The 117,215-nt window shown below is 39.0% G+C and overlaps 7 protein-coding genes and 2 pseudogenes across 9 annotated transcripts; 5 read left to right on the plus strand and 4 right to left on the minus strand.

Moving 5' to 3' along the window:
* Positions 1–2,490: 2,490 nt before the first annotated feature.
* LOC144638126 (uncharacterized) lies at positions 2,491–19,149 on the minus strand (annotated as a pseudogene). The gene is made up of 15 exons (XR_013567885.1): positions 18,913–19,149; positions 18,196–18,308; positions 17,470–17,700; positions 16,808–16,920; positions 14,985–15,596; positions 13,284–13,973; positions 12,199–12,556; positions 11,861–11,998; positions 10,920–11,251; positions 10,079–10,220; positions 8,736–8,852; positions 7,220–7,548; positions 5,483–5,624; positions 3,228–4,678; positions 2,491–2,715 (listed from the first exon to the last, which is right to left on the minus strand). The product of XR_013567885.1 is annotated as an uncharacterized LOC144638126 (transcript).
* Positions 19,150–24,611: 5,462 nt separating this feature from the next.
* LOC144638119 (uncharacterized) lies at positions 24,612–38,978 on the plus strand. Its single transcript, XM_078497301.1, has 14 exons — positions 24,612–24,709; positions 24,792–24,871; positions 27,189–27,321; positions 27,734–27,859; positions 28,967–29,206; positions 29,728–29,840; positions 30,501–30,731; positions 31,944–32,056; positions 32,868–33,475; positions 35,005–35,685; positions 36,085–36,412; positions 37,267–37,632; positions 38,158–38,542; positions 38,871–38,978. Exons 3-13 carry the CDS (start codon positions 27,196–27,198, stop codon positions 38,514–38,516), a joined length of 3,291 nt encoding a protein of 1,096 aa, XP_078353427.1. The 5' UTR covers positions 24,612–24,709; positions 24,792–24,871; positions 27,189–27,195; the 3' UTR covers positions 38,517–38,542; positions 38,871–38,978.
* LOC144638135 (uncharacterized) lies at positions 38,875–51,533 on the plus strand. Its single transcript, XM_078497326.1, has 10 exons — positions 38,875–39,239; positions 39,880–40,263; positions 41,953–42,284; positions 43,519–43,651; positions 45,452–45,689; positions 46,933–47,216; positions 47,993–48,109; positions 49,176–49,392; positions 49,973–50,100; positions 51,180–51,533. Exons 1-10 carry the CDS (start codon positions 38,918–38,920, stop codon positions 51,428–51,430), a joined length of 2,406 nt encoding a protein of 801 aa, XP_078353452.1. The 5' UTR covers positions 38,875–38,917; the 3' UTR covers positions 51,431–51,533.
* A 694-nt stretch (positions 51,534–52,227) lies between these two features.
* On the minus strand, positions 52,228–60,190 carry LOC144638328 (plasminogen receptor (KT)-like). The gene is made up of 5 exons (XM_078497558.1): positions 60,066–60,190; positions 56,500–56,629; positions 56,046–56,176; positions 54,553–54,662; positions 52,228–53,714 (listed from the first exon to the last, which is right to left on the minus strand). Exons 2-5 carry the CDS (start codon positions 56,590–56,592, stop codon positions 53,599–53,601), a joined length of 450 nt encoding a protein of 149 aa, XP_078353684.1. The 5' UTR covers positions 56,593–56,629; positions 60,066–60,190; the 3' UTR covers positions 52,228–53,598.
* LOC144638259 (ribosome biogenesis protein BRX1 homolog) lies at positions 60,156–71,013 on the plus strand. Its single transcript, XM_078497478.1, has 12 exons — positions 60,156–60,272; positions 60,348–60,406; positions 61,116–61,168; positions 61,391–61,434; positions 62,680–62,750; positions 64,083–64,132; positions 64,671–64,744; positions 65,004–65,054; positions 69,247–69,348; positions 69,777–69,810; positions 70,057–70,151; positions 70,585–71,013. The coding sequence occupies exons 1-12, from the start codon at positions 60,156–60,158 to the stop codon at positions 70,777–70,779; spliced, it is 945 nt and encodes a 314-aa protein (XP_078353604.1). The 3' UTR covers positions 70,780–71,013.
* Positions 70,002–72,637, minus strand: LOC144638286 (uncharacterized; annotated as a pseudogene).
* Positions 72,638–78,306: 5,669 nt separating this feature from the next.
* On the plus strand, positions 78,307–97,468 carry LOC144638129 (low-density lipoprotein receptor-related protein 2-like). 2 transcript variants are annotated; one of them, XM_078497316.1, is made up of 18 exons: positions 78,307–78,472; positions 79,000–79,113; positions 84,496–84,630; positions 85,276–85,404; positions 86,335–86,445; positions 86,807–86,935; positions 87,455–87,595; positions 87,688–87,804; positions 88,949–89,032; positions 89,680–89,808; positions 90,042–90,164; positions 90,433–90,558; positions 91,368–91,658; positions 91,867–91,966; positions 92,238–92,629; positions 93,264–93,392; positions 93,827–94,055; positions 94,584–97,468. In XM_078497316.1, exons 1-18 carry the CDS (start codon positions 78,322–78,324, stop codon positions 94,801–94,803), a joined length of 2,850 nt encoding a protein of 949 aa, XP_078353442.1. In that variant the 5' UTR covers positions 78,307–78,321; the 3' UTR covers positions 94,804–97,468. The 2 variants fall into 2 exon arrangements, with proteins under 2 accessions (XP_078353442.1, XP_078353443.1); XM_078497317.1 differs by lacking the exon at positions 88,949–89,032 and having other exon boundaries at positions 78,327–78,472.
* Positions 97,469–106,438: 8,970 nt separating this feature from the next.
* LOC144638500 (proton channel OtopLc-like) lies at positions 106,439–110,940 on the minus strand. The gene has a single exon (XM_078497692.1). The coding sequence runs from the start codon at positions 110,903–110,905 to the stop codon at positions 109,055–109,057; it is 1,851 nt and encodes a 616-aa protein (XP_078353818.1). The 5' UTR covers positions 110,906–110,940; the 3' UTR covers positions 106,439–109,054.
* A 2,568-nt stretch (positions 110,941–113,508) lies between these two features.
* LOC144638247 (uncharacterized) lies at positions 113,509–115,863 on the plus strand. Its single transcript, XM_078497463.1, has one exon. It carries the CDS (start codon positions 113,655–113,657, stop codon positions 114,666–114,668), a length of 1,014 nt encoding a protein of 337 aa, XP_078353589.1. The 5' UTR covers positions 113,509–113,654; the 3' UTR covers positions 114,669–115,863.
* The last annotated feature ends 1,352 nt before the right edge of the window (positions 115,864–117,215 follow it).

Genomic DNA, 117,215 nt, shown 5'->3' on the forward strand with positions numbered 1-117,215 from the left:
TGAAATTAACTACCACGTTTTTTTTTACTGTAGCAGAGTATCGTTCGTTATACCTGGCTACGGGGCTACGTGGCTACGTTGCTACGCGGTTACGTGGCAACAGGGCTACGCGGTTACGTAGCTACGTGGCTACGTGGCTACGTGGCTACGGGACTACGCGGTTACGCGGCTACGGGGCTACGTGGCTACGTGGCTACGTGGCTACGTGGCTACGTGGCTACGTGGCTACGTGGCTACGTGGCTACGTGGCTACGTGGCTACGTGGCTACGTGGCTACGTGGCTACGGGGCTACGTGGCTACGCGGTTACGCGGCTACGGGGCTACGTGGCTACGTGGTTACGCGGTTACGTGGCTACGTGGCTACGGGGCTACGTGGCTACGGGGCTACGTAGCTACGCGGTTACGGGGCTACGTGGCTACGTGGTTACGCGGTTACGTGGCTACGTGGCTACGGGGCTACGTGGCTACGAGGTGACGTGGCTACGTGGCTGCGCGGTTACATGGCTACGAGGCTACGCGGTTTCGTGGCTACGGGGCTACGTGTGGCCACTGTTTTAGAGGTATAGCTTCGGAGTGGCAGGGTATTCTGCAGTTAAGCCAAAACTAGTAACAAAAACCTTAATTGAATGAATATTTGAATATTAAACCGCGAAGACTTCCCTCGTACATACATACATACAACAAGCTCCGGAGTACTTAAAAAAAGACCTATTTAAACCATGAGAATATAATCTTAGAAACAAGGCAAATAAGTTAGCTCTACCTAAGCCCCGTACCGATTTTTTAAAACGAAGTTTCTGTTACAGTGGGGCACAGTTGTGGAATAGCCTTCCCCACGATGCCAGAGCTGCTAGATCCTTTAGCCACTTTAAAAGACTTATCAATTGCCTGATGTCTCCCTCGTGCTCCCACACGGCAAACATGTAAATCAGTTTTTTTTTTTAATTGTGTTTTAATCCATTCTTGTAACTGATCGTTTTTACCGTGTCTAAATATAGTATAAATGATGTGTCGTAACTTAAAACAGATCCGCGGACTCTCTACGAATATACAAGCGCTTTTGGGAACACCATGGTAAAGCAAATTGCTTCTTGGAACGTGGATTTACGTCGTTTATGGTTGTTTAATTAACTGACTCCTTATCACAATTTTGTTCAAAATTCGCCAGTTTTTTATAGTTCATTCGCTTGAGGTGACGTTTCCTTGAATGGATACCAAAAGCTTTCCTTTTAAAAAGTATTGTAGTGTGGTTGTTTTAGAAAAAGTTTTGACTAGAAGAGTCTGTCAATTTTTCTTTAAAAATACCCTTAGTCGTCGTGAGGGACTATGTGATGAGTGAATGAATGAGTAAGTCATGTATGTATGTCATACCAATCAGATTGAGGCTACTATAAGAAAAACCAATCAAATTGAGGCTACTATAAGAAAAACCAATCAAATTGCCGCTTGTAAAGGTTCATTGTATGTCAGAGTAAAGCAAGAGTAGCTTTTGGCCTTATGTCGCCATTTTGGGCAGGGGAGGAGCAACATTTTTCCAACTGGGTTATTTGGGTTGGGCCGAGGACTTTGTGTGTGGGTTAATAATCGAAAGGTATTCGGAATCCACCACCTTCTCGATTTGAAACGTATCTTCAATTGCGTAACGTTCGTCTGCTTACAATGCACACGCCTTCCCCATTCTTGCCCCAATCAGGAAATCGGAAAAAAGCTGTACGAAAGGTTTGAGCCCTTTTTTCAACCTGAATAGACTTATATAGTATAATCAACAGCACCACATGAAAGTATTGATCAGTAGATTTAATTTGATTGGTCACACACTAGGGTTTCATCCACAACTTAAAAGTTAGAACCACCTTGGACAAAATAAAAAACAGTACCACTTTAAAAAGTATTTCTCAGTAGTTCTCTCATTTGACTGGTAACACAGTAGAATTTTGTCCAGACTTAATAAATTCGAACCACTTTGTATAGCATAACAAACAGTACCGCACGAAAGCACTGAATGGTTACACACTACGGTAATTAATCCACATTAAAATTACAAACAAAAACGATTTAAAGGGTGAAATGGGTACCACAGGAATAGTAAATAGTTATTGCCACTCACAAAGAAAACAAAACTTCCGACTTTTTCCTGACCTATAAACACTGATGAAATAAAAAGTGACCAATCTAACTGTACGATTTAAAATTTCTCTCATTTCCCTTTGTAGAAACAACTGTAAGGGTTTTTAGGTTTTTTTTGAAGTAGTTTATTTTTTTGGCGGGAGGGGGGGGGGGAAAAAGGAAAAGGGGGAAGCCCCAAAAAAAAATTAATGACCATATTAAGACGGTTGCTTTCTGCAACACTCATTATCAGACCTGTTGCAACCTTAAAATACTGAAAATTCCTTTCCTTTAGTTTAAAATCTCCTTTCTCAGATTCTACGAAATTCCCTGCCTTTTCCTTGACCTTTTAAGACTGTTAAACTAAATAAAAGTAGCCAATCAACTCTTTAAATGTTCTTTATTTTCCTTTGCAGAACAATTTTTATTGACCACAAGACAGACACGAAGGTATAATTTCCCTACCCAAATACGAGCTTAATACCCTGACGTTTCCCTGTCCTTTGACAACCCTTTAATAGTATAATATCTTTGATATAATCCCAATTTTATAGCATCTGCTTGACTCTCAAGGGAACACAAAGGAAACGAGTTCACTGTGTCCATGCCTAAGAAACAAAATTGAAAAAGAGTTAGATGGGTAATTAAATAGATTAAAACACTGAATGATTTTCAGTTCTGTAAACAAGCAAGGTCACTTGTTTGTTTTTCTAAGAGGCAGTATAATGGAAAGAAAAAAAAAAACGTTTTTCTATAGATTGCTCCAGTCGAGAAAGGAACGTTTTCAGTTCTCCAGTTTTCAGTTGAGCGTCAAAATCACTATATATTCATTGCTACAATTGTCACTCTTTGTCCGGCGGAAAATAAAGTATGGGAGAATAATTTTGCTGGGAAAAAAGCCTGGCTACGAAAATGCACGGGGAGAAGCAAAACGTCTCCGAAGGGGAAGTGGATGGGGCAGAAAACACGAGAGGCAAGGATCTTTAGCGCCTTTGATGGAGACTCTCTGAAAAGTATCAAATCGCCGAGATATTCATATCCCTTAAGTTAGAGCTCCCCGGAAAGGGGGTGGGGGGGGGGGGGGGGCTGATATTCAGTTTAAAGCTCCGTATGCTCCTACCTGCAGGTGGTTATGCATTGCCACAGTAACGAGCTTTGCAAAGAGGCGTGGAACCAAATTTGTAGACATAGAAGGCCCCACAGTTGCGAACACTGACGTTGGTTGACCATTTACAACATGCACCTCCTGTCCAAGCAAAGCACACCTTGCGTTGAACAACTCCATCGGCCACTGTTGGATGCCCTCCTCTGAGCCAGCCAGGTGTCTCGGCATGGCAGCGGTGTACATGTTCTGTCGGACAGGATTCTGCCATACGATCTCCCGCCTCGCCAGCAAATCTGTACCAGCCCGACAGCTCATTATCGCACAGATAATCGCCATATGGTGATCTATACGACATTGCCCTCTTTGATTCTGAAAGGGTCATGTAGTCGACACATTCTATGAAAGATTTCACAATAGAATAGTTATTTTGAAATACAGTAAAGAAAAAAATATTCACAGAAAACAAACAGGCAGGTTGAAGATAAAATGAGATTTCCAAACTCCCCACTAATGTAAAAGCTCTTTGATATGATTTTAACCCCCTCCCCCTCCTATCTCTCTCCGGGACGTCTCATGGAGTCTCCCTTCTCCATTAATCCTCCCCTCCAAATTAATGAACCGGAAATTGGTTCATTTGATGTACAGTCTAAGTACGTGTGGTTTTAGAGTTATCCAATTGATCATTTGGTTCCTTTTTTTGGAGACGAATGTTCTTAAATGGCAACAACCATATACCGGTATGTGGGTTTACTGAGCTCTTTTTGTTTTGATATGGAAGTCCCCCCAGACAGTGCATAGCAACTGACTATTGTATTGGAAAACCGCAAAGCACACGGGCCTTTCCAAGTAATACTCTTTGCTTTTATTTCAAACCTGGTAAAAAAAAACCTCCTTATGAAAATGAGTTTGATTAAAGAGGCTATGTCACGGTATTCTAGGTAATTTTATTTATTTTCGTTATTTAAGAGCTCTAAACTTCAAATTGGCAGAGCAAAAGTCTTTTATTGGCCAAATCACGGCCATGTAACAAACAAGGATGATTTTCGAGCATTGTAAATGACACTTTCATACAAATTGAGATAAACTTGAAAAACGTCGGGCCGACGTTTATCAAGTTTACCCGAACGCAATCCGTTTTAATGTTCACGAATTTTGCCCATCCATGCCCCTTTTTGGCCTTTCTGTGTTTCTTTTGAGTTCTTCTACAAATTTAAGCCGTTATTGTGATATTTCAGTTAATTCTATGACCAGTTGGTCAGTGCCGAGAGTGCCTAAAATTGCGTGACATAGCAAAATTGCGTGACATAGCCCGTTTAAGATTTGATATGCACGTAAAACTCGTGTTGACAAGGAAGATTTGGCATGCAATTATATTAAAGCTAATCATATAAAAAACAATCAATGTTCCCTTGGTGACCAATTCTCTCATTTTTAAAAGGGCTTCCTGATTCCTCTACCTGAATTTTCTGAAAATATAAAAACAAAATATGGATACCATGAGTATATGATTACTGATTTCTGCTTTGAAACGTAGGTGGGACTTCTGATAATTCGTAATTCACAGAATGCAAAAACATAAAGGGGTATCAAGAAAACTAAATTGGATAAATATTAATAACCCCAAAAGTAACCAAATTTGAAAGTCATTTGTAATGAAATGAAAGTATGGTCAGCTCTAAGTTATTTCATCAAATAAAATTAGATTCTTGCGGTGCAGTGTATCTGGCTGGTATTACAAGAATAAATATCACAATTAAAATACTTTGTTAATAATTTTTGAACAATGGGAATTTTGCAAATTAACTACCAAGGCTTTTGGTCCGAAAATATTTTCAAGAGGTGGTTTTCAAGGCGTTAGAATTGATCGTAAACATGGTGGTTTTCGAGATCGCACGCAGCCATTAGAAACTCAGTCAGATCGACTGACAAAACTATTTAGTTCTCTTCTCGCCGGAGCTAGTCATTTCGAGAGGATTCATACAATTAATTGCTCAGAAGTCACCAACCGATTGAACAAAGGTACATGTACCACATATTTATCTTTTTCGTGGTGTTGTTTTTCGAAGTGTTTATTATTGTTGTTGAATAATCACTCCGCCTTCGGCGAATAATTGTTAAATATTTTGCAATAGAATAAGCACAAAGAGGTGGGAACCACAAAGGAAGGGGCGGAGAACCGAGAGTAAAAGGTACGGAAAGTGGGAGGTTCAGCCCGCCTGCAACCACCCCACCCCCCTCCCCCCAAAGGTAAGAGTAACGGAAAAACCTACCGTCGACGGTGCCATATACTTCAACTCTAAGACAGTTGTGCCTATTTCGGGCAACTGGATTAAAACGGACATATCTTGCAGCAACTGGTAATTTAAGAGTGTGTTGGTCAATTTGGTTGTTGTTGCCTTGCCTCTTAAACACCTAAAATGTCCAACAAAACTTTGAGTTATTACCTTATTATAGGAAATTAACGATACATGTTTTTGAAATTCGCGTTAATTTTATGTATGTTAACTTTTTTACTATAAGCATTTGACCAGAACTTTTCCTAAATTCGCGTTAAATTTATTACGCGTAAATTTTGTTCGCGTTGTTAAATTGCCTCGTTATATTCCTATAATAAGGTAAAAGAGAAACAGTAGGATAATCAAAGGCCTCAAAAAATTAAACGAAATTGTCTTTCTCTTGCGCTTTTCTACTTTGCGGCCCTAGTGGGCGGTGGCCCAATGCCGGTGGACTTATCATCCATTGGTACCGGTCAGGGCCCGGGGGGGGGGGGTACTCCCTATAATGGCCTATACGGGGAGGCTCCGCCCGAAAAGGGTACCTTTTTGAGGCTTCAGGTATATAAAAGGGTAGGGATTTCACAAGTTGAGGTATATGAAAGGGTAGGAAATTCGGGGATTAAGATATTTAATAACCTTTAAAGTAAATATTTCGAACAGACGCAACTTATGGCTGTATCGTCCTTTATTTATAAAGCGCTACATAAAAATGTCAAGAAAACGTCCTGTTTTAAGTGTCGTGTCGTGTAGGTATATGAAAGGGGTACCTTTTTTCAGTAAAAGGTATACGAAAGAGGTACTTTTTCTGTCAATATGGTATATAAAAGTGTAAGGGGTTGGACCTCGGGGCAGAGCCTCCCCGTATAAAACTTTTTCGAGTGCCCCCCCCCCCCCCCCCGGGCTTAAACCCAGACCGCACTATCTGGAGCTCAGCGCCATATTACCATTATTGACTGTGAAAAACATTAAATTGTGTTGTAAGTAAGTAAGTCAAGTCTTTATTTAACGTGGGTAGCACTAAAATAGCATAAAAAAATACTAACAAACCAGTGGCCCTCTAAAATTATTTACAATAAAATATAAAAATACACTAGAATACGAATATTAGAACTATGGATAAACTATGAGACAATATAACGAATGAAAATACGTTACTAAATTACTGAATAAAATGATTTAAAAGCTGCTGTTCTTTCAAAATTCTCTTTCAAAGAGAGTTCCTAAAAGATTTTATCGTAGGTAATTTTCACATAGATAAAGGTAAGCTGTTCCATTTTTGACAGGTAGTCACGGTAAATGTTCTGTCACCTTCAGTTTGTCGTTTGACAACTGGACGAACAATAGAGCGGTTTTCACTTGAGTGTCGAAAGTAAATTGCGTTTGCTTTCGTTTTGCATTGCTACGCTTAGTGATTGGCTTAAAAATCTTGCGCCACTTTCTCAGCCAATCAGAACTAAAACCAAAACCAATCGTGACTCGCTCGCGCACGTTTTCCCGCGCTTCGTGCCGGCTACATGTATTTGCTTCAAGTTTTGATTGGTTCACTGGATTGTCCGTGTCCTTTGTGATGGGCCAGTGTAATTACTTTGGTTTTGGTTTTACAATACTCAATTGAAAACTGCTCTATTACAGTTGGCATATCTAGTCAGCTTTTCAGTTAGGTGGGTACATGCCCCTGTAAACGCTTGTATATAATACAGCACGTAACTAGAAAGTTTAGCCTGTTCTTACCACGGCCTTGCTAGTATCACCCTGATACACATTCCAACTCACTCCATCCCAGGAGAACAACAGTTTGAAGGCTGTCACCCACTCATTGCCATTAACGTCTCCCTGAGTAGCCACAGCACAAACTGTATAAGGTTTTCCAAGATCAACCTGAAGCCAGTCGTCATTGCTGCTGGCGGCCTTGGAGCACCATCCGTCACCCCTCTTGCCATTTAATCTGCCGTAATAAGGCTCATAACCACTGCCAGTTTTAGAAGAAGCTGTCATCTTAGCGTCGGGAATTTTCGCGATATCAGCAACACCAGTAGGGTTGTCATAGCAGTCAGTTATTTCTGTTGATGGAATAAAATTCAGAATAAAAAATAAATTACAGTAAAAACCCGCGTATAAGAACCTAACATTTAAGAACCTGTTAGGCTAAAATTTCACTTTTAAGCACCCTTCGCATAAGAACCATTTTAGGCTAAAATTCTAAAACAGGTTCTTATTTTCAAAAAAGAAAAAAATAATCTTCTCAAAAATATAGAATTAAAAATACAGTATAGGTTTTATTTTAACAGAATCAGATTAAAATAGTATAGTATTTTGCTTACCGAAGCCTCCAAGAATACTGTTATTGGACATTAAAGACCAGATCAATTAAAAATTCTACATTATTTCTTGAACAAAAGTTAAGAACCTAATTAAGAACCTAGTTAGCCTAATTTTACACTAAATACCATTTATAAAAGAACCTGTTTAGGCTAAATTGAAAAAACCTAGGTTCTCTTACGCGGGTTTTTACTGTATCTTATCTTACACATGTTTTTTCGCCATCTCATATCCAACCACAAGGGGACGCAACGGGCATCAACTGTAAGTTCCTGAATGGCGGCTGTACATTGTACCACAATACCTTGCGAACCTAATGCAGCCAATAGGCACACAGAAAGCCATATTTTCAAGAATGGAAATTTATCCATGTACTAACAACATTGTGTATCAGCAAGCTTTAACGTTTTTAAAACTTTTCTGTGTGTTTTTACGAGCGTTTCTAGAGTTTTCATGCACTAAGAATTATGGGTGAAAGTACCAGTCGCCATCTTCTTTTTCTTATGGAGGATTGGGCCAGATAACAAACACCCGCATTACATGTGACAAAGGTCAATTGTTTTTATCATACACCATTTTGCCATAGGACACAATCATGATGGGACGCGTGGTGTCCTTATGGTAAGTGCACTGGAGTCCGGATCGAGTGGTCTGGGTTTAAGCCCTGGCCGGGGTCATTGTGTTGTGTACTTGGGCAAGACACTTTACTCTCATAGTGCCTCTCTCCACCCAGGTGTATAAATGGGTACTGGTGGATTTAATGCTGGGAGGGGGTAGCCCTGCGATAGGCTACTATACCATTTAGGAGGGAGTAGAAATACTCCTAGTCGCTTCATGTTACTGAAACCAGGATAAGCTCCGGCCTGATGGGCCAGTAGGCCATATGCAGGCCAACCTTAACACTCTTTTGAAACTAAAATTTGCTTACTGTTTTCACAAATCTCTCCAGAATACTGAGCAGGACAAGTACACTTGAATTCCTCTTGCCCAAGGAAAGTACATGTTCCTCCATTTCGGCACGGTTTTTCATCACAAGGGTTTTTTACTGTTCACAAAGATAACAAGAACCAAATTAGTCATTATTCATTTGTTTATTTGTTCGTTTCCATGTTAGACCAGTCAGTCGGTCAGTTTACAGGAAGGGACTATTAAAATTCATCAGGGGTAGGGAAAGGGCAAGTTTTATGCTTCATTTTAGGCATTAATGTTGACTAATTTTATCTCAGCCAGGGTTTGTACTCTTTTGCTTTTGAAATTCCATAACTTTCCATGACGTTTCCATGACTTTCCATAACCAAAATTTGACCATTTTTCTCTTCTTGCAATTTTTCAAATATTATATAATTATCTTGATTTCGGGTACGTTTTTACCCTTTTCTTCACAAAAAATAACCTGCCTAATTTATTTTGTACAATCAATCCCATTTTCCACGACCCAAACTTAAATTCCATGACTTTCCAGCCTGGAAAATGAAATTCAAAAATTCCATGACTTTCCAGGTTTTCCATTACCCGTTCAAACCCTGTCAGCAGACATTTAAAGAATTACTTAAGGCAGATTGGTCGGAGAACCTTATTAACCTGTGATAATGATAATGAATTATAGGGCCCCCCAACCTGTGATGCAAACTGTATTTAGAAACGCAGAATTTTGTTTATTTGGGTATGGGCTTCAGGCTCTCTTAGGACCATAACTCTACATTGAAGGTTTTGTAGCCACGGACGAGATTCTCAATCAACATTTCAGTGATGTCAAACGTTTCCAGGCTCAAATCTGACGAACAACTAGATACTCATAAATGCTCTTTCGATCTGTTGGCACTGACTTGACATCGCAAAGACTCGGGTGAGTTAGGAAGAAAATACTGGGCACACACGTTTAAAGCATTTTTACGAGGTTTGACAAGAATGCTTAAGGATTTAATCGTGGGGTCACTTACATGCAGAGAAATGAATTAAAATGAGAGGATTCAAATAACATTCAAAGAAGGGCCTGAAGGGGTAAAATGGGAACTGGGGTTTGGGCAAATTTTCACTAGAAAAATGAGATTTGGGTCACTGGACTGGGAATCACAAACAAAAAAGCAAACAATAGAACTGGGACTGAGATTTGGAAACTCTGGAAAGCAATAGGCTGGGAAATGGGATTTGGGCAAACTTTGTACCCCCCCCCCCCCCCCCCCTCTTCAAGACCCTCTTTGAAATGTTGCCGCGCTATTAGTAGATTTTTAGTAATTAATTTTCTTGGCACTTGCGGATCGGAACAATTACCTTGACAGCCATAGAGTTCCACTCTCATTCCAATCCCATTTTTCCAAGACACTGCTCGAAACCGGATGTAACGCGCGGTAATTGGTGGATTTGTTAACTCATGTGTTACAATTGTGTTCTGGTCATAGTTTCCATCAAATATCTATAAACAAATTGAATTTTCATGATCTGTTAGCCTTTTTCATGAGTCATGAATATAATATGCACGTGTGTGATTGATTGATTGATTCTTAAAGACTGCTAACAATTTTCATTACCCGTGAAAATTATAGACCATGACATGTCTTCTCATGATTTTTTTTTGAAATATTCATGGCCCATGAAATTAATAGAGATAGTTTACCAAAACAGGTCATTTCATGGCCCATAAGTTGTTGCGCAATTACAATTCATGAGCTATGAAATTGATTTTGTGGTGAGTTCCATGTAAAATTAATGACCCATGAAAACAATAGGACTGGTTATGGTACTGACTGTTTCCATGGCCCATGAAAATGTGTTTTCAAAGAAATAAAAGAAATAAAATGGGACAAATAAATTTGGCCCATTTTTTGTCAATCGTAGAGACTTATCATAAAAGGTGATATACCCCAAAAAAGTGGGGTCCTTGACCATTTAATAGAGGAAATTACAAGCAAAGTTAAGGCAGAGGTTACCCATCCTATATGTGTTTAGAAAGTTTTCTAAGCGCACACACTCATGCATGATGTTGCGACATGAATTACGTGTGCAGTAAGGATGCGCATTTGCGCAAACGTCCTTAAGCGAGCAAGTGAGTGCATGGCAACACCCACAATAATCAAATTACTAAAAATGTTGCATTAATGTTTAACACTATCACCTTGTCTTCCACTTGTCCTGTTTCTCTGTACGCCTGGAAGGTCGTCCCATCATGACTGTACTCTAACTTGTACTTTGTAACCATTTGAGGGTAATCTTGTCTCCCCTGAGACGCCACTTTCATCACTGTATTGACAATGCCAAGATCAACCTGCAGATATTGATTAACATTCCGATGACGAGAGACCCAACCTCCTCGCTCTTTTCCTTCTCTCTCCATATTAAGTCTGCCCCTTGAAGCAGCATGTTCACGATCATACTGAGTAGAGGCAGTTAGTTGGCTATCAGCGATCGCTCCACTTTCCACGCCGAGAGCCACTACCTTGCAAAGGACTGAAAAAAAAAAAATTTGGATTTTGTATTGCTACTAAATATACAGTGGCCAAATGTTAGTGTGCTGGACTGTGGATCAAGCAGTCTGGGTTTGAGTCCTGTTTGATCAGCACTGGGTCGTTGTGTTGTGTTCTTGGGCGCAATACACTTTACTCTAACAGTGCCTCTCTACACCCAGGTGTATTAATGGATACCGGGGAATTTTCTGCTGGGGGGTAACCCTGCAATGGACTAGCATCCCATCCAGGGGGGAGTACAAATACTCCTAGTTGCTTAATGCTACAGAAACCAGAAAAAACTCTGTCTAAATGGGCCACTAGGCTCGAACACAGACTTTATGCCACAAAACAACAACAACAACAAACATGTAAAATGCTGTAGCCAATTTAATATGGAGACTTTTCTGGAATTTTCTTAGGACAGGAGGGGAGGTGTTTAAATTTTCATTTTTTACAAATTAACCTGCTAGTATAAAAACATAAACTAGGTAAAAAAAATTAAACCTTTAAAAAAATAACCTAGGTTAAAAAAAATGACCTTGAGCTAATTTTGACCTGTAACATACATGTATGTCAGCCATTTGTCTATCCTATTACAACTAATGCTTACAGTTGCAAACGTTTTCCTTGTCTTTCACTTGGCCTTCTGGACAACTTCTTAAGCACTCGCCAGTCTCTCCACTTTTTACATAACGGCATGCATTGCAATCACTGGCTAAAGGTTTGCTGCTTGAAGAACCGCGGCAACCTAATACAAAAGGAGTCATGATAACATGAGAAATTTTATAAAATAACGTTATCATTCAGAAACAGCCGAGTGACATGGGAGAAAATATTACCGTAATTTTAATTGTTGTGAGTTCAAACAAATGCAAAGTAATAAGTACCCATGACACTGCATGCTACTTAAAAAAACATTTAATTTTTCCAAAAGTGGTCACAACAAACCTCGGGTTGGGTCACAAAGCTCATGACAGTTTTGCACACACATGTTGCTTTCCGTGTCCAGACTGGTGTCCCCTCTGCAGTTCGCCTCTGTTAAATGCCGAGACACAATATGTGCATCTACTATCTCAAGGGGTTCATCTCCATTACCAAATGACCAAAAACGCACTTGCAGAGGGTCTTGTGTGTCCATCATGGTAAGGTAGACATCACCCCTCTCTGATGTTCCCAGGCTCTTCCCATATTCAATAACTGTGCTCACTGACGTTTCTTTCACACAGGCAAAGTAATGCTGATACAGAACATCAGCACCAAGGCCTACAGCATTGACATCGTTTGTAGAAACTATTAGCTTCTGAGACTGCAAAGACCAGCAAAAAGCAATACTATTAATGAATCATTATTTTAAAGCTTGGAAAAAATTTCCAAGTAGCTAGTGTCACTGACATCCTGGCAAAGAGGTGTAGAGGTTGAAATGAGGAACTAGGGCCACACTTGGACCACACTGGGTAGGCTGGCCCAAGGCAAGAAGGTGACAGAGAACAGAGATTGCCAATCCCAACTCATCGCCAGCACCGCATTGCATTGCATGAAATTCCTAAGAGTCTGACCACATGAGAGCACAACACAGACAGAGACCTGAATGACAACACCTCAGCATTTCTCTTGATACCAGTTACTCTCCTCTCTTTGCTCTGAGGTCTGATAAGGACACTTTCAACATCACAGGGCTCGAGTTTAACAGAAGCCAACAAGCCAACTGTTCATATCTGACTACCAGGTTATGGGCCTTCCTACCACTCAGAACAGTCAATGCTTCTTTACAGAAACCAATATACCAGCATCTAACTAGTGAAAAAATTATTTTTGCTTGTGTCATGCGGCAATAGAACAGCAGTGGTGGATCTTAGGGACTGCCCGGCCCCCACCTTATTGTTAGGCCAAATAGGTGGGCCCATAGGGCCGAGAACAATTATTTTCAATCCGGATCTGCCACTAACCAGTAGTTAAAGTCTCAAGCCCTGCAACAATAATTTATATTTATCAATTATTTTCTAAAAAAATTGGTGTACTGTAACTCAGCATACCTTAAATATGCCCACACCATAAGGGGATATTTGAACATAATACCAGGTGTCTTTGTCGTCTGGAATGGCTGAGAAGATGACAAAGATGGTTCCTTTGGAAGAAGCTGCGAAGTGAAGGCACTTCCCTTCTGTGTTACTCGGATCAAAGCGCAAGACATTGGACCACTTTACATTGCACGGAAGATAACCAATAACTTCATCCAGATGGAAGATATGTTTAGCTGGCCATTCTGCACGTGCTACCAACATGCCTAACTCACCCATGTGTATACCTGGGTACAAATCCTTTGAAGCTTGCCAGTCATCATGACTCATTGTTATAAATCCAGTGTCAGGATCATATGTCAAAACCAGACCCAAAATGCACATTTTGTGGATCTCGCCACTAACATCACCACTTCCACCACGATCGCATGCTGTGGACATGTCGATGCTCTCAGCGGTATCTCCTACAAACCATTCTCCTTCATAATATTTTGCAAATTTTCTCATTTGAGCTGATATTGTCATTGGACCATTAAATGTACCAACAATATCTTGTTTCATATTGAAGATCACCAGAAACACTGCTTCATCTTCGGTTATTTCTTTCCAAGAAGGTTTCTTAATTCCCTGTTGAAACTTGAAGTTTTCCGTCTGGCAGCCAGGCTTACCAGCTGGAAGAGTGATTTCCGAGACAGAGATAGGGCCCTGCAAGTGAAAAATGGACACTTACAGTACTTTTCAGTACGTACATGTATAAATTCTGCTTCAAGTTGGGCAAGTGTCCTATACTGCCAAAGTTTAACCTGGTTAGCATAGCATGAAGCGACTTGGAGTATTTCTGCTTCTCCCTGGATAGGATACTAGTCCATTTCCATTGAAAGAGGCACTTGCCCAAGGATACAATGCAACCTGATGGCTCAAGTAAGGACCACTCATTCTGAAGTCTGGCACACTTAAGTCATAGGCGTAAACGAGGGGGGGGGGGGGGCGGGCGCAGCCCCCCCCCCCCCAGTGCCAAATCTTTTGGGCAAAATGTAGAATTCGGATAAAAGCCTAAGAATGTAGAAAATTAGTTGACAATTCTTAACTTACGCTCGAACGAATTACATCTTTAGAAAAGATATTGAAAATTAAGTGAATTTTGTGGTTAAAAGTCCAAATTTCTCATTTATCTTATCATTCATCATCTTTTCTCTCTCAAATTGCTATAATCATGGTCTATTTTTCGAGCAATTTTGCGTGATCCCTCAGCTTGATGTTAATTGCATATCTTGCGGACTTTGAAAAAGTCTATTTTTTTTTCGGGCAATAAGGTGTCCGCCCCCCAGGTCCGAAGGTGCCCGTACGCACAGCTTACAGTACCATGAGGCCACAGTGGCCCCACCCAGTTAGCATGAGTTACCGGTAGATGTTGGAAAAAGTTGGTTTCAATAAAATTAATTAATTTTTGTTAGAAAGTCCGTTTATTTAAAACAGTTAAATCTCCCCACTATGTCCTAGGCCTGGGATCCCTTTGGACCCCCTTTCATACCCCTCCCATGGAAGGTTTTTGGTTTGAATCTCCCCACCCCTCTGGAAATTCCAGTTAAGCCCCATACTTTCCTTTAAAAAATTTTGACTTTTGAGACCCCCCACCCCCTCGGAATTTCCAACGACCTTCCATGGGGTAGGTACGGATATTTTCTGGAACTGCACAGTCAATAAAAAGAAATATACCTCTTCCATGTAAACCCTTATGGCCCTCTCTAAACCTGCTCGCTTCCGCTCTACAGCATACATGAGCTCCTCACGATCCATGTACTCACAGTACTTTCTCACCATAGTCCCATTGACATCCACTGTATAGAAACTTTGGCCAGTGTGTTCATCTTTCTTAAGCTGACGTCTTTTTGCCTCGCAGCCCCAGTCTGACTCATCATCATCAGGAAACAGGGAATGAACATTGAACTTGAGCAGGTTTGTGATTGGTGCAACCATGAACTTGAATGGCTTTGGAAATGTACGAATGGACTGGAGCCACTGGGTAATTTCATGCTTGATGGTTGGCGTTCCCATATCACTGATGAGAGCAGCGATTTCCTGATCTCCTCCTTCTACCACTACAGAAGTAGAGGATGCCTTCTTTTGTTGCTTCTGGCTGCTTGCACTACTCTCTTCACTTTTGGCATGAAAACTAACAAACAGGCTTCTGTACTCAGCTTCCATCACTTGGCTAAACTCTGACTTTGCTAGAGACTTCACTAGCCTCCATTGTTTTCAAGATCTGCAAGCGGCCACCAAATTTTCCTGATTTAATGTAGTGCGTCCCCCAGCGGAGTATAAAATCCTCTGAAGAGAGAAGTTTAAACAGAGCGTTGTTAATAATTATTGCAGTTTACTCCAAAAGAAGCAAATAGGACTAAAAGTGGTACAATATATCTTAAAGCCAAACCCCCTCGATCTAGAGTCCAGCACACTAAACATTATTATTGGAAAAAAAGTGTATTGTAAGTGCCAAAAAGTTCATTATAAACCAAACGTTTCGGGCTTAGCCCTTCATCATTAGGCTGCCATGCGGCCTCACATAGGCACCAAGGTATACTTACAAAAATTTAAAATATATTCCATCACTGTATGTTGTTTTTATCAGACTTGCTTTTACCCTCACACATTTGGTTATGCTATTTGAAGGGCAGAATTAGAGTGAGGGCTTACATGCTGATCTTTTCCGATCATTTCATTTCTGCTGATCCTTGTGGATCACCAGCCGGGGTGGTGGGGAGTGCATCTCTGTATGGACTATATATATAAGCTGCCCGATAGGGTAATAATTAATGAGATACTCAGTCTTAATAATAGAACATTTTTATAGCGCCTATCGGCAGTGACTTCCCGGACCGGCGTGATCCTTACGAATGCTACCTAAATACTTCAGCTAAAAAACTTAGCTAAATTAAAAAGATCTTAAGTGTTAGAAAGGATTTTGATTTTATAAAAATTTGTAATAAACTGTACAGGTTGCCGTTATAAGCGTCATCACGGAAGTTTCTTTTTCCTTAAAAAGATATAAGTTTTGAGTTTTGGATCTTAAAAAGAACTTAATTTTGTTTCTTTATCCTTAAATGGGTCAGGGTTTAAGAATGGAGGTAGACTCTATCCGAGAGTTTATGGGCGTACCCAACCCCCCCACACCCCCAGGCACCAGTCTTTCAGTGCATTTGTAATGTATGGATATTTATGAATATAGCGATCTTAGCTACCATCCCTCCCACCCTCGTGTTCTGTGGGTATAGGTATCTATTGGATTAGGTTTTAACTAGTATTGTCTACTGAAGCCTTTTCAGTGTGATGGTGTCAGTTGACGGTTGCTTCAGGGGGGTTCCCGCTAGCGGAGTTGCCATGGATACCTTCCCTTCCTGTTGTGCCTGGATTGCTCAGGCCCTGGGCCAACCTGTAAGGCACCAAGCTCATCTATTGGTGATGAGTTTAACCATAGCTAAATTCAGCACATGTCATACTGGCATAATAATTTTATTAACCACAGGGCAAAGTATACTTACGAAACTTCATGGCTGCACCAGGTGCCAGATAAGAAAGTGGGAGATCCATGAACTCTCTGAGAAAGTTTACACTGATGTCCCCTGGTTTGACTTCATCAAGATAGATTTCATACCTGAAATCAGGATTTCAAAGAATTTTAGTGATTAGCGCTAATTTTTGTGAATATATTATATATATATAAATATGTAATGCAATTTAACACAGTTAACAAAGCCGTCAATGACACCCTGTGGTCAGGGGTATTGATATCTGCACATGTTCAAGGAACCATGCACTCACTGCTTGGAGTGAACAGCATTTTGTGGTGTTGACGACATTTGTTTGAGCTAAGCCTCTGTTCCACCCTCCCCCTCCCTCCTCTTTTCCAGTGTCTCATCAGTGTGTTGGGTTCCCTGTGGTCAGGGATGATACATGTATCTGCACATGTTCAGTAATCATGCACTCACTGCTAATTGGAGTGAACAGCATTTTGTGGTGTTGACGACATTTGTTTGTGATAAGCCTCTGTTCCACATTCCAAGACCAACCAACCTTATATTTCAAATTTGGAATGTTTATAGAGGAATGGAGAATCCCCCTTAAACTCCATGTCCTTGCATTGCGTCACAAGGTAAAAACTGTGCGAATGCACAAAATAATCAAAAATAACATGTGCCCATACCTGTCAATGTCAATTGAAAACACTGATAGGTACTTCTGTGATCCAGAGACTGATGAGCTTCCCCAAGCTTTTTTCACGCCACCATAAAATCCAAATAGAGAGCCTGCCATTCCTGACTGCTGTTGTAGAGATTGCTGGTACTCTTCCCGACTGAAAAATGACCGCATTGTAGCACTGGTATCATAGACTCCATGGACATTCATTGTGTCAGGAACGTCAAAGTCATCATAACTGCAAAATAAAGTACAATGTAAAAGCATAAACAAATTGAAAGTACTAAGAATTAAGCTTTTATCTGAATGGTTGTATACTAGGGTTGCATTAACAATAACCTCAAAACTTGGGACCACCTCAGTGTAGCTGTTCATGGTATTGCAAGATTAAGATAGAAGTCACTTTTTCTTTAGTCAGTGTACAAATAATTGTTTTTGTTGTCTTCATTAGTTCACCAGGGATGTACATGTAGCTAAGAAAACACTCAGCCAGCTCATCAACAAGCCCAGCTGGCATTTCTGGCATTGGCAGCCCTAAAAGTTTATCAAGTCTTTGTTTTCATGTGAATTTTCAGCCAAATTTAAAGTTCTCTTTTAGCCAGCCCTTAGCTACAACTCTGTTTCACATGCATGGCAGAACAATATGGTAGGGTTGCTTGCTTTTCCTGGTTATTAAATGGATGTATTAAATAGAGGAAAAAAACAACAACAAAAATATGCATTTTAAACTTACGTGGATCTCCCTGAACAATCTCTTTGTACAATGCTCATCTTTCGTGATTCAGGACTGTAATCACCACGACCATCAAAACCAACACCGATGAATGCCGCACCATCAATCATGCTCTTTCATGCAAAAAGGAGATGCAATAGACCAACAATAAAAACTTGCTTCTTTTATTTATTTTATTTTTACTCCTTAGGAAAAGGTCAAGTCTAGATCTATTCAAATGATACACCAGATCGCTTATCACAGACAGTGCTATTACACACTGCATTTTGGTGTCAGCTCAATTCTGTCCTTTTTTTTTTTCACTACTGAGATCAATTAGTCCCCTCTCACCACCCACCCCTTCCCAGACTACTGCCAAAAGAAAAAAAAACTGGTTTGGGCAACATATCTGGAAGGACTCCATATAGTTGTTATAATTATATTGAAATCCATAATTAGAGCAGTTTTCAATTGAGTGGAAAACCAAAACCAAAGTAATACCCTGGCCAATCACAAAGAACACAGACAATTCAGTGAACCAATCAAAACTCGAAGCAAAACATGTAGCTGGCAGAAGGGGGAAAACGGGCGAGCAAGACGATTGGTTTGGACGAAGCAAGAAACGGCGCGAGATTTTAGCCAATCACTAAGCGAAGCAAAACCAAAGCAAACGCAATTTACTTTCGACACTCAAGTGAAAACCGCTCTATCCAAGGCATGCATATTTACTAGACTCACCATACAGATGGTGGTTTCGTCGTATGCCTCATAGCAGGGGTCTCCTGGTTGGTAGCCTGTTCCATAACAGCCGTTCATAAGCACTCCTCCCACACCCATCGGGAATGAAAATGGCTGTTCACCCGCCTCACCCTCGGGTTCTTCATCTTCGCCTGTCATTTCTGCGTCAATGTGGAAACCAGCTGGAACAAACATGTCATCTGTCTTCCAGCCTTTCTCTGGCTCAATATCAATCTCCAACTTGAAAATTTAGAACAAAAGACAAAATAGTTATAATTACATCATGTATGTCTTTTACATTGCTGGACTGGTCAACTGCAGGCCTTAGTCAAATGTATAATTAGTTCTCCACTGAAACAGAGATTGATTACACTATCATGTCCCCACTTATCCAAAGGGTCAAAATAGGGGACATAGGATGGGTCATCCCCAGCGACACCCCACCAACATGGTACCCCACCCCCGCGCCGCCCGCGGGCAATACAGTGGAACCATCCCGCCCCCCATGCGCCCCCCCGCCACTGACGCGCCTGCTGCGCGGCTGCGCCGGACAGCAAAAAAAAAAAAAAAAATTGCTGTAGGTTGGGAGGATAAATAGTGAAGCCGGACGTGGACGCCTAACCGTGCACCACTGATCCCACGTGAGCCCACAGGGAGGAGGACACGCCCCCCGCTGACACCAGCGGGAACCAATGTAGCTGTTGTTAATGTAAGAGTAACCTTGAAAATGTTACCTTAATAAATGTTTAGGAGATGCACAGTCCACAAAATAATGTGGTTTAAATTACTATGTGATATGTGTGGTTCCTCTTGTTGCGTTCGACGAAGGAGAATGCAAGCCTAATTTTGATTTTGTGTCCTGTGTCTTTTGAGCTGGTGTGCCTGTATACTGTTATGCGGAATGAATCAAGCCGCATTGCACGCGCAGATGAATGGACACACGATTAGCCTCCCCCGCTTAATTTTTGCAGGGGCAAATCACGGCCGGGAAACTGGTAGCCACAGATGGCCTCGATTTCATGCAAAACAAGATGGCGTCTCAATCTAAGCTCAGAAACATTATTTTGCTTGAAATTTTATCCTCAAATACTTTCCCCATCCCCACTGCTCTAGATAAATCACTACTGAGATTGCAGAGATTCCAGCCCTTTTTGAAGGAAAATAGGAAGTATTTTTTAGCGCTGAAGGTGCGAGCCTCTAGGGGGGATTCCCCTGGAAATTTTGTAATTTTTAGGTTCTCTCAAGTGCCGTTTCCGGCATTTTGACATTATTTCTGAGTTATTTTATAAGGTCTTTATCCTTTTCAGACATTTTTCGTGCCTTTCTTTACTGTTGTTACACTCAGATCGCAAAAAAGTAAGTTTTTACTAATAAAAGATTAGCGTTGTTTTCCTTGTTTTGAGAATTTCGTGATAAATCGGGAGAGCGGGATGCAACGCATCAATTCGGGACACTCCCGGTCAAATCGGGAGGGTTGGAATCTCTGAAATTGTTAAAGTTTTCTTTCAGTTTTGACACTTTGTAAGCTTATTATTTACCTCTTAAACATCCGTGGGAACATCATCACTTTGGCTGTTTCGAGAATAAGCTTATTCCAGATTTTTCTTGCACAAACCACATAAGCACCCAAAGTTTGTAAAAAATTCAAGTAACCCTCGTGGATGAAAAAACAAAACAAAGGCCAGTCCAGTATTGCATGAAAATTTAGAACAAATCCTCGCCAAAAAGCCTCTTTTACCTGCCATTGACCCGCCATTTTGGATTTTAGTTTTCCGCTGGTCACAATGTCTGCCGTTCAACTCACCCCAGGCCCCGTGGGCCCTGTAATGCTAATGAGTAATGACAGAAACCCATTTCTGGTAATGACGAAACTATATTTTTAGTGTTATTATATTTGTCCATAATTTTTAGTGTTTGATGTAACATTGGCCAATTTTTTAATGTTTTCTGTTTCCGGTGAATGGTTTTGGATGGTTTTTCGTGAAAAACCCATAGTCTTTTAATTTTCGCATTGCAAATTTTTATCTGCGGTAATAAAATCACTCATGAACTAAGAGAAAATTTTCGGATTCTCCTCGGAAATCTTCGGTAGACTTCGGAAATCATCGGTAGTCTCCGGAAATCTTGGGCAGTCTCCGGAAATCTTGGGTAATCTTCGGAAACCTTCGGTAGTCCTCGGAAATCTTTCGAAATAATCGTCGAAAAATGGTCGAAAACTTGGGCCTTCTCGATATACTTAGCAATACAATATTGGCCATTTTGGAATTGTTTTTGTTACCCCCGTTCAGACCCTCTCTTCGGCGCAGCTGGGTGAAAATAACAATAATATGTCGCTTCTTTGTGCGTTGCTAGAGAGACATTGTTTATTTTTTGCAGCCAATAACGTTTCAATTTTTTTGCCTACGTATTCCAGTCATACATAAATATTCTTGCTTCCAGGGACACTATAAAAGGGAACAATTGTGCGCGAAGCTCTTGTTTTCTCCTTCATCCCCTTTTCGCTTACCACAAAAATGGTCGAAAAATAGTCAAAAACTTCTCGATATACTTAACAATACAATATTGGCCTTTTTGGAGTTGTTTTTGTTCCCCCGTTCAGACCCTCTCTTCGGCACAGCTGGGTGAAAATAACAATAATATGTCGCTTCTTTGTGCGTTGCTAGAGAGACATTGTTTATTTTTTGCAGCCAATAACGTTTCAATTTCTTTGCCTACGTATTCCAGTCATACATAAATATTCTTGCTTCCAGGGACACTAAAGAAAACAATTGTGCGCGAAGCTCTTGTTTTTTCCTTCATCCCCTTTTCGCTTGCCACAAATGCAAACACAATTTCTCTGTTATCCGTTATAGCAAATGCCACTCCTAAAAATGCTGAAACGCACGCGCATTTCCTTTTTTTTTTCATCGATTTGAAATTAAGTGAAATGCTTTTTAGGCGAAAAATTAAGGGTGGACAAAATACATAAACAAATCAATTGAAACTTGGAAAATATTCTAACCGGCTTTTTCATTTCAATTAGCAGGATTTTATAGCCAACGGTTTTTTTAAGCTTTAGAATTTCTTTTTTTTAAAATCTGTTTTGAGAAATAAAAAATAATAATAGGAGAGAATTGAAATTACCTGTTTTAGTTTTGCAGGAACTAAAAATGCAGATCAAAGCATAAGCGGATGAATTGAATTTTTAGTTGCCAATTTAACTGAATGTTTTTGAAAGAAAGATGAGCGGAAAGCTTCAACGAATGGAATTGACGTTTTAACGAGATTTTCTCTCGTCTTTTAGTAGAACTTTACATGATTTTTCAAAAATAGTTGAAGGTTATATAGAGAGCGGGCGGGCGCTTATTTGTTATTTCCTCCATCGTCAAATTCTCCAGCAGCGAACTTGTAAAATAAATCCTGACCTCTCCAGTACGGACCTAGCGTGCTGAGGCTTTAAAATTTTGGCCTGATTTCGTATTAAAACGCAGACAAAAGCCATGTCTTTCGAATGTCTTACAAAATTTTCTATGTACTTAATTGAGGAGTAACGCCTGTTGGTTTTTGTTCGTTCCAACTTTCTCAATAACAAATATTACAAAAAGAGAAGCGGCCCCCAAAAAAATGAAGCGGGCGGGGACCAGAAACATTTTTTTCTCGGCCTAAATTTTGCTGGAAACGCGCACGCACATACCTGTTAAACTCGGCTGGTAAGAGCCACAAAGATTTTAAACTGGATTAATTGTTTTACAATTACTAACCAAAAGAAATTACTAGATCGGTATAATACTTGCTCATTTTATTATTTTTACGAGTGCGAGAATTGTATACCGCAACCGATGACCATTCGCATGTAGACGTTCTCTAAAATGCTTGTTGTAACGTCAGTCTTTTGAAGGGGAAGTCCCAAGAAACTGAAGGAAGGGAGGGGAATTCTACTTTATTTACAAAGCGTGGAAGGATCATCTCTACAAGGGGCAGAATTAAAATTAATATAACGCTTCTCATGATATTTTGAGAGTAAAATCATACGTAAAGATAAAAAAATCCTTTGGAATAACAGGATATTTTTTTAGTGAAACAAGCTCAGAAATAAATTCAAAACTCTTACACTTGAGTGTGGTTGCATGCGAGTTGCACAAGAGATTTATTATAAGGTGCGCGTCGGACAAATTTTATCGGTAAAAAGAAAACCTGCGTGAAGATAGCCTTGTATAACTGTCCAAAAATCCGATGGAAAAATGTTTTTTGGATGTTCATTCTTTAAACTAATAAAAATATTGCACTGACATCCTACGAGATGAATAGTTACCTTTCTCCCTAAAATGGGTGATTTTGGTGATTCGTCTTCTTGCTTGTGGAAATCCTCTGATTTCTTTAGCGCAGAACCGTTACAACGGTCTTCAGTTATGCACAAAAAGGCAACAATGAGGATAAAAACTATCTTCAGACGCTCCATTTTGTCATTCGCTATTCGGAAATCCTCAAGACTTCAAGGATGACAGAACGGCATTGACCCTGTGAAAGGAGTTTGCCTAGCTAGTAGCTTCTAGTCTACAAGCTCTGAATAAATCAGTGTACAAAGTAAAACGTTGTTTTCTAACCTTAAAAAAAAGGGGGTTGTTTTCCCGAGGCATTTTGAAACATACCAAAGAGAGTGCGTAGGAATCCATGGAGAGACATGCATTTGAGTAAGCGCATTTGAAGGGCGGCTGTGATTGCTAAATTCATTTTAGATGTCCGGATTTATTTGACTGTTCGTGAACTTCAAATTTTTTTGAAAAAACGAAGCTAAAACTGTCCGGTTAAGGCTTTCGTTCTCGATTTAATTTGATGCTGATATAAATTTAGAAGCGGGGGTGTAATTAAAAACAAATGAATTCAAGTTCTAGAAACATTTAAACTAAAAGATCGATGGCTTTAAAAACAAATAACAGAAAAGGATAGATTATTTATTTTACTAATCGGATTAATTATCTATAACAAAGTGTTTAACCAAAAAATGTTTTCAATGTATGGTGAAAAATTTGCCAAAATGAAAAAGAATTGAAACAGTGAAAATAATTATTTAAAAATAGCTTCTAAGCTTTGCGTATAAATTTTAACCTATGGCGTAAAACGGTAAACAAACCTTGGCCTTCACAGTGAACTTACAAAGAAATTCATAAACAACGCTAAAAATCGCTGCTTGACTGACGTAAACAACTAATTAAAGTATTCTCTCGAACCGCTAACGACCTCCCTGGCTTACACCCCCTCGTTTAATGTGACACCTGTATAAATATTAATTAAATTGATCTACAATTATCTATAACAAAGTGTTTAACCAAAAAATGTTTTCAATGTATGGTGAAAAAATTGCCAAAATGAAAAAAGAATTGAAACAGTGAAAATAATTATTTAAAAATAGCTTCTAAGCTTTGCGTATAAATTTCAACCTATGGCGTAAAACGGTAAACAAACCTTGGCCTTCACAGTGAACTTACAAAGAAATTCATAAACAACGCTAAAAATCGCTGCTTGACTGACGTAAACAATTAATTAAAGTATTCTCTCGAACCGCTAACGACCTCCCTGGCATACACCCCCTCGTTTAATGTGACGCCTGTATAAATATTAATAAAATTGATCTACAGAGGAAAAACTAAAAATGTGATGACTCAATTTCTTTTTTTTCCAAAATTTAAAGTTTACGGTATGTTTGATAACTAAAGACACAAGATAAACAGGCCAAATCTAGTAATTTTGCGATCCATGTAGGTCTAAATGCGCTTATTTCAAACCGTGCCTCTCCATGGATTCCTTTGCACTCTGTCCGGTATGTTTCAAAATGCCTCGGGAGAACTTTCCCTTTTTGATTCGAAAACAACTTTTTAAATTTATTTATTCAAAACTTGTAGGCGAGAAGTAGGCAAACTCTTATCCAAATTCACTTCACCTTTACCGAACTGACAGAGAACGTCAGGTTTTCATAAAAAAGGTAAGAACCTAACTAGTGACTTTTAAAAATCTTCAAGATCTTATTATATTTAATTTCATAACGTAATTTGTCGTGGTGAATCACTCTCTGAGAAATCTGCTCATCGTATTTTTGCGAGACTTTCGAGGGAGTCCAATTGCATTGCAAGAATATGGATAGAAACTGTTCTAATTCAACAGTGCCTCTTGCAAAATTCGATACAAATATCGCGTTTACTCCAAAGCCATTAATTGACTTTATATTTTTTAAAAGGATCGAATGAATGTCGGGATGTAAAAATTTACAGCAAACTAGAAGCGAGTGAGCGAGATTTATAGTTGCAACCCTGGTCTACATGATAGCGAAGCGAAAAATAAAAAGCGAACGCTGAGTTCAGTTATTACCTATTTTAACTGATAACGTGAGCTTTTTAAGCTCATGATATATAGCTGTTTTGTGATATTGTCAAGAAAAAAAGAAAAAACTAAAAATAAGGGACAAACGATGAAGCAATTTTGTAGGCGTTAGTAGTTTAACGAAGGCATTCTTTGGAAGCGCAGTTTGAATCTCGCTGGGTTTTTTTAACTCTGTGAAAATAACGGCCTTTCTCTTTCGAATGTTAAGCAAATTTTTAAATGTGCAGTACTGATTTTTCAGCGAAAAACAGTTTTTACAAAAATTATTAGAACACACTTTTGTTATATCGATTATAATAGTTCAAAATATTCGTTTTCAAAACGAGATTAAACTTTCAGCTCGTGTAGTTAATTTTGTCTTAAAAAAGGTTTTAATTTTGGTGAGTAGAGGTATCGAATAAAAGAAGAAACGTCGTCATTTTTTTCCCAGTATTAAGAAACTTTTAAAACCTTCCAGTTAAATTTAACATCACTAAACGAAAGGGGTCCAGACGAGGCTTTTGTTGAATTTCTTGCACCAATGAAATTTATCCGGACCAGATCTTTCCAGTTTACTTTAGTGGGAGAAATATTTTCTTAACGCAAATTTTCTTTGAAATTAAATTAATCGGCCATTTAAGGGTATTTCCTATTGTGCTGGACTCCGGATCGAGCGCTACGAGTTCGAGCCCTGGCCGGGGTCATTGCGTTGCGCTCTTGGGAAAGATTCTTTACACTAAAAGTGCCTCTCTTCACCCAGGTATATAAATGGGACCAGCGAATTTAATACTTTAATACTCACGAGAACCTTCACTATTGAAGGAGGTGAGTTACGTGGAAGAAGAACCCTGCGATGGACTAGCATCCCATCGAGGAAACGGAAACCCGGACTGAAGCTTAGGCCTGATACCATAACTTAACGTTTTCAATTTGCTAATTTTTTTCTTTTATTAAACATAAAGGGTTAAACTTTCCTCCGATAAAAAATATTGGGGGCTATGAAACTGGTGGAAAGAAAACTATGCTGAGTAGGCGTCCTAAAAATTCGCATAAGAAATAACACACATCTTGGCATCAGTATTCTTCGTTCTAAATAATTTTTTATTTCGCAACTGTTAATAGCACTTTTAAATTATTATCACATCTTAAAATTGGACCAAAATTCATCTATTCATTATTTATCTGTTTAATTTATCGACCTTTTATATCGACATGAATGTCCGTTAACACTGATTAAAGACGTTGAGGAGGAGAAGGAGGAGGAGGAGGAGGAGAAGGAGGAGGAAATATAATTTTACAAACGTTTTTGCTTAGGACTAATTTGTTACCGCTTTTTATTACTGAGTTCACTCAAGCGTATCGGGTATAAAACCATTGTTCGCAAACAATAATGTCGGCTGTATTTAATTAATGCGAAAAGAGGCTATGGTTTAGTGATTTTCAATAAAATGAAAAAATTGTGCAATACGTTAAACTGCTACTTTGATCCAAAAATAAGATGAAAGCTGTCAAACCGGTTATACCAGCCAAGATAAAAATAGAACACCCACAATTTAATTAAATCCACCGCATTTTATTCATAAGTCTATGACGTCATCGGCGTTAATTTATTCCCCCGCACGCTTATGAGATTCCCCCGCAAAAAGGGGGTCTAAAACATCCCAACTTTACTACTGATAAATGAGATTGCATCACCCTATCGAGGCTCTCCACTAAGCCAAGTGGTGACAGCGAATTCGAACCAAAAGTGCTCAAAAGGCTGGATGCACCACCGACCCACATAAGTCGCTTTCGATTTCTAGTTGTGTACTTTCGTGAGTGTTTTACTTTGACAATAACCTTTTGGGAAACATTTCGTCAATTTTTATGACATTTTATGACTTGTTTGTTTCAACTCGACGTCTCGCCACACACAACTAAAAAATCCTGTTTTCTTCTCACAGGTGAAAAATGAGGACAAGGTTACTGCTTGCCTTTCTGTATGGTTATCTCTGTTTGCATCTGGCTCTGAACGATGTCAGTGGTGAGGAGGAAGAAGAAAACGGAGATGAAGAAGATGAAGATCCTGCAGACGAGGTATTTCGGAATTATCATAGCACATCTCTTATGGGTTGAGACATATTTCGAAGATGGTTTTCGGATAGCGAAGACCTTCCGAAGATTTCCGAGGATTTGTGAAATTTCAAAATTTTTTTTAAATCGGGATGACTCGAACGCTGCATGTCACATTCCGGGTCGGCCCGGTTATATTCCGAAGACTTGAGATTACTTCCGAAGGCTGCCGAAGATAACACGTAGTGGTCCGAAGATTATTTTTTAGTTGAAAAAGATACCCTGATACTGAAGGAAAAGTCACTCATACCAGAACATCCTTGCATGCATGAAAATTTAAATGCAAGGGTGTCGCATTTGTAATATTTTATTTTTCTTTTGGTTTAAAATAAACTGAAAAATTTTTAAAACTTTTATTTATATGAAAAAAACCTAGCAATTCGACATTGATGCAGATAATATGGAAGATCTAGCAAAGGAGATAGCAGAAAAAGCCATAGAGAGACAACTGGAGATTATGGAAGAGCAACAACAGAGGGCACAAGAATTTGTGGACAGCAAGGTAAACGAATTTAATCTTCCATAAACTTTCCTTTCGTCAAGACTCCTTATCGAAAGGTTCGAGCCTAAGCGACCCCTTCATTGTGTTGTGTTCCTTGGCAAGATACAATGATCTCAGATGCATGGTTCCTCTAAATTTAACATAGGAGTATAAAAGCCTCTTAGAGGGGGAAGTACTCGATCCCATATATGGTCTATTTAGATACGCATATGTGCCGTGGAATAGTAATGTATCTTGTCCCCTTGATCGTAACGAAACTTTAATTAGCTTGGTCACTTAACTGACACTGTATAGAATACTCCAAATTCAAATTTCAGAGCCGTTATTTTCTTTACATTGTAGTACTGGCTCTGAAAAAGACTATCTCTGCTAGTGGAAATATAATTGGCCAAAACATTTTGCCACTCTGGCTGTGTTACCGGCCTTGCAATCAGTTTGGATTTTTATTTAAACTTTAGAGTGACGTCTAGTACGAGCATTTCTTCAGCAAGAGATCAACAAAAAACATTCAGGCCAAATAGTTATATTCTTCGTTGCCAGGTGATCCCCTGCATCCAAATTTAACTTTTTTTATCCTGACAAGGCTTATAGCTTTTTTCTATTTATTTATTTTTTCATTTAAACTTTATTAATCGTGTCAATACCACATAAGAAGAACTTAAAAACTGAGAAGTTGTCCGTGATGGTCAAATGCTCGATCTCATGTAGTTGTTTGATGTGTTTACCAATTGCAATTGAAGACATAGCTTGGGGAAATCCCATACTGCAATATAGTAAAAGTAATGGATCAGCACGTGACCACAATGCAGACATTTGATTGGTGGATATAACTGAGGTACAAGACATAGCTTGAAAAAAATCCCATACTGCAATATAGTAAAAATAATGGATCAGCACGTGACCACAATGCAGACATTTGATTGGTGGATTATAACTGAGGTATAATAAATCTTTATGTTGGTCAGACAAGCCGCATTTTGTACATGAGCGAAGTTAGCTTGTTAGAAGTTTGGAACCGTTCTGAACAAAACTGCAGCAATCCCCGTTATATCTTTGCATATACTTCAGAAGATACAAACTTAACGTTAATTATTTATCGTGTTTCAGTTGGACATTAACATCGAACCAGAAAAAGGCTGGAAAACAGAAGACTTGTTTGTTCCTCCTGGCTTTCACGTGGATGCTGAGATGACCGGGGAAGACGAGAAGCCAGAAGGGGAGGCTGGTGACCAGCCATTTCTGTACCCTATGGGGGTGGGTGGAATGTTAATGAATGCATGTGTTGGAACAAACTACCAACCAGGGGACCCCTGTTATGAGGCTTATTGGGAGACAACCAGATGTGCGGTGAGTAAAATTGTATTGTTGACTTTCTGTAAACTTATTAATCTTTGGTTCAAATTTTTGCAAACCAGTTTACATTTTATTTTTGATTGTCGCACATTCATATACAGTATCATAATCTGAAACAACGGGGAATAAATATCAAACTGGTTTGAAAATTTTTAAAAGTAAATTTAAACCACTATAGTATACTCAGGGACGGCGGAGCCGGGGGGCTGGGGGGGGGGCTTAAGCCCCCCTCCCCACTTTTTCCGAAAAAATAAAGACTTATTAAGAGAAGAGTCTCTTAAGCCCCCCCCCCCCCCCACTTAAAGTCACTAGTCACCCCTCCACCTGGAAAACTGCTCCGCCGTCCCTGATCTAACTATTTCGTGCGGGGAGTGCATTTTACTTGGTCGTTTTTTTTTTTTTTTTTTTTTTTTTTGTTAGCACTTTTGCTTTCTCGCCAATTTCTGTCGCATTAAGCGCGCCTATGCAATACTTTTGCATGCATACCTAATAAAAACTTTATTGTTATTTTTTAGAGCATGATTGATGGTGCAGCGTTCATTGGTGTTGGCTTCGATGGTCGTGGTGATTACAGTCCTGAATCGCGAAAGATGAGCATTGTACAAAGAGATTGTTCAGGGAGATCCACGTAAGTTTACTTACGTCTAAGTATGTCAGACATGTAACGCAGCCAAAAGTGGGTAAGATATAACAATTATCCTGCGAAATCACTGTGTCACGGATTTTAGCCAAATTTGGGCATGGAAAATGACCATCAAATTCGGTGAAATATGAAAATAACTTTTTAAAACAGTGAAGGAACATTTCAATAACACTGCAAATACAAAAGAAGGAACGGATGTCCAAAAGTGACGAAGATTGAAACGGATTGCAATATGGGTTTCTGAAATATTGTTGGGCCAAACAGTTTTCAAAGTAAATTTCGTTTGCTTGTAATTTTAAATTATTAAGCCCGGGAGACATATATGGTTGCAATGAAGCCATGGTCTTGCCATTTGGATCCAAACAAGTAATTCTTTGAAAACATTAGGTTTTATAGCGAGTATTTGGCAAAACTTAATAAAATAAACTTAACTAAGCCGTGAGACAGTCCCTTTTACCTGCGAGGTCGTAGACCTACTCAACCAAAATTGAGAAGGATAATTGATTTTTTTTTTCAAAAAGCTATGACGAAACGCATTTTACGCTAGAAAAGATGTAGTGCTTTGTAAGACTTCTAACGAACTTGGCAAATTACGCATATCGCAGGATTTCTGTTATGTATAATGAATGCTTTTACGTTTTTTAGATACGACGACTTTGATGTTCCAGACACGATGAACGTGCATGGAGTGTACGATACCAGCGCAACAATGCAGACATTTTACAGTCGAAAAGAATACCAGCAGTCACTACAAAAACAAGCGGGAATGGCGGGGTCTGCATTTGGATTTTATGGTGGCGTGAAAAAAGCTTGGGGAAGTTCGACACTGAGCGGCTCACAGAAATACATGGCACTGTTTGAAATTGATATTGACAGGTATTTAAATAATGTTTTCTTTTTCTGTAAAGGACAAACTTTAGAGGGTCTGAATCGGGGTACCTCGATAACAATAAACACTTAATTTTTTGGCTCTGTGACATGAAACAGTTAAATTTTAGGCATTTTAACACTAACAGTAAAAAATTCACTGTAACAGAAATTTAATCCACAAAGAAACAAAAACAGCTCCAAAAAGGCCAATATTATTTTATTTAAAATATCAAGATGTTTTCGGCCATTTTCCGACAATTTCCGATTATTTCGGAAGATTTCCGAAGACTGTCGAAGATTTCTGGAGACTACCGTAGGTATCCGAAGACTAGACTCAATGTTCAGGAGTGATCTTATTACCGCTTTTTGAACATAAAAAACATTAAAAAATGACCAATTTAATAGCAAACACTAAAAATTATGGGCAAATAACACTAAACACTAAAACCCATTCAGACCCTCACTTTAGATCAGATTTTTTCTTTACAATGATTGGATTTTTTTATGCAGTAGCACGATTTGGTTGTTTCTGTTTTAAAGGTAACCACATCCTAACAGATATTGGGTTTTGGCAAATCCCAATATATCTAAAAACTGATCATGAATTACATTTCATTTTACGCACTAGCCGCAAAGATGAAAATTTTTTCAGCCATGATTTCCGAATTCCTTTCCCACATGACGATATTTTGTTGCTTGACCTTACCTCGTACAAGTAAAGTTAGCTTAAAAAAATAGAAATACACGTTACATCTAGTTTAATTTTTAATTATAATTAGTTCTTACGTGATAGCAGCTAGTTTGAACCCAAAGGTATTGTTAGTTGGTCTTGTGTGGTGTCAATACTCGCCTGAGTGAAAGACTCTTGGTGTGAATCGGGAAAAACCTTATTTATCTTGGATTTGTAAACGTCTTCAGAAAATCATCAAATGACAGCTCGAACTGCAGGAGATATAAACAAATGGACAAGGATGAAGCCAATTGTTTTGCGAATAATTTGACAACTATTTCAAAAAGTGTTCACAGTTTTCATATTCTCACTATAAAATGCCTTCCACTTTTTCTCAGGTTGTCGAAGCATCAATGACTAACAAAGGTCCTTTTGAGGACCACCTAAGCCACCGGGCCCTAACCCGACAAACTACTAGACAAACTAGTGAATACGTACTCTATCTGTTATTTAGTAAAGTATATATTAAACATATACATTTTCAATAGGTATGAAATATATCTTGACGAGGTGAAGCCCGGAGATCTTAGCGTGAACTTCCTTCGTGAATTTATGGATCTACCTTTATCTTATCTTGCTCCTGGTGCAGCTAAGAAATTTCGTAAGTGAATCTTACATCATTTGTAGCAGTTTTCAGTCATCTTATTAAATGCCTTCGCATAAATAACTAAGAGGCTGTCTTTTTTAAACCGCCCACTCAAATTTGCGTGAAACAATAATTTTGCTTGAAACACTGGCAACTGAAAACCTGTACCGAGGCTAGAACTTAAATAGATTTAGCTTGATTCAAAGCGATTTTCTGGCCGTGTTAGGAGCCATCAAATATTTTGCCCCTTTGGGCCCGTCACAACGTCTAGAAAATTAGAAAAATAGGCATTTTTCGAGCCGCTGTAAAATATTTCATTCGCATCGAACACCGACAATTTTTATATCAATTCGTCCATAAACATTTCGAGATTTCTAAGACAGTAGCAAGTTTTGCCTCGATTTAGCTGGTAATGCAAAATCAAGGATATAACGACTTCTACTGATCAACATCGAACGAAGGCTGAAAAAAGGAATGACCTTGAAGCGAATATTTCCTCCTTCCTCAGAGTGATAGGTGGAGAGGGAGGGTATGATCTCAGGTTACTTATGGACGGACCATTATTTTTTGAGGGGGATGGTGGGCAATTTCCAAAAAATAAAATTACTACACAGAAAAAACGGCTGAAATGGGAGCCAAGGGGAAAAATATCAAGCAAGCAAATTGGTTTTCGATGCTTAGAAAAATTCTTGCGCAAGCTCACGGCCCAAGAAAAAAAATTGCCCACTCATCCCCCCCCCCCCCCACCCTTCCAAAAAAATAATGGTCCGTTCCTTAGCCATTTGGATTGATGTAAGTTCAGTTGTCGTTTATACTTATTTTCCAGAGAACTTCATTCTTCGTTGGGGAACTCACTACATAAAATCAGGAAAATTCGGTGGACGTCTTCAGGTTTTCAAAACAATGGAAGGAAGTCAGGTGTCAAGCAAATCAGATTTTAGCCAAGTAATGGAAGCTGAATTCAGAAATTTGTTTTCGAGCTTCAATGCCAAGAGCGAAAGTAAACAGAGTAGCAGCCAGAAAAGCCAGCATAAAACATCATCTACGTCAATTACAGCTGAAGGGGGAGACCAGAAGATAGCTTCGATCATCTCAGATATGGAATCGCCAACTATAAAAACTGAATTGAAACAGTGGCTCGAATCAATTCGTACATTTCCAAAGCCATTCAAGTTCATGGTCGCACCAATCACAAACCTACTCAAGTTCAATGTTCATTCCCTGTTTCCTGATGAGGAGTCTGACTGGGGCTGTGAGGCAAATAAACGTCGATTGAAGAAGGACCCTCATACGGATGAGTACTACTATGAGATCAAAATAAATAAGACCGTAGTTAGAAAGCCTTGCCCGTACCTGGACCGCGAGGCACTCATGTTTGACATGGAGCGCAGACGGAACAATCTGGATGTAGCTATTGGTGTTTATATGGAAGAGGTAGGGACATGATTTCCTAATAAGCTATATATAATAAGTTAACACCTAAACATCTATTTTAAAACCAGAACTAATGCAGCATTCGTCTAATGCAGTGAGGTAGTTGCGCGGGGGGGGGAGGGGGGGGGGGCTCCTCCAAACATGTTTAATTTGTTTATAAAATGCAAGGTAGTTATTCGGAAGCCGCGAGGGCTAGCAATGTTTTGACGCCAGATTGTTCGATTTTCTGATCTGGTTAACTTCATTCAAAGTCCAATTTTAACATCTGGTTTGAATTTGTCTAGTTTTAGAATGTGACTTTTCGTGTGCTATTTGTTTTCCGGAGTGGGGATACTAGAAAATACTTTTTTTCTGGGAAGGCTCCTCCCCAAAGACCAAACCCTTACCCTTTTATATACCAGTTTTGAGAGAAAAGGTAACCCTTTCATATTCCTTCGATAAAAATGAGAATCTTGTCACTATACTGTATTTATTTTCTAAACATTTTACTTGAATGACTTTTCCAAATACTTAGATCAATCAACCGTTCTGTAGGTCACCGGCTGAGGTTTTTTTCATTTCTACGTAGTGTCAGCCTTGCTTATCTTGTCTCTGTATTTTTATTTTTGGCTGATTAGAGCTGTCGCCAGCTCCTACGTACACTAGCAGCATTTTCGTCCGCGGTCCTTTGCTTTATATTGTCACTTTTAGTTTTATTTGGACCGTAGATCTTTTAGATCCGATATGCTGTACATTTTCACTGTTTTCACATGGTTTTGTCCATGTTTGCAGTGTTGTTTTTCACATGGTTTTGTCCATGTTTGCAGTGTTGTTTTTCACATGGTTTTGTCCATGTTTTCAGTGTAAGGATTGTCCTGTCTATTCTCACTTTCCTTATCGAGACAACGACATGATATTTCGAATTCTTGACCTGTTGAGTAATAGTCACGCAGCTATGATCAATGGGCGGGTGTTTGAATTTGAGCCCATCCGGATTGTCATTACCACGAGCACTTTAAAGACAACTGTCTTTGCGCTGGTTGTTCTATTCTGTGCGGCATAGACTCTGCTGAAGAGACCCAATCAGGTCAAAACAGCTGTCCAGAGTTTGCATTTTTGACTTTCAGTTTGGACTCTATCATGTCGTTGTCCCGTTAAGGTTTTTTTTTTTCTCGTATTTGCCTTTTTGTCTCTGTTTTGAAAGGCCCTTTTAATACCAAGAAAGCAATTTCTCTTCCCTTTTCCATGCTCCAACTCGTGAAAACCCTTTCCTTTTACATCAGACTCGTACCCAGTCGCTTCTCTCGCAATATGAGCGGCGCGCAATGCATCAAGGGAAGGGCTAACTTCCTTCCCATCACCCTTCGAGGGTAGCGAAAAGACGAGTAACAACTGGGTACGAGTTTGCTTTTACATACCTCCAGACTGAAAAAGGTATCCCTTTCGGGCGGAGCCTACCCGTGTGTATAGTCCATTGAAGGACTAAAGTACTCCCTGGGATTTGTTTAAAGTCGGGTTTTAAACCTCAATTCAATGTCATTTTTAAACAGGGTCCAATTTCGCCCTCTGATATCAGCCTCCCTGCTGGCGAGCCCGGATGTCAAACGGAGAACTACAACTTCCAGAAAAAATCTGAGAGGCCAACATGGGAGGAAATGACACACGATAGTGTGCCATTTGTTGTTATTTTCACGACACGCGAAGACTTGGTGGGATCGTTGAATGGCCCTTCTACAATACCCGCCAAGATGGAGAAAGTCGTGAAATTCTTCAACGGTAAATGGTTTGTCGGTGATGATGCTAACGACATGGACATGACGTCATCCTGCAAGACCAAAGAAGGAGAGGAAGGGGAAAACAAAATCTGCATTTTGGGTCTAACTTTGGAATACTATTCCGACAGTGGATTTCTTAGGCTAGCCGCTGAAGACTTAGAAATAAACAAAATGAATTATAAGTCTTTGAGGCAGGCAGATGTTGGTCGACTGTTTGCGCACGTGGAATGGACACAGGATCACGCTTTTCGTTTTCAAGAAGTGGTTGGTTATCTTCCGTGTAACGTGAAGTGGTCGAACGCGTTACGATTTGATCCTAGTAACACACAAGGAAAGTGTCTTCACTTCACAGCCGTTTCCGAGGGCACGATATTTGTAGTTTTCGCCGCAGTTCCAAATGATCGAGATACCTGGTATTATGTCGAGATTTCGCCATTTGGTGTTGGAATATTTAAGGTATGTCAGTACCTCGGTGGGGTGGGGGTGGGGAGTGAGGGGCTCCCCTCCCCGGGGTCAGTACTTAATATGGAGCATCTCTAACATGATTGTAAAAGCATTCGCATTAGCTTTAATTTAGTTTTGCATTACTACACTTTGTGATTAGTTTAAAAAACTCGCGCTACTTCAGTTTCATAACTAATCAGAAGTAAAGCCAAAACCAATCATGACTCGCTCACACACGTTTTCCCGCGCTTCGTGCCGGACTACATGTATTTGCTTCGAGTTTTGATTGGTTCACTGGATTGTCTAGATCTGAGCCCTTTGTGATTGGCCAGAGTAATTACCTTGAGTTTTGGTTTTACGACACTCAATCAGAAATCGCTCTAACTAACATCATTATGGTTCTATTTACAGTCTCAAAAACTAGAGGTTTCCACAACTGATGTCAGCGCAGTTGGTTTAGGAAGTGATGTCCTGTATCAGTCCTACTTTGTCTGTGTAACAGAAACGTCAGATCGCACCGTGATTGAATACGGAAAGAGTTCGCGTTCGACAGGCCACGGGGACGTGTTCCTTACAATGGTAGATTCAGTGGATCCAAAGTATGTCCGTTGGTATTCATTTGGTAATGGCGAGGAAACCCTTCAAGTGGTGGATGCACACATTCTGTCGCGTCAGTTTACCAAAGCTACTTGCCGTGGAGCGAACGGATTGGACGAAGAAACAAATATGTGTACACTAGGTACGGACCAAAACTATGCCTAAGAAACAGAAAACCAATTGGCCACACTTTCTCCATGGTCTACACTAAATATACAGTTTTCATAAAAAAAAAAAACCTTAACAGTCAATTAACCTTTCGTATCGGTAACGTTAAATTCGCTAACAACAACATACAAACTTTATTTTACCCTAAATATTTAGCAAAAAAAAGAAACATATATATAGTATAAATAAATAATTAAGGGTCTGGCTGCCTGAAATAACTAAAGAGTTAAAAAAGGCAAGCAGCCAGTGTTACAATTATGAAAATACAAATTGAGGTCGGTAAAAACACACAAAAAACACAGAACAATACAGTGAGCAAAATGAAAAAAAGAAAATAATATATTAGAATATTGAAGATAAATATAAAATAGGAGAAATATGAATAAAAGGAGAAAACAATTGGAGTTTGAAGGGAAAATCAGAGCAAAACAGCCTTATAGTTGGACAATACAGGGGCTAGCTAGTATCTAGCTTCGCTCTCTCACGATCCCATAATTCACCTTGTTTACCCCCCCCCCCCCCAAAAAAAAAAAAAAAAAATTTGCATAAGCATTGTTTTCAATTTCTCTTGGGACGATTGTACGTCATTGTAAATCCCAAGAGAAATTGAAAACAATGCTTATGCTAAAATTTTGCGGGGTAAACAAGGTGCCTATTATGGGAACGGTGAAAACAGCGAATTAGAAAATCCATGATTTAACTAAATATGACTTAGCTCCGACCAGTGCGAATAGTTAAATCACATTTTATGCAATACAACATCAATGGCTTGACAGATCATCTCAGTGTGCGTTGTAGTTAAAAATAATATATATTTTTCTTTTTGAGGGTTTGAATGCCAGTCCTACAAAGTGCTCGATCAAGTCGACCGTGGAATGAGTTTTAGTGACTTAAGTGAAGAAAAATGTGACAAAGAAATCAGCTCAATAGCATGGTATCGAATGATGGGAAAGGCTGGTGACCAGATACCAGAAAAGTGCGTTCCCATCAACCGCTGCAGCACTCGCGCTCCCGGGTGGCTGAATGGCAAACACCCAACTGTTGAGGATGGTATAGTGACTCGTGAAGTTTGCTACAACTGGAACGACAACTGCTGTAACTGGAAAAACAAAATCAATATCAGAAACTGCGGTGATTTCTTTGTGTATCAGCTACAGAAGCCACCAACTTGCTCATTGCGTTACTGTGGCAACGGTAGGTGTTTACTGATCCCTATTTTCCTCAAGGCTCAAAATTAATTACTTAATTCAATATATCGTAGTGTGTGGCAATTCAAATGAAAACTAGTGAGCAATGCTTCCATGTGGTATTTTTTAGTTTACCGAAATGTGGTACTGTTTATTGTGCTATGTAATGTGTTTCTAACTTTAATTTTGAGCCTGCGGATGAAACCCCATAGCTACTGTGTGTCCATTGGAATGAAAGCTACTGAGCAGTACTTTCATGTGGTACAACAGACTGGTTCTAAATTTTACTCTGTGAATGAAACTCCCTTGTTCACGAGTGACAATTCAGATGAAAGCTAAAGAGCAGTACTTTCATTTGGTACTGTTTATTATGCTGAAAATGTGTTTCTAACTTATAATCTGTGGTACTTTTGATATCTCTGTGTGCTGTTAATTATGCTGTAAAAGTCTGATGGGGTAAACCTCAATAACCTAACCAAAGCTTTTGAGTACCTTAAACCATATGATTACAAATTATTTTAAATCTTGGCAGCTGATGAATGTAAATCCTACCAAGCCGTGGACCAGGCCGACCGTAGTATGAGTTTTGCCGACGAAAACGTAGTGAAATGTGACCAGAAAGAACAAGATGGCATGAGTTTTCCAGGCTGGTATCGCTTCACGGGAGAGACTGGTGAACAGATGCCGGATAAATGCGTTCCCACAGGGCGTTGCGGTACTAAGGCTACTGGTTGGCTCAGTGGAGCACATCCAACTGAACAGGACGGGGTAGTGACTCGTGAAGTATGTTATCACCAGGATAACAACTGCTGTAAATGGAAAAACAACATCAAGGTCCGCAACTGTGGCGAGTTTTATGTGTATGAGCTGCAAAAGCCGCCATTCTTGTGATTTACGTTACTGTGGCAATCGACAAAGTGAGTAGAAGATTCGTCCTATCCCGAGGGGGTGGAAGAAGGGGGGGGGAGAAACGTTAATTCCCATTAACATTTTGAAAATAATTTTTATAAATCCAGAGCGCATACGGCATCATCGATTCCTTAGGCACTCACTTATCGTAAAGATTGGGGCATGGAGTTCCCGGTGTTGTGGTCTGGTCTTTGCCCACTGTGCTCTGTACTGTGAAATGCTCAGAGATACTAGCTGCATAAGCTACTCTGTAAAATCCGAGGGTAAACAAAGTGATGACATGCACACATACTGCTCTGAAAGATCGTAAATGCAAGGCTTTTTTTATACTTGCAGGTCAGGAATGCAAGAACTACAAAGAACTGGACGAGGCCGATCGTGCGATGGGTTTTGCCGACCCAAGCGTAGTGAAATGCGACGGAAACCTCAATGGCTGGTATCGGATCACGGGAAAGGCTGGTGACCAGTTGGCAGATAAGTGCGTTCCCATCAAGCGTTGCGGCACTTTAGCTACTGGCTGGCTCAATGGACAACACCCAACTGTTGAAGAACTTGTAGTGACTCGTGAAGTGTGTTACCACTCGGAAGATGACTGCTGTAAATTTAAAAACGACATTGAGGTCCGCAACTGTGGCGACTTCTATGTTTACAAACTTCGACCGACTCCAAGCTGTCAATCTCGTTACTGTGGTAACAAGGACATAGGTATGACAGACGGTAAAATCCGCCATTTTGAAAATGGGCCAAAATGGCGCCGTTGTCTACGGGAAAATTTCTAGACAAATGTACAGAAAAAGTAAAAACGCGATTACAGGTTTTCCACCCTGCTACATCCCTCAAATTCATCAGTTAAATCATTTCCCTATTATGCAGACAGTCAATTTTATAAAAGTCATTTGATATCGAAATCACTGAAATTCCCATATAAACTCTGTATTTTACGACATATTCTGTCCTGAACATGCTGAAACACTTGTAATCCACTGCAAAAAAAAAAAAAAAACTCGGATACCCGCGTTGCTCGGTATGCACGAATGTGCCCTTTGTCCTATAGATGTTCCTTTAGGCCGATAAGCTATCGAAGTTTTTTTTGGTAACAACATTAAATGAAGGAAGGGGCGCTGGGGATGGAGGATAGAATAAATTTTTGTGGTACTATGATCAAACTAGCGCGACTTTTAACTAGTGAGAAAAGACGCGTTTATGTATAACTGATAGCTGAGGTCTCAGATCTGCAAAATTTAGTTATAACTGAGAAATTAAATGGGAATAATGGGCTCCTGATGGGATAAAATTTTAACTGATAACTGACAAATCACCAAAAATGTAACCATTTCCATTGCAGAGCTGGGGGATGAATGTCAAAGTGGGCATTACAAAGTACTCGATGAAGCGGACCGCGCAATGAGAAACACAGATAGAAGCAACGTTAAATGTGACAGGAACGACATCAGCTATGGCTGGTATCGCATAACGGGAGGGGCTGGTGACCAGATTCCAGAAAAGTGCGTTCCCGAGTACCATTGCGGTACTCATGTGCCTGGCTGGCTCAATGGTAAACATCCGACTGTCCAGGAAGGGATAGTAACTCGCCAAGTTTGCTATCGCTGGGAGGGAAACTGCTGTAAATTCAAAAACGACATAAGGATCCGCAACTGTGGCGATTATTATGTGTACGAACTACAAAAGCCTCCTAACTGTGATTATCGTTACTGTGGCAACAATAATTGTAAGTATCTGACTTTTTTTAGCCAATTAGCCATGTGTTTGAATATCAATCCCTTATTAAAGGGCAAACGGGTACACGTTGAAAGTAGTGTAGGCAGAGTGGGCAATCTTTGATGAAGAAGAATAAATTGATTTTGGATGACGTCATAAAAAATGCGCGCAGGAATCTTTTTTAATTTATGCAGCATAATTTATGTCTTGACGTCACAACACGATAAGTCTACTTGATTGACAGATAAGGGGACATAGTCTACTTGATTGACAGAATTAGCACTTGTTCTACTGCGGAAGTGGTATAATTTAGGAAGCTCCGTTTAAAATTCCTTAAGATTTATTTCCTTTCGCTTACTAGAGGTTTTTGAAGCTCAAATAGATCGAATAGTTATTCACGATCGAGCAAAAATAAAACGAAGGCTTAACTACTCTTTGTTCTCATACAAAGCCGGCGAACGCGCTTGAGTGACCTCGGATGTAAACATTAGGATTTCGAATCGCTTATTATGTACAGAACGAGTCGCAAAACTAACATTAGTAATAATAAGACCCTAAACAGACAGGTTTTAAAGGGACTATGTCACGGGGATTTCGCACATTTTCGGTCTAAACTGTTCTGAAATAAGTGGTAGGCAACTTTACCCTTGAAAAACATCGTCTTTGAACATTTAACTGAAGATATAACCTCTATTTGGGGATAGAAATCAAACGTCGGCTATAAATATCGCTTTTTTGAAGGCGCGCGGAAACAACTTGAAAACGTTGGCTAACGTTTTTAAATTGCAATCAATTTCCATCCAAGCCATCCGCAGCCAAACGCAATTTTAGTGCTCTAAAATAGCAATTGTTAATAAAGTGGACCATTACTTTTAGGTTTCCTACGACACAAATATAATTTTTGGCTGTTCAAAAATCTGTTAGAATCCCTGACATAGTACGTTTAAGTAAAATAAACTTTTATTTCGGTCGTTCGATACACGCATTACAATGATGAAATTTAATCATCATCTTCGCTTGGTGGATAGTATGTGATTTCTGATGTTTTCTCATCTTTGTGTGAAATCGCTCTGCAATCGTTACATCAACGCAAACTGGCTTTTGCGTGCTTCAATTTGAGAGGAATCTTATGACCGCATCTGTTAGTTTAGTACACGACCCCACAGGCATTGTGCTTAAAATCTGATCGTGTTTAAAGGAACTGTGTCACGGATTTTATCCAAATTTTGGGCATGGGAAATGACCATCTAATTCGGTGAAATATAAAAAATAACCTCTTAAAACAGTGAAGGAACCTTTCAGTGACACAGGAAAACAAATGAAGGTACGGATGGGCAAAAATGACGAAGATTGAAACGGATTGCGATATGGGTTTTTTAAATATTGTTGGGCTGAACAGTTTTCATCTCGTTTGCTTTGTAATTTAAATTATAACGCCCGAGAAACACATTTGATTGCAATAAAGCTATATATGGTTTTGTCATTTAGATCCATAGACTGAAGTAATTTCTTTGCAAACATAATGTTCATAGCGAGTATTTGGCAAAACATAATGAAACAAACTTAACTCAGCCGTGATACAGTCCCTTTAAATAAAGGATGATGATGATGATGATGATGATGATGATGATGATGATGATGATGATGATGATGATGAGTATATGGATGATGTTTTATATGAATAACTGTTTGCCTTCAGATATTCCGGAGGATTGCTTCAAATATTCTTTAGGAATATCAGACCAAGCCGAAATTCCTGATAATCACATGACAGCTTCTTCTCAATATGATGCTGGTCGCCAGCCCGCTTACGGTCGACTTAACGGAGATAGAGGCGATGGCTGGTGTTCCAAAGCAAGAGACAGCAATGACGACTGGCTGCAGGTTGATCTTGGCAAAACTTTTCGAGTGTGTGGTGTTGCTTCACAGGGAGACAGAAATGGCAATGAGTGGGTCACGGACTTTAAGCTGTCTTACTCATCGGATGGAATCGTCTGGACGCCTTATAAGGATGAAAATGGCGTGGAAGTGGTAAGACGTTACACCGCTAAGCTGCAATACTGGTTTATTGACCCCGCGGGGGGGGGGGGGTACTCAAAAAAGTTTTATACGGGAGGCTCCGCCCCGAGATCTGACCCCTTACCTTTTTATGTACCATTTTTGACAGAAATTGAACCCCTTTCGTATACCTTTTACTGAAAAAGAATACCCCTTTCATGTACCTGAAAGACGTGACATAAACTTAGAACAGGACGTTTTCTTGTCATTTTCACGTAGCGCTTAATACATTACAATAACACAGCCGTAAATTGCGTCTGTTCGAAATATTTTAATTAAAGGCCCTTTTAGATACCTAAATGACAGATTTCCATACCCTTTCATATACCAAAACTTGTGAAATCCCTACCCTTTCATATACCTGAAGCCTGAAAAAGGTACCCCTTTCGGGCAGAGCCTCCCCGTATAGGCCATTATAGGGAGTACCCCCCCCTCCCCCCCGCGGGTTTATTGATATTGTAGGTCACGAGATTAATTTAATATAAATAGAAAATCAGAGCTCTGCAGGGCCGGGTTGTTCGAAAGATGATTAACGCTAACCCAGGATTAAAAGATGATCAAGGTTTAAATTTCTCTTGTTTTAAAGGGTTTCCCAAAGCTAATATTTTGTTAAGTTTGAGATTGGTCAATGTCAAAACTGTGGGACAGAAAATATTAACAGAAAACCTCAACGAAATTATATAAAATTGAAATCAAATTTCACGCTAATCCTGGATTAGCTTAATCGTGCTTTGAACAACCGGGCCCTGGTGATTATTACATATGTCAAAAATCGATGACCACAACACTTACAAGCAACACGGCATGCTGTATATCAGCTTTTATCATAGGCGGCGGAGCAGGGGGGGCAGGGTTGGGGGGCTGAGTTCCCCCACGTTTTGGTGCCGAAAGCCCGAAAATATCGCGAGCGCAGCGTAAAATTGGTTTGTCCGTCTCGTGAGTGAGTTTAAACATCTTCAGAACTTCTTTAGAAGTCTTCGGGAATTTTCGTTTATCTTCGGAAAAGATCGACAATAAACGGAAAAGTTTGGAAATCTCCGGTCTAGAAAATGCTAGAAAAACAAAAAGTTGCTCCAAATATGAAAACGTGTCGAGTATTTTTGGGACAGTCTAAGCACCCCCCCCCCCTCCCACCCCCCACGTTCCAAAACGCCCCCCCCCCCTTCTGTTTATGCTTTGTATAACTACGTCCTGTTTTTATTGACAGGAATTCCACAGGCAAGGTGGCAGTAACACAGTTGACAAACACATCTTGTCAGTGCTAATGTCTGCAAGATACGTTCGCTTTCATCCAACTAAACGACATAATTGGAATTGTCTGAGAGTGGAATTGTATAGCGGTACGTGTGAGTTCTCATTTCTTCTATCAATTAGACTATTTGGAAGTAAGGAAATAAAGGTCTGTGTTATCCAAGAAAATACTCCACAACCTCGTTCCCAGGGTGTCTCTCTCCCCGCGAGAGGCCCTGGGAACGAGGATGAATGCTCCACATTTGCTCGCCTGTTGTCAGGATCTGTGCACTTAACCCTAGATGCGCCGGCTTTTTTGGAGGGGGTGGTCTGCAAACGCCAGAGCAAGTCATGTTCTCACTTTTTTTACCAGGCTAAAAACGTGTTGAAATAAATGTTTAATTCTACCTTCATGTTTTGGTCTAAGCCATCCAAAGTGACATACTCTTAAAAAGCAAGGGTTAAACTCTTTCCATAATCCAATAAAAGCGATGGGAAATAAATTATATAGTGGTAAATCTAACTTCTTTGCCACACTCCACAACGCAGTACGATCGAAAGTAGATTTTGTCCGTTACCAACATGCCGAAGAAAATTTATCAGTTATCGATGAATGTTGAGGTCCTGAAGATCCCATTTCCACGAATTTCATGTCTCGTTTTGTTCTAAGGACGCGTTACATTTTGGGAGGAGAAATACATAACAAAATGGCCGCCATTTTATCTTCTTCTTTGCAAATGCAGACCCTCAAACTCGGGTGACTGTCGGCTTCACGACTTAAATTACGAAGGGTTGTCGAAGTTAACTAACAATCGATAGTACAGCAATTCCTATTGGCCCAATGTGTTTCCTGTGACTTAGAAACCAATCAAATTAATTTTTTTTTATTATTATTATTATTTTTTTATTAATGCATTTACATAAAACAGGACATACATAATCGTTACGCTACTTACCAAAAAAAAAAGAAGCTTGTACACACACACAAAAATTACATTGACGATTACAGTGAGTACATTCAAACATAATTACTACTAGTGCTTTTTTTTTACAGTGTTTTTTCCTTTCACCAATCAAATTAATCATTATAATAATGGGCCGATCATATCGGCCTCGGCGCATAATAGTATAGGTCTCAGTTAAATTTTGTATTTCTGTTTGACAAATCCATCAATATCGCCTCCTACAACACAACCAACCACAGCAGGTAAAACAAGAAGTTAACTGTACAAAACAAGTTAAGAAAAAGAAAAAACTGTCCATTGTAAAGGCCTGACCAAACGGAGACGCAAGTAAACGCAAGTTTTCAGGACTTGAGTGCACTTGCGTTGACTTGCGATGACTTGCGTTCACACCCCCTCCTTACCCCATTTTTTTTTAAGTTAAACGAAAAAAATAGCACTAAGCAATACACTCCTTTTTTTTATAGGAATCTAGTTTATAAGAATATCGAGGCCGAAATTTGCGAATTTTTAAGAATATTTTAAGAATAAACCCGAGGCCGAGATTTTGAAAAGAATATAGTTTTTAGTTGAAACAAAATCAAGGAATTTCATTTCCGTCACTTTATTTGTGAGGAATGCTTTCGTGTTTAAAGCCAAAACGGCCAGGCTGCAACGAAAGCAATGGTACATGTGCACAATGTAACATGATACAGATTGTACACATTGACTTGTAATTGATTACCCAATACTTGCTAAAACGGAAATGTCAAACGGTATTTTCTAAGAATGTTCATAAGAATATTTTCAGCCTAAAATCGGCAGAAAAATGAGAATATTCAGCCTGGGTCGGAAAAACTGTATTCTTATAAATAAAAAAGAGTGTAAACAGAAAGACACGGCAAGTAAAAATAATATAGAAGCAAAACATCACTGAAAACGTTTTGTTCCTGAATGTCTTTCCATTAGCTGATTACAAAAGCAAGTGTGACAAAGTTGATTGGCAGGTGAGCCTAGACAGGACTGGGTGGTCTGTGTGCCCACAAAAGAACACTTACCTCAAGGGATTGTGGAGAAATGACCGACGGCCGGGAGATGAACGAGTTGGACTTATCGAGTATGGAAGGTGCTGCACAGCCTCGGAAAAATATTTTGCTGACCAGCCTGCAGATTGTAATAATGCAAACTGGCGGAGTACGTTAGACAGGTGAGCGGTTAAAATAATAATAAACCCTCCAACCCACTCCCGTGGGGGGTGGGGAGGACTCCAGTAAATTCAGGATAGGTCTCACCGTGCCTCAAAAATTCGTTAACCCTGACCCTCTTAAAACAAATATTAGTCCGAGAAGCGAAGCTTCGAGGGTAGTTTTAAGAACATCAAACTTCCAAGGGGCAACTATCAGACCGATAGTTCCGAGACAGAAACACTCTATTATCTTTATTGTTCACCACTAAATTTTCTTCCGCGCGCACATACAACAGCGAGCATCGGGAATTATTTTTACTTTTCAGGATAAAAAACTCAATTGAAAGCCGAAATTTAACAAACGAAACAAAACCAGACAAGAAACCCACTAAGTGCAGTGAATTTGGTTGGTTTTTTTTGTCTGCAGGCAGCTTGTTTACAAAAAAAAGTCACGGGCGGGCACTATCGTTCCGGGCATTTTTCTTCGGCGGGCACTATTTAAAATAGAGTGTTTCTTGAGTTGTTTTTTTTTTTTTTTTTTTTTTTTTTTGGGCTGTTAGCATAACCACACTGACCTACTATTGGTAATCGCGCGATCTGATTGGCTACACAGGTGCCTACTATCGATCCGTAGAAGGCTCTCGGAGCGCGCGCGTAGTCTTCGCTGAATTTTATCAATCAAAACCTTCAATAAATCAATTCTAGCGATATTCTGAGTTTAATAGATCGGTCAGTGGGTTATGCTAACACAATTAGACGGCTCGCTCTCGGTTTCTACCGGCTTTTGATAGTTGGCTCGGGGCTTCGCCCCTCGCCAACTATCAGCCGGTAGAAACCTCGAGCTTGCCGTCTAATTGTTAAATAGTGCCCTCCGGCGGACGAACACTATCGTGCCACGTGATCAATTTAAACCAATCAGTATCGGAGAAAATTTAGTGGTGAACTATAAGGGCTGATAGTGCCCTCCGCAGATGAACACTATAGCGTCACGTGATTAATTTAAACCAATCAGAATCGGAGAAAATTTAGTGGTGAACTATGATTCAGGATAGAGAATCGAGACCCAACCCTAACACTGAATTTAACTCTTTGTCAAGAGAGACTGCTCGTAGTCTAGGATTACGTACATTAAACAAACTGACAAAACGAATACCTAATTTGTAAATCAAAATAAATGAAGTAAATTGAATTTTTGAACAGGGAGTTTCTGAGGGAAGAACCTGATTGATCCTTTGTACTGATCACTCACGTTTGTTCTTTACAGGAATAATGTCTGGGCTTTATGCCCCGACGGTTTTTTCTTGAACGGCCTTTATAAAGGAGATGGAAAATATGTGAACAGCATTGAAGAAGGACAGTGTTGCCGACCACAAAATCAACAGGAAGACGGTTATGACCACTGTTACGACGAAGATGTTTCCCTTTCATTCGACGATAAAGGTTGGAGCAAATGTCAACGGGACGGATTTTACATGACCGGCATCTACAAAGGCGGCTGCCAGGAAATTAACTGCATTGAAAAATTTAAATGCTGCAGGATGAAAACAGGTACAGTATAAACCCGTTACTTAGAACTTAACATATTTTTTTAATTTTTTCGTCGTGGCTCCCCTTGAACGATTTTTTTTTTCAGCGATCCTCTCCCCACAAATTAATGGTCCGTCTCTAAACTTGTCCGAGAATTCATCATGTACTGAAATATTCATCAATTCAAACACTGCTGCCCTTCTTACTCAACAGTTTTTTACCACAGTTTTTTAACCACCCTGAACTGGAGTGGTCGCGTGACGTGATCACGCGCGGTTTTAAGCTCTCCATCCGTCAATCAGTTCGTCCAATTCCAATTTTATGTCATGAAAAATTAATTATGTTTACTTTGGAGAAAGTGCCTGGTAATAAACAACATCGCCTGAAAATTTCATCCATTAAGATTGCATGTAACACTTTCAATACAGTCCGTAAAGACCCCAAGATGTACTACCACGCCCAGTCATTTCACAGACAACCCAAGACAAAAGTCCTTGGGAAGGTCCCTAAATTAGTATGGATTCTCCCAGGCTATAAGGTTTTGATACTTTAACAAAGTTTCTATATCTATCTTTCCATCCGTCCGTCCGTCCGTCCGTCCTCTCTCTGTCTGTCTGTCTGTCTGTCTGTCTGTCTGTCTGTCTGTCTGTCTGTCTGTCTGTCTGTCTGTCTGTCTGTCTGTCTGCCTGCCTATCTGTTTGTCTGTCTGTATATCTGTCTAACATTTTCTTTAGAAACTAACAACTTAGCCTATAAAAAATTCAGTGGAATTTCATATTCTAAAAATTCTTCTCTAGCAATGGGGACATGTGATTCGAGCCAGTGCTTGAATGGAGGGTACTGCACCAACGAAGCAGAAGGAAAATACAGTTGCAAATGCCAGAATGGTTGGTTTGGAGAAAGATGCGAAACTGGTAAGCTACAGTTGGCGTTATGGGTCTTTTAAATCTGAGGTTTTTGACGCTTTTTATTGTTATTATACCGTTGCATCCAGGTAAACAACATCTTGGGTCAATTTGTAATTTTTTGAAATCTGGCGACAGCACAAATTAAACGTCGATTTTTTTTACGTCAAAGTCTGGAGATAAACTCTGCCTATCTCAGGCTCTGCTCATGTAAAATTGTAAATCTGTAATTACTGTTGCCATCAAGGGGTTTCGTCCGGTCAGACGGCAAATTCACACTGTAAGTATTTCTATATAAACGTTCGGACTACAGTGATGCCTCCTCAAGTTTTGGGCTTACGGTTGGGCCAAAAACCCCACGAAATTAAACTACTCATTAACCTACAATAATTGACAAAAGTTTTGACACATTTTCGTTTTAGGCCTCACCTCATTGTTATTTGGTGCAATTTCATTCTTTCGCCCTCTTTTTCAACAATTCTCCCCCCCCCCCCCCCCACGCATAACCCTATCAATGTTGTTAATTGTTTTTGGACGCCCTTTGCTACAATCATACAACATCTGGATGGGGGAGAGGGCTTTTTTTGGCGGAGTGTGATGAAAATTTATAACTAGCGGTAAATTTGGCATAGAAACTGCGAGGCGAAGCCAATGTGTCAACTACTTTTACAAAGCACGCCATGGCCAAATGTTTGGTTCAGGAGTATTTTTGATTATTTGAAGTTTTGTTGAGAAAATAAGGACTGAATGGGTAAGATCCCTTCTATAAAATTTAGCGCGTTGACTCCCGAGGGTAGTACTTTCCTTTTTTTTCTCTTAGAGCGTTCATTGGGGCTTCTGCAAAGACACTACGGTGGTAAATGTTCGTTCCATTGTTCAAAAGCATCCAGTAAATTTTAAGATTATAAGTTGTAATGCACGATTTTCAAGTGCGAAACTTAATTTCTGGGAGTTAAAGATTAATGTTTAACAAGATCTGCGGCATCATTTGGCAGGAAAATACTCCCATTTGTCGCTGAAATTCTCTAAGATAAACAGAAAGAAATGATTTTTCGTGTAAAATTTCTTGTCCTAGGCTACGATCTGTTGTTCCCGAAAAAAGGTACCAGTGATTACGTCATCATAAATAATGCAATGCCAAGCCTAACAGCCGTGACGATTTGTCTGTGGATGAAAGTCACCGATACGGGAAATAAAGGAACACCACTAAGCTATGCTGTGTCTGGGTCAGACAACGAACTGGTCTTGTTTAACTACAATGGTTTTTCTTTTGAGGTGGCAGGCGTTTCCAGGTATTAACATTTACAAGCTAACATTCCATTTGCCTTTAATATAACAACAACAACAACAACAACAACAACCATTTTATTTTGTCAAATTAAATAGATAATAAATTACATATTATTATAAATTAATTATATTAGACAAAAAAAAAATACAAAAAAAAAAAAAAAAGGCTTAATTATACACCCTAGTCACACTAGAAAAAGTTTTCAAAGTCAATTTTACACAGCGTTTTATTTAACTCGTTTCACAGATAATTAAAATTGAAAATTACTTTTAAGCGAATCCGTGGTTGCCTCTATAACTGATCTGTAAGAAATCCGGGCTAATTTGGCTGATTAAATGACCCAAACAGTTAAACAAGTTGTTAATTTTTATAACATCAAAACACAATTCACCTCGCTGCTCAGTGCTGAAACAAAGATTCCAACCAAACCATGTTAGACTAACAAAGTGTTGCGCATTTTCCCATGACACCTTTTTTTGATGATATGCAATTCATAACAGTGAAAGGTACAACTATCTAATAGCTGAAAACAGGAACGAATCTATATGATGCTGACAAAAATTTTTAACTGTTCTCTTTAGACAAACGTCTGTATCTGCAAACGACGGAAAGTGGCACCACATCTGCGCAACGTGGGATAATACCGCTGGATCATGGAAGTTGTTCAAAGATGGCAAGCAAGGGGCTTCTGGTACAGATTTTAAAAAAGGTAGAATCAACTTTTATTATATAAACTTCAGTGGTTTAGCGAGTGGTAGCAAATCGAGAATAACTATTCAAAGTGGCTATGAGCCACTAAACTCGGAAAATTTATTATGAAACAAGAATCGAAAACAACAAACTGACAAATAGAAGATTTGCTATAAACAAATGCTTGGAGATGGTTTTGTTTTTTGTTTGTTAAACTTTCCACAATTCAGTTCACTTCACTTAGCCTTCGCCTGTCTTCCTTCGCCTTTGAGAGTATTTTTTCCTCTTTCTTTTTTTTTTTTTCATTGTCATCTAGCTGTTCTTCAAAGGCAAAGTTTTGTAAAGAAACAAAACGTGCAGGCATGTTTTCAAAGCATAAACTGCCGTCGAGAGCAAACTTGCCGCTCGCTTTCTCAACCTCGTTGGAAACCATTTGAATTCTCGCGCTGTAATTGGTTGAGTCGTACTACTCTCGGAATCATTCGTACAACCTTCGGCAACATTTTGAAAACTTTCGGAAATCTTCGGGAAATGGTCGGAAATCTCGTGAGCTATCGATTTGAACACTCGAAGATAAATTTCATATCTCCGCGCAACTATATATTTATCCTCTATGTCCATCACCAAATATGGCTCCGAAAACTCATATAACGCAATGACTATAAAACCCATTCACGATTCTAGTCCCCAGAGTCCATGACCCTTCTTATTCGCACCAGAAAACAAAAGCTGTAGCCGGCTCCATCACCGGAAGTCCCCGATTGATCGACTCATTGTCAAATCTGACAAATCTAATTGCTTAAAAATGCAGAACGAGTTCTAAACGCATGCTCACAAATCGGGTGCGGCCCATTCTTGCCCCAAAGGCATCTTTATTTCACGTGGTCGTAACGCCACATAGCTCCGTGGAAGAGAATGAGTGCGGCTTGGAAAACGTGATGCAAGGCGCAGACCATAAGGAATGCGGGCGCTGGGGACGAGAATGTATGCAATATAAGTTAGTTTTTTTTTTTTTTTTTTTTTTTAAACATACCTAAAGTTGCAGTGTTTTCGAAAAGTAGATAAAGAGCGGTCTAATTTATCGGCTTTTTTCCACAGGTCACGTGATCCCTGGCGGTGGCGCCTTGGTACTAGCACAGGAGCAAGACTCTCTTGGAGGAGGCTTTGGTGACACTCAAAATTTCATCGGTGAAATGACAGGTGTCAACATCTGGGATCATGTGATAACTGACCAAGAAATCATGCGCATGTCTCAGTCGTGCCAGACAGGGGTGGGGAACGTGTTCAAGTGGAGCGACTTTAAAGATCACGTGAAAGGCTCAGTAAAGATCATTGAATCGTCATGTTAGAGTCATGAGATGTCAGCTTCGACACTTAATACCATACACGTTTGCTAATGTGATATGTAAGCATTGTGGGCTTTTTATCATTAAAGGGAAACATTAAATCAAATCTCTTGCTCATTTTTACTCTGCCCAGAGGTCCAGACCCTACATTTTCAAATATACTATTTTTAACAGAAAAGGTACTCCTTCCATAAACCGTCGATGGAAAACGGGTTCCTGCGGGTTTGTGTTTAAAGGCCCTTTTAAAAACTTTCACGACAGTTCCCCCTATCTTTTGTGTACTCAACTTGAAAAATAAATACCTACTCTCTTATAGGTCTGAAAAGTTACCTCGTTCGGGCAAAAGCCTACAAGAAGTCAATTTAAGGTAGTACTCAACCCCACCCCCCCCCCCCCCACCCCACGGCCGTTTTCAAAACCATCCGTCCGTGATCTCGGAAAATGCTTTAACTTGGTTTTCAGGTTGAAAAGTAAAGTACCGGTAACCTCCAGACTTTACATCTTGTCTTCGCAAACGCTTTTCGAGTCTCGGAAAGGCTGGAAATGGCATTTTAGAGGGTAAAATCGGATAAAATCCTGGGCGGGGGGGGGGGGGGGTGCATGCCACCGGATCTGCCTAAAAGATCGCGCCTGCGGCGCTCGCTATCCACGCCGATGACGTCAAAACCTATTTAAAGGTGAACAACCCTACCTTTTAGGAATTCCTGGATCCGCCCCTGCTTTTAAACCGGCGGGTAGCCAATCGACATCTGTCTGCCCTCCACTAAGCAAAAATCCCCCCCAAAAAAAAACAAAAACAGTCACAGTGAAAATACATTTCATTTCAATGTGTCACAATTTCTGCCAATACATATACTTTAAGTTAACAAAGGTACGCAATTTCATAACAAAAAAAGAGTTTCACAATATACCTTAGATAAAGGAAAAACACCTATTAATGATTAACGTCTTTTGACAGACTGGTTTTAACTGTATACAAGTACAGAAGTGAAGCAAAGTGGCTTTTTTGGCATACAGTTAGTAGAATAAATAGACCAAGGGCGACGAATGATATCTAAAATCGGAGTTTGGTGAGGATCCACAGAAATGCTAAGCAACAGAAATGCTAAGCTTCACAGACTTAAAAGTTGAAACCACAAGGTTTGTTTGACTCTAGGAACGTAAGAGCTAAAGTGCATTTTGTACTCAATGAAATACAAGCTTACGAAACTGGACGGACTACTTATGGACTTAGCTCATAATCATGGATGGCACAACTTGGCCATTATTTCATTCCAGAACCTGTATGAGCCCCACTGGAATTTCCAGAGAGGTGGGAGGGGGTGGGCCAAACCAAAATAAAAATAAAACACTTAAGGGACAGTGTCTTCTGAGTTTTCTGTAAACTATGCTAGAACTCTGACAGTACACTCACTGATCAACAAAATAGCCTTTAAAAAATGAAAGAAAGGCATAAATTCATTCTCCAAGATGTAAATAAACTCTAATCAACAGTTTTTATGTGATTGTCTTCCAAGTAAGTAACACTGTCAACTTGAAAGTGTCGGTCCAACTTTTTCAAGTATTAGGCCACTTTCTTCCTACCCATCCATAGCCACACCACATTTCACTTTACAGTATGTCTAAGCAAGGCCAGGCGACTATCAGTGGATTTCCAATTAATAAATACCGACTGTCACCTTTGTTGCATTTTCAAGTATGCTCAATCTTAGTGACACTGCCGCTTTAAGAAAGAGCTTCAATTAATCAATTGCAGCATTTATAATTATATATTTATTTATGATTTGTAGATTATACATTGTATGTATGTATCATCTAGCCCCAGGGGGGTACTCAGGATTTCAAATGACAGGGATGATTGAATGGGGGAGGGGGGAATCAAGACCCAAAAAAATCCCTAGGGCTTCCAACACAACCCCAAAAAATCCACCAAAAATTAACTCCCCAAAAATCAAAACATGTTTGTTTGTACTTTATTTGCGAACTATGCAGCCAAGGCACTACCATGAATCTTTAGATTGTTTATAATACACAAAAACATCCCTACCTAGTCAAAAATGTACTTTCAAACCCCAAAATATTCTTCAATCATCCTTGTCACTTGAAATCCTGAGTACCTCCTCCCCTGGGTATGCAGACAGTCACACTGGGTTATAAGAACTTGGATTATTTTAGGCAGATTTTCCTTCTGCTTTCAGTCGCGCCTCCTCAATTGATTGAAAATCAGGCATGCCAGTAGGAAGTTCAAGGAAAGAGCGTTCTTCTTTCATGATCTGTTCAGCTTCCTCTGGTAAAATAATGAAAAAAAAAAACACATCAAAAACAACAAATTTAAATGGCTATTAACATAGAGACTGATACTAATCAATTACTATACAACTTTAGCAAGAAGCTGTGGCCTAAGGGGGGGGGGGGGGGGGGTGGTTATTGCAATGGTCCTTAGGGTGGGCACTTATTTAATGTGGGTTCTTATTCAAAAAGGTTGGGTGCTTAATCGAATAAATAAAGTAAATTTGGCTAAAATCCCTGTCAAATCTGTAATTTACAGGCCTGTACACTGTTAAGTTATGGGAGGCGAGGTGGCCTAATGGATAGCACGTGCCTGTTGTGTTCTTGGACAAGACGCTTTACTCTCATGGTGCCTCTCTCCACCGGGCAGGGCCGTAACTAGCAAGAGGCAAGACAAGGCACTTGCCTCGTCTAGATTTTAACCCAAAATTTAAAAAAAAAAATTATGTTAAGTTTGGGAAATAATCCTCAGTTGAACAAGAGTATTTTTCTGCAAGAAATGCAGCATGAAAAATGTTCAAGAAAGAGTTTCAGAGCTTTTTAATAGATTTCCAAATTTTGTGGGAGGGCATGCCCCCAGAATCTCCTAGCAAGATCTTGCCATGTCTTTGCCAAAGGTCTGGTTACGGCCCTGTACATGGGTACCGGCGAAATAATGCTGGGGGTTACCCTGCGATGGACTAGCATCTCATCCAGTAGGGAGAAGAAATATTCCCAGCTGCTTTATGCTACAGAAACTGGATTCAAGCTCCTCCAGCAAGTATGGGCCACTTGGCTCCCCGGGGGGGGGGGCCCGGCCTTGGCTCGAGGCTACCTTTTTTATCACTGTTACTCACCCCTAATCCTGCTCATTTTGGTTCCATAAACATAATCAGCTTGATATGCCACAATAAAGGTAAGAGGAAGAAAAGGAACTAAAGCAGCTGGGCTTTTGGATTTCTTGAACCTATAAAAAAGAATAAATTAATTTAGAAAAAACTCACTAAATAAGACTTGTCACATAGTCTGGATTTGCATACTTGTACGTCACAGGTGTAACTTAGGATTTTTTTAAGCGATGCTATAATGTAAATTGTGCTGACTATCAGAATCCTCCCATGGTTTAAAGGGACACTGTCATGGGGATTTTTCTGCTTTACACACAGGGCACAGAGGAGTCAAGTCCGCAATTCAAAATCTCTACCATGCAAAACAACCTTCAAAAGCTTTTCAAAGCGATCGTGTGAGCCGTACGTGATACAACGCCGTCATGCGATACTTGTTTACAGATCATCTGGTCTAGTGATATCGTATTCATACCCTCATGCGACATCCGCAGACATCAATCGACAGTCAGAATACGATATCACCAGATGATCTGCAAACAAGTACCGCATGACGGTGCTGTATCACGTACGGCTCACACAATCGCTTTGAAAAGCTTTTGAAGGTCGTTTTGTACGGTAGAGATTTTGAATTGCGGACAAACTTGACTCCTCTTAGTCTGAAATTCAGCCGTCCTCTCAACGACTAGACTCCTCTGTGCCCTGTGTTTTCAGTAAAAAACACCAAAATTGTTATTGGTGAGGTACTCTCGCTCATGGATCCATAGGAATATGAAGAGTGCTGGAGCTAATGCCTTAGAAGCTTTCCTGTTTTCGTTTCTCATTCAGAGAGTCATCTGAATGTTGGCTACATTAAGGTTACTATTGTTAGTAGGCTCGATTTCCGCCGCCTCATCGAGTCCAGTCTTTGTTCCTCCCCGAGAGAGGGGAGGGGGAGCGCGGGCTTATTTTCCCGAAAAGCGGCTGGAAATCGAGCCTATATTGTTAGCAGCTACTAATTTTAGCAATTTTAGTGAGTTCAGCTATAATCGCTAAATTTAGTACTCGCTAAAATTTGTGTCGGTCAAATCCAATACCGGTATTTGTTAAATTAAAGTACTACCTCCCCTCCCACCCAAAGTGAAACAGAATAAGCATAGTTGACTTGAAAAATTCTTTCAAAAATAGATGCCGGTAACTTTTTTATTTTTTGCAATGCAAATGTTCGCTCAATTTCAAGTGAGTTTGTTTTTTTACTGAACATTCATTTCCATCTTAGCTATATGTTTATTAAAAACTGGTTTACACAATATCACCAACTTTTTATATTTTTCGGAAAATCGCTTAATTAAATAGTCGCTAAATCCTACTCTGAAAAAATTGCTAAAATAAGTAGCCGCTAAAAATAGTAACCTTAAGGTATTTCATTATTCCCCACCATCTGAAAACTAGAACAGTGAAGTGTCATTCTCGAATAAGGCTGTTCTTGCTAGCCGGATACATACTGTATGAAGAAACTTGTTTACCCAGCAAACATAGCAACTGTTGCAATCCCATAGAATGACGCCAGCCAATAAAACATTTCCCTAGCTCCAGCCAGCTGCATAGACATCATTCTTTCTCTCATGGCATTCTGCATCTGTAGCTGTCTTCCTAACTAAAAAGAACATTCATGGATTTTAGTAATAGTAGCCAAGAGAAGTTTCTAATGTATGCAACCGTATTTTAACATGCTCTAATTCCATATTGTTTTATTTTACTTTGGGAAATTTTCCCACTGATTTAAAAAAAAACATCACTCACTACCAAGACTACTAAAGAGTCCTAGTTGGTATCACTAAAGAGAACCCAGTTGAGCTGTTCTATTGAGAGTCTGGGTACTCTGTGGTATCACATTAAATGCATAGAATTTTAGACAAACTAGTGCAAGTACTTACCAATTTCAAGTTACATGTACTACAGTTGTGGGAAATTACTTACCACAATTTTTTGATTTTCTTTCATAAACTCCTGCTGATTCTTCATGTTTTCATCCATTGTTTCTTTCATAGCTCCTCCCAGAACAGAACCCATTTTTAATGTTTTGTGTTTTTCTTTCACAATCAACTTCCTACGACAGATAGATTGGCAAAAACTTACTAGAAAAGAACAACACCCCTGAATAATTGCAACACACAAATTTAGAAATTTACATACTGTAAAATTCCGGTTATAAGCCCCCCCCCCCGGATATAAGCCCCCCTCTGCCCAATGGCGGTACTGAACAGGGCTTAATTTCGCTTTATCATGCGTTTTTAACTTAAAAACGTATTTCGATCAACACTCCCATGACCCGTTTCAGAACGTTTTTTTATTCTGCTTATAAGCCCTCCCAGATACAAGCCCCTCAACTTATAAGCCCACCAAAAAACCCTTATGAAGTTGTATTAGCCCGGGGCTTATAACCAGAATTTTACGGTATACATGTAAATAGATGTTGTGGTTTAATCTTTTTTCAAACCAGTTTGATTTTTATTTCTCTTTGTTTCTGATTACCGTATTTACTCGAATAAGCACCGCCACCGATTAAGCGCCGCCCTCGAATAAGCGCCGCATTTGGGACAAAATAGTTAATAAGCGCCGCCCCCGAATAAGCGCCGCAGTCCCGATGCGGCGCTTATTTGAGGAAATCCATTTGACATAAAACAGCACAACAAAGCAACTCTAAAACAAACTTGACAATTCTTTTCATCAAAAGCGATGTGTTGCAGCTCAAAGTGATTGTTTTACCGCTTGCTCATTAGTTTTCTATCCAACATTCTTACAATACGTAGTTCTGTAAATGTTGTGAAGACCACGATCTTTGCCAGGACAAACAAGGGATTAAAACTGACAATCAAAAGACGCTATTTTCAATTACTGTAAAAGATTAGATTCTTTGTGGCGTCCAAATTTTAAATAAGCGCCGCCCTCAAATAAGCGCCGCCCTCGAATAAGCGCCGCACTTGAGGCGCGAAAAATTTAATAAGCGCCGCGGCGCTTATTCGAGTAAATACGGTATGATACTGAATATTATATGAGACACTGAAATTTAAGTAAATCAAACTGGTTTGAAATAATTAAACCAAAGACAAATGTAAACCACAACATAGTTAAGAATGCACCATAGAATTATAATCTATCAGGGTGGTCAGACTAAGTTAGCGACACACAAGCCAATGGCCAGGATGCATCTGAGGCATGGATTTCATAAGATTATTGTTGGCATGTTAATTGGCATTCAAATGATTTATTATAGGTTACATATATATAACAAAGAACCTTGAAATAGACTTGTAAATTGTTGGAATATCTTTGACATGGGATGTACACAGAATGCACCCTGGGCTGCTAATTAGAAATGGGAGTTGTCACACATTTAACAATGAGTGTGATCCTAAGGAAGGCCAGGCGCCACAGGACTATATTCAATGATTAACAACAAAATCTGTTACAGTCGAACCCCTATTAAAGATGAATTCCAGTCCCTACTGCGCAATCTCGGCTGCAATGTTTATGTGAGCCCACACGAAGGGAATGGTTTACAAGCAAAACTAAAAATTCCGCGACAAACTTACCTTTTTCTTCATTATTAACGCCAGATATCCTTGCAGAACAAATAATAACGAGTAGAAGAACCTTGACGCTATTTCAAACCGACGTTTTAGCTCATCGGAACTTCTTGAACGAAACGAACTGTAATGGCGGACTAAAAAACGTCATGTATGCTGTCACCGAAGTGTAACGTTTCAACGAATTCAAAACAAAAACGTAAACAAACCCCGAGTCTGCGCAGTACGGACTGGAAATCATCTTTAAGCGGCCACCCCTTATTAAGTGGCCAGTTACTAAAGTCCCGAAAATATTGTCAGTACTTATAATATTGTAAATATAACCCCTTTTAAGTGGCCTGTAAACCAATCAACACTTAGGAATTGCAATACATCATGGCTAGTATTTAATAATAAGACATATGATATTTATTAAAGGAATAAAAAAACGCACCCGAGTGCATGGTTGAGTTATATAAGCATGCGGGAATTTTTAAGAACACGAGAGAAGTGCACAGAGAAGCCAAGTGCTTCTCGCACTTCTCAAATGTTCTTAAAAATTCCCAAGTGCTTATATAACTCAACAATGCACGAGGAGAAAGTTTTTTATTTCTTTTTTTAAATGTTAAAGAAATTGCGCGTGCTAAAACTCGTGACGTAAGCAGCGTGCATTATAACTCATTAATATACAATCTTCGTTCACTGTCCAAAATCCACGCGCGCAATTGGTTAAAATAGATCACGTGATTTTGCTTTACCTGTCGTCAGCAAACTCAGACAGTGCAGTATTGACAATAATGCACGAAAATCGTGCATTATTGAAGGTGTCTTCAGCTTCAAAGCTTGTAGAAGTGGAAGAAAAGTATATTCCTCAAATTATCAACGATCCAATACCAAACAAAATCGAAGAGGATAACAACTTGAAGCGCTTTCATGTTCAAAGGTAAACTGCAGCTCAATAAATACATTTTTGTGTGCGATTGACTTGCTTGTAGTTGCTTGATTGTGAAAGCCATCGACTTGCATTGAACAAGCTTCTCGCTGACTGTATTTATGAACGACCACAACTGATGAACGATTTTATGAACCATTTTAAGTTTTATTTCTGTACGGCTAATTTGTGATTTTTATATTATTGATGTAATCCCGTGTAATTATGTACTGCTACACTTCTTATTTTTAAACATTAAGTTTGTTGTTTAAAGTTCGTTAAGTCGATGATCGCTTGCAGTTCGATGCAGTGTACTCAGATTGTATATTAAAAGGGTTAGAGTCTGTTCGTTCGTGTTTTGTTGACAAATACACGCACTTGCTGGCCTCACAATGAACTCAAAATTTTCAATACTGCACTCGGCTACGCCTCGTGCAGTATTGAAAATTTCTCGTTCATTGTGCGGCCAGCGCGTGCGTGTATTTGTCAACAAAACACTCACAACAGTCTCTAACCCATAAATAAAGCACGCGTGTGACGTATGCAGCGTGCTTTATGGAGCTATAATGAAGTCAAACTGACCAATCACAGCGCGCGCAATTACTCAGACATTTTAAAAAAGCTTATGTAGCATGCATGATTTTTCACCTCTCTCCCCGGACATCCCACACTAACTGAATGGAGGCTCTGGTAGAGATTTGACTGAAATTGGTTTAATAATAGCATATTAAATTATCTTGTAATCATGAATAAAAGACCAATGAAAAGCAACTTAAGACATCGACAAAAGTTGGCCTGGCTGTCCAGTCCGTTAATATTGTTTTTATACCATGCATAAATTGCTTAATGCTGAGCTTGTATTTTATATAGTGGGCGTCAGATCTTCTTGGCCATATTTGCATTGTTTTCATTGTGCAAAACAGCTTGCGATAGTCATGCAAAGTTGCTTAGATTTTAAAATCGCAGTTTTAAACACTAAATCTACAAAATCTGCAATTAAGAGAAGGCTAAGTTGTAGAGCTAGATTTTTTAGAAGAAATGTTTACCTGCAAAATATTTCCCGCTTGCGGCCTCGAAAGAAAGAAGGTCACGAACGTATTTGAGTCTGCACTGCTTTGATTCAGCAGTTTTCCTGAATGCGCGGTTACACAGTCAGGGACTCAAACAAAATGGCGAAGAAAAGGTCGATTGGAGAAGTTGAATCTTCTAGCCGGTCTGACGGGGTACAGTCGAAGAAAAAGAAAACGAAAAAGGTTTGAATACGTCGAGGTGTCACTGTTCTATGTTTTTATTGCAACGAAGCCAAGTTTTGAACCTTCTGTTTTCAGGGAAAATGGACGAACAAACAACGCGTGCTTGTGTTTTGCTCACGTGGTATTTCACACAGGTAAGAAAACAAGACTTGATCCAATAAGTGAGTGGAAAAGTTGGTACTATTGAGTTTTTCGAATTTCTGCAGTAATTTATGGCCAGGAGGGTTAAAAAGGTTATGAAATCATGACAAATAAATGTGTTCAGATAGAGAAGTTCTAGCTCAACTAAACCTCTTGTTATTTGCTGTCTTCTGTATGGATTTTGGCACTTCTCTATCACACATTATTTGTCATGGTTTCATAACGTTTTTATTCCTCCTGGCCATTAACTTTAGTCTACTTTTAGACGACAAGTTATCAACTGTTTTTGAGAAAACCCTAACCCTAAACACCAACTTACTTTTAAGGTTAAAACTTAACACACTCCTGTACATTTTGTAGTGGATGGAAAGTAGAAACTTAACTCTATGGTAAACTACATTGTCTGAGCTTTAGGCCTAGAAAGGAAGACGAGGACCGCACAAGGCAAAGAAAAAATCTTTGACCATTGTGGGAGTCAAACTCGTGACCTCCAGATTAAATAACTAGATATTTCTCTACTGACTGAGCTTTAAAGCCAGATGGGAGCTGGTCATGGGTACCGGTGCTGGGTGGCAAAGCATTGCATTTTGAAGTGCACTTGAGTGTCATTAATTTTGGTTGATAAGAAAGAGTTAATTTGATATAGACTTTTATTTGTTACTGTCCTTATTTACATGTAAGTAATATAATTTGTTTTCACAGAGCAAGGCACCTTATGCTTGACATACAGACATTGTTACCACACTCCAAATCTGGTAAATGCATTTAAGGATCTGTTTCATTTTAGATATGTAAATAAGGTAGCCATACCAATCCAAGAAAAATAATCCAAATGGTAATTTGGTTATTTTTAGTCTCTGTAATAGAGATCTCACCGGAAATTTTGTAAGAACTTCTTCTTACAGAGATACAATGTAAGTGCTAAATAATTTTGCACCAATGAGACTCATCAAACTCTTTTTAATTTTTCCCTCTAGAAACCAAGCTTGACCGCAAGGACAAACTCTTTGTTGTTAATGAGGTTTGTAAATAAGCTATAGGATAATCCATGCTTTATCTTACATGTACATAATGTGCTTCACCTTTCATCTGAGCAGTTGCGTGAGCTTTCACTTGTGGAGGTGCTTAATTTTGAATTGAAGTTATTCACCAAAATATTTGTTAATAAAATCATTCCAAAAGCACTTGTTTATCCATCGAACAGTAAATTCTGATTCAGGTTTTTCTGGCTTGGTTTACTTATTGTTTGTTTTTTTTCCTTTTATTAAGTTGTATACTTAACAATTGGTTCATGCTTTAGCGTGCTCCATCGAGTTATGGAGCACGCGGGAAGTTTGGAGAGCACGAAAAAAGCGGAAGAGTTGCCCAAGGCGATAGCCGAGGGCAACTCTAGCTTCTTGAGTGCTCTCCAAACTTTCCAAGTGCTCTATAACTCGATGGAGCACAGCTAAAAGCATGAACCAATTGTTTTATAATCGGGGAGTGCATCCGGCCGGGGAAAAAAACTGTGTTTTTGTGTGAGTGTGAAAATATAAACTAAGCGGTCGAGAATAAATTACACATGTACAAGTACACGATTGGAGAGTTTGTGTCAAATGGCTGTAAATTGATAAGTTATATGTGGAGAGGAAGAAAAAAAATGAAAAAACAGCAAATACTGCTAGAATGGAAATAAAAGCACCCGGCGACAGACGAGAGGACGGTATTTTGGACCGATAAAAAAGGGAAAAAGCGCCCGAAGCCCAGGGAACACAGAGCCGAGACGTTGGTGTATGTTTAAAACGCGAAAACTTTCATCAGGCAGCTAGTTTTTAGTGCCATCGAGCTGTTGTCATTCATGGTTGGCCCATTCTACCACGTTAGGGCAGTGAAAAAAATGATTTTCGTCCTTCGAGACTCGCACGTTAGTTGTTGTTGTTTGAATAAAGGAAAGCACACAAACAACTTTGACGGCAAAATCGAATTTATTTTCTCTTTCGCTCTCCGTCTCGTAATAAGAAACAGCTTACCTTGTAGCTCGTATCCATGGGAAAATATTGAAAGGATTCACTTTTCATATTCCGAAGATAATATGTCATCGCTTTAGCAAAACACCCGCAGCGTATGAGCTTTACTCAGTGAGATTTTTGCTCGTCGATTACGTCATCAGCGTGCTCCATCGGTATTTTGAGCACGCTTACGTATACTGAATTTGATTGCGCGGCTCTGCTAGCTATGTTATAATAGGCTTTGGCACCAACTACATTTCTTTTTACTTGACTTGCAGGTCTGTGAAATGAAAAATTGTAACAAGTGTGTCTTCTTTGAAATGAGGAAAGGACAAGATCTTTTTATGTGGTAAGTTGAGCCATTTTGTGTGACATCCTACAGTCCGGAAGTACAACATATTTTCAGGTTCTCAGTGCAATCTTAGCCAGCACCATAAAGACAAAATTCCTGTTCTAAGGGGCCCTATTCGCCAACTTGGTGCCAGGGGATATAGGTGAGGCGAGGTGAAGTGGTTGTCGCACAAAATCTAGAAGTTGGAAGAATGTTATTAAAGATGTGAATAAAATTGTTCATCTTTTATTCGTTTGTCTCACAATAGAATTGCTTTGAGGTGTTGATCGTGACACTTCGACTACAATACTGCTAGTCTCCATCAGGTGATGATGAAGACTAGCAGTGTTGCAGTCTAAACGTCACAATCAACATTTCAAAGCGATTCTATCATGAGATAAACAAATAAAGGTTCATTCCTAAGTTGGAAGAAGTTTGGGAAAAGTCTTGAAGTGTGTATATTATAAAAAAAAAAAAGTGTGTATATTGCATAGGGTGTATGGACATTGTAAACTAGAATGTGATGCCATGGGTTTTCTTTTTTAGAAGTTTTGCTGTAAATATAATCAGTTTATTATATAAACATCAGTGAAATACCAGGAAATCTTTCGCACGAAAAAATCATATAACATGTTATTTTCACATGTGAAGATATCGATTTCGGAACATTTTCTGGCAAGTGTGCCCTGTTTCAATGCTTAATGAGCCAAAGAAAATCGATATTAAGTCGAAACATCCTCGGATCTTCCTCGGCAATCTTCGGATATCTTCGGAAATTTTCGGAAAAGTTCGGAAAATGTTCGGAAACATTCGTACGACCTTCGGACAACATTTTGAAAATCTTCGGAAATCCTCGGAAAACAGTCGGAAATCTTCGGAAAATCGTCAAAAACATGGTTATTAGTAGGTTTATATAATAAACAGAATATTACATGGTTGCTTGGAGATATGAAGTTTATCTTCTCGTGTTCAAATCAATATCCCACTCGTTCGCTGCGCTCACTCGTGAGATATCGATTTGAACACTCGAAGATAAATTTCATATCTCCGCGCAACCATGTAATATCCTCTATTTCTGCAATATTGTATCTAAAAAATACATCAATCTACAGTAGAATCCTGATTTTTTTCGAAACTTCAGGGGAAATGAAAATTGCTTCAAGAAATTGGGAGGCTCGAGAAATTGGGGGTTAAATTACAGAGAAGTACCATCCAAGGAAAACGAATATTGGTTCGAGAAATGAAAAGTTTCTAGAAACCGAGGGTTCGAGAAATCAGGATTCTACTGTATTGTCTTAGTGAATATACTGTATCTGTAAAAGTTCTTTTTGCTATCTGATTGTTGTTTAGGTTTTCTTGCACACCACATGGTCCATCTGCAAAATTCTTAGTTGAAAATGGTGAGTATACACCCGCATGAAGCTAGATGTATTACTGTATGTAATGCTTGTCCAATCCAGGGGGAGTAGCAATAAACCCAATTATTTCATGATCATGCTCAATAATTATACAGGGTGGGGAGGGGGACTTCCTTGTTAAAGGGGTGGAGATGCTTATTGAAAATTTGAATTAAACCCTTAAAGGAAAACAAGTAACCAACATATTAAATGCTCTTCCAAGTCCATCTAATAGGATGGGTCAGGTTTAAAGGAGAAGTTCACTCCAGAACAACAACAACAACTTTGTTACCAGAATAACCATTTATTTTCTTTACGCCAATAAAAAGTTTAAACAAAGATATGGTATTTACCAAAATTTCAGTCTCCATCGTTCGCTATAACCCTACAAAATCTTTCCCAAAACTCAACAACTGAAAGCCGCCATTTTGGTTATTTTTAGTTGCAGGGCACCTCTGGATACCAGCCTATGAGCTGAATGGGCTATACTGCTAAATAAAGTTTACTTTACTTTTACCTTATCTTTACTCTTTGTCTCCAGTACACACCATGGATGAACTTAAATTAACTGGAAATTCATTAAAAGGATCAAGACCGATTTTATCATTTGATAAGGTAAATTTGGTGACTGTGCTTTGTTTGTCTTGAGAAAATTCATGTGCAGCTGTTTCTGTTATCTTCTGCCTTGCATTTTCTGCTAGCTTTTATGTTTTTTATTCAAAACCATTTTTCCCTGAATGTGCTGTCGGTTTGGAAATACAAAGATAACACACAATTAAGGCTTGAAAAATGAAAACTGACTTCACGTAAAAATATGCAGCTGTATTACACGACTTTCTGCTGAATAAAATATCTGGCCTTATTTCCATTACAGCAATTTGATGAAACACCTCACAACTCACTCCTGAAAGAAATGTTTATTCAGGTACATTATATAACACTACTATTTAGAAACCCATATACTTTAGTCCATGGGCCCGAGCAGATTTTGGTACCATCAAAGGGACAAATTATGAGTGTATCAGATTAAAGTGCATCAGAAGGAGTTTCAAAATTGAGCTGATAGCAATCACGAAAAGTAGCTTAATAGATTTTTTAAGAGTATAAAATTCTCCCTCAGAACGAGGCTACATAATAAAACTCTATTATTGCCAATTCACTGCAGTATGAAAAAATAATAGTTTTCTAATAAATGTAAAATTTAATCACTAAAAAGAACAAAATACTTTTGAATCCTGAATTGCACTGTACCAAGATGCGGCGGCTTCCTAGATGTATTTTAAACGATTAAATCCCAGAAAAGGAAAAGAAATCTCTTAAAAAAGATTAAGATTGTAAAAATTAATATTTGCAATGAAGAATCTAAAAGAGAATTATTTATACAATTAACTTACAATATCAGTCCAGAAATATTTCGCGAGGCGCGAAAGGTATCAATTTCTGATTTTTGAAATAAACATTTTTTCGCAGACGTTATTTAGCTCGGTACTGGTTTCCTGATGTTTGGCCACTGCTGTCTTTTGGAAAAGCTAACAACTATGTTGGAAAACACAGTTTTTCTCTACAGTCGTACGCAATATTCAAAACTGTTTGCGCGCGCCAAGATGCCCGCCAAGATGGCACGTGCGCGTGTTGAAAGATGAGAGAAAAAAGGAATCGTGGTTGTTGCCAAGAGAAACAAGCACTTTAAATTAAAATATTACATTGCGCTGTCCAGAAATACTTCATTACTAAACCTGATTGCACCATGGAACAAGGACGTCTTGAATTGAATGGGCTGAGGCATTCATACCATCGAAATGTTGCATTAGACGTACAGTTAGTCTCTGTTGTGGTAGGGGACCTGAAAGCGATTTTTCCTAAAGGATTCAGTCAATATGTCTCCTGCATTCCCAATGAAAACTTCTTTGGGGCATTTACAGCAGAAGATGTAATATATCGCTGATATTTCCTGTAATCAAGTTTGATTGGCTAATGCGAGGACAGGTGTGAGAATAGGGAAAGGAACCCGGTTGGTGGGGTGGGAGCGCGTGGCGAGCTCAAAGAATGTCCAAATAATCACGGAAGAGTCGTCACTGACTGACCAAAATGATAAAAATGCGTCGTAAAATATGAAGACAGATGCGTCCTTTGTTCACCGCACCTCAACTTTTACCTTAAAATCCTCTGTACATCGGAGAAACACCATTCAGCTTCAGTGGGGTGAAAAATCAACCCCATTTATATTGAGTGATGACAACAGCGACGAAAAAGCACCACAAAGATGGAGAGAGAATCAGTCCAATAGTGAGAGGAAATTCCTCTATGTTTTCACCGCAAATGTTGCCGTAGCGGGAAGATAAGCTCCTAAAAGAGGGGAAACCCCCGAAAAAAAGATCTAATGCGAAAACACAATCTATGATTAGAAAAAAAATTGTATAGAAAAGTATATTATGAAACGTTCCAAAAAATATAGAGCCACAAAGTGTCCCTATGTGAGAAAGTTTAGAAGGCACGAATAGTTACTCCCGCATATCGAGTACAATGCTGACTTTTAAGAATTAAGATTGTTAAACAGTTACAATTAAATTAAAAGATGTAATTTTCGGCACGCGTTCATTTGTGTCACACAGATCAAAGACTCCACTACAAAAAAGCACATTTAACAGAACTGAAACAAGAATTCGGGAGTGTAATGCACTTTGAGAACTTGCTTAATATTGTCATCATCCGGTCATTATCTGTCCTTTCGCGATTGGCGACGCAAAAGGCCTCCAACTCTCCTCGAACTTTTGTAATTGACTACAGCTGGGCAGAGGTACAACATATTCTTTACCATCAATTATCACAAATCACAATAAGGGAGCAGCACCTAATGCAACAGTATCGAGAAATTAAGGAACCTATTATACATTATATGCAATTATTCACAAGAAGCTGTTCAAATAACATGACCACACAGCCTATTCACTAGGCATTCTCAGCTCATTAGCAGTGACACCTTTAAAGAACGCCTGACATGGGGACAAGGCTGGTCGGGTCACCCTAGCCGTGAGAGCTGTGCAAAAATGTAGTCAATGGTCCAGAAGAACTTGAGTTACATTCTGATAATTGGAAGTGTAAACCGCCCAGGAGGGAGCTATAAGTCCTTCTCCCAATTAGAAAAATTAAAACGGCACTTTGTCTCCACAAATCCTGTCCTGACTCAAGAAAATAAAAAACCACTACCTCAGAATAACACCTCCCTTGCCTTTCTGGAATGTCCTACAGGGTAATTATCGCTGTCCAAGCCTGACACTTTGGAACCCATCTCCCTCAGTGAAGTGGCAAATAAGCAAGAGACACTTTAACCAGCAAAAATCCCTGCATAAACTGTTTAGCGCGTACCTCGAGAAGAAAATTATGAATAATATTTAAAACGATAGAGATGATAGAAGAAAACGTTCTTAATTACTTGTGAAAAGTGAGAAAAGAGAACGTAATAATTGTGTATAATATGAGTCGCGAGGAGAAGTGCCAAAAAAATGTTCGTGCCCGCCGCTGATAAGCCAAATTGACCGGGATTTCTAAAGATATTATTATTTTAAGAAGGAGAATAGAAAAAGATAGAAGTAATTTATTTTAATAGAAAGGAAGACAATTCTCAGTCAGAACCGTAACCGTTATCAGTAGAACCGGCACAAGCCGAATGCCCTGATATTTGGGACACTACATCAAGAAGCAATTTATGTTTATTAAGTTTTTCCTTTAGAAATTATGAAAGCATGATTTTATCATTCCGAGATTAGACCCGATAAAGTCATATCAATATAGAAATTGTATGAAAAACGTCCTTGAAAACTATTTTATGTAAGTAGGCAAAATTTGTGTTTGATCGAGCCAAGTGACCCATCAGGCCGGAGCTTGTCCCGGTATTTAGCACTATTGCTACCCCCCGGATGGGATGCTAATCCATCGCAGGGTTATCCCCCTGCGGTGACTCGCCAGTACCATTTATACACATGGGTGGAGAGAGGAATTTTTGTAGAACAGGCCGAATAAAAGCTCTGTGCATTTTACAACCGAGTTATTAAGAAAATAATTTGAGACAAAAATTTTATACCTTTTTTTTCCCTTTTAATTTGGGGCCAAATAGGGCGGCCAAATGGTTCAAAATTTCCTTCCACCCTATCGCTAAAATAAATCACGTTTTTTAATAAGAACACATCCGGGCGATTAAAATGCTTTATCCTCTAAAAAGCATAACAATCAAATTACAAGATTTTTTTTTTATCAAGAATATGTAAAAAGAAAGAGTTTATAAGATACACCGGCAAGATTTTAATTTAATGACGTAAGATAAAAACCTCCACGCGCTTTGTCAAATGAGGCCGCCCTCGCGCGATATTTGGTTCAAAAAGCTTTCATTTTTATAAAAAAGAGAGATCAGTATAACTCTTATTAACCTCAAATACTCTGTCCGTATTTAAAATACAAATCCTTGTTTTTCTCCCTGATTTATTTAAAAACTTGTCCACATTTTAAATTCTAACATCAACCGAATATGACAGTTAAATGCAATCCGGCTTTGTTGCCATGGAAAATACAGAGAAAAACCCTTAAGTGCGGCCAAAGTCCTGACTAGCATCACTGCCTTTGCTGTACTTTTCAGGCCTCTCTCGCAACATTTACGTGCTTGAAGTTTCGATAAAGTGATTATTCATTACCCTTCGAGCATTAAAATGCAACATTGATTTTGGAAAGATGACGTCAGAAATCACGTGATTCAGCAAGAAAGCTACTCTTTTGGAATTGCTATCACATACCAAAATGAATAGAATGTTCAAGGATTCGAAAAATATATGATAGCATTTGTCCCTCTGAATGGTACCAAATGCCAAATTTTGGGGTCTGGGCCCATGGACTACTTGATTGGTGTTAATTTTCATTAGGTACGTTTTTAATAAAGAAGTACTGTGCTCACAAACCAAAACTATGCCATCTAATGATTAATTAGACCAAGTGTACAAGTACAGCATTTGATTCATAAATCACTTATTGTCTTGTGGGGGGGGGGGGGGGGGAAGGGCGTGAGATGGCTTACAGTCAGACTGCCTAATGTGGAATTTTAATTATAATGAAATAATTTTTACTTGCAGATTTTTAGTACTCCAAGCTTTCATCCCAAGAGCAAACCATTTGTAGATCATGTTTTATCTTTTTCAATTGAGGACAGTAGAATTTGGTTCCGGAATTTTCAGGTAAATAGATTAAATCTTAATTAAAACTAATAAATTATAATATAGTCCTTCAAAACAAGGGGGAGGAACAGTGGCCTAATGGTTAGCGACACTGGACTCCAGATCGAGCGGTCTGGGTTCAAGCCCTTGCTGTGGTCAATGTGTTGTGTTCTTGGGCAAGACACTTAACTCTCATAGAGCCTCTCTCAGCCCAGCTGTATAAATGGGTACTGGCAAACTAATACTGGGGGCTAACCCTGTGATGGACTAGCATCCTACTCCTAGTCTCTTCATGCTACAGAAACTAAGATAAGCTTCAGCCTGTACGGGCCACTAGGCTCCACATATACTTTTTCTTTACCTTCAAAACAAAGAGCTTTAGATTTTAGCTTTGCTTCTGAAGAGAGAAGGGCAGGCAGAGGCATTTAAGTTTGAATTTTACCTTTCAGATTGTCGAGGAAGATGGGTCTTTACTAGAGATTGGTATGTTTTATTTTATTTTTTATTGTTTAACTCTTGTGACTGATCAAAACGTAATTTCTCCCAACAGTATCAATACATTGTCAAGCAGACAGTGACGTAGCCTCCCACGCAGTCGTTCTTGAAAACATGATCGCCCCTAAGAACGAATGCGTGGGAGGCTAACAGTGACGAGAATAAAGACAATAATCAACTAGCTAATAAAAGCAATGTTTTAATGTTAGTTTTTGTTTGTTGGCAATTTTTCAGGTCCACGATTTGTGTTAAACCTCATTAGAGTGTTTGAGGGAAGTTTTGGAGGACCAACTTTGTACGAAAATCCACATTATCAATCGCCTAACGAGGTAAATGCAACAGAAGATACAGTAAAATGATAATTGTGTTGTTGGAATGGTAAAAGTACATTTAGATTTTCTTCAATAGACTAACACAACCACTTTTAGTGTCTAATAACGCATACTGTAGTTTGGTTTCTTTAGGGATTGTTGTACCTTAAAAGCCCCCCCCCCCCCCCCCCCACCCCCTTCCAATTGGATATTTTCTGGGGCGCATTCAGTGGTCACCAACTTTTCCTCTATTTAAATAAAAACGATTAAGTTTGCTTTCTCCCAACTTCTCATTTTGAATGGAGAGTTAATCATTGAATGGGACTTGAGTTTGTCATATGTTTTTTTCTTCCGTTTATTTTTCTTTTCATTTTATGTAGCCTTTTACATGGCAACGTGTAAAGTGTTCGCGCAACATATCACTAACATGTCACTTGCACTTTTCTCTTAGTACCGTCGAATGGTGCGCAAGCAAGCAGCTCAGCGGTATCGCGGTCGCGTGGAATCGAGGCAAGCACTCGAAGATCGTCGGGAAGCCAACAAAGATCTTCCACGTGACATTTATGACGTGGATGACGTGTTTCATACCATTACCCAATCAGATATTGATATTGCCAAGGCAAGGGAAGCTGGCAAGTCAAAATAAAACTGAAAACATTGGACGAGAAGGCGGTTTAACAAGAAGGGAACCATCGGACAAGACAAAGAAAGAAAATTACTGGAGGTCTTTACAAGTCTCGCCTGCTGGAACAGAGATGTGTTGATACGAACTATCGAACAGATTTCATTTCTACACGATAACATGTACCATAATGCACCGTTTGTCATTTCACGAAGGACGGAAATGTGTGTGAATAAATTTTGCCTCAAATTTCTTTTATGACTGCGTGTAAGTAAGTTAATCTCAGTCTGTTTTCTCTTCATACTAGCCTGCGAATACAGCCGCCTCTCATTCGCTCCCTTCGAATAAGAGGAGGCTGTATTCACTGGCTATCTACATACACATTATACGTATATTTTGAGAAATGTATACATCTTTTGTCTTTTTGCCACTTGTATGGCAAAGTTTCAGTTATCTAGGGCATTCGCATTCCTGTATTTGAAGGGACGTGGGGGAGTTTTTAACTGGAGTAGTAAGTATGCCCTTAAGGCTGGTTCTAATATAATCACCCCGATCACTCCAATCGCACTAAAAACGTACATTTCTGGCATTTGTTTAACGAAAAGAGTCGAACAATGTTATTGACAAGTGGGTTTGTGGAATATTCAGGGCAATCATGTCTTTTTCAGTTGTCAGTACACTACGATTGTCAGCTGTCAGTTAAATCAGTTAAAATTTTCGTCAGTTGTCGGTTAACCCCATCCAGACCCTCCCCCACCCCCAGCAGAAGACTTAGGAAGAATGAGTTACCCCCTCCCCAACTTACAACCGTAAGTAAAATAAATATATAACGATGCTCAACAAAATCAGTAACGAAGGAAGTATAAAGTACATAATTTTATGCTTCAATTCTTCACCATGTCCAGCTATGGATCCGTGTCCGCCTGACCCACCAACGTTTTCGCGAGGAAAATCTACCGAAGGGACGTCCATTCCAAGGAAATGACACAAGGGTCCCCACCCTTGTTTGACGTTGTAAACTAGTAGTTTTGAAGGTGGTATAACAGCTTGTACTCTCTCGTTATGTTCATTGTACCTCTTTTTGAACAAGAACGTTGAATCGGGGTTAACACTGCCATAGACAGCGGTGTCTTCTGCATTGAAGAAATTCAGCAGTTTGCGAGGTTTTGGCCAAACGAGATAAGCCAGCTTCGAGAACGACTCCTAAATCTCGAGTCATGTGAAGGTGCCTCGCCCAGCTTTGTACCCAGACATCGTCGTTGTCCCGAACAGTTAGTATTACCTTCGCTTCTGGGAAACACGCAAGAATGTCCTCGTACCAAAACGCTGCTGGAAGATCAGTCACTCCATCAACACCCGAGTACATGGAAGCAAAGTCGAGCGACTTTCCGTCGCAGTATATATCGATCCATTCGTCAAGGTGTATGTCTATGTGTTCTGGAAAGTCGTAGATTTCGTACCCAAGAATCCGCAAAGCGCTTGCTAAGGATTTAGTGCCCGTTTTGCTCAATCCAGCACAGATAACCTTCATCTTGTCGACGTTCGTGACAAAACAACTTGAATTTTCGTGACGTCTGAGAGTTTTGTGGATTTGCAGGCTCGGATTTCACTTCCTGGTGCTCAGACTCCTTCAAGTTTACACTAACTAGGTAATCAAAGGATAGTGCAGAATGTAATATGGCCAATCAATTGACAGCATGATAATAATTTTCCAGGGTAATTTCGCTTGAGAATAAGTCAAATGAGTTCAATTTTCAGTCTGGCGCTGTTTCATGTTTACTTGTAAGATGCTGAAATACCAAACGTGGACACCTAAATCACGCAGCAACCAACATCGGGAGAAGATTTCTCTTATTGAATCGTCACACATGCGGCCCACAAGAGGAAGTTTTCAATCATTTGAACCGTTGTGTTCGTTATGAATTTCAAGACTTTTTTAGCACTTAACGTGATACTTTTACTTTTCGTGCAAATTTATGTAACATGATTCTTTTGCATTTCTACTGTTTACAGTACGCCACATGAGAAGACACGGAACAAACCGGAAAAGCCGAGACAGAGGACCGGCAACAAAGGCAACGGCGCGGCGGGAGAAACAAGGTGGGCAGGAGACAAAAAGAGGGAGCGACATGGTGCCCAAGCACGTGACGAGAGACCAAGAGCACCGGGCAACAGAAATGCACGCGCCCAAGTGGAGCAGCAGAGGGGCGAACCGGAACGAACGCGGAGAACAGAAGAAGACGAACGAACCAGGAAGAAACGGAAGAACGAAACGACCCCGAGAAACGAACAGAAAAGAGGGGAGGAAGAACCGCGGAAGAAAGCATCCGGAATAGTAAAAGGCCCTAATTTAATTAAATAGCAAGAGGCTACAAGAATCCTACCGCATTGAAAAGCACATGAGGCGGGTCGAAAACAGACAAAGCTAAGTGTTATGTGGAAAAAAATGTTGGCTTTCCCTCCAGCAGGGTCACCGTTTCTTCAAAGTGTCCCTACCCTGCCCCCTCCCCCCCCCCCCCCACACACACACACACACCACCACCACCGCCACCACCAGTTACGGAGGGAGTCACAGTTCCGCGAAGCGTGCAGCGTGGGAAACACGCGTGTCGTGTGAACGCTGCGTATCGTGAAACAAGACATCGTGAAAACTCGTAACAATTTTGCCAGAACAATATTTAAAGTACAATTTTCTCCAAGGGTTCAAAGTCAACGTTGTATTTGGGTCAGACTTATAAATGTAATTATGAGCAATTACTTGAATATTTGCCTCGAGACAGTCACGAGCTTTTCATCCGACGCCAAAAATCTTTTCGGTGAACGTCAAGTGCAATAATTGGTCATTAAATCAATATGACAAAATTTGCTTACTTCAGCAAGAATATCCAAAATCCTAAAGGTTATAAACGTAGATACAAAAAGAATCAATTTGCACAGTTTTAGCTAGCTGGACATAGTTTTCATCGCGGTAGTTCCGCGGCCATGGAGGTATTCCATTTTAAAAATGAGGAAACGTAAATATAGCATTTTCAGTCTAGATGTTTTCTGGAGACTTTAAGCTTTAACATTGATCAAAGATATTTGTATTGAAACTTAAAACGCGACTACAAGTTTATCACTCACAACACCCCATCTTATATATTTTGCCGGCCGTATTTTTAGCTTAGTCCAGTCTTCAAGCCAATGACACAATTAGTTTATAAAAAAATAAAATTCACTTACACTAGACTAATAAACAAACGCTTTATTTCGCCTTATTTAAAAATATTAATAGAATCATGCATTTTATAGCCCGAACTGTAGCTTGATATAAAAACTGTTACATTTTCAAATCTTTGTATGTGCCCGCCATATGCATGTGCAGACATTTCAAACACACAAAATAATAGCAAAGATTTTATACAGCAATATCACCAGTTTTTACTTCGGAACTTTTTAAATGCCACTTTAAATTTTTATCATTTCTGTTATTCTGTTAGTTATTGACGTGACCAATTTTAGAATCTTAGGCTTGTTACACATTTTAAAAGCTCTTTCTAAAATGCTCGCTTTTTAAGGAATACACTGTTTAAACTTAAATCGAAGATTTGCATATAATGTTTAAAACATCTGTATTTCGATGTGTATAGATTTTGGTTGGTAACAGCACTAAAAACTCGGCCATTAAAAGACAAATCTAGTACTGTGTTAGTAGCAATTTCAGAGTAACAAACTGTTAAGCCTAGACATTTTTATTTTAAGTTTAAAAGCCTTTTATGGACGCGTTTCGTTGATATAGTGTAATCAATTGTTTTGAAAATCCATAAAAAAATATTTCTTACATTTAAGAAGGAAACTAATAATATTTACCAGAGTTTTTATTTTGAAGTTGATACACAAAAAGTAATTTTTATATATAATGGTTGCCATGGCTCAATGTTGTTTTGACTGCGAATGTATCAACCAAAACAGTGCGTATGTTTTAAATTATTAATATTCCACGAGAACATACGCTGTTCAAGTGACGCTGATATTTATAAAGCGGCGTTTTGCGTCATCTACAAACATCACACCATATTTGAATCAATATTTCATAAGTCTTGAGAGCACCGCCAGAAATAACTCCTCTCGAGTACGAAAAAAACCCTACGAAAATTGTGATTTTGTTTAGCTAACGTGGCTTCCTGTGGGAGGTTATTTGTCTTCATTTCACCGGGCATTTTTAAAATTCGCATTTTTGTTGGGCTTACTTATGAATTCAAATCACGGCGAAAACCACGAATTTGAAATATTGATTCTTACGCAGTCAAACTGTTGAGAATGCCGTTGTCGTTTTCCCTGCTATAATTAACGCCATTTTCTATATCAGTAATATAGTTGCTTGACTGAAAACGAACATGAACAGTTTTTACCCTCGCGACCCGCTCGAGACGTGAAGGCTAGCACTGAAAAACCGCGTGTATCTGTTGCCGGAAGACAAACACATCAATATTCAAAATAGTGCACTTTTAAGCTTGCTTGTTGGTAAATGGGTTAAAAAACCGTTATTCGGCAAAAATATCCTAAAATATGAATTTGTTTCGAAGGCGTAAAGGAGGAACAATTGTGTTGCCCAGCAATGGGTGCGAAATTTCGCAACAGGAGTCATTTCTCGCGTAAGGGTTAAAATGTGCGTGGGAGAAACGCGCGAACAGCCTGACTTCTTTTTAAATAAGCGCTTTATAATTTTGCTTGTTCAGTTACAGCTGGTTACAGCTGATAGGCGGTATTCACCTTTCATAAGAGACAAAATTTGAGGTAAATTCGAAGATTTTAAAATTTACCGTTTTTAGTTAAAGGCCAAGTCGAAAAGGACTTTTTGAAAAATGGGCCTCTTGGGCAAAAACTAAGGTATACGTTTATACGTGTCCTCTAGAATTTTCGTTTGTACTGAGTCACTCATGCAATTCTTAATGTAGAGTAAGACAACGTTTAAATCTACAAGCCATTAGGAGCTATATGTTCATAACTGAAAAGTAGTGATTGACCAAGGCATGTCTTAGTTTAATTTTGCCATTCTTTTAGCCGTCCTCTGAATGTCCTGAATCACTATCCTTGTACTGTCCCTAAGCCAGGATGGAACAGTCCTTGAATGCAAGGTTTTTTTTGTTATCGACCGTAGAGCCCTCTTTTTCTTACTATTTTATAGAACGATTAGGGAGACGAAACGAGTAGCTATCAGTTCACTATACACACGCTCTAAGTGAAATATTTCCTGAACATGCATTTTTCAGCCAACCAGGCTTTTTTGACCGGTTCTTGCTCCCTATGAAATTCTCAGAGCCGTAAGATTACAAGAAATACATGGCGATTAGTAAGAGAGAATATGTTATACGTCAAATGGCGAGGGGAGATGAAAAACCTGGATGAGAAGATTGTTAGTATAGTACTAACATCATAGTAACGGTGGGTGAATCTAAGAACCGACCTAATATGTAGATGTAGACGTATTTCTAGATCTGGTAGAACACACATGCAGTACCGAGTACAACACCAGAACCAACATGAGGACTTCGAGCATTCCCGCAAGTGAGGGCACAACGGAAAATAGTGCACACCGCAGGGCGCTAAAAGCACAGACTAACAAATTAAAGGACACTGAACAGAGAACAGGGCGAATCACTGAGGATAAAGATCAGAGAACAAAGAACACAACAGACAACATTAAACAATCAGAGAAAACTATAACTGAGATCAGAGAGCAGGGAACACTGGATCGACCAAAGAACACAGATCAATTTGGGCTCCTGACATAGACAAAAAGATAACTAGAATGGCAATCCAAAAATAGATAACCGGAATTGGCAGTACAACTGACATAAAGGGACTGTAGAAAACTACGATAAAAAGTTTGAAACCTTCTCAATTTTTTCGTAATGTCTCCTTTTTGGATCAGCTTTGTTTTTACCTTCACTTAAAGTTATTTGTTTATGGTTAGTAGTAATGGCTATAATAATTTTTTTTCACTGAAAATATTGAAATTTAAAATATTCCTCTTTTGGGCTATTTTTTTACTTACCTTAAACAAAGCTACTTTTTAAAGTAGTAAAAGCTATAAAAGCTTTTTTTTTAAAATACTTCGGAATTTAACTTATCCCCTTTTCGGCGACTTTTCGGCTCTTTTTTAACGTCCATGCATTAAGACAAAGTTATTTTTTTTTATAAACTAGTTAAGGCTATAAAAACGCTTTTTTAAAAAATATTGAAGCTGAAAAATTTATATTCAAAAGAAACCGAACGAGTTTGTCGATTTTGACTATCAAGAACATGGAACATTTAGTTGAGCCTTCAGTATTGCTTTACAAATTTGTATTCTATACTGAGGCAAAACATTTAAAAGGTTATTATAGATTTACATGTAATTATTGCTACTTCTGTTACTTTTTAAAAACTATCTTAATCAGATACTTTTAGAAACTATCTAAATTAAATATCCGCCGTATAAATTCGCGACAAAAGGATCGATTTGATGAAGCTAAAAAAAGAAGACCTCACACCACCTACAGATACTCACGATACCATGATGTTATCACATGCCTGATCATGCGATAACACACTGTTTGCGGGCTACGGAGGCATTATTTGTAGTCTTTAAAATGTCTGAAATTCCAGAAATATTGCCGAAGCAAAACATGACTTTCGCAAACATACCCTCTGTAGTAAACATACTCTGTCCGAATAAAACATACTCTCTTTAACCAAGGAAAAAATTTCCCTCAAGAAATACGTGACACAGAGTCAATTATCCGAGAGTAGTGCTCACTGAATATATTAATCTGTCCATGGACATATTATAACTTGATGTAGGAGAAGTTGTCAGAGCACACTTTTTCCCGAAACAGGAAGTCTTATTAAATTTGACACGATTTCAGAACTTCCTTTCCCGCAAATCAGATGCCGGACGCCGTCTCGATTCACTTTTGAATTCCATTTCGTTTTAACGACAGCTGAAAACTTATGGAGAACTTTTTTAAGTTCTTTTCTTCCGCACACAAGTTTGAATCTACTTCCGGTCGCGAATCCCTGAAAATTTTGCCGCGCGCAAAATTTTTTCTCGCGCGCAACAATTAATTGTTTGGCGGGGCTATCTTTTGGTTGCTTGGCGTTTCAAAGAATTGAGAATAAATAAAGCCAACTAACAAGTGTACCTTACAATGAAACATATGACCACCTGAGGGAATCAATGTTCAGTTCTGATAAAACATAGTTCAATCACTGATTCGCACGCTGTGAAACCCATGTGGCTTCGTGTCGCCCTCGCGAGTTTAACGCGCGACTCGCAATCAAACGTATTACTACGGAAGTGGGTGATATTTATCGACTGTAACAATGTTACAAAGGTTTTCTCGCTATCAAGACTTTTCACTAGCAAAATAGATTCATAAATCAGGTGGAATCGTAGTAGATTGCTTATCTTTTCGACAGCAGACGAAGCTGTTCGATAATAATTCGACTTCAGCTTTGTCAACTTTCCACGCAAGCTCTTCACCTGTCCGAGTGGCGCGCTATGACGTCAAGTGGCGTGATGCTCGCCCGAGCTTCTAGCAAATGACAGCCAAGATATGCAAATTTTACTCATTCACTACCACGCTTGTACACGAAATAAAGCAGAAACAATCAAAGATGGTATTGGGAGCCGGTTCGCTCCGTTTTTTCCTACTCGTTTGGATAATTTTCCTACATCAAAGCACGGTTTCAAGTAAGTATATTTCATAATTATTATCCCGTGTCTTTTTTGGTGGATTTTTTTCTCAGACTCGTTCAAAACTACGAGTAAAAGTGAAAGCTTACCGTTTATCGAGCGAGCGGTCGCCGGTGGCATACACCTGAACCTAAACTTTCACTTTTCTCAAAAAACGTTTGGTCTAACCGTTTGTATAACCTATTGGCGGGAAACTATCAGCTAGTTAACAACATAATTTTTGTCATAATTTTCGATTAACATTTCTTTCTTAAGCTTGAAATCTTTACCGGCGTTTGTACTTCATACGCTGTACTATGAATATTTTACAAAGTAAAGAGTTTGAGCGGTCCGCTCCCCCGTACACACCCCTATTTTAAATATTTCCTCTACAGCGCCCTTTTAGCGAGCGTGAGTTGGATGTAATTTGAGTCCAGATGTGTTAAATTTCAAGCTGGGTCTTTTCACGGGCAGGATGTAGTGAAATTTTACAATACATTCTTTCTTGATAACTACTAATCTTGTACCTGCCCTTACGTTGCTAGGTTTTAACTGCAGTTCAACGCAGTTCAGATGCGATAACCAAAGATGTGTCCCTTCAAGATGGCAGTGCGATGGCTCGGATGATTGTGGAGATAATTCAGACGAACGAGGATGCCGTAAGTTTTGTTTCCGTATTTTTTCCAGTCTGATCGAAGCGATGCTTGAACTAAGTAAACTGCTGATGTGTATGTGTTCAGTGTCACGATTTGGCCGATATAAATGGAATACGAGAATAAAAGTTGTTTTAGGACTTTTAGCTTCTTCCTAGACAAAAATATCATTGGATCTTTACTTATAAAGGTAAATTTCGAGCGAAAACAGTGTCGTTCTAGACGATTACTGATACATTTCCTTTCGTGATTCGGTGTAAGCAATTTGAAATTCAAAATCATTTATCAACAAAATGATTGCACGCATAATTCTCGCACTTTATTCGCTAGTTATTCGAGTATTGTTCGTATACTCGAGCCAAGCATTGAAATATAAAACTCGTCAAAGTTAAGTTCTGCAACCTCGATAAGAATGTAAACAAGTTTTCATGATCGGAAATTTAACGAACTAAATCCCTGGCTTAAAATTTAAATTCTCTCGGGAAATTAATTCTGGTCTGCGACCATCTTGATGTCTTTCTCGTAAGAAATTTGGTGAAATCTATAAGGACAAAACCCCCTCCTTTTACACAAAATCTATGGATTTTGGGCCTAAATGCGCAATTCGTAGAAATGGATAACATTTTGGTTAAATTTGTTAGCTCGTTCTAGTGAAGTTCGCCGCCATTGTTTGGGGGCTGTCAGTGGGTGTGCCAATATGTCCTTCGCTGATTGGTCAATATTTCGCTGAAATTTACATATAACTGAAATACGCATCTTGCAGACGACTTGTTTGATATTTTTGCGTGGGTTATTTTTACTGATTGCAAAACCGATAACGCATTGAAAGCTTGATAATTCTTTGGATTCTAACCAAGAGAACTTGAAGTTTATGCAACCTGATCTAACGAGGCCACCACTGCGAAAGCAAAACATTAAAAAAGACGTTAAAATTCTTTCGTTATGAACTGTGAAATATCGATAACCTTTCACTTCAACGGAATTTTACCGAAGAAATTGAAGTGTTTTACTTCTGTCTGCAATCTCAAATGTTTGTTTACAAATTCGTTTTGTGTTAAAATTGTTGATAGATGTTATGACTCGTTTCTCTAGCAACACATCTCTTTTCTTGTTCAAATTTACCAAGTCGGGGTGTTAAAGGTATTTTGACAGTACAAAAGGAATCCCCTATGCAGTACAAAAACTAATCCCCTTGTGTTTATTTAAGCATACCGATAATGTTTACATTTTCAATTGCCCTTCAAGCATGCATGTGCCATCAGATACGCAAACGAAATAAACTAATTAAAACATATTTTTAAAACTATTTAAGTTCAGACGCTATAAAACGGCTGCTTTTTGTCAAATGGTGTTAAAATTGTAATTTACAGTAGCTAAAAGCAAAAAGGTGAAAGTTTATCACCTGTATGTCAGCTACTTAAGATAAATATTTCTGGTGATGTTTTTGTAGTATGGGAAACTTCTCTGATAAATGAGACAACAAATATTCTGTGGCTGGAGTTTTACAGACTTGTTTACTAAACAATAGTGGTGTCGAATGGTAAATGCGAGACTGCGAGACTGATATCTTTCTGCGAGCCCGAGACCTTTTTAGCCTTGCAAAAGAAATCGAGACTCCAAGAAGGTGTCAGAGAAAAATTCGAGACGACGAGACCCCTGAAATTTGGCTAAAATTTTGCGAGACACGAATTTTTTGAATGACCCTTCATCACCCCTAACAATGTATACCAATATATTTAATTTAAGTCACATGTCTGCACAAAATGAGATAAAATGTCATGTTTATTCCCATTTATAGAGACATCAAGGTGATCACGTTTCTTGTCCAAATGAAGTTAAACCACCATTGTGTTGTTATGAATTAACCAGAATTCATTATTACTAAACTATGTTCAGAGCATAACTATTTCATGGCAGAAATTCAAGTTCCCTTCTTTCATTCATGTGATACAAAAATATCAATACTGTACGTATCACGAGTGTGCAGGACTTGTCCTTATCAGAGAAGAGGCAAAAGATATCTCCAACTTGTAGGTTCTTGGACTTCTTGCTATAGGCGTGGTTAGTAGAACTTTGAAATAAAAAACAAACCGGGTTGAAATGTCTTTACAGATCATACCCCAGGCCTCAAGTTTATTTTTATGGCAAAAAGACTGAGGTTGCAGCTGTTGAATGATTTCATTTTTCAATTTAACTTTTGAAATTGATAAAAAATAATTTTAAAGCAAAAGAATTCTGGATTAAAAAATATATGAAAGTTATTAATTTTTTCTGTTTTTTTGGTAAAACTCTTTCTAAAGATTTTTACCCAGTTATGCTCAGATTCCAAATTATATCACAATTTCAAACAAGTATGACTGAAAAAGCTATTTTCAAAACCTAATTGTTAAACATTTTATATATATTATTTATAACTGTTATTTGGGGCGTACATGTATTTACTTAAATGCACCATACATGCATATAGCCGTCGCATTTGCCCCATTAAATCCAAATGTGACGGCTATACGCGTGTATTGCAAATAAATCCACCCTTAATCTTACATTTTTCTGTTTCAAAGATGCATAATTGAACCACTGGGTGGATGGTCAGTTTCATTAGAGTCAATAAAAAGAGAAATGTAGGGGCACTGCATTAGGTATTCAGTAGATCCATGTATTTAAAATCAAGAGAGTATTATCTGAATAGAGAATTCAGCTTATAAAACAAGTTTACAAATCAACCTTTTGACTGCAAGTCTCACTGAGAGCCATTGAGATGTTGTAATTGGTGGAAGTTTTTTTGTTGGGTTTTTTTTTTGATTCTTGATAACAGTTGTCTTATTTCTTATTTTATATCATCATATACATCATAAAAAGAAGTAAACCTTTTGGAAAAATAGCAATTATTTTGGCAGTAACTAAATTGAGGCCATCCTTTTTTGTTCTATAATTGAAATGTTGTCTTTGTGTGGGGTATGCAAAAAACACTAACAATAATAATTCTATTCAACTTTGATTTAAAATAAGAAATAGTGAAGTTCAAGGTAATCTTTCTTTGTCTAGGTCATTCAGATCCTATTTAATTATTAACCACTTCCAAACTAGAATTAATATAGCCAAAACTGAATATATGGACTTAATTTAGATCCAAAATATAAAATAAAAACAAATACAATTGTAAGAATAGATGTCGCATCGATTCACGTCATAACGTCATCTTGTTACTGTAACAGTAAATAATTTATAACATGCCATAAAATCATCTAAATGACAATATTTATCCAGACATAAATGTTTCATTTTATGTAAAATGATTTTTTTTCTGTAAGTCATTTTGGGTGTAATTTAATCACTGTTTGCCATCCCTCTCTTTTATTAAAGTTGTTTGATTGATTGAGATGGTGACCAAAATAAGGAAAATAATTAAATAAAAAATTAACTTGAGGCTGGCAGAGCTTTCTGCAAAAGATGAAACCTTTCAGTTATTTTCTTAAAAATAATGCTTCAGTACCACAGGGTAGTGAAAAGATTGGGGATAATACCAAACCCTATTTAAGTACAGCTGCTTGTATATGAGTGCAAATTTACTCTCTGAGTACAAAAAGTACTCTTTAAGTTTCATGGTCGAAAATTAAATTACTGCTACAATAATTACATAAAGTGAAGGCTAAATACATTTTAAGTCGTGTTATGTTACTTTTATCTTGTTGTATTAAATGTTGTTGAAGTGAGACATTAATTTAGACATTTTTAACACATTGAAAACGAATTGCAACAATGAGACTTGCAAAACAGTCTAACATCAGTATAGGAGAGGCATTCTTTAGTTTTGTAACTATACAGAAAACACACAAATAAAACCAGGGATGAACTTTGCTCCTTTAGTTGATATTTATCCCCCAGAGGAAAAAAAAAGACTTGCAATATAACATTTACAACTTTATTGGCTTTGTATTTGCTTATGGCTAATCCAGGTATATTTAAACAGCATCTAATGACAAAGGTTTATGTGTAAGCTGTGGAAGGCGAGTTGGGTGACATTGTCAGTACTACAAGTTACACTCTAAAAAGCTCAAATAGTGCACTGAAAGCCCGGGACTGAAGCTACAGTAAATGCTGAAAACAGTTGTTTTAGATGAACACTGTTTACAACAATTATATTAAGAACGCCTCTTCAAGGTTCTTACTCTAATATTAAGAACGATTTCTGCCTACTTGAATCTGCATTCCAAAAGTTGGACTTTAGAATTGTTTTTCAGGGCCCTTGAGGACGGCTTTGCAGTCAAAACCATATATTTAAAGTGTTACAATTTGCAGCTTTTGGCCTCCAACATTTTTTTTCCACCTTATACCAGACCCAGGGTGTCAGGCGTCTTTGCTTTTCAATAACGTAATGGTTGACTTGATTGCCATGAAATTTGTTTCATAAACCTGTCCTATAATACTATGCAATAAGGACTTTTTTAATGGTTCTCGGAAACGATTCTTGTCATTCTCGTAAGCTGATTTAACCGCAACGTTTTGCTTGCAAAGCTTGATGGTTGTATGATCTTATTTATGATCAATTATTCCTAAGCGTTAAGTGCATGCCTTAATAATTAAAATGCGCTGCCTAAAATATTAGTATCTGTTAATTCACTTAAGACAATGGAAGAACATCAAATTGAAACTTAAATTCTTGTCAGCAACAGTAGAAAAATTAATGTGGTATTAGTTTTTCTTTTGTAAGAAACGCATTGTTGAATAACCCCCCTTCAGCTTTATACCCTCGGGTCTTGCACCCTGGTGTTATACGTTATGCGTGGAATTTTAGCCATGTTTCTTCATACGTACTTAACCATGTAAAGTGGAGGCTTGTTAAATCTTGATTCAATCTTGTTTCTCTGAACCGGGCCGAATTTGTGAACTTTTGAGTCTAATTTGATGCAACAGGGTAAATCAGTAATTTTAGCTCACTGTCCATCTGATGAATTGTGATAAGGGCTAAAATGCTAGAAAGGTTTCAAATATTTGAATTCCGAAAATAAAATACAATCAATCAGTGGCAGTTTGCACTCGATATCGTAATGTTCAAAGTATTTCTTTGTGTAATCCAAACGTTTAGTCCTCTCACACGCGCGCATTCGCGACGCGCGTGACGAGAGACGTGGATAATGCGAGATAAAATACGGTATTGGCTACCTGCATGCGTTTGAGCACGAACAAACCGAACTACGTGGCAAACGGTTTTGTACGTGAATATCTTTAAGTGGAAATTGTTGTGGCGAGAAGTTATTTCAAGCACAGATTATCATGCAAATTTTGACCGGACCAACGGATCACTGGTTAATTGATATACTTGTAGGAACAATGCAGTATTCTTGCTTGAGAGTGTTTCGGCTCTAATATATTGAGTTCTTGTTGTAGGTCTTCGTTTGTGTCACCCAACAAATGAGTTCACATGTGCTAACGGTTCGTGTATACCCCGAAATTGGGTGTGTGATGGCGCTAAGGATTGTTCAGATGGAAGCGATGAAGCGACTGATAGCGGACCTCAATGTCGTAAGTATTCTGATATTCTCGTTAAGTGTCTCTGAACATTTCTTGAGACCTGATTGGGAGATGTTGTGATCAATTTCTAAACTCGTCCTGAAACAAGTTTTCTTTATTGATGTGTTGAGGAGAAATTGCATTCTGGTCATACTGACTGCCATTAGTCGGGTATCGGAAAGAAAGTAAAGGGAAGTTAAATCAGCGGTAAAATAAGCGGTTTGAAACAAAAAACGACCCCGTGCATCAAAGTAAGAAGCAAACTGGCCAATCAAATCACGATTTTATAAAAGCTTTACCTGACCGGCTGGGAAAGCTAGTCAAAAGTGGGCCAATGTGAAGATTGAACTACATATGAACTACGTCTTGCAAATGGTTACAAAATAACGATCAATAACCAAAGTTGTGCTAAACGTAAGCTTCGTTGCAAGAAAACTACTTTTTGATGGAGCTTCTCAGTTCTTGGTTATACCAAGCAATTACCAAAATGCATGGCAGTCAGTTCTCACTTGACGCTGCAATCGCACAATGCGAACAGTTTGAAAACCGAGTGGGGACGTCGAACCTCGACCCCAGCTCCCGTACTCTATTGCTAAGGAGTGTCTGCGTGTGCGCAGAACCACGCCTTAGTTTTTGCATTGATTTTTTTCCTTTCAGCTACTGTCTCACCGACTTGTGGACCTTCTGATTTCACGTGTGCTAATGGAAATTGTATTGCTGCAGTGCTTAAATGCGACCAGGAAAATGACTGTGGAGACAATAGCGACGAGAAAAACTGCCCCAAACGTAAGTGTTTTTGACATTTGAAAGCCTAAAGAGACAAACCTTTTGTACCGAGGTTTTTAGCCAAAAGCGCGATGATTGGTCCGAATGTATCGTTAACTTCGACACCGTGAAAATTACAAACTACAAACAGGCGTTAACGAAGCGTTAATGTGAAAATGATGGTCAGAAGGTCTCGGTTAGGCTTTTGTGCATTATATGCTAGCCTTTTTTTTGAGCATTTTAGTTAGGCAAAAGCATTGAGCATTATTCGAGCATTTTAGTGGCATTTTCCCGGAAAATTGATTTTTTCCCGAGAAAATGAAGACTAAAACGCAAAATTCAACTACAAATAACTTTCTAGTAAGTCGACTACTTTTTGTACTTAGCCTCGTAGATGATTTCGAGGATTATGTTTTCTTTGGCTGTATTTATGAACTTGTATTCCTTGTTGTTGTTAGCTACAACACTTGTACGTTTTTGTAAGTGTTAACAGTTAGCACCATGTTAAAAACGTTGAAATTAATTTAAAAAACCGTTTATTTAATGAGCATTATCCGAGCATTTTAGTGACTTTTTTGGGGAGACCGAGCATTTTAGTGGGAAAAATGGAGCACTAAGGTGGGAAACAAAAGCATAATGTACAAAAGCCTAGTCTCGGTCCACTTACAAACGTTGTACTGTACAACGAAAATGACGTGTGGACTTTTCTTATCTTAAAACTTTATATGATAAGTTTCCCATTCTTGATGTGCGCTTTAATTTCATTTTGACGTGCAGTTTTAACACTAAGCCTCGAATGCAAGTCTTTTGTAATGTAAAGCAGAAAACGTAACTTGGTAAATTGATCTTGAATGCGATAATATGTGAAAAAGTGAGATCTAGCTCTTTTCCCAACAAGACATTTAAAAAAAGCTCGTTTGTAACTGCTGTTTGAATGATTGTTTTTTGCAGCCACTTGTTCGCCAACGGAGTTTCGATGCACAAACGGCCGATGTGTCTCAAAAGATTTTGTGTGTGACTTGGAGGATGATTGCGGAGATCTAAGCGACGAGCGCGACTGCCGTAAGTTCTTACAATTTACGTAAAACATTACAGGCCTGAAAAGTCATGGAATTTAAGTGTGGGTCATGAAAAATCATGGAAAATGTACCTATTGATTGCGCAAAATAAATTAGGCAGGTTACTTTTTGTGAAGAAAAGGGTAAAAACGTACCCGAGATCAAGATAACTTTTGAAAATTTCCAAGAAAAATGGTCAAATAAATTTAGGTCATGGAAAACTTTGAAAAGTCATGGAAAAGGTCATGGAAAGTCATGAAATTTCAAAAGCTCAAAAGACTACGAACCCTGCATTATGTCTTTGTGAAATTCATTATGCAAAGTTATGGTCATTCGTAACATCCATTTTCGTCTTTTATCATCAGACCATGCCACGTGTGATCCATCGCAGTTTCGTTGTGTTGGGAGCGGAAGATGTGTCCGAGGCGTGTACAGATGTGATGGCAGACGCGATTGTTTGGATGGCTCAGACGAATTACACTGCAATACTTCAAGTAAGTTACCTGATTAGCAGTACTTTAAAGGGACTGTGTCACAGATTTGAGCGAAATATAAGCATGGAAAATGGCCATCAAATTTGGTGAAATATAAAAGTAACCTCTTAAAACAGTAAAGGAACATTTAAATAACACACAAAATACAAACGGAAGAAGGTACGGATGGGTGCGGATGAAGATTCAAACGGATTGCGATATGAGTTTTTGAAATATTGTTGGGCTGAACAGTTTTCAAAGTTAATCTTGGTTGCTTGTAACTTTAAATTATAACGCCAGGAAGACACATTTGGTTTGTAATGAAGCTATGGTTTTGTCCTTAGAATTTAGATCCATAGAATTAATTTCTTTGCAAACATTGAGTTTCATAGCGAATGTTTTGCAAAACTTAATAAAATAAACTTAACTAAGCTCTAACACAGTCCTTTTAAGTGTACAGAAATCCATGCACTCAGTAGCCTGCCCAGAGGCTATGCATTCAGTTTCTAAATAGTTTTTTTCTATATTTCCCGTCATCAGCTATAGTCAGACCCACCCCACCCCCACCAAAATGCCGGAGAAACGAATGGCTGTGCAATGACAGAACTAAATGCATTCACCGGAAGTGGATTTGTGACGGAGCAGCCGAGTGCAGCGACGGAAGTGATGAATCTAGCTGTGGTAAGCAAAATGATTATGCCTTTTGTTGCCTTTCTCAAGTTTTAAGTCTTGCAACATGGAGTTTCAGTTTCTTTTTTTTTTTCGCATTTCAGGCAATATCGGTTGCTCGTCCCAAGAATTCACGTGCGGAAATCTACAGTGTGTTCCCTCCATTCAACGTTGCGATGGCAACGACGACTGTGGCGATGAGAGCGACGAGAGAAATTGTCGTAAGTGAAATAGTTTGTGAATCAAGCCTATCGCTATCAATGCACAGGAGACTCAGTCGCTTAATATGACGCCCACAGGCTAACCAAGCAATCTTGCCCATGAGCGGTCGCTCTCAAGAAACGATCATCAAAGGCTTTGGGCAAGGTTACGCTGCCTCGTTTACGTTTCATTCACAACTGCGATTCCAAGTTGAATGAGATCGTACATTTGAGTTCACTCCTTGTGATTTTATACAATATAGTAATTTGAAGATATCAACTCGAACTGACACTAACTTCATTAAATGACGCAGAGAAGTAGTTGTAATGCCAAGTTAAACTTAAAATTGTTCAGATAAACATTTAAACGCAAGTAAATTGTTCACGTTCTCCGTGCCGCGGCGTGTAAAATTAATGTTTTATTTCTTCGTAACGTAACACTGTTTCCATGAATAACAATACTTTATAAAACGTAAAGTAAGACAGTAGCCCATAATTCTTAAATAAATTGTTCACTAACGCTTCTAATCAGAGCTCGGCATCAGTTTAAGCTTCATGCAACTGTAAATAGCGCTTCTGTTTCATTTTATTGCATTTCGATCTTGCCTTAGATTTTTCCATCTAACCTTAATAATGATAATTAATGGCGATAGTCGAGAAAATTGTTTGACAAATCTACCCTTCACTTCAAAATTCAAACGCTTTCCTCCACGTACGCACCACAGCACAGTTTAACCAACTAACCTTGTGACTCTATAATTGCATGTGTGTGTTTAACTTTATCCTTTTGTTCTATCCAGTCCACCAACGTCCAAGTCTCTGACTAATTTCTCCTTGTTTGCTAATACTGAACATGCATTTAGCAGGGGCTTTGACACGTTTTAGGATATCAAACTGGGATCAAAACGATAACAAAGGTCAAAATGAAATTTACTAGTAGCGTGACATTCACTCAGTTTCCCCGAGGGCAGATGTGTAAAGGTTAGGCTTGGTTCGTTGGTACGGAGAAAAGAAACAGTTTCGAGTTAGGCTCGTTGCTTAAAATATGTTTCTGAGATCTTGCTAGATATAAGAAAGGACAGCCCCCTTAACAATTCTCTCTCTTTTTAAGCTTCTTTATCATGCTTGTACTAATTTATTCTGGGCTACTGTCTTCAAACCCCAGCTTCTCCAACCCCGTCTGTCACTACCATTCCAACAACTCTAACACCGCCGCGGCCGGATCCTACAGTGCCAGTTGATGTTAATTGTAAGTACTGCACGTGCATGACTGAAAACTAAAGCTTTGCATTCGAAACAGAACTTGATTAAACTAAACGCACAATAAACGAGCGATAAAATACTGACAATTTACTGATGAGTAGATCAAATTAGTTGCCCGTTACGTGCAAACAAACTATAACTGACCATTATTCCAGGTGTTCGGTTAGTTGGGAGCAGTGCGAAGAACGGCAGCTAGCTCGCCGTGTTTTACGCTGTTCCCCAACCAACCAACGCCTGGAACAAGCTCACGTTCAAAATCGCGCTGTAATTTTTAAACAGTTAAATTTTGTGTAAGCTTTCGATTATAAGGCAGCAGAAACATAAATTTAACCCCCTTCCTCCTAAAACAGAGACCACGTTATAAAACCTTGATCTGCCAACCCGCGTCATTGATTCTCTTTTTGTGTTTCATAGCAATACCCTGTTTAAAGTCTTTTTATTCTCACTGACCCCTTGGATGAAAAATCTCTTTTAAGAAGCCCAGCCCTTTTCTAGTCAAATACCATTCTTCTCATTTTTCTACTCCTTCCCTTCCTACCCTCCCCTCCCTATAGGCTTATTTTCGAAGGTTTTTAAGTAATTAAAGGTATATTGTCTCGGACTAAAGTACTAAACATTTGTTTTGGTGTTCAGCAACCAGTCCATCTTCTGTGTGTGGAGCCAACCAGTTTAGATGTGGCAGCAGCACAATCTGTATTGATGACAACAAAGTTTGCGATAAACACCCGGACTGCCCGCATGGCGAGGATGAAAATAACTGCTGTGAGTAGTCAGTCGTGCTTGAAAACATTTCTGTGATTTAATGCAATAACTATGTATAAAGGAACGGGTTGTTCACTACCTCTCGAAACGCGGCACTGATTGGTTTAGGAAACAAAACGCAAAAAGAAATTATGACTCATAGGCTTGGTAAAGGACTTGCAGAAACTTACTGTCCACAACAGAATTTGTAACTTTGACGCTGAGACTAACCAGGTTATTTCCTTCCTTCGTAGACATCGATGAATGCAAATCTCATAATGGTCATTGTCTGCACAATTGCCACGACACGAAGACTGGGTTCTACTGCTCGTGTAACGCTGGGTATGAGCTGACGGACGATAAAAAGAGTTGCCAAGGTAAGAGCCTGGGACCTAGCTAGAGATGATAGAACGCAAATAACAGCCGAATTAAGTCTAGGCAGTATTTGCTAGAAACTATTAAAAGGATTGGGACGATGAAAACTTTACTATAAATCCATAAAATTAGTTTGTAAAGTTCAATGGACAATCCTTTTTGTACGAAAAGTGCAATTGTTTTCTTTTAATATACAACGGATGCAATGACTAGAACGGCGTTTTTATTTTGTTATTTTACAAGTCTGACATCACGATTTATTTTATGTAGACATCAATGAGTGTGAGATCCCAGGAATGTGCAGCCAGCTTTGTCATAACACGAAAGGAGGCTTCAAATGTTCCTGCCTTGATAATTATGTGTTGGATCCTGATGGCAGGAAATGTCGTGCTACTGGTATGTAGAACAAACAGCTTGGGCTAGAGAACGTTTTATTTTTTGCAATCCGTGTCAATCTTCCCCAATCTTAACCATCCTTGTTCCTTTTTGGTTTATTGTTACACCTTTGGTGTTTTTCTACATAAGTAAACTATTAACTAAAATTACTAGAACTAACTATTTTGAGTTTTCCTTGGATTTGAAGATACTTTTTCACTTTGTAAAAATGACTTAAGATGGCGTCCTTTGTAACTAAACACCAGCTTTGTCGTTCATTATCCGTGTCCATCTTCCCCAATCTTAACCATCGTTGTTTATTTTTGGCTTATTATTATTTCTTTGATGTTTTTCTACCTAAGTAAACTATTATTTTGAGTTTTCCTTGGATTTGAAGATTTTTTCCCACATTGCAAAAATGGCTTAATATGGCATCCTTTGTAACACCAGCTTTGTCGTTCGTAATCCATCTCAATCTTCCCCAATCTTAACCATCCTTGTTCCTTTTTGGTTTATTTTTACCTCTTTGGTGTTTTTCTAGCTTAGTAAGCTATTATTTTGAGTTTTACTTGGATTTAAAGATACTCTTTTCAAATTGTAAAAATTGGCTTTAGTTTGCGTGCTTTGTAACACCAGCTTTGTCGTTCGTTATCTGTCTCAGTCTTTCCCAATCTTAACCATCCTTGTTCCTTTTTGGTTTATTAGCACTTCTACCTTAGTAAACTATTATTTTAAGTTTGCCTTTTGAAGATTTTTTCAGTTTTTTTTTTCACATTGTAAAAATGGTTCAAGATGGTGTCCTTCCTAACACCAGCTTTCATCTCTACCAGGTCCTCGCCCTTCACTGATATTCAGCAACCGCAGGAATATTCGACAAATTAGAACAGATGGCTCCGAATACAAAGAAGCAGTCGCTAAACTCACAAACGCTGTGTCCTTGGACTTCGACATTAAAACAAGCATGATCTATTGGACAGAGCAATCCTTAAGGAAAATACAGCGCGCTCGTATTCAACCTAATGCCGCGCCAAAAATTGTTGACGTCATGGATAAAGGTCTGGAAGATACCTCGTACATAGCGGTGGACTGGGTCGGGAGGAAAATCTACTGGGCAAATCAAGGTACGGCGCACCAAGCAAGTTTGACGTAAAAAATTGATTGGTTGGTTTCTTGGCTGGAGTTGTCTGGTTGTTACATGTTGATTTTTTTTGTTGAAAATATTTGCGTAAAGGAATCAGCATGGCAAACAGTCCTTGGTTTTACTCATTTAATATTATATCTTGGTGTGATTCAACGCGTTTAGGGTAACATCTATGTTTTACTCTGCAGGCTCTATCGAAGTGTCAGAGTTGGATGGCTCTTTCCGTCGCACTTTGATCACAGAAGGTATTGAGAAGCCTAGCGCTATAGTCGTGGATCCAGCTGAAGGGTAAGAATAATCACTGTTCACACCGTTACACAGTTACAGTCCTTGCCCTTGTACGAAGGCACATGTACCACTATGTCACGCAACGCTTCTCTCCATCAGTGAGGAAAAGCGTGCGTGACGACCCATTGAAATAACTGCTACGTAGGGACTAGTCAACACTTAAACTTTTTGTAAGCATAACCCAAAAGCTTGAATGTTTTGTTCGCTTTAGTTAATCTCTTTTCTTTAATTCTTAGCTTAAAAACTTATTTTCTTTTTGTTGTTTCCCAAGGCTTTTATACTGGACAGACTGGGGCGACCCGGCCAAAATTGAACGGGCAAGCATGGACGGCAGCGAGCGCCAAGTCTTGATAAGTGGAACGCACATTGAGTGGCCGGTTGATCTGGCGATTGATTACACCACAAGGAAGCTGTACTGGATTGACGCTAAGCTGAAAGTTATCAAACACTGTGATTTGGACGGGTCGAACGTACGTGAAGTAGTGAACCAAGGGATCAGGGATCCTTCGGCCGTCACGTTGTTTGAGGACCATATGTACTGGATTGATCGGAAGACGATCTTCAAAGCGAACAAGTTTACAGGCAAGAATGTTACAGTTCTTGTGAATGAAGCTTTCTCGCCGCGAGACCTGCACATATACCATCCGCAAAGACAGCCAGAAGGTAAGTGACAAAACGCGCCCTTTTTTATCGTAGCTTAACTACCTTATAAATTAAATCACAGGAAAAAAAAAACGCGCTTATTGTTATCGCGCGAGGCCGATTAAATAATTTGATTACTCAGAGACGTGACTGGGTCCTAAACTATGTAAGGACAGGGTTGCCACGGTCAGGGAACAGTCAAGGAAAAACAAAAAAAATCATTTTTCAAGGTCAGGGAAATATCAGGGAATTTTGAAAAAAGTCAGGGAAAATCTTAGTTCCTGTCAAAGTCAGTGAAATGTCAGGGAATTCAAATGCCATGCATTCAAAATCTTGTAAAATACGTAAGAGATCAAAAATAAAGAGAAGAATATCAATGGTCTGCAGAAGAAGCTGAAGCAAATGTAAATTAAGTGGATTTGGCTTATTTGATAATTCACCTAATGCAAGGTCAGTGAAAACTGTTTTGAGGTCAGTGAAAAGTCAGAAAAAGGTCAGGGAACTTTTTGGGTTCTAATGAGTGGCAACCCTGAAGGAGCTCCAGAAGTGATTTCTACTGGCTAGTTCATTCATGTTCATAATTACCTTGCGGCGGCATGGTTGTACGTTTGTTAGCAGGAATAAATCATCTAAAACTCTTTATTCTCTTTTTCAGCTGTTTCACCTTGTGCAAAGAACAACGGAAATTGCTCTCATCTGTGCCTTATTTCCACGGGAAAGAAATTTAGCTGTAGCTGTCCAAACGGGCTTTATCTTCAACTTGATGGCAAAACGTGTAATGCAAGTAAGTTGAAATTAACTGACACTGTTAAATACACTGTTGTATTTCTATATTAAGTCTTGCATCGAGCTAAACTCGGTTTTGAAATCTCCATTTTCGGACTCGCCTTTACCTAGTTATAAACTGACGGCACTGAACGTTATGTTTGCGTTCACACTGATGGTGTGAGTGTATAATACGTCAGCGCGGTACGTGGAGGGGGTTCTACTCTCCTACTACAGGGTTCGCACAGGTCTTGAAAAACCTGGAAAGTCTTGGAATTTTTTGTGGCACTTTCCAGGACTGAAAGAAAGTTCTGGAAATCTGTTAAACCCAAGTAACACCAGAATTCTCAGAACTAAGATTATAAGAAATGTGTGGCATGAAAAATAATATTGCGATCTTGGGAATGAAAGAAATGAAAATTTGTACTAACATTTACTTTTTTTTCTTTCCAGCCATTCCGCCAACTCGTAAACCCACAACAACAGCAACAACAAGCGTACCCCCTGTTAGTGTGAATTATAGTACTCAGCCTTCAGTTGTTGTTAAACAACAACGCCAGGAAGAGAGCAAACCGAACGCTGCCCTCATCTATGGAGTTGTGTTTGGTCTTCTAGCGGTCATCGTGATTGTGTGTATTGTTGTGTTTATCATTGCGAGGAGGAAACGGTCTCCAAAACTTGAGTAAGTGGACCTTGTGTGTCTAGTAATGACTAATGACTGATCAAAGCAAAACACATGGAAACAACTATGCAGAACTCGAAGCTAAAACATGCGACGCAACCCAAATGAAGCGCGGGAAATTTGCGTCAGTCACGCTTGTTTTATTGTTTTGTTTCTGTCTAAGGGGAAAAGAGCACGTTCACGACATTATTTAAGCAGTTAAAAAAGTCGATGCAAAAACATGAAAACGAATCTTTTACATTTGACGTTCACTTAAAATTGCTCGTAAAAGTCTTCGTCACTTTGTAAAAGACGAAAATTGAAGATACTTTCTATAAAACCGAACCTTGATTGTTGAGAATCTGGGCCTGTTTTTGAGTTTTTGCAGAATATTGTTCGGGAACACCGGTTGATATTCATATAGCTACCGGAGAAGACATTGCCCTGGGGTAACAATGCCCCGTTAAAAAAAAATGCCCAACGGGTGTCAATGCGTGGAGTTAATGTAATGTGATGTGTCTAATCCAAGGCCTTTCATTTTTCTTTCAGAATTCTTTATCAGACTGCTGATAATGAAACAACGGACGACAAAGCTATTATAGTGAACGGAATGAACGGTGTATACAATAAACCAGTATTCAAAGGCAATGCCAACAGACACTTTGAAAATATCAACTTTGACGAAGATCACAAAAACGTGGAATACGACGAAGAAGATGACGATGAAAGAAGCCCAGTTATTGCCGTTCAAAATGGAGATATAGTATGATAATACCCAACAGTGTGGTGTATAAATGCCATATTTCACCACAGGTCAGGCTTATCAGGTGACGCGCAAGAGGAGTGCACTTGCTCCCCCCATCTCTGCCCTGTATTACTCTAGATTTAGGGGGAAGCAGGGCCAGATAGGGTTGGGTGATAAGGGAGGAATGGGACAGCTCGTCAAGAGCTGACAAAGTATGTCGCTTCCTTCATTCGTGAACGTTTTGCTTCAGAAACCACGATTGAAAAGAGAAGCTGTGGCGTGTATTAGGAATAATATTAAAATTAATAAACTAATTAATGTTAAATAAGGCTAAGGCTGTAGATTTGGAGTGAAATATTCTTGTGGAAAAAAGTTTATTTTAATAATTCCATTTAGTTGGACAGATGAACGTTTAAGTTCCGGCGTAAAAGCATCAGATCTAATTTATTATAAAATCTAATTTATTCGCGTTATTTAGAGATGTTTTAAACTGCCAGCTACAATGAGAATGTTTTTTTTTTCGGCCTTTGGCGTTAATTTAAAAATATATTTATACGTATCGGGATAGATGTTAAAGACCAACGTAACGCGATTTCAATTTTTTTTGCTCATTCAAAAATCCAGATAAACCGGTTTGGATAGATCCTGTCCAACTGGTTTGGGCAACAGCTGGCTGTATGTTCGAACATATTAATTTGCGTGCAGTTATATTTCGTTGTTTAAGGCTTTAATTTGTATAGAGAATGGTTTAATTTTTATAAACAAAATAAGTGTGTATAGTTTTGGCAGAGAATGCAAATATTCCGTACACCCAGTTAGAATATTTTTGGTTGTAATGTAAAGTAATTAAGCTTGTTAAAAAGCTAAGAGTATAATTTTATTATTTATTAATATTGCAGTGCAAGTTCAGTTACATATTATTTACTAGATATTTAACTTGCTCATTGTTGCTTTAAGCGCTGTTAGTGTCAATCTTGTGAATGTAATCTTTTTTTACTTTAAATTTAAAAGAAAAATAACATTTTGATAAAAAAACTACTACTATAAAAAAATATAACGGTTTAGGATGGTAACATGATGTTTCCTTATGTAATTCGAACTTTGTTTCTCGTCATCATTTGCTTTGTATTTCTAAACCTAAAATGTATCATCTTGGAAACACGTTTTGGATAACGTTCCAGCACATATGCCGCGCTTAAGGCAAAATTTTGGTTTCCCATAGTGCACTGCGCGGATCTTTGTATCAGAATATACTCGTTTCGCTTGCAGACAACACTCTTGTTACTCTATGGACATTTTCTTTGGTTATTTGGATCGTAAGACTAAGTTTTTGAATTTCTACACCTCCACTTTAATCGTCGCGTTTCGTCCGTTTTTTTTTAGTTTAATTCATTGACTGTAGAAGCTAAGAGTGTTTTAATAAGTCGTCGTGCTTTTCCCGAGTCACAATCTTTTCATTTGTTAAATGTAACTTCTGTTTTTGTTCGTTAGTTGACTCTTCAGTGAAATACCTTTTCTATGCATGCTTAGTGGTTTGATAGTTTAGTAAAGTGGTACATCGCTAATTGTTTTGGTCTTCGATCCCAAATCTATGAGAACTAGTATTGAAAGTATTGTTTAATTTTTTCTTGACCTAAAAAATAACTGCTTAAGTTAACATCCATGTAAATAATCGTTGTTCTCAATGGATCTTTCCTTGAGAGACAAACAAACCACTGTCCATGTGACTTGAATTCTAAATTTTAAATCATTGTTAAATTTGATTAAGAGTAAAATCTCGAGGAAAAATAAATCCCACATTGAAATTTTCACATAATATATCATTTATACTAACTTCAATTTAAGCTTTTGTTTAAGAATCTTCGTGATTCGGTGTTTGGTTCGCAGCCCTTGTTTGAATGGTGACGCAATGACTCGTCACACAACGCTGAGTAACATTGCGTGACGACTCACATTACGGATGCCAATAGTCTATTTGTTTGCCAACTAAGGAGATAAATTATATATTGCGAGACAATTTGTTGGCCATTACACAATTGTTAAGCTTGTAATGTAAATATATAAATAGATATATCAATATAGGTTAAATATAATTATTACTTGCATATATTTATATAGGTGTACAGCCTTATTAGCTGTTAGTGGTTAACTGTAAAAGAAAGTTGATGTTTCGAAACGTTTTTGTAAATAACGCCTAAGAAAAGAAAATCCAATTCGTGTTGGTTTCGGGTTAAAGGGTTGGGTAACCCTGGCTGAAAAGCAAACTTTGTTGAAAACAATTTCCTATCATTTGAAACGTCGTTCAGATCACATTTCAATCACATTTCAATCCTTGGGTAAGTCGTTATGAGTAGCACGATTATGAGACAACTAACAGCTTAATGAGAAAAAGAAGTTTGCTTTCAGCCAGGATTCCCTTAATCAGACCCAGTCCAACATGGCAGTAGAAGAAATGTCATTTAAGTCGCTTTAAATTTCGATGTAAAAGTTAGCTTTTTTTTCGTTAAGAGTGATATTTCTCTTGTTATAAAAACCTAGCGACAGTTTCCAGGTAGTTACCATGACAACGAACATCTCACTTTCGAGGTTATAAATTAGTACACACACGAGTTGTACGTTTGAATTGAAGCGATCAGCTTCCTTTGTAATTAATGCAGTGTTACTTTATGAATAAAATTGAACTGACAAATGGCTCTCCACTCTTCTCTGAAAAATTGGATTGAAGACCCTTGTAGACATCAAACAGGGAAAGCCCAAAGAAGAGTTCTTTTCTATCGTTATCTGAGGATCAAACTGAAAACAGGGCACGTCTTGCTAGGAAAAGGGGGAAGGCTGACAGAAGCTTGAAATACTAAGAAAACCAACAAGACTAATTCGCTTTCTTTGAGGGGGCAGGGCTCTTGGATTTCAATGAAGTGTACGAAAAAAATTTCATCGGGGAGGGGGTGAGGTATTGGCTTTCGTGGGGTATCACTTCTTCCCGCATGAAGGTAACAAAGCATGTCGCCATTTACTTGCCTTACCATGGCATGAATTTCCATTTTTTGTTTATTTAATTCCAAATTGATATAATAAGTATACACTTAATGACTTGTCCCGAGGGGAACAGTTTAATTTTGTCTCCTTTGAATCTCGATGTTGTTTTTTTTTACTGTCAGATGTCATGTGACCTCGAAGTAACCAATAAGAGCGCGCGCTGTTTGGGGAAAATTCCAGCAATATAACAAATGAACATGTACTAGGGAAAACCTCAATGTTAAGGTCTTAGTTGACTCAGTCATTTATTTCCACATCTCAATATTTTATGTCACTCTACGTCATTGATTATTTCAAGTGCTAACCCAACTACCCCAGTCCCCCCTAACAATATTGACAAAAGCTGCTCATCTCAAGAGCTACCCGGAGGTGGGACTCCCAAATGAAAAGAACGGGGATGCTCGTCGGAAAATATGAATTAAACCCCTAAAGGAAACCAATCTGAGCGTGGCTGAAGCTGTTTTGGACCACTAAAATATACCATTATTCATGCTTGATCGGTCTAGAGCACCGTTTCGACCGTTTTTCATTTCCTCTTGTGCAACCCTAAACGAGATCTTAACATCCGAAGTAAAGACCAAAATCCCTAATTTACTCTCCTGAGACAACGAACATCCCGTTCCTTTCATATGGGTAAACCCCTCCCCGCCCCCGCCCCACCCCGGCTAAAATTAAGTTCTTCTAACAAAGAAGAGACTATACTTATGAGTTGTGTAATACGTTTTAACTGTATAGCTTCTCCAAGCCATGCATATTCGTTTATGATGTCTTTTTTTAGTTATTACATTTTATCTACCTTAACAACATTCTATGGTTTCGTTAGATTTCGGAACATTGTTTTACTTTTAAAAAGCGTGTCATTAAATTTTGTGAGGTATACACTCTTAACTTATTATGCTTAAACAGTGGTATTATACCTTTAATACCTTATTATCTTACTTCAAAATTGTGGTATGGCAACTTTGGACTCTACATAGATAGATGGTCATTGAATTTACTTGAATATCCCTGAGAGGGCCTACGTCTTCTGTTTATTGTTTGTTCGCTTGTTTTTTTTTCTCTTTGAGAAGAGTGAATTACCATTTTTTGCTAGCTTCTTCCTTTTTCCCCATTATAAATGTTTCGGTTATTATACTAGTTTTGTATTCCAGAAATGATCGCTAATTTAACGCCCCTTTCCTTTTTTAATAACTTTCTCCTTGCCACGTTAATTTGAATTTTTGGAGGAAAAAACGTAATCTTTTTAAGTTTGTCTGTCTGTCTGTCCCTCTGTCAGTCAGTCAGTCAGTCCGTTACGATGGAGTTTGTTATCCATCTAGGTAGTCAGCAAGCTAGTTTACTGAAAAAACGTTCAGGTGACATCAGTACACTTCCCAAGAAGGACATGAATCATTGTTAGTTTTTAATTAGTTTAAGTCAGTTCATTGTCATTTCATCAATCCATCCGTCCGGCATGTCTGTCGTGTCTGTCTGTCTCATGCGTATTTTATTAGGTCTGCCTGTTTGTCCATTGCGTTGTGGACTGTCATTAGGTTGTGGTCTGTCTCTTTGTTGTATGTCTGTAGTTGTGTCATTACTTACGTCTGTCTATGAGATTCGGACTACCTTAGGTCTGTCTGTAAGTCCAGTGTGTCCTTTAGACTGCTGTTATGTCTGTCTGTCTGTTAGTTAAGTGTGTTGTTGATGTGTCATGACGATTGGTCATCTAGTGTGTGAGACTGCTATTAAGTCTATCTGTTTGTTTAGTGTGTCTTTAAGACGGTCTTTAAGTGTCTCTGTAGTTGTGTCATTACTGACGTCTGTCTGTCAGTCTATTGTGTCTGTCGGACTACCTTAGGTCTGACTGTAATGCTATTGTGTCTCTCAGACCGCTGTTAGGTCTGTCTGTCTGTCTGTCTGTCAGTTAAGTGTGTTGTAGATCTATCATTAGGTTAGGTCGTATGGTGTGTGTGAGACTGCTATAATGTCTGTCTGTTAGTTTAGTGTGTCAATAAGACGGTCACTAAGTCTGTCTCTCAGTCAGGCACGTCTGAAGGACTGCCGTTTGGTTTATATATCTTTTTGGCACTTTTGTGTGGGATAAGTCTCTTTGGAATGGTGGTTGAGGTTTTGTTGATTAGGTTTACTGTTAGTAAATCATCATTTTACGTACGGGTACGTACGTCTTTATGTCTATGTTTGTCTGTTTGTCTGTCCGTCTGTCTGTCTATCTGTCTGTCTGTCTTCCGGTCCGTCCGTCCGTCCGTCCGTCCGTCCGTTCGTTCGTTCGTCTGTCTGTCTGTCTGTCTGTCTGTTTGTCTGTCTGTCTGTCTGCTGGTCTGTTTACCCATGTTATTCGTTCATTATTTCCCGTAATTAGTGTCCGTTTGTACGTATTTTGTTTATCTCCTGCCACTCCTCTCCTTCGTGCTTGTTTTGTTTCGTTCTTTTCGTTTATTTCCCATTTCGTATTGTCGATTTCACTTGCGTACGACATGTTTCCTGTCCTTTTGTGTTCTATGTTGCTGTTTGTTGGTTTGCTTGTTTCTTTAGTTCCTTAAATACCTGGCTGTCTGTCTATATGCTTGTCTATTAGACATCAAGCCGCCATTTCGTTTCAGTAAGCTGTCAGTCAGTCAGACAGTCAGTCATTCAGTTAGCCAGTCGGTCATTCAGTCGGTTAGTCAGTTTGCCAATCGGTCGGTCAGACACAGGCAGTCAGTAGAACGGTCGGTCAGTCAGTCAGCCAGCTAGCCAGCCAGTCACTAAGTCATTCAGTCGGTCCGTCCGTCCGTTTGTCCGTCCGTCAGCCAGTCAGTCAGTTAGAAGTTAGTCAGTCGGCCAGGCGGTCAGTCAGCCAGTTAGTCAGTCAGTCAGCCAGTTAGTCAGTCAGCTAGTAAGTCAGTCAGTCATTCAGCTCGCCAGTAAGTCAATCAGTCAGTTAGCCAGTCAGAAAAAGTTATCGTTTCTTCGACTATTTAATATGTTCTGTGAAGAACGTACGATCACCTACGCTTTTGACTTCCCGCAACTTTAACTCAAATTTAACCAAAACGTTGTTTTATCGGCGAACAGTCTACAATTTTTGGTATATACAACTTGCACACAAGAATAACGATTTGAAAAGTAATTCTTTGTACCAGACAACCCACACCAAGGTAAAAGTCAGACAGTGTATTACGGGAATTAATTAGTGATAAACTAAAAAAGATTATCTTTATAACCATTCAGCCAGTCGGTTTATATGTGCAATGTTTAGTTGATCAGTTTCTATAGTTTGAGAGTCAGCTAGTTAGTCGTTTAGTTGGCTGGCCAATCGTTCGGTAGATGATTGTCTGTCTGTCAGACGTCCCTCCATCAGTCAATTGTATATATAATCTATCGATCAGTCGGTCAATCAGTCTGTTGGCCTGTCTGCATGTCTGTCTGTCTGTCTTTCTGTCTGTCTACTTGTAGGCGTTTGACAATCAGTCAGTTATCCACTCAGTAAACTGTCAGCCAGCCACTGAGTCCATCAATCTGACTGTCAATAATCAGTCAGTCGATTACTAGTTCAATCAATTTTACAGTCCATTAGACGACACCACACGTCCTTACATCGCATCGTACCACACCTCCCTACACCACATTCATTCACAGTCAGTCAAGGGAACAATGGAGTAATTCGCAATCATTGAAAAGTCAGAATGAGTTTTTTTCTGTTCCATTAGTCGACATGACAAAGTAATAAATATAAGTTAGCGGTATACAGATGGCAAATGTAACTGTTGTAAGTGTTTTTGTCAAGTTTTGTATTTTAGGTAACGTATACGAAGTTAGTAACGCATAAACTGAAACGGCAGTGCACTGTACTGTGGGGTATAAGTAGTGTGGCGCAGTCGAGTAGAGTGTGGTGTGGTGCAATGTGGTGCAGGGAGGTGTGGTGTCGTCTACATCATACATGTGGTGTGGTGTGGTGTGGGGGTGTGGTGTGGTGTGGTGTGGTGTGGTGTGGTGTGGTGTGGTGTGGTGTGGTGTGGTGTGGTGTAGAAAGTGTGACGCAGTGCAGTGTAGTGTAGTACAGAGTAATGTACTGAAATATGTAAGAGGTAACCATCGTATGTAACATATATGACCGCAATGAAATAACGGAATATCATTAGCCAGTAGGTCGGTAGGTCAATTCTGTCCATTAGTGAAGTTCAGTCAGACGGTCATGTGTGAAGGTCAAACAGTCCTTCTGTAATTGTACAGTACGTCAGATTGTCTGTTTGTGAGTCAGTCAAGGGAACAATGGAGTAATTCTTAATCAGTGAAAAGTCAGAATGAGTTTTGCAGTTGGTGGTTTGGTTATTAAGTCAAAAACTGCGAATTCTGTCAGTCAATTTACCTGTAAGTTAGTAACTCTGGCGGGTGCTCCTTAACTAAGGAGGTCAGTTACTTAGATGGTGATAATCGTAGTGAAAGAAATGGTGGTGGTGATGATGATGATGATGATGATGATGATGATAATGATGATGATGCATTCTGAATCATCTGATGCGTCAGTTGGATATTGCGTTTATGCATAGAGTCAGTCACTTGATCATTAAGTCGGTCAGTCAGTAAGTCAGTAAAATAATCACACAGTAGGTCTGAAAAACTTCAATTATTTAATCAGTCACTCAGTCAGTCAGTCAATTATTTATATACACTTACTTTGTCGTCCATAAGTCATCAGTCAGTTAGACATTTAACGTTGAGTATGTTGGTCTGTTATTTGGTATATAGTCATTAGTCATTTTGTAATTAAGTTTTTTTTAAGTAATATTTAAGTTACTAATTAGTCCAATGTTGAAGCAGTCAGTTGTCAATAACTTATTACTAATCGCCTTAACTAGTTTCGGGTCAGTAGACCCTAAAACAATTTGGAGATGGGCGAGAGCGGGTTCAATTTACTGTAAAGCTACCCTTGTTAATTTCTGATTTAGTGTTTGTTTTGTTGCTACTATCAACTTGAGATTATACTTCTGCTTTGGGATGAAACTTTATACGGCATGTATACAGACCTGCCAAAGAATCAAAAGATTACTATCTTTGCCTTTTTTAACGGTTTCCTAAAGACGGTTAAAAAACAAAATTCAGACTTGAACACAAAGTAAAAACCTGCAACCGGCGCCTAGCGCGGGACTAAGGGCATGTTATAAGCAAAGTCATCATTAGTATTGGTTCTGCTCCCGACTGGTTAAGAAAGCAGCATGTGTGCTCTGATTGGTTACAACATGTTAAAAACGATCATATGCAAACACGTCATGTGAAATTGCTTTCGACATTCAGATGAAAACCGCTCAATTAGTAATTTGGTTCGTGGGTTCTTTCTGTCAGTCAGACGACTAGTTCGGTGCTAAGTCATTAGGACAGTCAGTAATCTGAATTAAGTAATCTGTCTGTCGGTATTGGTGGATAAATGATACATAAACTAGTCCTTAAGTTAAAGATAAGGCTTCATTCAATGAGAGATATTATGATGTCGATACATTGGTCTTAAAAAGTAACTCATTTTTTGCACAGACTTGCGGTTTGAAAGGTTTTTGTCACGACGACTGTCAGTAAGTCAGTCACTCACTCAGTTAATCAAATAATCCTTTTGAATTGTCACTAATGTGATCATTTTAGCTGGTGCGTCAATTGCAAGTACAAATAATCTTAGTCAGTCAGTCTGTTCTTCTGTCTGTCTGTCTGTCTGTCTGTCTGTCTGTCTGTCTGTCCGTCCGCCCGCCCGCCCCCCGCCCGTACGTCCGTACGTCCGTTCGTCCGTCCGTCTGTCTGTCTGTCTGTCTGTCTGTCTGTCTGTCAGAAACCAGTCGGTCGGCCGGTCGGTACGTCAGTCAGTATGTCAGTCAGAAGATCATGAATTCAGTCAGTCGGTCAGCCAGTTAATTAGTCAGTCAGCCAGTAAGTCAAATGTAATTTTTACTCCAAAAATGTTGCAAACGTTGCTAGAAATTGTGATGCAACCCAGTAAGTCTCTGTTAGTCTGTCTGTCTATCTATCTGTCTGTCTGTATGTTTGTTTGTATGTGTATGTAAGTGTATTGTATGTGAAATCCATTGGTCAGCAAACTGGTGCGTTGACTAGTGCATCAGACAGTCCGTCGCGCGGAAGTTTGATCGGTCAGCCATTAAAGTTATTTGTCTGTCCATTGGTCTGTCTGTCTGTCTGTCTGTCTGTCTGTCTGCTTTTAGTCATTCTATGCAACTTAACACTGTAATTGAACATTTACAAATTACTTACACTAAAACGTCATGTGGTTGTAAGTCATTATTAAAGACTTCAGTCACACATATAAATGCCTATTATTTGGTATATTTATGAGTACATGTTCTGGCTTGCTCGGTGTCTTTGTTACATCTTTCGTATTACCGTCAGTCAACGAGTCAAACAATATAACTAGAACTTTTGGCTCTCCCTGTAGTGAGTACGTCAGCGAATTCATAAATCAAAATCGATCTCAGTGAAATATGTTGATATTCGTGTTTTGTACAAATAATTAACAAGTCATTCTGTAAAATTTACACTAGTCTTGTCAGACTTTTTTATAAAGAATGGTAGTCAGATGGTCAATTTTCGGTTACAATTTAATTACAGAGATATTTTGGAAGCAAGTTGCATCTGTCCGTCTGTCTGTCCGTTTGTTTGTCTTTATTTTAGGCGATCAGGTGACTTAGGTTTGTTTAAATAGTTAGTACATCAGGCGGTTAGTCATCAAGGGATTAGTTAAAGGTAAATTAAGGTTATTAACTGTTGACGTGTCGAGCGTTAGCCTTATGCCCTAGTCAGTCAGTCAGTCGGTCGGTCAGTCGGTCAGGCAGTCAGTCAGCCAGTCAGTAAGTCAATCAGTCAGTCAGTCAGTCATTAAGTCAGTCAGTCAGTCAATCAATCTGCCAGTCAGCCAGTCAGCCAGTCAGCCAGTCAGCCAGTCAGCCAGTCAGCCAGTCAGCCAGTCAGCCAGTCAGCCAGTCAGCCAGCCAGTCAGTCGGTCAGTCAGTCAGTGAGTTAGCAGAGTCAGTCAGTCAGTCAGTCAATCAGCCAGCCAGTCAGTCAGTCGGTCAGTCGGTCAGTCGGTCGGTCAGTCCTTCAGTCGGTCAGTCAGTCATTCATTTATTCATTTGGTCAGTTATTCATTTATAAGCAAGTAGGTCAGTCAGTCAAACAGTACTGAGATCAAACAGTAAATTAGTCGGTTGGACTGTTTTTTTAAATCAGCTGGTCTGTCAGTCGGTCAGTTAGGTAATAATTCATCCAGTCAGTTAACCATTCAGTCAGTCAGTCAGTCAGTCAGTCAGTCAGTCAGTCAGTCAGTCAGTCAGTCAGTCAGTCAGTCAGTCAGTCAGTCAGTCAATAGGTCGGTCAGTCAGTTAATTATTCAGTCATTTGGCCATTCATTCATTTAGTCAGTCAGTCTGTAGTTTGTCAATCAAGCCAGTTTTACGGTCATTTAGTCACTTAGTCTATCTGTCAATTGTTTGGTCGGCTAGTCCGTCACTTAACGAGTTGACCAGTCAGTAAGTCATAGGCAGTGGGTCGATCAGACCGCCTCAGTCAGTTAGTCATTCAGTCAGTCAGCCAGTCAGTTTAGCCAGTCAGTCCGTCTTTCTGTCTGTCTGTCTGTCTGTCTGTCTGTCTGTCTGTCTGACTGTCAGTGGGTCAATCTATCAGTCATTCATCAAGTTGGTCAGTTAATCATTAAGGCAGTCGGTCAGTCAGTTAGTGAATCAATAGATCAGACAGTAAATTAGTCGGTTGGTCAGTCATTAGGTCAGTCGGACACTGAGTCAGTCAGGTAATTATTCAGTGAGTCGGTTGTTCAGTCAGTCAGATAATAATACAGTGAGTCAGTCAGTCATTTAACCATTTAGGTAGCTAGTCATTTGGTTTATTAGTCAGTAAGACAGTCCATCGGTTTTGTATTGTTAGCCAGTTAGTCAGACGGTGCATCAGGTGGTCAGTTAGTCAGTTGGCAAATTGTTGCGTCATTCAATCTGTTAACAAGTTCGTTAGCAGGCCAGTAGGTCAGTCAGTCGGTAAATAAGTTACTAAGCCAGTAATTTAGTCATTCACTTCAGGGCTTAAACGAGTAAAAGCTGTTTGAAACTGTTTTGTAAATGAGTTATCTAAGTCCGTCAGTCCCTTAGTCAGTCATCAAATCAGTAATTCATCAGCTTTTTTTACGTTTTGCACACTGAAAAACACTTCAGTCAGACAGTCCGTTAGTCAGTCGTGCCTATGCATGTTGGAAACCTCACTTAAAATCTTGGCTCAGCCTGTCAAGTCTTTGTCGATGTGTCTGTTCGTCCGTCTGTCTGCCTGTGTGTCTATCTGTCCGTCTGTCTCTGTCTATCTGCAACACAGCCGTTTGATTTGACAGTTTGGGCCGATTATTTGAACGAAGCCTAAGTAAGACGTGGTCTAAGGCTAAATCGAGGTTTAGACGAGGACTCCATAAACCATGGCTAAGCCGGAGTTTACGAAGACAACGTTTAGACACCGTCTAACAAGTGTAGCTATTGTTTGGAGACCATGCATCTGTGCTACTCCCAAAGGAATATTATTGTCTTGCTGTTGTTTTCTTTTAATTTCTTTTAATAAAAGGACTGCATACATAATGCAGTATACAGCTGTGCGGAAATATTTTCAAACAATTTTACCTGCGCTTGTAAAGGAAATGAAAAAAAAAAATGGAATCAAATATCACTTTCAGTCAGTCAGTTAACCAATCAGAGAGTGAGTCCGTCAGTCAGACAGTGAGTGAATCAGACCGTCAGTCAGTCAGTCAGTCAGTCAGTCAATCAGACAGTGAGTCAGCCAGTCAGTCATTCAGTCAGTCAGTCAGACAGTGAGTGAATCAGTCAGACAGTCAGTCAGTCAGTCAGCCAGTCAGTCAATCAGACAGTGGGTCAGCCAGTCAGTCATTCAATCAGTAAGTCAGTCAGACAGTGAGTGAATCAGTCAGACAGTCAGTCATGTCAGATAGTCAGTTAGCCAGGCAGTCAATAAGACTTTTGTCAGTAAGTCTGTCAGTCAGTGAGGTAGTCATCCATTCCTTGGTTTTTATTTTTTTAGTCTGTACTCCAGTTACTTATCCATTCAGTCAATCAGCCCGTAAAACAGTCTGTCAGACAGTTGTATTCAGTCCTTAAATATCATTGTCGGCTGTACAGTAGACTGCAAAACAGTCGTTATTTCTCTTAAGTCTTTTCGAAAAAGCGCGCATTTAAGGCGCGAAGCGCCGATCGTTTTGCGAGTTTTGACATCGGCTCCAGACCTCTCGCTCCCGTTCGAACAACCGAGCGCGTTGACCGAGCGTTCGCAAAAGATACGACTGTTTTGCAGTCTAGCTGTACAGTAGATCAAGTCCATAACAGTATTGCAGTCAGTTATATTGTTGTCAGTGTTAGTCTTGTATTCAGCTAGCGCTATACTAGTTTCAATCATATCGGCATTAGTCTATGTTAAAAGATTTTCATATAAAGTTATGAAACACTTCTCGCGCTTTTTTGCGGCTGTTTGTAAGTCAACATGTCAGTCTGTCAGTCATTTCAGTACTTAGTCAGTCTTTCAAAGAAACGTTTTCCAGTAATAAAGTATTCTTTGCTGTTGCGTCGTTGTTTCTGCTGATGCAAATATTGTTTCCCGAACATTTTTTTAAAAAAACAATTTTAAACGTTAATAATTTTTTAGAGAAAATATTGTCTCCGAGATTTTTCACTAACAAGAAAATCCGATTAGATTTGGCGAATACAGGCATAGACATTTACAGATTATTTGCTTCATCGTCAAAACAATATTGAAAAATGTCTTACCTTACAAGGACACTTGCCTTATCGCACGGTAAATACGTAAAGTCGGCTGAAAATAAGTCTTCAAATATGAACTATAAACTCATTGCAGATGAGTAAGGTATAAACAAAAGGCAAAAATACCTGCTACAATATATAAATGATTATCACTAAGCTAAAATTTACCGAAACGTTTTCTACAAAATCGCCAATTTTACAGCGTGTCTACCTCGCCTTAAATTAACCAAGGGGAAAGAATTGCCCTCCTGAGGGAATAAAATCAGTTTTATAATTGATAAAAATGGTTTCTGAAACCAGGAATAAATATTCGAAAATATATACATGAATTAGCTTTAAGCATTTTTGACTGATTGCTGTATAACAAAATTTTAACAAGGAATATAGTAATCTGTAAAAAACATATTGTCGTGCGGAGACAAACTTTGAACATTTTAACCGCCGCTCACAAAATAAAGATCTGTTATATAAAAGACATGTTTGATTCTTTCTCTTTTCACACAGCTGCGAAAATCAAGGCCAGAAAAGACTTTTTGCCAAATAAATGTATGTAGTTTTTCTTCAGCTTCATGTGCATGACATAAACAATAGGCCATTTCCGAGGTACCCTATGCCTCTGTTTAAAAACGAGTCTACGTGCGAAACCATTCATATGATAATAAGTTTCACCTACAGGTCCATTTTCATGCAAATCAAACTCATTTTCATTTGAATGGTTTCGCACGTAGACTCGGTTTAAAACAGAGGCAAAGGATAACTCGGAAATGGCCTATTGAAGCAAATTTCGTCAGTGAAATTTAGCGTAAATTGTAATAAGGCTTGGATAAATTGGAACATTACAGCACGGCTTAAGTCTTTTCAGACCTTGAGATTCAGTTTTATGCCTGGAAAACGAGTAAGATTCTGTTGAACAATTAGACTACGAGCACGTGTTTTCAGTGTGAGCAAACTGTTTTAGTAAAAATTTTCTGGGGTCTATCAAATCGCGCAGAAACTGTAGACTATAGAAAAAGCCCTATCAATTACTCTACCCTGACCAAATTACCCTATTAATTTTCTAAGAAGTATTAACGATTGTACTTTTCCAATTTTCAAGATGGAAAAAAGTAAACAATTAGCTATGGAGAGCAAATAAAATTAAAATATTTTGCATTTGATAAACCACAAAAAACTTCTACTGATACAAACCGGAATTACAGTCGGGGGAACAAGTGTCGTTTTTGCAAATCGATCGATCAAGCGCTCGAATATTTATCGATTTTTATTATCCAATCGAAACCTAGAACGAGCACTTACGAGTTCTTCGAGAACAGTCGCGTCAGCATGACGCAATAAGTATACGTCATGTTGCTTAGCAACTTTGGTGATTTAAACCGCGGGCTCAGTCCATCGGTGGCAGAATGTAGCCTGGTACTTGTTCCCTCGACTGTATTATTGCTGATTTACTAGCTAAGGTTATTTACTCTAAAACAAGACCAAACCTCAAACAGACAAGCTGCAGAATGAAAGCGGAAGAAAATACACAATGGATAAGCTAAGGTAGTTATTGCTCTCCACGAAGTCTCACCGTAAAACACCGTCTGAACCGGCGTGGTCGCAAAGTTCCGCATCTCGAAAAACGAATCCTGCGCCCACAGTGCTACATTCGTGGTCAGCAGAAACAGCGTTCCTTGTCGGACGATATTCGCTCCCAGTTCCTTGAGCGGTCTGAAGCGAAGTGCTTTAATAAGAGCTGTAGCTTGCAGCATGGCTTGAAAAAGGATCAAAGTTGATTTAGCGAGTGAGAAATCCGAAGCGTAGCGATGATTCCTGATTTCGGCGATAGCAGCGGTCAGACATAAACCAGCGTAAAGAAACATTCCAGTAAATGAGACGATTAGCAGAGTGTCATCTGCTCCGAAAGGATACCAGCTGAATTTTTGATTCATCAAACAACGCAACACCACCCAGCAGGCCACACACATAAACACGAGCAAAACAATTTGATAAAGGTAATAAAACTTTAGCGCGTTTATGGAGTCGCGATCAACCCACAGCAATCCAACTGCGAGCAGCAAAACGATCGAGAACAAAAGTCCTATTAAAAGGCCTGGGTCCGAGCTAGGAATCGCGTGTAAGCGATGCGTGTCTTGGTTCTCGACGCATGATTGACATATCGACGAATTTGACATCGCTCTGTTTAGCGAAAAACGACTGGAAAATCTTCCACTGGATACAGAATCCTTTGACGGAGTAGCAGCCTCGCAAGTCCCATAACCATGATCGTGTTCAAATTTTTCTAATCGCTCGCTAAGATTATCAGAAGTCGTGTTAAAATCCGACAGCTCGTCATAGATATAAATATCTTGCGGGTCGGGATCGAGATCCCGCATCCCGCTCCACATGGTGTACAAAATGCCACCCGCAATCAGCGAATATTCCATCGTAAATGGATATAAATAAGGTTCGGACGCCTCCCAGATTTTTTTCATGGAGTAGTGATTTGCAAAGCAAGCGTTCTCTTCGCGAGTGCTTAAGTCTTCGAGTGTTCTACGCGTGCTGAAGATGCTTTTTGAATGGCTAAAAAGCGCGCGAAACCATAAGCACACGTTGGTGCCAAGTATATGGAAAAGTACAAGTCGAATGCTTGGTGATTTGTGAAGGGTGGCCGTGGCGAATTTACGTAAAAATAGAATTTGCGCAAAGATGAACACAGCCTTAAAAATTGAGAAAAACAGGCTGGATAAGTTTGAAGAACATTCGATATAAAATGTAATATGTAGTAGATCCATGACACAGCTTCCGGCGCCAAAAACATAAGCGCCAGCCATGAGTGGTCTGTGAGAGTGCGGTGAGGGTGTGATAAAGTCCACGGTCTTCCGATCGCTTTGTTTACAAAAGATGTAGCATATCCACAATAGTGCTGGGCAGATACAGGTGATAAGAAAGCCATCGATATGATCCGCTGTAACGCCTGAGTCGGCCTTAGAATCGTCCTGGAGCCATTTGGATAGATTAAATACCACCCCTGCTGTTGTCAGACAAATCAAGTATAATAAACTAGCGATTTTTCCATCCCCTTTCACGCCATCGTCGGGCAAAATCGGTTCAAGAACGTACATGAGAGACGTGATGATGACACGCAGAAACTTATGTTTTTCTTCATTTTTAGGTTCTTCCTTGGGTTGGATGTTCCCCACGACTTTTTTCTCGTACAGTGGATAAGTTTCTTTTTCACACCGCATGATGTTTAGTGTTTTTAAAGGTTGTTGAACATCGAAGCTAGGGGCCATACGGCCGTGTGTTTCTTCCTTCATGACGTCATGACTCTAAAGCAAAATAACCGGGTGGATTGTGTGGGTCTTTTCATCAACATGGCTTTCTTATTGGCCAATTCATGAGCTCATTGATCTGGAATCATCATGACTTCATGGCCCAATGGTTCATTAAAGTTGGATTGGTTTCTATTGTCACTCAACAGCCAATCAGAGCGCGCGGTTGAGGTCATGGATCAATGAAGCGATAAACTCATGAACTTGAAGTGAAAGCACTTCTGTGTCCATGATTCGCCATTTTCCCCCCTTTCAAACAGTCAAAATCTTGTCACGGTTTTATATTACATAAAAATCTGTGAATTATCCCTTAAATTTCTGGATTTATAAATTTCAAATAACTAGTCTAAACAATGTTTTATCACATTATATCTCGTAATTTTTTCTTCTCTAATTTTTTCTTTATTTAGCAATAAAGAAATTCTTTTATCCGACCTTCCGCTCCCGCCTAAAAATGTAAAGCAAAGCTTAGCTGCTTCGATAGTAAAATAATCAAACAATTTAAACGCCTGAATGGATATAGAATACTAACAGAGCAGAAATTCTTTCTTCTAAAACTGGAATAATTCATTCAATAAATTCTAAAAAAAGTTGCAAATATAGGCCTTTCGAATCCAATTGGAGTATTTTAAGTCATACATTTTTGCTCGATTTTTAAAGCCGTTTTCACCTCAAAGGCTGCAATATGATAGCGTTTTGCTTTTAGTTCAGCAAAGCGTTAAGCGAATTACGTTATGGAAAGCTAAGCACAAGACAACGGAGAAACAAATAAACCCATCGCAGCGTATCGGCTAGTAGGAAATATTGAATCAACAGATAAACTAACCGGTAAATTTTCAACAACAAATCGCCACTTTCACTGACACGGAAGCTTATTTTACCTTGGTTAGCTCAAGAAGCGTTTACATTTTCAATACACATCATTGGTTTTCTCTGTAAAAATCCAATGGTTCACTAAAATATCCTCTTTTGTTTTCATTGCCCGTTGAATTGATCCTGGAACTACTCCATTTTAAAAATTATATTTTCTGGTACCATCTGTAGAATTTTTTTTATCATGACCGCATTTTTGGGGTTTTACTGAATTTTTCGCCAATATAGCTTGGCTTTCTGGTACTAGATTAGTTTCTGCATTGTTTGTGAGATTCCGGTAGTGATTTTAAAAGCAAATTTTCGCACCAATTTACAGGTCAAAATTGGAAATGAAATTAACCACCTGATCTGGTGGCCCGCCCATGCCACGCTTTTCAAATCTAATTCTCTGAACGTCTCTCGATCCTGCAATCATTTATTTCTCAAATCAGCCGTCACATAAAACAGGCAAACGAGAAAATAATAGACCACTTTGCAGAAAGTTTTGTTTATATTGTTTTTTTTAGTAAACAGAAATCTCGAACATTGAAAATCTTAGTAAATTGTCGGATAACTCGACGGGTGGATTGGGACTGAGTACTAGCAACCTCGTACCCAAGCCCTATTCCTGCGATTGATAACATGCCTTCCAATTTGTTTTAAAAGCAAATTTTCGCACCAATTTAAAGGTCAAAATTAGAAAAGAAATTAGCCACCTGAACATAATGACCGCCCATGCCACGCTTTTCAAATCTAATTCTCGCGATGTCGCTCGATCCTGCACTCATTTTCTCAAATCAGCCGTTAATTTAAACAGGCAAACGAGGAAATTATAGACCACTTTGTTAAGTTTATTTCATTTTTTGTAAACAGAAAACTCGGACTGTAAGAAAATTGTCGGATAACTCGACGGATGGATTGGGACTGAGTATTAGTAACTAACTTCGTACCCAAGCCTCATTCCCGCGATTGACAACAATAATGCTTTCCCATTTGTTTCAGACGGCGTTTCGGCCATTTTCTTTTTCAGACTCTCTTTTCGACTGTTCAAGTTGAAATTTAGCCATAACCGCGAGGAACTCATTCTCTTACGTTCGGGCTTCGTCTTTTAATGTTCTGGTAAAGTTCCGAGAATCGTTAATTTAATTACGAGCCAAACGAGGAAGAATCAATTAGGAGTCTTTGACCTGGTCGAAGTTTAAGGTTTCGCCAAATGCAGTCCTTTGAATTAAGTCCAGTGGTTGCCTTGGAAACAAGCCATTTACAAGAATATACATAAGTGATCCCTGATGGAAGAAAATTTATCTCATCTCAATAAGTTTTTGTGGAGGGATAAATTTGAATTCATTTAACACCCTTCAGTAACGCAGATTACCACTCACTTGTGTGGTTTTAGTGTTAATTGGAAAAATGCAAGTTGTAATTTGTATCTTAACACAGATGCAAATTTTCTCAGGCAGGCCAATATTTTATCCTTTGACAAGAACAAAACACCTAGTTCATTTTAGCCAAAATAAATTCATTTGTTTAATGAGTTTCGCATAACGAGTAAGTGTTAGATCCACCCACGATTTTCTCGCTACGAAATTGTCGCCACGAAAGCTTCATTCGACTGAAAATTTTTCTGATTTTCTCCCAGTAGAAAAAAAAATACGGTGACTGATAAGTCAGCGAGACAGCTGTGCTATAGTGCCGTGATCGGAAAATCGTGAACCTGTCAGTTTGAAGTTAAGACCGCTGTACATAAATTATCGGCCGTCAAACAACCGAGACATAACAATTGAGCACCCGAGCAGGCTGTTAACATATTTAAACAAGAGTCGCCGCAACTACATGGAAAATCTACAAAGGAAAATTGTGTATTTGGTTTGGATCTTCTGAAATGAGCGTTCAAAGAGGATATTACCATGTAACCACGACAAAACTCGGAAGAGATGTCTCAACGAAGCCGACGAATTTTCATGCGCCAGTGGCTGCTGTATATACAAAGTGTGCGCTTACTTCGAGTAACCCGCGCGCGAAATGTACAGTTCAACCGAAAATTATGTCCCCGATAACAAACCATTCGAATCAAAGAAGAAAATTCGTTACTTCGATGTCGATAATTCCTAAAGACAAGATTCCCAAGATCGTGGTTTTGCCGAGTATCGATAAAGATATTGCTGGAGCTTCAACGGCCAAACAAGTATCAGGTAAAATTCCTGTATCTACGACTGCGGTGAATAACTCGATAAGGGAAGCACCGAAAGGGGAGAAGAGTAGCCAGTCACAGGCCAGATTCGTGTCAAGTCTTCAAACTTCATTGAGCACAGAGTGGAAAAAGGCAGACAGTTTTGACAAGGAAGATACACATCACAAAGAAAAAGCGAAAAGAACTTCTTCGCTTGAAATTCAGTGCAACTACCCTAACAGGAATACAACTGGATCAGACGCGGCAAACAGAAGTTCGTCGCTTGAATTTCGCGTCGGAGGCAAAAACACTTCAAAGATAATCGAAAACGGTCGACGTCAAGAAAATACAAGCGCTTCCTCGTTAAATCGCAAAAACGTTCAAGAAACTGCAAGCATGGACAAGCAGAATGTTCGGATCCAATATAAGCCGTTAAGGAAAAGTTTCACGATCATGGACAGAACAGACGCAAAGTCACTTGGATCATTCGCGAATTTTAATGAAACTCGCTTCCAAGAAAAACCCCCACAGCGGCTTCGGCCGAGAATGCTTCCAAAAAGTCGCTTTCGGGTCAAAATTCAAAAATGTCACCACAAAAGTGTCAATATTTCAGATTCCTTTAATGTTAGTCGGGATAAAAAAGTTAAGCCTCTGGAAAAAGCGAGTCGAAGCGTGGTCATTCAAGATAAGAGTCCTCAGCGATCATTTTCTGTCCAAAAACCTTAGCTTTTTTAATAGCGCGATGAAATATAGGAACATTTGAGTTGAAAAAAGGCTTGGGTTTTTTCGGAAATATATTGCAGATCTCGAAGAGTTTAAATTAATAACACGATATTGTTTTCGCAAGTAAACTGTTAGCGATTCAAAATTGCAAATTTCTTGCAGAATTATTGTTATTGAGGATTTATCATGATAAAACAAAATTTACATTATAAGTTGACACGCTGTTAAATAGTGTGTGTTTGCTGAAATACAGGCCCGTCAAGATTTAGATTGACATGCTACTAAAAAAAGTTTTTAATTTGTAATCTTAAATGCTTGCTTCCAGACAACTGCGAGATACACTATGAAAAATGACTTAAAATTGTTGTTAGATCGTTAACTTTGCGATATACGCCTTTAATTCTTTATCTGATTTCTCAGGGTAAAAACTTTTTACTTATTCAAGAACCCATTTATAAGCCTTCGGCTAAAACTTAAACTTTAATAGTTTTATTCTCCTCAACAAGCGCAAAGAAACTGAAATGCAAAAAATGTTTTTGAAGACGCTTCACTATATACAAAACGAAAATTAAACTAAAGCTTTTAAACTGTCCATTTTTAATGCAGGTATTTCCTATCGGCCTAGAAACATTGATTATTGCTTCGCTTGCTTAAATAAATATTTTCTGCCTTGACCACCCAAAGCGTGAGAGGTTAGCGTATCAAATGTTCCTTTTTCGGTAACCTGGACAATGTTTTCAAAAATATTGCTTTGATGCTTTCAAAATAAAGAAAATTGCTCGGTCGAATTAAGAACTTGCCGCAAAAAGCTGGTAAAATATTAATGGCGCACCATCAAAATTAATGATCGCAGCCCTTTAAAAGTTGCGCAAAAACCATTGTTCATGCTGTTGAAGAGAGATTGAAATTTGCTTCTAACTAATTGATTCAACAAAACTAAGTCAATTTTTTATTCCATTTGACAGCTTTTAAAATTTACTTGTCCTTTCTGAATATTTTTACTAAGCGCGCGGTAATATAGACGAGTTTTGAAAAAGACATGCAAAATTTCCACGTATTTGCATATCACCTCTGCACCTTGACACTGCACTTTTTTGCCGATTGTTGATTCACAAAAAAGCCAATTTCCTGTTTCGCTTAATAAGTCTGAAGGTTAGATCATTAAATGTTGTATTTTTTTCCTGCCCACTAAAGCAGATGTATACCGTAGAATTCCGGTTATAAGCCCTGGGCTTATACAACTTCGTAAGGGTTTTTCGGTGGGCTTATAAGCGGAGGGGCTTATATCCGGGAGGGCTTATAAGCGGAATGAATAAAACGTTTCGAAACGCACCTCGGGAGTGTTGATCGAAATACGTTTTTAAGTTAAAAACGCATAATAAAGCAACATTTAGCCCTGTTCAGTACTGTCATCCGGTAGAGGGGGGCTTATATCCGGGGGGCTTATAATCGGATGTATTTTTTTGTTTCCAGGTAGATGGGCCTATAACCGGGGGGGCTTATAAGCGGGGGGGCTTATAACCGGAATTCTACGGTATTTGAATACAGTTAAGGCGCCATCTTAAATCCTTTCGACGAGAATTGTTCAAACAACGACAATAACTGTGAATAAACTTGACAACCAAATAAAAGAATATCGCACTTCTGTATTTCACGGCTGGAAAGTAATATTAAAACTTCGGGACAAAATATTAACAATTTTCCCTTCCGTTTCTCTGATCTTCCTAGCACCAGAGTGGCCCTGTCTCTTTACCCTTCTTCGACGCCTTTCAAACAAAAGCGGAGATCAAGAGATGTCGAAAGATACGGTTAGTAGCAGGGGAGTAAAAATTCAAATTATTTTCTCTATTTTTTAGAATTTATTATTTAATTTCAAGAACCATTTTCCAGAGGCAACATACTATTCTAGCAATATAAACACATTCATGGTTGGATTTGAACGCGCGAGATCGAAGAACCTGGGTACAAGATGACGCATTGCAGATCAGACGAAAAACTCCGTTTCGCTTCTACCCCAAAAGCCTTCTTTTTTAGGGGAAAAAAATCTGCTGGTAGATTTGCACCAGCCTAGTACCCAGACGTTCCCTTTCCGCTTATCGATTTGGCGCGAAATTCGTGACGTCACCGAATGACACCAGTTCCCAGGCCCTTACATGGACCTCGCGCTCGCCCGAGTGAGGAGGAAAACGCCAAGGGTCTAGGGTGGATTTGCACCAAGTGGCTCAGCCAACGCACTTATAGGAGACAACTGCCTTTTCGTCACGTTTTCGTTCATTTTTGTGTGACTTAAACCTTTGTTACTAGGCATTCCTGTTGTATCGCTTTCCAGCAGGGTATGGTAAGATTTTTGTTCAAATGTCCCACTTCAAGGCATTTGTGGATTGCCACGACAGAAAGGACAATGGAAAACAAAAAATTTTACTGGTATTGCTTCATGACGTATGAAACTGGAACACTACATTTTCTCCTTCGATCAAACCTCCGTGAGCGCCGTATGTCTTTGTTTACGTCACAAATGGTTTGTAATTTCGTTCCAAACAATCCTTTAAT

Source organism: Oculina patagonica, chromosome 14, assembly GCF_052425735.1.
Source record: "Oculina patagonica isolate OP01 chromosome 14, crgOcupat, whole genome shotgun sequence".
Lineage (NCBI taxonomy): Eukaryota > Metazoa > Cnidaria > Anthozoa > Scleractinia > Oculinidae > Oculina > Oculina patagonica.

Coding starts and splice junctions, on each gene's coding strand:
- LOC144638119 (XM_078497301.1), top strand. CDS start 27,196: ATGAGGACAAGGTTACTGCTTGCCTTTCTGTATGGTTATCTCTGTTTG. Junction 33,476..35,004: donor TTGGTGTTTATATGGAAGAG/GTAGGGACATGA, acceptor ATTTTTAAACAG/GGTCCAATTTCGCCCTCTGA. Junction 35,686..36,084: donor TTGGTGTTGGAATATTTAAG/GTATGTCAGTAC, acceptor TTCTATTTACAG/TCTCAAAAACTAGAGGTTTC.
- LOC144638135 (XM_078497326.1), top strand. CDS start 38,918: ATGGGTTTTGCCGACCCAAGCGTAGTGAAATGCGACGGAAACCTCAAT. Junction 39,240..39,879: donor CTGTGGTAACAAGGACATAG/GTATGACAGACG, acceptor TTTCCATTGCAG/AGCTGGGGGATGAATGTCAA. Junction 47,217..47,992: donor ATGCTGCAGGATGAAAACAG/GTACAGTATAAA, acceptor ATTCTTCTCTAG/CAATGGGGACATGTGATTCG.
- LOC144638328 (XM_078497558.1), bottom strand. CDS start 56,592: ATGGGTTCTGTTCTGGGAGGAGCTATGAAAGAAACAATGGATGAAAAC. Junction 56,177..56,499: donor AAGAAAATCAAAAAATTGTG/GTAAGTAATTTC, acceptor TGTTCTTTTTAG/TTAGGAAGACAGCTACAGAT. Junction 53,715..54,552: donor CAAAATGAGCAGGATTAGGG/GTGAGTAACAGT, acceptor TTATTTTACCAG/AGGAAGCTGAACAGATCATG.
- LOC144638259 (XM_078497478.1), top strand. CDS start 60,156: ATGCGCGGTTACACAGTCAGGGACTCAAACAAAATGGCGAAGAAAAGG. Junction 64,745..65,003: donor CGATTTTATCATTTGATAAG/GTAAATTTGGTG, acceptor TTTCCATTACAG/CAATTTGATGAAACACCTCA. Junction 65,055..69,246: donor TGAAAGAAATGTTTATTCAG/GTACATTATATA, acceptor TTTTACTTGCAG/ATTTTTAGTACTCCAAGCTT.
- LOC144638129 (XM_078497316.1), top strand. CDS start 78,322: ATGACAGCCAAGATATGCAAATTTTACTCATTCACTACCACGCTTGTA. Junction 79,114..84,495: donor TTCAGACGAACGAGGATGCC/GTAAGTTTTGTT, acceptor TTCTTGTTGTAG/GTCTTCGTTTGTGTCACCCA. Junction 94,056..94,583: donor AAACGGTCTCCAAAACTTGA/GTAAGTGGACCT, acceptor TTTTTCTTTCAG/AATTCTTTATCAGACTGCTG.
- LOC144638500 (XM_078497692.1), bottom strand. CDS start 110,905: ATGAAGGAAGAAACACACGGCCGTATGGCCCCTAGCTTCGATGTTCAA.
- LOC144638247 (XM_078497463.1), top strand. CDS start 113,655: ATGAGCGTTCAAAGAGGATATTACCATGTAACCACGACAAAACTCGGA.